This window comes from Azolla caroliniana, unplaced genomic scaffold, assembly GCF_043228905.1.
Source record: "Azolla caroliniana isolate FFs.n. ecotype wild unplaced genomic scaffold, voAzoCaro1.0.p SCAF_9, whole genome shotgun sequence".
In the NCBI taxonomy this organism is placed as follows: Eukaryota; Viridiplantae; Streptophyta; class Polypodiopsida; order Salviniales; family Salviniaceae; genus Azolla; species Azolla caroliniana.
The window spans coordinates 5,817,109-5,961,287 of NW_028230444.1; the positions used below are offsets into that span (position 1 = coordinate 5,817,109).

At 39.2% G+C, this 144,179-nt stretch overlaps 9 protein-coding genes and 1 long non-coding RNA gene across 14 annotated transcripts; 5 read left to right on the forward strand and 5 right to left on the reverse strand.

The window, feature by feature from the left end:
- The first annotated feature begins 2,199 nt into the window (after window positions 1-2,199).
- On the forward strand, window positions 2,200-9,074 carry LOC147860017 (uncharacterized). Its single transcript, XM_087324508.1, has 6 exons — window positions 2,200-2,861; window positions 5,466-6,027; window positions 6,928-7,046; window positions 7,963-8,002; window positions 8,101-8,245; window positions 8,700-9,074. The coding sequence occupies exons 1-6, from the start codon at window positions 2,789-2,791 to the stop codon at window positions 8,817-8,819; spliced, it is 1,059 nt and encodes a 352-aa protein (XP_087180634.1). The 5' UTR covers window positions 2,200-2,788; the 3' UTR covers window positions 8,820-9,074.
- Window positions 9,075-10,660: 1,586 nt separating this feature from the next.
- LOC147860018 (uncharacterized) lies at window positions 10,661-16,816 on the reverse strand. 2 transcript variants are annotated; one of them, XM_087324820.1, is made up of 5 exons: window positions 16,707-16,816; window positions 13,920-15,705; window positions 12,818-13,197; window positions 12,034-12,094; window positions 10,661-11,770 (listed from the first exon to the last, which is right to left on the reverse strand). In XM_087324820.1, the coding sequence occupies exons 2-5, from the start codon at window positions 15,564-15,566 to the stop codon at window positions 10,946-10,948; spliced, it is 2,913 nt and encodes a 970-aa protein (XP_087180946.1). In that variant the 5' UTR covers window positions 15,567-15,705; window positions 16,707-16,816; the 3' UTR covers window positions 10,661-10,945. The 2 variants fall into 2 exon arrangements, with proteins under 2 accessions (XP_087180946.1, XP_087180945.1); XM_087324819.1 differs by lacking the exon at window positions 16,707-16,816 and having other exon boundaries at window positions 13,920-15,818.
- On the forward strand, window positions 16,049-64,893 carry LOC147860019 (pentatricopeptide repeat-containing protein At5g27110-like). Its single transcript, XM_087324821.1, has 2 exons — window positions 16,049-16,312; window positions 62,894-64,893. The coding sequence occupies exon 2, from the start codon at window positions 63,024-63,026 to the stop codon at window positions 64,788-64,790; it is 1,767 nt and encodes a 588-aa protein (XP_087180947.1). The 5' UTR covers window positions 16,049-16,312; window positions 62,894-63,023; the 3' UTR covers window positions 64,791-64,893.
- On the reverse strand, window positions 48,813-50,819 carry LOC147860020 (Trm112p-like protein). Its single transcript, XM_087324155.1, has 3 exons — window positions 50,546-50,819; window positions 49,327-49,416; window positions 48,813-49,147 (listed from the first exon to the last, which is right to left on the reverse strand). Exons 1-3 carry the CDS (start codon window positions 50,720-50,722, stop codon window positions 49,046-49,048), a joined length of 369 nt encoding a protein of 122 aa, XP_087180281.1. The 5' UTR covers window positions 50,723-50,819; the 3' UTR covers window positions 48,813-49,045.
- Window positions 51,972-58,795, forward strand: LOC147860021 (uncharacterized). Of its 3 annotated transcripts, none has more exons than XM_087324743.1 (13): window positions 51,972-52,549; window positions 53,532-53,713; window positions 53,778-53,933; window positions 54,053-54,163; window positions 54,335-54,547; window positions 54,809-54,870; window positions 54,983-55,034; window positions 55,586-55,645; window positions 56,624-56,698; window positions 56,806-56,892; window positions 57,125-57,202; window positions 57,758-57,961; window positions 58,369-58,795. In XM_087324743.1, the coding sequence occupies exons 1-13, from the start codon at window positions 52,003-52,005 to the stop codon at window positions 58,567-58,569; spliced, it is 2,028 nt and encodes a 675-aa protein (XP_087180869.1). In that variant the 5' UTR covers window positions 51,972-52,002; the 3' UTR covers window positions 58,570-58,795. The 3 variants fall into 3 exon arrangements, 2 of the variants coding, with proteins under 2 accessions (XP_087180869.1, XP_087180870.1); XM_087324744.1 differs by having other exon boundaries at window positions 52,387-52,549; window positions 53,528-53,713; XR_015530243.1 differs by lacking the exons at window positions 57,125-57,202; window positions 57,758-57,961; window positions 58,369-58,795 and having other exon boundaries at window positions 56,614-56,698.
- Window positions 59,715-60,705, forward strand: NOP10 (nucleolar RNA-binding Nop10p family protein). The gene is made up of 3 exons (XM_087324665.1): window positions 59,715-59,881; window positions 60,091-60,133; window positions 60,310-60,705. Exons 1-3 carry the CDS (start codon window positions 59,828-59,830, stop codon window positions 60,405-60,407), a joined length of 195 nt encoding a protein of 64 aa, XP_087180791.1. The 5' UTR covers window positions 59,715-59,827; the 3' UTR covers window positions 60,408-60,705.
- A 4,475-nt stretch (window positions 64,894-69,368) lies between the features above and the next one.
- On the forward strand, window positions 69,369-75,197 carry LOC147860023 (uncharacterized). Its single transcript, XM_087324295.1, has 12 exons — window positions 69,369-69,810; window positions 70,345-70,591; window positions 70,717-70,829; window positions 70,916-70,995; window positions 71,125-71,266; window positions 71,340-71,420; window positions 71,536-71,640; window positions 71,813-71,995; window positions 72,796-72,888; window positions 73,048-73,187; window positions 73,827-73,893; window positions 74,498-75,197. Exons 1-12 carry the CDS (start codon window positions 69,418-69,420, stop codon window positions 74,612-74,614), a joined length of 1,761 nt encoding a protein of 586 aa, XP_087180421.1. The 5' UTR covers window positions 69,369-69,417; the 3' UTR covers window positions 74,615-75,197.
- Window positions 75,198-81,951: 6,754 nt separating this feature from the next.
- LOC147860024 (filament-like plant protein 7) lies at window positions 81,952-87,167 on the reverse strand. Its single transcript, XM_087324253.1, has 5 exons — window positions 87,029-87,167; window positions 86,097-86,268; window positions 83,318-85,877; window positions 83,075-83,138; window positions 81,952-82,865 (listed from the first exon to the last, which is right to left on the reverse strand). The coding sequence occupies exons 1-5, from the start codon at window positions 87,122-87,124 to the stop codon at window positions 82,206-82,208; spliced, it is 3,552 nt and encodes a 1,183-aa protein (XP_087180379.1). The 5' UTR covers window positions 87,125-87,167; the 3' UTR covers window positions 81,952-82,205.
- Window positions 87,168-93,823: 6,656 nt separating this feature from the next.
- Window positions 93,824-94,846, reverse strand: LOC147860025 (putative pentatricopeptide repeat-containing protein At1g69350, mitochondrial). The gene is made up of 2 exons (XM_087324612.1): window positions 94,543-94,846; window positions 93,824-94,449 (listed from the first exon to the last, which is right to left on the reverse strand). Exons 1-2 carry the CDS (start codon window positions 94,844-94,846, stop codon window positions 93,824-93,826), a joined length of 930 nt encoding a protein of 309 aa, XP_087180738.1.
- A 17,811-nt stretch (window positions 94,847-112,657) lies between these two features.
- Window positions 112,658-114,668, reverse strand: LOC147860026 (uncharacterized). Of its 2 annotated transcripts, none has more exons than XR_015530203.1 (2): window positions 114,444-114,668; window positions 112,658-113,463 (listed from the first exon to the last, which is right to left on the reverse strand). It is a non-coding gene; the product is annotated as an uncharacterized LOC147860026 (long non-coding RNA). The 2 variants fall into 2 exon arrangements; XR_015530204.1 differs by having other exon boundaries at window positions 112,658-113,474.
- Window positions 114,669-144,179: the final 29,511 nt, after the last annotated feature.

The following is a 144,179-nucleotide window of genomic DNA, read 5'->3' on the forward strand; positions in this document are numbered from 1 at the left end:
ATGATGGCAACCTCAAGAGGACCAACAATTGTTCAAAGCATTCCCTTCAATGGTGCAAGTTGGGCATTTTAAAACAGTACAAAAAAATGAAAGCTAAAACCCAAGCCATAAGAGCTACTAAGCATGTTTGGATCTATCATGAATTTAGTTCTATGGTCAAGTGGGCAAAAGTGTGTGGTTGCAATGTCTTCATCCTTGTTGGGCATTCTTGAAAGCTATGCAACTTTGAATGAGCTCTTGAAAATCATGCATGACTATTATGTAAGGTGTTACAAAGTGGCATGTCCTTCTATTTCTAGTATGAGGCAATGCAAGTCACACACACTCTTTTTCCCTTGAATATTCATTCACCGAAACCATAGTTTCTATGTTTATTGTTTGCGACTGTGTTTGCATCAATCCTTTTCATAAATGATTAAATAAGACTTGATATCAAAGGGGGGGGGGGATCCAATTAGATTTGTTTTCCTTTCATAAACATTTGTAACAAAATTTCAATCTATAATTTTGTGCATGAGGGCATCTATATCAACATTCGAAACCTTGGTCATTGTTTTAATTTTGTGAACACACACTACTAGTAAAATGTCACACACTACTAGTAAAATGTCATAAAGACATGTGAGGACCCAAACCAATCCATCTATTGTAAGTGGAAGTTGGAAATCAATCTATTCTCTTGTAATAAATCCACTCTATTACTGACTCTTTTCTTCTAATGGTATTTTATGGGCTTAGACTTAGCTTACAATTTGTAAGCTAGGTGGTTTCAGCTCAAACCAAACCAAACCATGGCTTAACGGTTTATTGGTTCCAAAACAATTTAAGGGTTTGGTTTGGTTTAGATTTTCCATAAACGGTTCGGCTCAGTTCTAAAATTCGGGTTTATAGGTTTATAGGTTTGGTTTAAAGGTTTATAGGTTTTTGGTTAACTTTTAATTTACCTAAATAGTTTATTGATTTAATTAATTTAACCTAAATGTTTATTTAATTTAATGGTTCAGTTAAAGTTTCTTTTATTGATTTAATAAAATTAACTTAAATGCTTATTTAATTTAATGTATTTTTCTTTATTTAGATGTTTAATTAGCTTGACTTAAGTAGTTAGGTTTAAATTTTTTATTAAATGGTTCGGTTTGGTTTCAACTTTTCCCTAACGGTTTGGTTTTAAATGGTTTGGTTTCAACCTTTCCCTAAACGGTTTGGTTTTAAATGGTTTGGTTTCAACTTTTTCTTAAACGTTTTGGTTTAAATACTGAGAGTTTATAAACAGTTTGGTTTGGTTTTTGTTTAAAATAAACGGTCCAGTTTCAATTTGGTTCTGTATCTTTGCCTTGAAACCGAACCGACCCGTGCCCATCGCTACTTACAATGCCTTGTTATGGCCTATTTACAACTTTTAGTCACACATATGAACCTTTTCTTGGGGAGGAAGGCATTGAAGATGAGCCTTAAGACATAAATGTAATGTCAAGACTAGCAAAATGCTCAACGAGACAAATGCTATTGCTATGAAAAATGGTTAGCAAGAATGAGAAGCATCAAGCAAATCAATGTTACATCAAGTGACTACAACTAGTTAGAAAATGCTCAATAAGGAGACAAAATCAATGACAACTAGAACCTTGGTTAACAAGAACAAGAAGCATTATGCGAAGTAAAGTCACATCAAAGTGATTGCCACGGCTCTCAAACCACCCAAGAAGTAAGGAGCCTTTGCCAAAGTAGTTAAGCCTTAACCGGTTTAGGAATTGATTCGATTCAAGCTTGAGAAACTCCTAATCCGTTTAAGCCTTAACTGAGACAAAATCAATGACAACTAGAACCTTGGTTAACAAGAACAAGAAGCATTATGTGAAGCAACATCACATCAAAGTGACTTGCCACTGCTCACACAGAGCACTTGAGAAGTAAGGAGCCTTTGCCAAACCGGTTCCGTTTTGCCCAACCGGTTAAGGCTTAACCGGTTTAAGGGTCGGTTCGGTTCAGGCTTGGAAAACTCGCCAAACCGGTTAGGCATTAACCGGTTTGTCTTGGGCAAGGCCAAACTGTTAACTAGAGTAGGTGGTTGGGTTAGGAGTTAACCGTGGTTCAGCTTCTCCCCGTCGGGAATGGATTCTCCACCACAATTGTGAGAGTACTGTGTGACAGACGAGACAGACAGACAGACACAGATAGACAGAGAGAGAGAGTCCACAGGAAACGCTGCCCTTCCTCCAGAAGTAGCGGATGCAGAAGGAGCTGCACAAATGCAGACGAAGCTTCACGGGAAATCAGAAAGAAGAAGCCTCCTGAGGACGTAGCTGAAGAAGAGGTAGATGAGACAGACGCTGAAGAAGAATCCCAAGAAAACTTCAAGCAGAAAAATCAGACGGAGCTTCAGGAAGCAAAAGTAGGAACAGAAGAGAAAGAAGCTTCCGGTGAACTCAGAAGAAGGAAAAGAAGAACAAGTTTCAAGCATAAGGAAGAAGTAGTGGTTGTAGAAGGCGGATCGGGAGAAGGAGCGGTGTTACAATCTGGCAAATTACAGAAGAACCTGTTAGAAGGAGAAGGCGAAGTTTCAAGAGAAAGAATCAAGAAAAAAATTGAAGGAAAATAGAAACAGAAAAGTCGTCTGAGAACCTGAATCACATACGGTGAAACTACAGAAGAAGTAAGCAGGAGTAAGGAAAAGATGCGCATGGTTACTCAGAGGTGTTATTGCTCTTTGTGGATCATTTGTGTCCTGCCTCGTATCTGATGCGTTTTCTTTCTTCTGGTTAATCCTTTATTTTTTCCGAAGAAGATAATGTACTCATCACATGCTTTGCCCTCTCAAGGCTACAGCTTCATGTCCACCATAGCTGCACCTTTGGCTTCAGGTATCTCTTTCTGTCTCTCTGTGCATCATAGTAATCATCACCCTCTCTTTCTCTGTGCATTTCATCATGATGATCTACATTGGCATCATCATAGTCATCTCTTTCTGCTTTTCATGACGGAGATTGCAGGTATCTTCTATGAACGGTTGCAGAAATTTTCTTTTTAGTAATGTAGATTAAGTTGATTCCTATGCTGGTAATGATCATAGTATACTTTACAGATCACATGTGCTGATTCTTGCTTCATGCTTCTTGCTTTTGATATTGTAGGATGCAGGTTGCATATAATCCATTGTGATTTCTATTCTTGTAAAGATCATTCTGTGCATACTTTAGTTTTTTATAATGAAGGTTGAGCTTGCATATGCTGCATCCGTAGAATGAACCATACGTATCATACGTGCATTTGCATTCTAGAATGATTCAATCAAACATGTATAGTAAATCATCTCAAAGTTGGATTGGATTTATAAGTTCAGAAAAAAAATAAAGATTGGAATTTTAAAAAAATGACTATAGTCTATATTATAAATTGTTTGAATCAAATGTCAACACAATTGAAAGCTCAAAACTTAGGAATTACTTAATTACTAAACATTAGAAAGCACGAACATAAAAATCAAATAATTCAAAGACATAATTGTATTGATGACGAGCTCATCTTGCAATTATCGATTTTCTCATCTTGCAACTAGTGAAGGTATCAATTTCTTCACTTTAGAACTTTACAGAAAAATGAGTATGAACTATAGAGATTGAATCAAAATATGTCATTATAAATTATAATCAAACGTTCAAAAACTCATAAAACGTATATTCGAGAATATGAAGAAAACATGACACTACCATAAAACTTTACTATGACATGACACTAAAGATAGAGAGAGAGAGAGAGGGAGGGAGAAATTTGGGATTTGAACCCAAGACATAGATGATAGCAGCACAACAACTTACCACTAGGGTGGGCTAATCTCTAATAATAAAAAAGGAACATGCATTTTTCCCTTTTCAAACGTGTTCATTTTCAAACGTTTGTATGTTTGCACGAACACGTTTATTATGTTCTGTGGCTGCATCATAATCTGTGTTCTTGTAAAAATCATCATGTGCAGACTTTTGTTTCTATAACAAAGATTTCAGTTTGCTTGTGATGCAACACAATTTTCGTTATTCTGAAGGTCATCATGTCCAGGCGTCTGTTTTTTTTTTGCAGTGAAGATTTTTAGCTATCATATGATAGGCATCACAGTTAATGTTCTGATAAAGATCATAAATTGTTTCTATGTGCATCATCATGTTCAATGTAGATTTCTGGTTGAATATGATGCATCACCATGCATGTTCTTGTCAATATGATAGATTAATTTCCTGCATGTAGAATTTCACCTACTGGATTGTTTGTTTGTGGATTGCAGCTAACATGTGATATCTCATGATTTATGTCTGGTTATAAAGATCATAATGTGCCAGCTTTTGGTTTCTGCACTCTCTTTTTACAATGTAGATTGTCGATGTTCTTGTAAAAATTATAATTTGTTTCTGTGCACATATATTGCTTTCTGTTTTTTCCGTTTACAGTTTAGATCACAGGTTTCATAGGATGCATCATGATTTGTGTGATATTTATTTGTTTCTGCAATGCATCGTTATTCTGACTGCTCTTGTATTAGCTAATGATGTCTCTGATTTTTCATTTCGATAACTTGATCTATGAATGACATTTGCTTTTGCAATGTATTCATAGGATGCATGCTGACTCATGTTCTTGGAATAACAATTATGAGCTCTCTGTTTTTCTTTCTGTATAACTTGCATTTGTTAGTGTAATCCTTTTCAACATTTGCTTTTTAGAATGCATCATGATTCATGTTCTTATAATTAATGATGATGATCTCTCAGACTTTTTTTATTTTGCACAAACTGATTTTTGTAGCATATCTGTCGCGAATCAACATGGAACAAGTCAGCTCTAAATTGAGAAATGCGGTCATTTAATGTTTGTCTCCTTTATTTCCAACTTTTGCTGTGGCAAAGAGATTGTCCATTAGAGTGTAGCCCTGTCTGCTTCACTTATGCTTAGCACAATTTTTCTGGGCCTGAGAGCATGGAGGTTCTACATGCATATCAAACTGGCATTTTCAGAAATCAACTGTAATCATCATTCAAGGCCATAAAGCCTGAAGAAAACCTTAAAATAATCTCTATCAGTTTTGTGCTATTTAATTTTATGATATCGGCTCTTCTATCTTGACAGTGTTTTTGTTCTAATATTGTGTTTACTTTAAGGACATCAACATTGCTATAGTATCTGTATTGCATTTACAATATTTCTGCTCTTGTATATTATCTGCTACTATTATTTTCCAGGGAAAAACCCCAAAATGTCTGTAAAGTTTTGGTATTTTCCTAATATCCCTGGTCAACCCTTGACAAAAAATGGGGATGGATTGACCATATAATTGCTCTAAAGTTGGTTGACCAATAGCATTTCGGGAAATAATGAAAATTTAGTGCATTTGGGAAAATAAAGAACGTTTTTTAATCCTGTGATCTACTATGGGAATGAATCAAGAATGTTTATTGTAATTTGCTTTGATTTATCAGGACCTACGTGTCTTCTCAACTCATTGCTTAAGTTCGGCTCTCCTGGTGAAAAGGGAGTATTTGGTATCAAGTTATGTTCCCCTAAACAGGGATGTGAACTTCTGAAGTCAAGAATTGTATTCTCTGTTGGAAACATTGTGAATGCAAAACAATCCTCATGGCACGATGTATGCAAGAATTTCCGAACAGGGAGACCAATTCTGGAGTCATCAAAAAATGCCACAGCGCAATCCAATGATTATAATACTTCAGAAGATGTAGAAACCAAAAATCCCACTAATAAAGAAAAGTCTCCTAAGGTGGCTTTTTTCGATGTTGATGGCACTATTACTCGGACCAATGTGGTCTTAGCTTACTACACACATCGTATAACTGAACTTCCCTTCATTATCAGACTACTCTGGGTGCCCTGGTTCGCTATCACGTGTATCTTCTATCTTATTGTGGACTCAGTTAACCGGGCTGTCTTCAACAGGATATTTTACCTCAGCTATAGAGGAAGGCCAGTGCAATCCAAAACGAAAATGGCAGATTTTATTTACAAAAAATACTATCGTCCTAGGTAAGTGAAATAAATCTGCACCTGATTTTAGCATAACTTCCAAAGTTGCAAATCTTATTTTTCAATTTCATTCTTGTTAATCTTTGATAGATATTGGTTGACCTAGGTATTGTAATGAAATTATGAACGGGTCATGATGTATAAGTTGAATAGAAATTTCTAGATAGTTATAGTAGTTATCTTTGTTTATGGTTTACTCGCATGTCGTTTCCATTTGATTATAGTCTGAGAATACATAAATTAATCTACTTGAATGACGGTTTTTCGGGACAAACTTACTGGAAGGTTACCCATCCCAGAACTGCCACTGTGCTTGCACTCTTAACAGGATGATTCCCCATTTTGCTCTTGCCATCCACACCCCAAAACCTCTAGGCATTAGAGAGTTCCAGTCTAATCAACTTGAGACAACTTCACAACTTGGCTTCACCATACACATCTGATTTCTCCTCCTGGGCTGCCAAATCAATCCTCTCAACAAGAGGGTGCATTATGCTTGATTCAAGGGTTGAACTACCTTCAGCTTGACTCAGAAGCATAGGCATAGTTAACTCAGTCCTGCTAAATAAAGGGTGTACTGTGTTTGGTGCAAGGGCTGAACAACCCTCACAGTTTGGTCCAAAGACATAGACATCAACTAGCAGTTGAAGATTCAACCTTCCTCTGATACCTGGGAGGTCACCTATCCAGTACTGTCTCTTGCATGAGCACTTAGCAACAAGGTTTCCAACATAAAATATAGTAAAGTTGTAAAGAAATAAAACTAGAAGCGTAATAATCTTTCTATTCAAATTTACACATACATAATCTAGTGTCACTACAACAATGAAAATTGAATCGGCTTAATGTTCAGGACTTATTGTATATGTGCTTAACTTTTGTTGCAATGACTTCATGCAGAATTTTCTCAGGTGCAGTCGAACTTATTCAGAAGCTAAAATATGAGGGCTATCAAATTGTCTTTGTTACTGGATGCTTGGATTTTCTTATAGCTCCCCTAGCAAAAGAACTCGGTGCAGGTACAATTCTGTTTATGAACTATGAAATATGAATCATGTGGGGTTGCCTATTTATGTCACATGCTAGCAGTTTGGGCCATCTAGTGTACCAACAGGATTGTTGCCTGAATAAAGTAACTCCATGACAGTAATGCATAGTGTGATCTCTAACATCACAGAGGTTTGAAAACAAAGTCGTTGGGATTGCAACACGAAATCTGTGATGCCTTAATATGGTGTGTAATAGCTGCAGGATAACTCCGTTTTTCTCTTTCCATGATTGAGCAGGAGCATTTGGAAAATAACAAAAACCTTAGGGGGCATTTGGGGAAATTTCTGAAACTTTTGGGGTATTTTCCAGCTTTTTCCTTCATTACATTAGAGGTAAAGCCCATATCTTGTGAATCTATTAATGATGGCACCAAAAGGCAACCTGTTAAGGGGCTAGACCTTCCTCTTGAACCTCACCATGCCCACATTGTATATGCATATGTGCACCTCCATGTGTAGACTCTAATGTTATCCTGAGGTGTTCTGACAAAAGCCAAGGCTCAAAAGGCAATAATCTTGTTTTTTACATCTTTTTTCTGATTTGGTTTCTCAGCATTAAGGCCTCAAATTGGGATCAATTTGGTCTGAAAGTTGTGACTACTCAGTGTACTGAGGTCCAATATAATTATTAGCTTGTGAAAGGCTCTAAAATTTTTACTCATTGATGTCCCTAGACCCTATATTATAATGATTACAGCAATTTGATCACATTTTCAGCATGAAGTATCAATTTGGCGTGAAACTTTTTGTTACGGAGATTACAGAGATCCAAGATAATAAACACCCTGTGCTATAATAATTACAGATGTTATTACATATTTTTAGAATCTGTGTTGTAATAATTACACCAAGTATAAACACTAACAAAAGCCGTTTGTAAATGCAGATTATGTATATGCAGCAGAACTAATTGAGAAGAATGGGAGGTCCATAACTACTCCTGTATTCACATTTTTTAAGAGTTTTTGGAAATCTAGCCATCTCTTTAAAACTATGAACTGATGATACATTTTTATTGAGGCAGGTTTACAGGCAAACTCAAAGCCATGGCAGCAAGTAATGCAGAAAAAGCTGATCGGATTGCAGAGTATGCAAGAAAACATGGTGTTTCTTTAAAAGATAGCCTAGCATTTGGCGATAGTGTTGCAGATTTACCGATGCTTGAGAGTGTAAGTATATATTTCTCATCAACTGTGAAGAATCTCTACTTTCTTTTCGTGGCCCAGAAGATGAAAATAATTTCAACAATGCCACTCTAGTTTTTACCATAGCTTGCAAAGATGTCACAAATTGTTTATTTTTTTATTAAAGAGGCGCCACTTGGAGAAGTTTTATTATTTTGGTACTAGAGCCAAATATTTTCAACCAAATCATCACTAGCTGTCAATTGGCAACTAGGTAATCATGCAGAATTTTTTCGAGGCTATGATTCGGAATCTTCAAAGTCGATTAAATACCATGGATAAAATCAATTAATTGAATTTTACTGAAGTTATGGTTATAAGTTGAGTACTTTTAGGAATTACGATAAATTAGAGTATGGTAAATAAGATTGGTATTATTTTAATTCTCAAAATAACTTTAAATGATGTTGTAAATCTGATTTGTGCGAGGGAAAAACAGGTTGGACATCCACATGTGGTGAACCCAGATGCGCGTCTTCAACGGCTTGCTGAAAAGCGCGGGTGGCCGATCATCAATTGGGGTCTCGAACCAAGTTTAGCTTCTGCTGTTGCTGCCTAATCATGTTTTGCAACAATGCTTTAATAATAACTTGTGCACACATAACTAGCCTTTTAGAGTTCAAACATGGTGGAAAACGCGTTGCAATTCATGTATAACTTGTTCATGCAACATGAACCATTTTTTTCCATATGAATCTCATTCATGCAACTAAAAAAGAACTTTTTCCCATGTAAACTTTGTTTGTGCAAACACTAAAGAAACTTTTCCTAGGTACATCAACTTGGGCCATATATTGCAGCTCATTTTAACAAACTTTTGTGTGTGTTGGTTGTGTGAATTGTCTAATTTATATCTTTTGAGAAAGTAAGCCAATTTTAAAGACAGACAACTTTTAAGGAATCATGATGTAAGTCTTTGCAATTATAAATCTGTGTCACAAAGATTTAGCTTTGAATTTCATCCATCTAATGTCAGTAGTAGATGATGATATAAAAGGCAAGCTTGAACTGTTTGGTCCCATGTCGGGTGTTTTGTATGACTTGAATGAAGGTGAGATAGATGCATTTAAACAATTGTATGCGAATTCAACATGTCGACTTGTTGAGTTTGATAATGAACCATATCATTCTCTGGACATAATGAAAAATAAAAGGTTCAGTCATGCCGAGTATTTCGTATGACTTGAGTGAAGGTGAGATGGATGCCTTGAAACAATTGTATGTGAATTCAACATGTTGACCTGTTGAGTTTGATAATGAACCATATCATTCTCTCGACATACAAAAAATAAAAGGTTCAGTCATGTCGGGTATTTTGTATGACTTGAATGAAGGTGAGATACATGCATTGAAACAATTGTATGCAAATTCAACATGTCGACTTGTTGAGTTTGATAATGAACCATATCATTCTCTGGACATACAAAAAATAAAAGGTTCAGTTCCGAAGAAGATTAGCTGCATTGGTAGAAAATCTTGAAGTTCACCATTTGATTGTGAATTGACGTAATAACAAAATCAAATCTACGATAGTTGATGCTGTAAGAACATTCCTAGAAAAGGTTTGCTTTCGTTCCTCACATTCAAGGTGCACATCTAGTTTCCTCTTAGATTTTAGCAGTTTTGTGTTCACTCTTGCCGAGGTAAATTTTTTGGTTGAACCCATATCTGTATGAGATTTCTTAAAATGGATTTGTCTACTCCCAAGTTTGCCAAAGTAGATCTTTTGCCTCTTCACTTTGTATCACTCTTCAATACATCGTTATATGATATATTCACAATTTTGTTTATTTATTTATTTAAATCTTTTTCAATTACTTTGTTCATGATAAGACCTAGTTGTTCCTTGAATTATCTTAAGCTTTTCTTGGTACAAACCAATCTTTTTTTATTTTTTGTCTGCACCATGGAAATAAAAGGCATTTGAAGATTCATTTATGACCAGCTGGCAATACAAAAAACTTTCTTGGTGAGACCTAATACTAATCAGTATATAACTAACATGCTGAAAATATAACTAATGCTCGATGCTTTCTAGCCCTACAGGTACACGAGTCAAAAATCTGATTAGGTTTATAAGCAAAACATAAGGGGACTATGGCCCAACCTTTCTTTATACAACTAACACCTTGAAAAGTGTTCATTATTCGACAATGCATTTATGAATGACCAATGTTTTGTAGCCCTACAATTATTAGGATCCAAAGAGGTTGGTTTATATGCAATAATTTAAAGGGAGACACTTTATCAATCAATCAATTCAGGTTTGTCCTACCTGATAAAAGTTTAGCTACCTTACAACTACACTCACAAAACACTACATCAGCACCAACTAAAAATTAACGTGGGGCTTGTATTATCCTTTACCCTTACAAGGTAATAAAACAGCACAAGCAGTAGTGAGGCTTTACTCTAAATTTTCTTACAAATAACCTTTACATATGTCTTTCAAGTTGTGCTATTTTACATCAATAGTTTGGCATAATAGTACCATTTTGCTCTCCAAAGCCCTGCTACTCCAGTCAGAAGCAAAGGATGCATCAAAAGGTATACATGTTACAGAATGATAAATAAAAGAGTAGAATACATGGGAGAGCTCTTATAGTAAAACTTACATTCATGGCAAAGGTACAAAAGATGTGGCACTATTAAATGATGAGTCATGTTTACTCTCCTGTCGCTCAATCATACGACAAAGTCATGACGAAGCATATGAGTGCTAAAAGGTTTCCGATTTTGAAGACCCAGAGACTCAAAGCTATTATCATTCATATTGTAGTAGTCCACAGACCCAACATTGGTACCACTTTCTTCTTGTCTATTTGTTGGCACATGTGCGTGATCTTGACCATAAGAACCTGAGAAAGATGTCTTTCCTTCACAGTGTTGCAAACCTAAAGTGAGAGAAATTCCACCATTTCCACCCGGATAACTACCCGGGAAGCTATCCTGTGAATACCTGTTCAATGGATTGATCGGATATGACCCATATGAAGCAATGTTCAAATGGTCACTTTGCATATATCCATTCTGACCTGTAGCCGAAGTCTCTCTGTACTCTTCATCAGTGGTTCGGACCTTCATCTCATGTTCGAGACCTTCATCGGCATTACTGACTCCTCCATTGTTCAAACCGGGGGATAACAAGGATGATGCATCTTGAAGCACGTGTTTGTTGTTCATTACTCCTTGTCTTATTATGCCTTCCTTGTCATGGAATAGAAGGTTAACAAGCGAGGACGATCCGTCTAGATTTTTACCTTGTAGCATATCAACTGCAGGATAGCTTGATAACTCCTTTCCTTCATCATGGTGGTTTTCGCATGATATTTTCGCTTGTTTAGGAGGTTTATTCATTTCACTAGTTGTCATACTTTGACTGCCCTCTCCTTCATCTCCAACTGATCTATCTGCTCCTTCAGCTTCAGCTTCTTTTGTTTCTTCCAAATACATCTCTTCTACCATTGGTTTCCATAGCCGGACTCGAGCATTGATAAACCAGTTGCTTACCTACAAGTTCAATCAAAACCAATTAAGGATGCATTTTTGTAATTTGCATTCTTAACTTAATGCTCACATCTACCTATTACGTTTTGAGTTCCTCAAAAATAAAGACACCAAATCACATCTTGTTTCTAGGTTGTTAATTTCTATGTGGGGTTAATAAGTCTAAATTCAGACTAAAAACTTGAGATTCATATACCCAACATTTAGGTTTTTATATCCACAAAAAAATAATGAAATGTAACTGTCCTTAGACCTTACAAACTGACCTGATTGCGTGAAAGACCAGTCTGCCGGGCAAGCAATATCTTATCAGCATCTTTTGGATAACTGTTATCATCATAAAAAAAACAAATCTTATAAGCATAATGTGATCCATAAAATATATAACTGATTGTCCTTTCCAAATGCATGCATGCTTGGTCTGCTAGCCAACCTGCCAAACTATGTGGCACCCCATTACCCAAAGTCCTAGTGCGTGAGATTCCCTAATAGGTTGATGGTGGTGTTTATCACCACTAGGATTGTTATTTTTGTTCTTTGATTATATTATTTTAATTTTTCTATTTTACCAAGAGGTCTGTCAGGGGTCAACCCCAAATTGATGAATATTCCCCCATTTTTTAATAGGATGTCAGATCAGGGTCACATCTATCAACAGATAAGAGGGTATCCTGCTCTAGGTATCCTCAGAGTTATCACCTCTGACCATTGGCCTAAATAAAGGGTATTTTCTCTAAAAAGAGATGATTGAGCGACATAATATGATCCATAAAACATAATCAATACTTCATCGTCATTTTCAAAATTCCACATCAGGGCCCTTTGTCCCAATGAAAAGATGGAATGAGATAGTGTGATCCTAAAAACATAATCCTTCACCATCATTTCCAAATTCCACATCATGCCCCTTATTTTCTCGAAATTATGGCATGGAACATCTGGTCAAGGTGAGACATACGGAAAGAGGGAATCGAAAAGAGATAATTTAATTTATTCCAACAATATCAAACCTGCGAAATGTACTCAGTACCACAAAAAGAGGAGACTTACGGGTTGAGAAAGTTCTCAAAAAGCCAAGCGCGAAGGATAGAAACAGAGTGTTCAGGCAGACCGCGCTGAGGCCGCCATGCTTGTTGCTGCATCATACCAAGCTGCCGTAACGCACGTTGTTGGCGAAGTTGTTGACCGATAAGTCTCAATTTCGATGTCTCTCCCTTCACGAGCCCCCCTGACACATCTTCATCTCCAAGTGCTTTACACGCCAACTCAATCTGGCGAGTGATAGCATCTCGAAGGCATCGGAAATGTTTCGATATCGTTTGAAGTGCAAGGCATGTGTATGCCGTGGCTGCACCCAAACCCCCAGTAGATTCAAATGATGCCACGACTGCTTGCATTTGATGGTAGTATTGTTTGTATCTCCTATCCACCTATACACACATTTAAATGAATCCAGAACAGGAAAAGAGCCAAAATTAATAATAAAACACAATTTTCCTCGCTAGATTGAGTTCCATATGATATTGGTAAGTGAGCAAACAATTCATTGTAAAGAAGCTCGCAATTTGTACAGCATGTCAAAGTCCATAAGCTAACTATTTTAATTGAACAAATAAATCTGCTAGGAAAAACACAATTTTTTATGCAAGATATAAGAAGTAAATATCAAATTGTATGATATATCAAGCTCCTTTAGCTAGAAAACTTTCAGTTGTTTATGGAATATCAAAATCATGAAAAAACTTGTAAGGGTATGGTATATCAAGCTCCATAATTTAGAAAACATCAAGTTGTATATGGCATAAAAATCTGCATAAGCTACAAAAAATCAATTTATATAGCATATCAAACTCCGTAACCATGAAAACCTCAAATTGCATGACATATCAAGCCCCATAATATAGAAAACCTCATGTTTTATGTCATATGAAGCTTCCTAAGCTAGAAAACCTCAAATTTGATGGGTGTCAAATTCCATTAGCTAGAAATCATAAAACAAGCTCTATAAGCTAACAGTTGTCATTTAGAAAACAGACAATGAGGAGGGAAACAAAAAACTGTACATCATCGATAAAGAGGGGGGGATACTCCATACAGATATTTTTCTTAAGAAAACAAATAAAAGTAAAGAAACCATATCTATTGTACTTACCTCATCTCGCATCCCTATAAGCTTTGCTCTCTTTGCTTGAAGTTCCTGTCGTTCTGTTGATGTGAGTTCAACATTTTCTAGTGTTGTCTTTTCGGAAATACCCATTGTCTGAATAGGGAGCGCGGTGGCAATAGAATCTCCTTCCCTCTTACCACTCCAGCTTATCATAGTCTTATCAGAAACATCTGATAAACAATTATCTCTGGAGAAAGTGTCATCATTCATTATCGATGACGTCTGCGTCATCCAAGACCTCTTCAAAGAATTATTGCTATTGTTGTTGTCATTGTTATTGCTCTTCACGGGTTTTCCCACATTAACCACTTCATTCAACAAATCTTGTGCTGGCTTGAGATACTTCGATTGATAGGTTCCGACAATGAAATGGCTTCCAAACATGTTGATTTGCCTACTATTATTATCCACATTATTGGGCGGTTGGATAGGGTAGCTTGCACCAAAATTATCACAGGATGGGGATGTGAATGTGTTTGTAATGATACCATTACCATTACCAGCCCCAAGGGATTTATGTGATACAATTCCTTCTTTGCAATCTGGAACCAAGCCATGGAAGAAACTTGAGGTTACATCTTGATGTTGCAACGGGAAAGCTTGCACTTGTTGACTCATTAAAGGTTGTTGTGGGGAGAGAGATAGAGAGAGGATTTGTCCTCCTCTTGAACCTTGTAGATTGTCGACAAGGTTAGGTGGAGAAAATAGTGATGAATTTTCATGAAACGGGTGGGAAGAAAGGCTCCGGGTGGCCGATCCATATGCAGACAAGTGTGAAGCCGGATCGGCCACTCGAGTGGCTATTGGAAGATTTCCTCCTCCTTCTTCATGACCTCCTCCTCCAGAAGGGAACAATGAGATTCCATTCACACCTGCCCAATTGTTGTATAGATGACTAGTTTGTGGCATACATGAATTTTGGTGATCTGTATTTGGCACAGACATCACTTGGTGAGGTTGATGAGGTAAAGGCAAAGCTGATGAATTTAGGGATCCAAGGAAACTTTGATGTTGTTGATGTTGTTGATGTTGTTGTAGATGGTGTTGGTGTTGGTGTTGGTGTTGGTGTTGGTGTTGGTGTTGATTAGAGTTACCAAATGAGTTGATATGGACACCACCAAGAGAACCACCGTTTGTGGAAAGAAGCATGGCATTCTGATTGGGTGGGTTTCCATATCCACTATTATAAGTAGTACCTTGATCCATGAGGTAAAGTGTTTGCAGAGCTTCAGCTTGCGCATTTTTGGAGCTCGGTAGGTAGTTACTCGACATATTAGTTACAGAAGGGCTCTCTCTGGCAACTAAATCGGATAGTAGAAGAGACCCTCGGTTGACACTGGCGGGAGAAACGTCACGAAAGCTCTCGAAACGAGTGATTTGCTCAATGGAATTGTGGCCCCAGTTTTGTAAATTGCTGTTATTCTTTATAGATGTCACAGTGGATTGAGTAGAGAAATCACTCTTACCTTCACCACTGTGAGTACCTTCAGCTTCTCTCCCAGATGATGTGTAGAGATTATTACTATTATTGTTGTTGTTATTGTCGTTATTTCTTCTAAACTGAGCTCCAGAAGGATGTGTTATGTCTTCATCCACAGAGTTCCAAAAGTGGAAAGTGCTTGCACGGCTCATATGGTCTTCTTGTTTTCTTTCTTTTGGAAACTGCAGTTCTTTGGTACCAAAAGTGAGAAGAGAATGAATGAATGAATGGTCTTTTTAGATCTGAAATGAATGGTGCTTATACTGTTAAGCTTCCTTCTTCTTATATCATCTGCACATATAAAAGATAGCGATAGGATTGGAAGTTAGCAGACAAGATATATACACACAGGAATAATTGTCATTATCATTTCAATCTATGTATACACAAATATAGATTTGAACTACGTTATGACTATTTTCAAGTATCCATTACTTATTTAGAATTATCAGGTGCTTACATGTTCAAACTTCATATAAAGATACAGAAAGCTATTAATTTTTTCTCTCTTCTTTCATGAAGATGAGGGTCTAGCAGAAAACTCTCTTCCTCTCAGAGCTTGAATTCTTCTCAGAGAGAAAGAGAGAGATAGACAGAGACAGAGACAGTACAGAGAGATTATGGTCCAATTCCCTATGTGTGTGTGTGTGTGTATGTGTGTATTGTTTCAAAGCTTGGTAAAAACTCAAGATTTTAATCTTTTATAGAGAGAGACAGAGAGAGAAGCAGGAAAGAAAGAAAGAATGGGATAATGGCCCAATTCCCTATATGCATAGATAGATATGTATTGTATCAGAGTTTGGTTAAGCTTTGGGGAGAGAGAGAGAGAGAGAGAGAGAAAGAGAGAGAATTATTGCCTATTGAAGAAGAAGAAGAAGAAGAAGAAGAAGAAGTATGTGTAACATGAAATTTAGTGCTAGAAAGTAAGAAAGAAAGGAGGGAGGAGAAGGGTTGGAAGAAGAGAAAAGAAATGATGCGTTTTCCTTTTGTTTTATTATGCAGGAGGGGAGGGAAGCAGCCATGGAAAAGCTTGAGAGAGAGTTGTGTTTTGGGGAACACGAACCAAAACAAAAACAAAAAAAAATGTCTACCCATTAATATGTATGCGTAAGCTCAGGAATTTTTTCTTTCTTTGATAAAAATTTTATTTTTTGGGTTTTTTTACTTCTACTCTTCTGACATTTTGTGTTGTGCGTCAGAATTAGTAATAATAGCGCTTGTAGGAGAGAGAATCAAGACACAGAGAGAGAGTGAGAGAGAGAGAGAGGCAGGGGCAGAGGCAGGGGCCAAACCTCTGTGGTTAGGAGTCCATTTTCCTGTTGTAAAAACACTGAACAGGGAAAGAGGAGGGGGAGAGCCATCATCACCATCTCCATCTCCATCTCCATAAGAAAGAAGAAGAAGAAAGAGGGGATGATGGTGTGGTAGTAGCAGTAGTAGTAGTAGTAGAGAGAGAGAGAGAGAGAGAGAGAGAAGGATGGAGTTTTTAGATGTCTTCTGCAGACACCACAGACATATATTTATTTAATTATTTGATTTAATAAATTGCCCACTTTTTTCATCATCATCATCTTCTTCTTCTTCTTCTTCTTCTTCTTCTTTTTCTTCGAACACAAAAGAGATGGGGCATATCATGGATAGATGAGATAGATAGACAGATACATACATACACATACATACATACATGGCTGGATGGATGGATGGATGGATAGACAGAGCCCCCCCTCTAGAGAGAGAGAGAGAGAGAGAGAGAGAGTGTGTGTGTGTGTGTGTGTGTGTGTGTGTGTACCAGCAGCTTAGCTCTGTTGGGTTGCTTTCCAAGGAGAAAAACATGCCAATGGTGTGAGTGATTACAGTGACACCCCCAAACAAAACACAGAGAGAGAGAGAGAGAGAGAGAGAGAGAATGTGTGTGTGTGTGTGTGTGTGTGTGTACACGTGTGTGTGTGTGTGAAAGCTCCTCTCTGTCTCTCTCTGTCTGTGTGGGTAGTTGAGAAGAAGAAGAAGAAGAAAAGAGACGTGTGTGTGTGTGTGTGTGTGTGTGTGTGTGTGTGTGTGTGTGTGTGTGTGTGTGTGTGTGTGTGTGTGTGTGAAAACAAGAGAGAGGCCCTCTCTGTTTTTCTTCTATCCCCTGTTTCTCTTTCTTTGTTGGATGATATAAATGATAAAAATACCTCACCCCCACCCAAAAGAAAACAGACAATACCATACATACATACATGCATGCATGCATAAATAGAAGGATTGGGACTCCCTTTTAAGTGACTTATGTACACAAAACACGGATTGCAATACGTCACAACTCGCATTCTCGGCCTCCCTCCCTCCATGCGATCGATTTTCACGAAGAAGCATTGGTGCTTTACGAGACACCCCCCCCCCTAGTTATGTAAACACACGCACCACCCTATGGTCGACTCTGGCCTAAGGTCAACAATAATGTTATGTGTCGATTGATGGGTGGATGTGTTTGCCCACTAAATAAAAATAGGGGATGAATGGATGGATGGATTGTCGGCCTCGGGATGTTTTCCTAACTGATGTATCCCTCGTTCATTGCATGCTAGGTCCATGAGGCTTTTTGGTCATGTAGAGAGCAGATAGTCACTTGGTCCAACGTGCCACGAGACCTAGGCTTTATGAGCTTCTCCCATGCAAGGCAGGGCAAAGAGCACCACCCACCACTCGCCGAAAGCTCATATCTTTGGAAAAAACAATGTGACGAGAATCGGATAGCGCACTCTACATTCAAGAAAAAAAAATGCTCGTGTGCCCCTCGTCGATTTGTGCTGTGAAATTTCTACCCTCGAATCTTTTTTTCAACCCTTTGGTTCGCATCTTGTTTTTCTTTAAACGGCTCTAAATTTGTCATATGAGGTGAACCTCTCCGAAGCTTGCTACCCTGCTGTAGGTGATGTTTACTTCTTTTCCTTTGTTGGTAAAGTGTGGTGAACAATGTGACAATATTAATCACTTCCCACATATGTGTATCTCAACAATAGTGGTAGCAAAAACAATAACCGGTCAATTTTAATGAGGGGATGGCACAACAACATTGTTTTTTCATCGAATTTAACTTGCACGTTCTCACCATTGATGATTTATACATCACATATTGTTGAGTAGTGTACAACTTGTCAAACCAAGAACAATCTTCATGATTTCATGTTTGTTCCATTTGTGAAACATCAATTTTAGAGATAAGGTTGACCTGGTTAAGCTTTGAAATCTAGCTCGTGTAGTTGTGGTGACCAATCTTACCTAACTTCTCTTTGCACTTCTTTTCAATGTAACCAACTTTCTTCGCGCAACTGCTTTTTTCTCTCTTGGCATCTCTTGTGCTTTGATAAAATGCATGGGCTTTAGATCATCTTCCTCCAATCAAATTTGGTTTCTCAATGATTGCATATGCAATGGCCTACATGACATTATTATGTTAAATGAGAGGATATGCTTCCCAATATATATGACAAGGTCTTGTAATACGGCCAATGATAAGGCATCTATGCTTCACATCACTAAGAGTAAATTGCATAAATGTTAATCCTTAAGCTTGACTTTAATAAGTAGATCTCAAAGAAATTTCGGCAATTTCTAGAAGTCATTTTTACCATAAGATAATCATGGGGCCATTTTACCTTTGTATCATCACATTGGACATATGATATTGCAAGTTATTGTATTATTGCTTGATATGCGCCAATGTTTGTTTTGGAATTTGTCCCCTCTTGTTTCTCCTATGATTGGGACATAGTGGTTGCTTGTTTGGATACCTGTGACTGCATTTTAGGCCATTCGAACATCATTAATTTGCATTCAAGGAAGAGTCTTGTCTACTACTGATAAGTTCAAACAAAATTAAAGAAACTTACAAGCATATCCTAGGATCCTTACCATTGTGAATTACTTTCTAAACTAAAATTTGCAACTCAACTTCGAAGGATAAAAAGCATGGAGATGAGCCAAGATAAAACACAAAGGCAATGTTGCATTTGAATATGAGTATGACGAAAAGTAGACGTTATTAATCACACAATCACCTCGATAAGCTCGGTTAATAATTTGATACCTCATTTGTTTGGATTTGTCCCTTCAAATAAAATGAATAGCTTATTATTGGTGTAATTACCTAACACAATTTGTTTAATAATTGACTTATCAAATCCATGAATCTCAATTACTTAAAGAAATGGATGTAGTTAGTATGGTTGTTTTTAAAACTAGCTTTGCTTGTTTGAATTTCAAGTTTGCATATCAACTCTTGTTTTGAAGTTGTGACAACTAGTCACCCTTAATAATTAAAACAATATCTTATCATGTTTGAGACTCTAAATTCTTTTATGGTTTTAAAAATCTGCAATTGAGATGGATCCATAGTCATAAACCTTGGAAAAGAGGGATGTGTGTGTATGATGAGAGTGTATGATGAGAGTGTTTCAATAATGACAGGATCTTCAGAGCCCATGATTCTTGCGTTGATTATTACACAAATGAGCCCACTTCCATGTTGTATGTCCCTCTATTAGATATATTTCAAAACTTGAGAAATATCCTTTAAGGAACCTTGAGTATTCAATGGTCTTTTCTACGTGCAATTAAGTGCTCAACTTTCTACGAGTCAAGACCATTGTAATTTGCAGTTTGCTCCTAGAAAGCATGACCAGTTTACTATTGTGAGGTAAAAGTTTCTTACATCTTGATAATTGTTGTCTCGAGAAAAGAAGACATATGTAGGCAATGAATCCTTGTTTTTATTCACTTCCCACATAGATTAAATGTTGGTTTTACATTCTTTGACCTATCTAGTAAAAGAACATTGTGAATGAAAGTGACGATCATGTTATTATGAAATCGATGATCGTGACCCTCACTTGAAATCAACAAATGATTGGCCAATGTTACTGAAACACCAAACAAAACACAAACACAATTTCCTATGCTTATTTTCATTCTATTCTATGAGGTTGTGCCAAAGAACATGACATGGACTCTTCAAGGAAAATTTAGACAATGATGTTGCCAATTTGACATGGATCTTTCAAACAACTATAGCTAAAAACAAAGCCAAGAAACACTCCAACACTCTAATGGAAGCACTCCATAAAATGTTTGCTCACTTTCTTTGGATTAACCTTAGATCATGTAAGTTGCTTAAACAATAATAGTCTAGCAAGTCAAGGTTGCAGGCCTATTGAATACAATGTTTTTCAAGAGGAAAAGTACATACACACACTTCTCTCTCTCCTTACGAAGTATATGATCATCGAGGATAGATTATTGGAGGCACAAAGGATGAGCATTGGAGGATAGATTATTGGAGGATAGATTACCCCCCCCCCCCTCTCTCTCTCTCTATGTATGTATGTATGTATGTATGTGCATATGACACACCAAAAAAAAACATACCTTGATCTTTCCATTTTCACTAGACACTATATGTTGTTGTTGATCTTATCACTCCTCAGCTACAATTTCTATGTTTATTGGATCCCCATAATCCATTAAGTATGAATTGACGATCCATGTGACATTTAACATAGCAATAACTTTGCAACCATATCTAGCATAATCTTGTTTATTAGCAAATAAAAGTTCAATTGCTTTGTTTATAACAAAGAACACCACACAATTATTTGTAATATTTGATAGAGAAACCCAGTAAATAAATGTGGCGATAAGATATGCCATTATCCCCCCTTTTGTAATGGAAACGGTGAATAAGGTTCTCGACGAAAGGAAACTTATAGGTATGTACAAAACTTTGCATATATTAATCCACAAAGGGTTCATTGATCTCTCAATGTTTGTAAAGTGAAGTCATCACATGACATGGTATGAGGCCATCAATTCTAACTTAAGACAAAATTGACATGGTGTCAGCTTTGAATATATAACCTCACATCCATTCATATATGCATACCGTAGTTATTGAAAGATTTTTAAGAGTTAAATTTGTTAGTTTTTGAGTACACTTGCTTAAATTTTATTAGTCGTGGAAAGTTTTCTTAGTTGTAACGATATTATCAGCTAGCAAAGCGTTTACTTACTACATATAAAATGAGAGGTATGTGTACACCCAAAAAGGATTCATTGGAAAAGGAGGGCAGTACAAACGAATCATAAATCAATTTCATGTTGCAGATGATCGGTCGTCCCTAAAGAAAAGGAGCTTTTGTTTATGTGTTTTCGCAGGTCCCAATGTACAACACACGAAAAAAATGGTCTTATCATTTAAGAGTTGATGGATCGGATAAAGACATGCGCACTTTTAAATACAAGTTGTAACTTTATTTCTTGTAGTGTTGAAATTGAAGCCCGAGTCGAAAGTTTACAATTGTTAGCAATCGGTCATCGAGATATTCTTTAAAAAACAAGAACTTGTGTGGTGCAAAATTGCACCCTTGTTTCCCAACAAAAAAGATAGGGAAGAAATCCAATGTTGATTGATGTGGCTAAATGTGACGGGGATTGTTCGTTTCTTCTAATCATAGTGTGTCCATGTCCTCCCCTTTCCATCTCTTAATATTTATACATATATAATATATGTATTCAATCCAAGTCCAAATTTAGTTTGTTGTGCCAAGTAGAAACGGTCACTAAAATGAGGTATCACATATTTAATTAGCTAATGGTATTGCCAACATTGGCATGAATCTTTGTTTATGTGCACAGTGCCACTATAATCAGACAGTGCATATTTTATTAACGAATGGTGCTACAAACATTACCATGAATCTTTTATCAATCATTTTGTGTTTGTCCTAGAGGAAGCTCATTGTCAAAGCTCGGTTCATTTATCAAGACTCCTAAATTTGGAAAAGAGGTGTGCCTACCAAAGCTCTACTTCACATTCAAAGACCTACAACCTATGACTGACTTCATAAGTCTAGAGGCATACACATATATGGCAATGTTTGAATATTAAGGCCGGACACAAAATTCAACCAATGGACATGTTCTACAGTTGTGATGCCAGAAAGTTTGAACTCATATGGCCCAATGATGTGCTTTACTTTTTTTTGCCATAACCATGGGGTTGTCCACTTGTGTGTAAAGATGCAATAATTCACTAGCATAAATGTTGACATTGATTTACTTCCTACACAATATAGTCTAGAGCTAAAATGACGTAAATGTATTTCTAGTTGAAGTTTACCCTCATGTTCTATTGAAGATTGAAACAAGGACTTGTAATAATCATTAACAATTGCATGGCACTTGGGCTAGAGAATTATTGAGTTTTAATGAATGAAATCTTGGCTTAATATCATTCATTACAGTAAGCATTCAATGAAATTGGCACTACAAAACTGTATTGGAAGAAAAGGAAGGAAGAAAGAGACCGGATACCTTTACCAGGTGAGTTTGGACAGTAGGCAGGGATTGGGGGGCCAAATGGGGTCCCATATATTAAGTATCGAATTGATGTTAAGTTTTCAAATATAATTCACATTTGGAATGTTAACTTTAAATGTGTTTCAATTCTTTGCCAGACATTAGCGAGTCTCGAGTGCACGGGTATTACTTATCTCTCTCTCTCTCTCTCTCTCTCTCTCTCATGCAAGTTCTAATAGTACAAAAGTCGAGCAAATAATGTTCGAGTCAAGAAGGTATCGCAAGAAAAATATCACGAAATGTCACCAACCATATATTTAAAGGATTCGGATTCGGTTGAAGTTGCAATCGACTACTAATGTACGACTCTTCCAAGTCAAGTTAATTCATTTTAAAATAAATAATAATAATTTAAAAACAGCTTATGGATGTCATAGACTTTTTATTTTCAGCCATTGCCGAGTTCTCGATGTATTGTTTCAAAGGCCATGTTCTTCACAAACTCTTTTAACAATCTCTTTAAATTCGAGAGTATTTGTTTAATTTGGAGAAATTTTGATATATATTAAGTTCAGAGTCCTCAATGATATATGAGGAGGATGTGGTTTGAAAATAGCTCATCGTGGACCCCTTGTGAATATGCATTATCATGAGGCGAGCCATAACCTTTCGTAAAGCAAAGCTATGAGTGCTAAGTCCATTACAATGTATACGACGTTACCCCTTAACTACATAGTTTTTTTTTCCTTCCTTTTTTCGGTTTTTTTCGCTTTCTTGCACTTTTATAATTTATTGTCTAGAAAACACGTCGACATGCACATGCGCACGCACATGTGTGTGCGTACACACCATAGGGGGAAAACTTTGAAATAACCTTAGAAAGTCCTTAATTTTCCCAATTGTCATGACCAAACCTCTCTTGAACATATTTTTACATGTTATTTGAGCTATATATTATCCATTCCTCTCAATTATATATACTATTTGAGCAATTACATAAACCATCCTTGCTAATTATATGGTCTAATTCTCCTCTCTCTCTCCTCTCTCTTTTTTGTAAATATTGGCTTTCATTACTTTTTTATATGTTATTTGAGCTATATATTGTCCATTCCTCTCAATTATATGTACTATTTGAGCAATTACATAAACCGTTCTAACTAATTATATGGTCTAATTCTCCTCTCTCTCTCTCTCTCTCTCTCTCTCTCTCTCTCAACAAGGGGATACCAAAAACTTAGGGACTTTACAATTGTCCACGGCACTCCACGCAACTATATATATATAGTTGTCCTCACAACATTTCCAATACATGCTCATATATGGAGACAAATGCAAGCATGTAACAACCAACACATGCATGCATACAAGCGTAAGATGATTTTGTAAGATGGCATGAAATTTTCAAGGTATACAATGGACAATGGATATATGCAATGTATGTTGTGCACACAACATATGTATGTATGATCACACACACGCACACATAAATACATGTAGACACACAAAATAATAGTGATGGATACAAAGATATGTATTTTAAGGTAAATTATCTACCAATGGAGTCAAAAGTTTGCATTTTCCAATTGTGCATAATGCATGGTGTGTATTTGTGTAGCACACAGTGCGGGATAACCATTTGTTACGTACAAGTATCGTGCAAATTAGGTAAGTACATTTGTGTGTACCATCTTCCCTCATGCACGTATTGACTAAAATTGAATTGATAAATGAGCTACAATGTTGTATGTGCGCAAAAACATGGTTTTCCATGTGTTGCAATGGTTACCGGACACCACCATACCCTTTATTTATAGTTTTTTTCTCGCGAAACTAGCACATCAAATGTTACTTTATTCCCATACTAATTAGACGAAAGAACATGTGTAATGAATATTAAGAAGAATTAATGAAATAAAAACACAATCAATATGTCCTCAATCCATTTTGTGAATAACCAACCTTGGCTCTGGGTTTAAATTACATTTTGGCCCTTTGCCACACTACTCACTTGTCCACTGATGGATCATCATGATAGTGGTTCAATGTTGACATGTTTGTTTCAATCAAATATATGCCAATGAGCTACACACGTACATGAGCTTCTTATAAATGTCACGACTACCACACATCCACAGTTTCGATGATGACGCATTTCAATATCGACATGTTTGTTCGAGTTTATATGTATATACATATATTGTAGATGGACTATAGATAGATAGATAAACAAACAGAACATAGGAGGAGTTGCTTGTAAATGGTGGGTCGATGTGTGTCTTTATCATTTAGAAAGCATGACCGATGGATATCATTATTCAATAAAAAACAATAATGAATTAGTTTGTTGCCATGTGAACATTTGGAAGGACCACTTGCTTTTTAGGCCAAAATAAATAAATGTAAACGGAAAATAAATAAATAAAAGAAAATTATAGAATTGAGACACAAAACAAACAAGTTGATTCATGCTAATATCTAAATACTTGACCGGCAATAGCAAGTCAGGGAGTGAAAGAATCAAGTAAACTTGTTGGAAAAGGCAACCGACACAACCAGTCGACCTTTCTTAGAGGTGGGTCATATAGAGCACCTTCTTCCGTTGAAAAGGGATTGAACAAACTTTTATTAAACAAATAGAACAAAAGGAGAGAAGAAGAATTGGGACTACTCATGTCTACATAGATATTTGTTTTTACCTACCATTCCATCAAGTCTCCATTACAAACAATTTCGTCATACCCCACCCCTTGGGTGTGTCACCTCATCATCCTTCCTCCCTTCTTGTAGTAGTGTTTGAGTCGAAATAAGTTGTCCCCATTACAAAAACAAAGATTTGATTATTAAGATCTCTGAGTTGGAAATTACAACTGATGGGAACAAAATAGAACCGAGTTCTAGTCTCCTTATAATTTCCCATTTGATTTCATGCGCATGGAAAGGAAAGTCATGAAGATTAATACATGAAAATTTCCCCAATCATTTAGTTATGAATTTCCCTTGCTATCACCAATATTTTGTTTTATGAAATTCAAGTGGTTTTGCTCCTTTCCATACCATTAGTAATAGTTGTTTAAAGCATCCACACTTAGATTTAAAGTTTAAATGTTCATAGTTCCCCATCAAGTGTGAGGCATGTCTTCAATAAATGTTGACCGGACTTTAGCAAAATAATTTGTTCACAAAGGACATGGCTACTTGTCTTTCTCTACCATGTACATAGAAATCAAAACGATTTCATTGTCTTCCTTTTTTTCTCTCTCTTTGGAGGTATCATACCTTATTTGATGGACACCTAAGGATGTTCATGTCTTCATTAGAATGTTTTGCACCATTACTATGATAATATTGTCACGTGTTGGAAGCAAGCAAACTTTATGCATTTGGATATATGCATAGAAACCAAAGTTTAGCTATTCTCTCTACAGTAAGCATTTGAGATATCTTTGTGATTTTCAAATCTCGATATGGAGTTGACCTCGTTACAAACAAAAATTTGTAACTTTGTTTTATATATCATTAGTTTACTCAAATAAAACACGCCACTTTCTAGTAATTTGCAATATCAATATGCCCATTCACTACTAGATTAAAATGCTAGAAACTTTCCTATTCTTAGTGTTAACTAGAAACTTGCATTAACCAGTTCAAATATTCTTGTGGGTGGAGTTATAACATGTGTGATATAATCATTTCCATGCTTCCTAAGGTCAACTTTTGTGGTTCTTGGGGAATGAAATATGTATGTTTTTACATTGAAATTGCTAATCCAATTCTATGTTGTGCTTAAGAAGTATCATAGTATCATGCTTCAAAAGCTGATGAAGTCAGCCACCATTGATCTCCCTATTGTCCCTTGTAATTAAATCACCACCACTCTCCCTAGATTCCTTTGTAATTAACCCACAAAAAGTTGACTTCTTTGCACATGTTGTAAGCATCAAAGAACCACATGACCATACATTAGAGGTCAAGTATGTTCAGACATTATTGAATAATGAAAGAGTTGGGAGTAATATTGTGTTATGAGAGTCTGAAATATATTTTTAAGATCCATGGGAGACTGATTTGATCCATGGGATGGGACCGAGCCTATGGCGAGGATCAAACTAGTGTTTTCTCAATTTTATAACTTTGATGCTACATATAAACTACCAAGTCAAAATTTTATGCATTCTGTTATATGGAGTGTGTCTAGGTTAAGGTTTCCTTAACAACAATATGATGTTGACAAATTGTCAAGTTCGGGGTGTTGCTCCAAATAAGTGATAGAAACATATTATTATGAACCATAACTTATCATTTGATCAGAACCAAAGAAGAAACATTTTGCGATCCTAACAAGGGCACATGCTATCCTTAAAGCAACACCATCACAACCAATAGCATGTGTATTGAGTTATGAGAAAAGTTAGAATGGATGAGGTCAAGCTATTCTTGAGAGACAGGCATGGAAGATTGCTTTAATTGGTAGCACATTCCCACATTTATTAGGAAATACTTGGTGGATCCAAACCTTCCCCGGAGTAAGTTCTCCCACAATTATAAAAGAGGAGAAAGAGCATTGGTGTTGGAACTAGTTCATCACTCCTTCTGAAGGAGTTGTGTATTGTACTTCCAAGTCCAATACCCCAGAGAAACTTCAAAAGCTATGATGAATGCACAAAGGCCATCATAGAACATTTTTGAAGTAAGTAGAAGAGCTCCCAATTGTGCATCAAAATATGGGAGTTACAATGCCAAGAAGGATTGGTGCTCCTTGATGTTCAAAATCCTTTGCATGAGAACTCCTAGAATGCGATGATCTCATAGAAATGAGATAAATTCTAACCTCTCATAAACATCCCACTAGATTTACATGTCTAATCCTACCCAAGGACACTTTAATGCTATTGGGCTATGCCTTACGAAATGGTATGCATCCAAATTTAAATTGTGTCAAACCCAATTATGAATTCCTTGAACACTCTCTTTGTGTGACCTTTTTTTGCTTCAAAGTTCTTTAAATACCATGAAAATTTCATTTGACAAGATTCCAATGAAGTCAATGTCCAGATTGTCTGTGCCAATGTAACCGATGGTATCCAAGACGTGTAGTGACATCAGGTCTGTTACGGGCATGACCATATAATATCCCGTGGTGAGAATTTATTGTAGTATTCTATACACATGGATAAGTGTGAGGGTTAAATGAGAGTGTAAAGAAGGGGAGGATTACTTTTAATCCTTGGGATCGAGACAACCCATTAGGCCAAGTGTGAAATTGCTTGGGGGCCTTGGGTATCGCTATAAATATGAAGGCCTAGCTACCCTCATTTCATCATATCTTGACTACGTCGAGACTCTGTTTCATGGTGGGTCAACTCTTGTAGCGAGCGCACCAACACCAGGGACGACTCGACACCACGTTGGGGTATGGGACGCCGATCGAGGCTCGAGTCCATCTCGATCCCTTTGCTCGGGGGTGGTCGGGTGGATCGACACCCTTCTTTCTCTCTCTCCTTTCTATCTATCTATCTTTTATCCTTATCATATGCTTACTTTAGAACATAACTCTAATAGTTGGTATCAGAGCTTATGTTTCTAATGTTTCCTTTGTTTGTTTTTGTCTTCTTGATGGATGGTGATCGATTGACCTGCGGTCGACCTTGATCTAGATAGCGATCAATAAAGGAACTTCGGTAACTCTTTCTTGTTTTTTTTTCTATTTTTGCTTCTCCCATCTAATCATGTATATGGTCAATATTGTTTTTTTTTTCCATTGATTCAATGATGTTGTAGTGATAATTAATTGGTTGTATAAAACATTTACATATGTGTATGAGGTCAATACCTCATTTGACATATATTTAATAATATGTGATTCGTGTCGTATGTGTGCGAGGTTAATACTTCAATTGCGTATTACGTTCACATACATATGTTACCTATGCGTATGAGGTCAATTCCTCGATTTCTATGTAAACGATATGCATTTGGTTTTGTATGTGTAAGAGGTCAATACCTCAATTGCGTATTTAAACGATTAACCCTTATTAATGGATGTTTTGTGTGCGTAGAGGCTAAGGCTATATGCCTTGATTACGTCAATCTCGATTTAATCATATTTTGGCTATTTGATGTTGCGATTTTTCTTAATATACGCATATGTGGTCACGTGTATACGTATTTGATTGTATATGTGTGATAAATATAGATATGTGTATGTTAGTTATAACGTAATTTCTATATCGAATGTTGTCCTTTTCGGGGAAAGGATCTTGGTGTCCGTCCTCACATTTTTGTGAGAATGGCGTAGTCATCGTCCTTTTTTCAACAATTTTTTTTTTGTCGACATCCCCATTGGTCACTTCGATTTCGTTACGTAACGAAATGCTCTTAGCCACAATGATGTTGAGAATGTAGGGCTTGACCCACTTCATGTGAGGTCGCTCCTATGACACACATATCCAACATCACTCCCTCATTACATGGATACAATGCCACCATGAGATCATTCTTACGAAAGGCATTCGTAATGGTGTAACCATGTGATGGGCCACGTGGGCCTACTACGAAAAGAGGGCTCATTTGGCTTGACCATTAGGTTGCACTTTGGCGTATGCCATCGTAATTATGAGAGTTGAGGTTTGGTAACGTACCAACATAGTTTGTGGTAAACGAGAGGGAAATAAGGACTCTTGACATATATGTTTCTTTAAAATAAAAACATATATGGGCAAATGCCTTGCATATATCTTATATGCATAAAAATTAAACATTAAACATGAGAAACCTATTTGGTTAGCTCAAGTGTTTAATGCATTTGTTCTTGAGGTCTCCAGTTCAAGTATGACCAAGACCATACAACATTATTGATACATATGACTATAATACATGTTTAGACTTTAGGTCTTGGTGCACTTCGGGGTCCTTGTAATAGGACTTAAAGAGCCGAAACCACATACGTGGGCACAAAAACATAGTTTATTGTTAACATTTTTTCCGTGTATAAACTATTAATGACGTGAACATACATGGTTGAGCCTTGGGGAGCCGCCATGAAAAAAATTGATATAGAGATCAGGGAAAGACATTCATTTGGCACCTCCATGGTTTTTAAAACACCTTTGTGTTACCATAGTAACCTGATCTTGAACCTTATCTCATACGTCTAGAGGGGTATTGACGTGAGATCATCATATTGATTAATGTTGACCCATGATATATTTACATCACGACTTGATGTTATAACTATTTGTCTGACCTTATCCTATTTCTTTGCCAGAAATAATAATTCAATGGCTCAGAATAACGACCCGATGTCATCCACTCAAGCGAAAGGAACTCAAGGAAATCCTCTTGGAGCAATCTCCATTGAGTCGTATTTCTTACAAAAACAAAATTTCCTTAGTTCAACCGCTCATCAGATGTCCGAACTTCAACAATCTCAAAGTGCTCTCGAGCCATGTGTAATTAGTTTACAATGTGACAATAATAGACTCGATGAGCGTAAGGGGGAACCATCATTTGTCGTAAAGCCATTTATGGGAGAAAAAAAGGAAAGAACCAAAGAAGCAATTTGCACGTGGTTGGGCCGATGGGAGTCTCATTTTGAGCTCTACGGAGTCTCATTTTGAGCTCTATCCCACGCCAGATAGTATGAAGATTGCATATGTTGGCCGAGAACTAGGGGGTAAGGCTGCCGCTTGGTGGCATGGGCTCTGAACTTTGGGGAAATTGTTCGATACTTGGACAGATTTTGTCACAGTTTTTAAGGGTCAATTTCTGCAACTTCCCTCTCGAACCGAGGCAACACAAGCTTTAATGAACCTCTCTAGCAGGAAGTTTTCCTTGATAGAAGACTATGTCCACCATGCTAGAACCCAAATCCAAAAATCGGGTCTAAAAGGGGACAATTGGTTAATAGCTTGTTTTGTCAATGGAATCCCCAATTCGGACTATCATTGGATAGTGCACGATAAGGATCCAAAATCCTTTAAAGAGGCCGTTGAAATAGTTCTTCGCTATCAACACACTTCGAATAAGGACCATAACAAACCCAACGAAGCGCCCGAGACTAAGCAGTCGCATTTCACTGGGAAACGCAAGACACCCAACGAATTCATGGATCACGATTGTAAGCGACAACATCCTTTTTGAGTATTCTACAAAAAGAAGGGTCATACAAAAGAACAATGTCGAAAGCTCCAACGGAAAGAGCACGACAACAAAGCAAAAGTTGCAGACCATAAAGGTCAGATTCCTAATGTCCTTGAGGTCTATACACATCATTTAAGTAATTGTTAATGTTCTTTCCCTCACTATGTATTGGGACCCAATGATTTAGTACGTGCAAATGGGTATGTCAATGGATCTCCCGTACAATTTTTATTTGATTCGGGAAGCTCACACAATTTTGTGAATGATCGTTTGGTTCAAATATGGGGAATCCAACCCACCGTAAGTGATCACACTTATAGGGTGCACTTGGTTGATGGAAGAGTACAATACATCAACAGGGCGATTTATTCATTAGGAATTTCTATTGATACTTATGTAGAGGAAGTAGACTTCCATGTAATGAATCTTTGTACCATTGATGTAATACTAGGTTATCCTTGGTTTTATAATAAAAACTCTTCTTTGTCTATTGATTGAGTTCGTCATTCCATTTCCTTTGTACTAAACGATTGTACTCATTTTATTCAATGTGTTAAAAAACAATCTCTTTCGATTGTTTCCTCTCCATCAATATCCGAGTTGTCTTGTTCTACTTTATTTTATTGTGTACTTGATCCAGACATTCACGTTTACCATATTGATAATGTCTCGGTTCAATTATCATATTTTGAACAACAACAACTCAATGAAATCTTAAATGATTTTCATGATGCTTTTCCGAGTGAACTACTACATGGGTTACCTCCTAAACGTAATATAGACCATCGTATAGATATTGTACTTGGTGTTGTTGTGAAGATCCGTCACTACGTGTGGATCGCAAGGCGGAACCACCGGGGTTCTGGATTGGAAGGACTCAAAGTTTGCACAAGCTTTAGCGAGAAAGTATTTAAGATAGATTGAAAGAGAGAGAGATTGAGATAAGATAAAACTCTTGACTCTAGATTTGAAGAACAAGATTAATACATCAATTGGATAACGAATTTTCTTCTTAATTTTAATTTTGATATAAAGTACAAAGCTCCCCTTTGATCTTTTTCATCCCCCCTTTTATAGATGCTCCCATGCATATGATGATGTGAGGGTACAAGACATGCATACAATGCATGGAATGCATGTGATGCTTGTTTGCCATTTGGTGCTCATACATCACATGTCACTCAATCAAGCTCTAATATGAGAATTTACATATAAAGCTAATTTAATGATAAAAATATAATCCCTAAAGAAATGAATTGGCTTAATGGTAAGCATATTGCTTCCCATCTTGGAGGTGCAAAGTTCGAGTCTTGCTTACATCTTTTTCTTTTATGCACAAAATACTATTAGGCTTTTGGACCAAATATCTTTAAGACACCATGCACCACGATCAACCGACCCAACCGATCCGTACGATTTGCATCTGTTTGGTCCGGCCCAATCCGCATCCCGAACCGATTCGGTCTGCATCTCGAGTCGCTTACCGGTTTCCGTCGACTCACCGGTTGCCGCTAGTTTTGGTTGGGCAAAACTTTTACAAATAGCTAGGCCACACTCACTCATCCAATTAGCTTAGTTCAACTTACCTTGAACTCTCTATGCTCCACACATAAACACAAAGATAATAGCTTTTGCTCTGCCTTATATATGGTGAGATCCTTATTTGTCCTGTCTATGTGGGATATCTCACAGTTTATTTTTCTCTTTTCCTTTGTAAACTTCCTACCCACATAACTTGAGAGTTAGATGTCTGTTTCTTATGTAGTAAAGTGCATTTAAAAGCTCTTGAAGACCTCCATCTTTTTGTACTAAGATATTAAAATTATTTAAAATAGTATTTTCACTATTATTTTTTTATATGATTCATACTCGATTTCGTATGTTTTATGCGATTTTCACACCATTGCCGAAAATCTTCACGATAGCGTTGCACCAATAAGTGTACTTCCTTAAGTCGATTCAAAGAGGATGAGGTATGTAAGCAACTCAATGACTATTTACGAATAGGTTATATACGTTATAGTAAATCTCCATGGGGTGCACATGTTCTCTTGGCAAAAAAGAAAGAGGGCACATGGTGTATATGTATTAATTACCGACGCTTGAATAAAGTGACGATCAAGAATTCATATGCATTGCCCCAAGCTGACGATCTAATTGACTGTCTCCAGGGAGCTCGGTATTTTGAGTTATGTGAACGAGGACATGGAGGAATCTGATTAATCACCATAGCCGAAATCTCACACTCTCTCTTCTTGGCACATATCGAAGGACGTGCGGTTTGGTGGGGGTGGATGTTGTGAAGATTTTCGGCAACGGTGTGAAAATTGCATGGAATGTACAAAATCGAGTGTGTGGTTCTTCACACAAGACATGAAACAATAATAGTGAAGATGTGTGAAGCATAGAATGTTCTTCGCCTAAACTGTGGCTTAACTACTCGGAATGGTCTTTGGAGGATGGGACCGGACAAACGACGATGGAACCAGGACCGGATGGGGATGACGACCAAACTGGGACCGACATCGGATCGGATAGATCGGATCAATGGGTCAGATGCAGACCAAATGGACCGGAGACAGATCGATCAGATAAGTTGATCGTGACGGTTTCGGTGCGAAACGAACAAAATCATCTAGACTAAAAAACCTAGTAAAATTTGTATACAAAGGGATGCAAGCAAGGCTTGAACCTTGCACCTCCAAGTTAGGAGGCAATAAACTTACCACTAAACCAAGTCATTTCTGTAGAAATATTTTTTCTATCATTATAGTTTTACATGTAAATTCTCATATTAGAGCTTGATTGAGTGACATGGTTATCATGTTGGCATAAAAGGCCGAATCCTTCCAAGTTGTATCCATTTGAGTGTGAACTCGTTAGTAAGTTAGGGCTTAGTATATATAAGCGAATACCTAACATTGTAATGGAGGGAAGTTGACGAGCAGACGATTGTAATCTCTGAGAGAGCAAATGCGTTGTGCAGAAATTAGAAGCTTTCTATTCAAGCTTGCAACCCTATATCTGCCGTCTCTATCTTCTGTGTGTATGTTGTTTGTTGTTCATAGCTGTTGAGCGGCAAGCTCAACTGGAGCCGGATCGGCTGAATAAGCTTGAGCCAGCAAGCGAGACGGATCGGTAAGCTATGAGCAACCGAGCCGGCAAGCAACAGAGCCGGTGAGCTGGGGAGCCGGTTAGCCGGATCCAATCAGTAATTGGAAGCCTAGTATTAGTGTAGACTACTAGGCAATTATAGACTCGTAGTAAGTGTCAGATGCTCGTGTGAGCATTGAAGTACGCGGTACTTCTATCAGTCCCACGAAGACTTGTATAAATAATGCTACTGAGCATAGTTGTATGTACAGAGTAATTATATCGTTTTTGAATATAGCTTTTACATTCTGCTCTCTCTGTCTCTCCCGCGTACTCTGTGTATTCACTACTTTCTCTGTTTTCTAACACTTCCGCAAGTAATTGTTTACATGGTATCAGAGCGCGAGGGTTAAGAACCTCCTCTCCAGCCGACAAACGCTTGAAAGCAAACCCTAACAGGTCGTAAAACAGTAGACAAAGAAGTGATGGATAGAGGGATGGCTAGCTCGCTCCCTATGGAGAAACTCGACAGATCCAACTATGCATCTTGGTCGTATAAGATGCACCAGTACCTGCATGCGCATGGCTACTAGAGTTTCGTCGAAGGAGCCAACGAAACAGCACCTGATGCGGCACATAAGGACTTCCCAGTGTGGGAACAATCAGCAAGCAGAGTGATGTACTGCTTCGCGTCCAGTGTCGGAGACCAGCTGCTGAGCCACATCCGAGACGCCAAGACGCCGAAGGAGGCTTGGGGGAACCTGAAGAAGGTTTTCGTCGCGAGCACTACAGCCCGAAAGCTACAACTCGGACAGGAGTTGAGCAATGTCCGACAGAAGGACATGTCGGTGGCGGATTACACGGCCCGGATCAAAGAGATCTGTGACTCGCTTGCCTCTATCAACGTTACCGTAGAGGAAGACGAGATGGTACAGGTTTGTCTTGGGGGCCTGGCATCTAAATTTAGAGCGTTCCAAACGGCAGTGTGTACAAGAGAGAATACGCCGTCATTTTTCAACTTACAGTCGATCCTCCTTGTAGAGGAGAACCACGCCGGTGTGTCCACTAGTGCACCCACTGACAGCCGGATGTTGTACACGGAGGCAAATCGGTTTCGTGGGCGTGGTGGAAGAGGCAGGTCGGCACGCAATGGAGGCGGCCAGCAAGAGCAAGAACGAAGGCACAGAGAACGTGCCGACAACAGTTCTGAGACTTCCACAGGCAGGGGGAGTCATGGCGACACCGGAAGACAGACAAGAGAGGTCAGCAACGGAATGTTGGTACTGTGGCAAAAAGGGCCACAGAGAAAGCGAGTGTTGGAGAAATCGAGCCAATTCAGACAAATCCGAATCCGGCAAGGCCAGTAAGGTGGCCGACAAAGCTCGCACTACGCGAAGGGATCGGGAGGATCCAAGAACAGTAACGGGCCAGCCTTGGTGATGAAGCACGAGGCGAACTCGATGAAGAAGACCACTTCCAAATCGGAGGAAGTCTAGTATGTTGACTCCGGTGTGTCGAACCACATGACGAGCCACAAAGAGTGGTTCTCCTTTTTGGAAAAACCGGATCAACCAGGAGTAGTTGAAACCGGAGATGACACTCCTCACCCAATCGTGCACGTCGGAGAAGTCCCTTTGAGCCACGTCGGACAGAAGGGGAAGCTGATGAACGTATTACACGTTCCGACAATCACGAAGAACCTGGTGTCGGTCGGACAGATAGTCGACCAGGGGATGCAGGTGCGGTTTACGCACCTCGGGTGCTTCATCGAGGAAGAGGGCCAAATTATTGCGCAAGGGCGCAAAGACGGGAGGATGTTTATCCTCGACACCAATGACGTCGGCACCGCTCTGTTTGCAAAAGGACAGAAGGTCGAATCGGACATCGATCTGTGGCACAAGCGGATAGGCCACGTCAATTACCGGAGGCTTCAAGACCTGCAAACGAAACAAGTTGTTTTCGGTTTGCCGAAATTCAGCGGCCGGTAGGCCCAAGTATGTGAAGCCTGCCAACTCGGGAAGCAACACCGGCTTCCATTCCCTACCGAATGTAACCGGAGCCGTAACAAGCTCGACCTAATCCATTCGGATGTGTGGGGACCGACACAGAGTGTTAGTCTTGACGGGAGTCGATACTTCGTCTCCTTCATCGACGACTATACGCGGCACACATGGATCTAGCTCATTTAGTGTAAGAGGGAAGTCTTCGAGTGTTTCCAGAGTCTACAAAGCATGGTGTTCCAGAAATCAACCACGTCAAGTCCCAGTTATCGGACGCATTTGAGATGAAGGATCTGGCAGACCTTCATTATTTTCTAGGGATCGAGGTGATCCGAACCCCGGACGGCATATTGCTCTCACAAAGACATTACGTCTTGAATATGTTGTACAAGTTCGGCATGACAGCATGCCGACCTGTAATCACACCCTTGGACCGGAACCAAAAGCTTCGTCCCAACTCCGGACCGGCCTGCAACGAGCAACGGTTCCGACAAATTGTCGGAAGCCTTATTTACTTGACTATCACGCGACCCGACAACAGCTATCTGGTCGGTATGATAAGTCAGTTCATGCAGAAGCCGATCGTGGAGCACCTTCAGTGCGCACAACGGATATTGTGGTATGTCAGCGGCACCAAGGACCGGGGACTGTTTTACCGGCGAGGTATAACCGAAGAGCTCGTCAGTTACATAGATGCCGATTGGGCCGATGATGCATCAGATCGCCGTTCAACCTCCGGTTACATGTTTTCCCTAGGTAGCACAAAAAGCAGCCAACCGTTGCTCTATCGAGCACTGAGGCTGAGTATCGGGGCGCTACCATTGCCACCTGTGAAGCCATTTGGCTTCAGCGACTGCTGCAAGACTTACGGATCGAGGTACCAACCCCGATTCTGGTCTACTGCTACAACATAAGCAGCATGCAACTCGCCAAGAACCCTGTATTCCATGCTCGCACAAAGCACATAGAAGTGCACTATCACTTCGTGTGTGAGCGTGTCCTGAGCGGTGAGGTTGAACTTCGGTATGTTCACACGGATCGGCAAGTTGCCGACATCTTCACCAAACCACTCGACTCGGACAAGTTGCAGCACTTCACCGAAATGCTTGGTGTTCAACATCTCGACGTGCCGCACTTGAGGGGGAGAACGGGCAAAGACACCGGAACGGACAAAGGCAAAGAGACTGTCGATTGCGCCGGTGAGGGAAGAACAGAAGGCGGCAGAGTCAAGAAGGACAGAGCCGACCGAAGGAAGAAGGCGAAGACCCAGACATGGTCCGATGTGGTGAAGGGCTTGGAACCAAAAGACGAATCGGGAGCAACCGATTCGGACAAGAGCTGGAACGAATCGGAGACAGTCGATTCTGTTCAACAGACAGATTTGGAAGAACCGGGCCAAGCAGACACGGATGCAGCGGAAGCCGATGCCATCACGGAGGAACCGATGGATCGACAAGCACCAGAGTCATAGCAGCGAAGGAGCTGAGAGGGGCCTATTGATCAGACATGCCGACCGAGAAGATCGAGGCGCGCAGAACAAGAGGGGGTGCAGCAAACAGAACCGAACCGGATGAGAAGCGCGAGCAAGGCGAAGCGACGCTAGGAGAAGTCGGTTAGAAGAATCGACAGCCATAGAGACTAACACTAGGATCCAACCTCAAGTTGAGCTTGAGGGGGACTGTTGAGCGGCAAGCTCAACTGGAGCCGAATCGGCTGAATAAACCTGAGCCGGCAAGCGAGACGGATCGGTAAGCTGTGAGCAACCGAGCCGGCAAGCAACAGAGCCCGTGAGTTGGGGAGCCGGTTAGCCGGATCTAATCAGTAACCGGAAGCCTAGTATTAGTGTAGACTACTAGGCAATTATAGTCTCGTAGTAAGTGTCAGATGCTTGTGTGAGCATTGAAGTACGCGGTACTTCTGTCAGTCCCACGAGGACTTGCATAAATAATGCTACTGAGCATAGTTGTATGTAGAGAGTAATTATATCGTTTTTGAATATAGTTTTTATGTTCTGCTCTCTCTGTCTCTCCCGCGTACTCTGTGTATTCACTACTTTCTCTGTTTTCTAATGCTTCCGCAAGTAATCGTTTACAATAACCATAAGATCCGAACACACACTTCCGCCTAATTGTCAACATTAACCAACAAGTGGTATCAGAGTTGTGTTTTGTTGTGCGGTGGCAACAGATAACAAAAGAAGAAGCTGAAATAAAAGACTTGGTCATAAACATCAAATCCACAGAAAGAATATGGCTTCAACATCCGGAACAGGAGTCGAAATTAGAAAGTTCGACGGCAAAAACTTTGCCCTATGGAAAGAGATGATGCAGGATGTGTTGATTATCCAAAGACAGGTCGAAGCCATTCGGCATAACGAAAAGCCTGCTTTGATGACAATAGAAGAGTGGAGATCAATGGACAAAATAGCACGCTCCACCATCCGAATGCATCTAGCTTAAAAACGTCTATTTCAGCATAGCAAAAGAGACGACAACGTTCTCATTGTGGGAGAAATTATAGGTTGTATATGAGAAGAAGTCCTCATCTTCAAAACGTATCTTGATCAAACAATTGTTCAACATGAAGATGAAAGAGACCGATCCGGCAACCTCCCACATCAACACCTTCAGCCGGGTGTTGTCAAAGCTCTCGTCCCAAGGGATCAACTTCGAAGAAGAAGTGAAAGCCCTTGCCCTCCTATTTGGTTGCCGGCGAGTTGGGAGGTATTCTGTACGACATACGCCAATAGCCGACTGATCCTGAATTTGGACGAAACGACCGGCCAAGTTCTCACAGAGGACAGTAGGCAAAAATCGATGGGACTATCCATCGACGAGTTGGCAGAACCCCACCACTCGACCGAGTCATTTGACCGACAGAGTTGACCGAAAGAACAAGCCAACAGAACCGGTCGACGACATAGTCGATCGAGAACAAGGGGAGACCGACAATGGTTGAAGTCAAAAACGAGCCAAACAAGTGAGTACCGCACACATTGCAAGAAAGTTGGCCACAATGTTTCCAACTACTGATCAATAAAAAGAAAAGAGAGTGGTCGGCGATCCGAACGGAATCGGGGACATTCCGACTCGGACCACTCTCCAATCGACAACCAGATCAATGTTGCCGACACCCGATCTGGAGAAATCCTCTCCCTAGACGATTTGATGATCAAAGAAGTCCTCTACAGTGCACAACTTGCACCCACGTGGCTACTAGACTCTGGTGCCACATTTCACGTGACCCCCAATGTTGAATGGTTCTCAAACTATTCAGCCGACACCAGCGGCACAATCCGATTGGGAAATGGGTAGGAGTGCAAGATAGCCGGAACTGGGGAGGTTCCCATCAGATTGCCAAATGGCAACACAATAACCCTGCACCAAGTTTGGCATGTACCCGATCCAAAGAGGAGTCTGGTCTCCATCGGCATGTTAGCCGAAGACGTGTATCGAATGACTCTACACGAGTCGACATGGGTGATAAATCGAGGAAACCTCAAAATCGGTAGTGGGCATAAGTATAATAATCTATACCCATTGATGGCGATCAACCTTGAAGGGGCTGTGAACTTATGGCATGGCCGACTTGGCCACATGTCTCAAGCCAGACTTGATCGGTTGATGTCGGTCGGCTACATCCCGAAACTCCAGGCAAAGACGGACTTCTGCAAGCACTGTCGATATGGGAAACAGACCCGAAGTCTGCACTCTCTCCACTACGAGATGGTACGACAACCCCTAGAGCTCGGGCACATAGACATATGTGGGCCCATGCCAGAGCGATCACTAAGAGCTTCCCGGTACTTCATCACATTCGTAGATGACTATACACAGAAAGTTTGGGCATACTCCATCAAGTCCAAAGAAAAAGCGCTTGATGTCTTCACTCGATGGATATTTGAAGTGTAGAACCAGTTGGGACACAGAGTGAAGACACTCCAATCCGACAACGGAGGTGAGTACACCTCCAGAGCCTTCAAACAGTACCTGTCTGAAAAAGGGATTCGGTATCAAAAGACCGTTCCTTACACACCCATGCAGAATGGGGTGGCTAAAGGGATCAACCGAACGATCCAGGAGAGGGCGACGACAATGCTTCAACAAGCTGGACTGAAGTTGGAATTCTGGGTTGAGGCATTGCAGACGGCAATGTACCTGATAAATCGAGCGCTGTCAAGAGCAATCAGGCTCGAAGTGCCACAAGCACTATGGTCAGGCAAACAACTGACCTACAATAGGCTCCGTATATTCGGATGCGAAGCCTATGTGTTCATCCCCAAGGACAAAAGGACGAAGTTGGCACCCCATGCAACAAAGTGCATATTTCTCGGTTATGGAACCGATGGGGACTTCGGCTACTGGCTATGGGACCCTGAGAACCGGAAATTGATCCGGAGCAGCAACGTAGTCTTCAATGAAGACTCTATCTTCTCTCAACGGAACCAACAGAAAACAATGGGCAAGAAGGTATCCTTCGAAGATGACAACGTCATCGTAGAAAGATCGACCCATCGGGCCGACCGAATCAGAGAGTCAACAGACAATTGAACTCCAACCAGCCGACAACGTCCCAGCCGACACCGAATCTGCAATAAGTCCCAACGTCAAACTCAAAGACAAAGTCATCAAAGACAGAGCCGAATCGACGAAGGACGATCAAGGCAGAGTCAACAAGGGACAAGTCAGAAAAGAGTCGACAACAACCGCAGGGGAGAACAACCAAACACCACTGAAATCCCAAACCAGGGGCGGAATACCGAACAAGACTCCTAACTCAACTGGTTCAACAAATACCGATCGTCAATCCGAACCGATCGAAGAATCCAAACCAGATATTACAGCACCCAGGAGATCTGGACAAGATCGAAGGCAAACAGAGTTTTATCAACCAGACCTCGACTATGTCAACTACACGGATGCAGGCGAACCAAGCACGTATGATGAAGTTATGGCCGCACCGGACGCTGAAACATGGTTGCAAGCCATGAAATCTGAAATGAACTCGATTCATCAGAATCAGACATGGGAGTTGGTGGAACTACCAGCAGGAAGAAAGCTGCTACCTTGCAAATGGGTTTTCCGATACAAGTATGTATCCGACTCAGAGAAACCCAAGTACAAAGCTCAGCTTGTCGCGAAAGGATTCAAACAGGAATACGGGGTCGACTACGAAGAGATATTTTCACCAGTATTCAAGATGACCACCCTCTGACTCCTACTAGGAGTCGTGGTGACAAAAGATCTAGAGCTCGAGCAGATGGATGTTCCTACACAGAGATCTGGAAGAAGACATAAATATGTCTCAACCGGCAGGCTTCACAGCATGGTTGTTTACGTACCTGTATTTAACATTTAAATACGTATAGTACCTCATCATTTGTATAGTACGTACTATACCTCAATGTTGTTCAGTCAAATATCATGTACGTTTGTCCAACACGGTATTTAACGTATTTATAAAAAAACAGGTATAATACGTATTTATAAAGAAAATGTAAGTAAACCCCTAACAAAAAGTAAAAGAAAAAAAAGATTTTAGGGAAAAAGAAGCCAAAGGAAGGAAGAAAGAAGAATAGAAGAGATGACGATGAAGAAGAAGAGAGAAAAGAAGACATAAACCTGTCTTGAGTGTGATAATCGCAAAAGATTGAAGAAGAAGAAGAAGAAAACGAAGAAAAGAGAAACCTACCATGAGTGTGATAATCGTAGACGATTCCTCAATCTATGAAGGCATAATTGTAAATAATTACAATTTGAAGTAGAACATCGTGATACACACTTACACTGATTTATAGAATAAGAGAATGTCGACATCCATATTACTACAAGTATTTTAGGATGTGAAATGTTCAAATGTCTTATATGCATTTTCGGATGTAGAACTATATTGTACATCACAAAATTGTGTAAACATAGATGTTTTTTACAATATTATAGATATTTTTTAGAAAGATAAATAATTTTCAAATTCTAGAAGTATTTAACGTACTATACGTAAAATACGTATTTTATAAGTATTTAACATATTAAGAAAACGTATTTTTAAATTGGGAGGTACTATACGGGTATTAATACGTTAAATATGTATGGTATCCGTACCGTACCTAACATACCTAACAACCTTGCTTCACGGCGACGGGGGAGGACAGTCACCTCGTATGCAGACTAAAGAAAAGTTTATATGGCCTCAAACAAGCGTCGAGAATGTGGTACCCATGCATGTATGTTTGGCAACTGGCCAACGAGTTCAGGATCTATCTAATCCTTTATGTCGACGACATGCTGATTGCAGGGAGCAATCAAGCAGAGATCAGAAAGCTCAAGCGGAGCCTTCACGCAAAATTCGCGATGGAGGAACTAGGACAAGCCCGACACATATTGGGCATGAGGATAGAGCGAAATCGGACAACCAGGACTCTCCCAATCCGACTACATCCGCAAGGTGCTGAAGTGCTTCAACATGGAGAATGCGAAGCCAACACCAACACCGCTTCTGACGTCGATCAGACTATTGGGCAGAGACTCTCCTGCAAACGACAAGGAGAGAGAGCTTAATGGAAAAATACCCTACGCATCGGCAGTAGGAAGTATCATGTACGCAATGGTGGCTACCCACCCCAACCTAGCCTATGTCGTAGGGGTGGTCAACCGGTACATGTCAAACCCAGGAAAGAAGCATTGGGAGGCCGTCAAGCACATCCTTAGGTATCTGAAAGGAACCATAGATGCACAGCTGACATTCGGTTCAACAACATCAACCGAAGTCGAAGGCTATACCGATTCCGACTACGCTGGAAACACAAATAATCGGAAATCAACATTAGGCTACATCTTCACCTATGGTGGCGGTGCAATATCATGGAGGTCGAAACTTCAGGAGTGCATGGCTCTGTCTACCACAAAAGCCGAGTACATAGCATCGTCGGAAGCAGCGAAGGAAGCAATCTGGCTGCACCAACTGTTTGCCAATTTCAGAACTGCAAAACCGAATAGACCGACCAACGCCGACCATCTAGTGCGACTCACAGAGCGCAATACACCTCATCAACAATCCCGTCTACCATGCGAAGACGAAGCACATTGAGGTGCGGTATCATCATATCCGGGAGCTCGTGATCGAGAAGAAACTCGAAGTTTGGAAGATCGACACCGAGGTGAACATCGTTGATTGCCTAACGAAGCCACTCCCATATCAACTCTTCGGAACACTAAGGACGACGATGGGGCTATGACAAGCGACCGAGCAGAAGAAAGCCGAACAAGGAGCAGAAGGTAAGAGTTGACCGACACTCATACTATACCTCTGCCGACTCGGCTACTTGCCGATAGACTTGTAACATAAGATCTAGTTAAATTTGTAATCTAGGTTTACGGGGGAGATAACCCAAGCACTTGTATATGCAAGAAAGAGTAATCCTTTTATGGGGGAGTTTGTTGGCATAAAAGGCCGACTCCTTCCAAGTTGTATCCATCCGAGTGTGAACTCGTTAATAAGTTAGGGCTTAGTATATATAAGTGAATACCTAACATTGTAATGGAGGGAAGATGATGAGCAAACAATTATAATCTCTGAGAGAGAGAAACGCGTTGTGCAGAAAGAAGAAGCTTTCCATTAAAGCTTGCAATTGTATAAGTCTATATCTGCCTTCTCTATCTTTTGTGTGTATGTTGTTTGTTGTTCATAGACATGAGATCCGAACACACACTTCCGCATAACTGTCGACATTAACCAACATATCATGCATCACATGTAATGCATGAGTGCGAAATGGCAAACATGCATCACATGCATTCCATGCATTGTATGCATGTCTTGTACCCTAACATGCATCATATGCATGGATGGATCTATAAAAGAGGGGATAAAAATGATCAAAGGGGGCGATGTATTAACCAAGAATTTAATAAGAAGAAAATCCGTTATCCAATTGATGATATATCTTGTTCCTTAAATCTAAAGTCAAGGGTTCAATCTTAATCTCTCTCAATCTAAAGTCAGGCGTTTCATCTTATCTCAATCTCTCTCTCTTTCAGTCTATCTTAAATACTTTCTCGCGAAAGCTAGTACAAACTTTGAATCCTTCCGGTCTAGAACCCCGGCGGTTCTGCCTCACGATCCGCACATAGTGACGGATTTTCACGACAACGAGATAATATAAAAATAGCTAAAGATAGAGCACTTTTTACGCCGATCATAATATGCAACCTCGTGTATTCAACCCTTGACAGAAGGTATTTTTACGTGTACTTGACAATTCTAAGACGTTGTCTACGGTACGGGTAAGTGTGCTAAGTTGGCCCCACGGTTTCGTGGACCTTTTCAAGTCCTCAAACGCATTGGTTCATCGGCCTATTGTCTCGCTCTTCCCGATGGCGTTGAAATTCATTCAGTTTTTCATGTAAGTCGTCTAAAAGAACTTCTAGGTTCTTGCGACAATACAGTTACAACTGAAACTCTTGTTACTTCTGAAGAATTATCTTGTAAACCACATGTACCAAAAAGAATTCTCGATGTTAAAACAAAAAATCTGTGTACTAAAATAATCTGAGAATATAAAATTAAATGGATGGAAAAATCTATCAAAGATGCCACTTAGGAACGCGAAAATACTCCTAGAACTAACTTTCCATTACAAGAGTGCAATATTTTAAAGAGGGGGAATATGTTACGAGCATGACCATATAATATCCTGCGGTGAGAATTTACCGTAGTATTCTATACACGTGGATAAGTGTGAGGGTTAAACGAGAGTGTAAAGAAGGGCAAGATTACTTTTAATCCTCGGGATTGAGACAACCCATTAGGCCAAGTGTGAACTTGCCTGGGGGCCTTGGGTATTGCTATAAATATGAGGCCTAGCTACCCTCATTTCATCATATCTTGACTACATCGAGACCCTGTTTCGTGGTGGGTCAACTCTTGTAGCGAGCGGGCCAGCACCAAGTACGACTCGACGCCACGGCGGTGGTATGGGACGCCGATCGAGGCTCGCGTTCGTTTCGATCCCTTCGCTCGAGGGTGGTCGGGTGGATCGGCACTCTTCTTTCTCTCTCCTTTCTATCTATCTATCTTTTATCCTTATCATATGCTTACTTTAGAACATAACTCTAACAAGGTCCAATAGGAAGTATCATGTTATGGAACTTTGTTGTTTCGATTTGTACAATTAATGGTGCGCCATGTAATTCAAACCCGTATCTCAAATGAATGATTCAATGCATTCAATGCTTTTTTGTTAAGCTACATCCACTTCCAAACCAACTTAATGATAAGAACTACGATGACGCTTGAACCATTTCCTCATATAAATGAGCTCCAAGGAAAGGAGATGTTTGGTCAAGAGTGAATGAGCTACTAGACGAGGCACACATTTGAGTTGATAATAACAAAAGGTCCACAAACAAGTAATTATGCATCTATCATTCACAAGGGCATTCTTCAAACACACAAGTGCTCACCATAATAGAGCCAATTCTATGACTTAGTCAGAACACTTTGCCATTAGTGTCATCATTGGAGCTAGTGACAAACTCCTCATCTTCTTACAATTCGCCTCCACTAGAGTAAATTTGCTACTTTAGTACCAATTTGTTTTGGTGATTTTTGTCTCTTTGGAAACTCATTATTATCAAGTTCTCATTTTTGCTTCCATTATTGTGTTGATTTTGGAAGTTTGCACTTCATGGATAAACGTGCCATGCACTTTTCATGTTCATGCTAACCAATGGTCCTCATTTCCATCCTCTATGACAATTGTCATGTGTAAGTAGACCATTTGGTTCTCTGAGCCAAATTTCTTACAATTTCCATCGTACTTCTCTTTAACGAGTGAGATTGTTTGTTACGGGTGATATCATGTGGGCAATGCATCTCTAGTGATGATGATGATGATGATGATACTAAGTGAGTGGAACACTATGGCAAACCATTGAGACACATTTGCACCATATATTCCTCATTGACCCACATGTCAATAGAGGCAAGATAGTCACATAAGGTCTTAATCTTTAGGGTGTCATTGACAAATACACTATTGTATTACATGTTGATGACAAATAGAGGTAAGATAGTCACATAAAATCTTAATCTTTAGGGTGTTGTCAACAAATATACTACTTTACAAGGCTCTTAATATTTAGGGTGTAGACCCATTTCCATGTTGTTCAACCCTTGTCAGAGTTGAACCTTGCATACAATTGTGTTGATGCCAATCATCTATCAAGATTATCCAATGCATTCTACAACATCTTCAATCGTGTATACATCATACATCATGTGTCTAACCCGTTGTTGGTGCCATATGATATTATTGACTCTTCTTGGATTTGACATGCTCACCCAATTGTCGTTGACGTAGCTTCTAGCGTTAGTTCTATCTCTCCCTAAGGAGACAATTTTCCATTTGCATATTCATCTTGTTGGTGTTGATTTCTTCTTCTCTTCATCTTCCTTCGATCTTCACAACACATGAAATTTGGTGCAACTCTTCCAAACACATGAAATGTGGCGGAGCCTTTTCACAACACATTAATATAAGATATTAAAAATCTTAGATTAAAAAGAAACCCTGAATTATGAGGCCCCCAAAGATTAAGAACTAAATGGGGTTAGATGGAGGAAAATGTGTGACGATCAATAGTACTTCACAACATAGTATGAACCATACGTACCATATGTGCATTCGCATTCGCGAATGTTTCAAGCATTCACGTAAGAAAAACACCCTCAAAGAATGATAAATGCCATACTTTTGGATTAACTATTTATCATGAGGTAAATAAGCCTACAAAATGGAAAAAAACAAAAAAATACCATTAAAAAAATGGGGAAAAAACAAAACAAAAAAAAACTCAAGAATGTTTGAATAACATTCGCATTCGTTTTCCAACGTAAGAAAACAAATGTTATGCTTGACGAACACAAATTTTACGTACTATGCTTCACAATATAACAATATAAATCATGTCAAAGATTTCTTTACCACCAACAGGGACAAAGAAAGTGGGAGAACAAGTAAATATAAATTGAATTGTTGCATTCTTCATCTTGTCTCAGCTTTCACTTCCATATCCTTTTCCTACTATGTGTTACTAAGCTTCCATATCCTTTTCATGCTCTTTGTGTTACTAAGCTCCAGATATGCCACCTATTTAGAGGGTTGAGCTGCTTAATGTAAAGAGTTGAGCTTGATGACAATATTTTCCCCTTGCTCCCATCCTTGGATTGCAATTCCCTGATATTAATTGGGATTAAGTGTAAAAAGTTCATAGGTGTAGCCAATTCTAGTATCCCCCCATGATGGACAAAACCTCCCATAAGAGCACATTCTAGTATCTATTGAGAAGTAGGCATTGTTGTAGATGTTTTAGACCAGCCTTGGTATGATAGCCACCACCTATAACTCTCACTAAAACACATAGTATTGTGTCAATATGATTTAATCAATGGTGCATCCACAATGAACTTAGAAGCATTGGGTGGATGGACAAACCAAAAGGATGTGAAATATGTAGAAACCATGACTTTACAAACATGTGCAAAATTCCTATTTTGAGTTAGATTCCCACTATATGGCCACGTGGGTTTTCTTCAATAAACAAACCATCAATATACCACCTTTTGGCACTCATTGTGATAGTGTCTCCACGTTTTACTTATACTTCTCATTATTTCTCAAAGCATATGTATAATATTTTCTTTGAATGGTTTTTAGTTTTAAGAATAGGAGACATTTAAATCCATGCATGTGGGTTTCACCTCCTCTTAAGGGTTCCCACGTGTAGTAGGTTCCTTAATATGATGTGGTATAGCCAACAATTTATATCGAAATTACAAACTAGAAACAAGAAAGTTCTAAATCAAAGAGTTGAAGTTGATACATCATTAAGAACTTATTCTAAGCACGGTATTCATCCCATAGAAATATCTTTGAAGACAGGGCAAACAAACAGATGGTCTGTTAGAACTACCAAAAATCACTAGAAGCTCTTTAGATATTTTCCTTGCCTCTCAACAAAAAAAAGAAAGTAGCTTCAAAACCAATATCATGCACACTAGGATACTATATTTTCTTTAAGGATCTATAATAGCTAAGTGAATATGATAACCCACGAGATACTGGTTAGAGATAGTTCTCCAGTATGGCTTTGACCACAATCGACACGGAGCCTTAACCTGACCAGGTAGGCAAGAACCACAACTAATGAAGAGGAAGGCACTTTAGAAATTGTAAATTTAAGAAGTTCTTCTTGACTGCCAAATAAGACAGATACTTCCATATATGGATACAAACAAGTTTACCCCAAAAAACTGAAGAAAAAAGGTGAGGATGCAGGATCTTTTGAACCCACATCCATATTCTTGAGTGTTGGTTTGCGCACAAAATGCAATTCTAAAAGTACAGTCGCCTCAATAGATATATCTGCTATATATATAAGACTTAACCCTGGAGATAGGAATTCATACCAGCGCAATGCTTCTTAAGCATTTGCCCAGTAACAAAACATCTTGCAATAAAACATTACAATGCATCTACTTAGGAAGATAGATCATTACATGTATCACTTTCCTGATGCCAATAATTTTTTTTTGCTTCATAATCTAAGATGAACTAAATAAGCAGATGTCTCATTGGTGCTGGCCATATCAAAAAGTTCAGGAACTGTTTATATTATACTGATGGATATCTCTTTTTGAATTAATCATTGCTAGCATAAACACGCCATTACATAAAAAATTATATACCCCACTTTGATATGGAGAGTTAACAAGTTCGTGTATGTATGTCAACATCATTATCTGAAAAAAAGTCAATTAGAGGACACATTAAAATTATGGTTGATAAACATATGTTCATTACCATGATAATCATAATCATTGTTTCATTTTGGAAATGCACAATTAAATCAAGCAATAATGATAGCCATAGCACTCACATCATGTTTCCATATCTAGACCATCTTATTATGTTACAAAACAGAGCCCTTAGGTGATGCAAAAGCTTTACCAAAGTTTGAGAGAAATCACCAGCTACATCTAGAAGTGCTTTCCATTTCGAGTTACACTTCATCCTCATTGAGTAGCATATTTGGGATACCTTTAACAACCGGAAAACGTCTCCCTGTCTCAGGACATATTAATGCACCTTCTTCCAGATGCACCTATAGACACAGGGACAAGTAGAATATAAACTAAAGAACCCAGACTTTTTTACACACTTTGGATCAACCACCATATTAAGCAAAGAATTCACAACCTTTCAGACACTCAAGATAAAGTTACATATCGAACATAGAGCTCACAACTTTTCAGACCTTTCAGAATGATACGAGACACATACCTCTAGCAATGCATGATGAAATTTCTGCAAGAATTCATCATCTGCCAACATTTCGGACTCCACTTGGTCAGGGAGATTGTCCACACCCAGCTGAAGCATTAGCCAAGGGGTAAACATTATTCAGAATGCTTAAATCAAACGTGAATCATTCACTAAAGGCAGCAATTGTTCAGCACACAAAATACGACGTAGAATCCAGACAAAGGAAAACATCTCAAATACTCTTGCACTTCTCTTCATTTCTGAATGCTCGAGTTCCATTCGAGACCGTCAGTTTTGGTGTCACGAAAAGCAAAGCATGCAAAAACAATGATAGTGGAAAGCAAAAAGACACAATAATAGTTCACCAGGCAAAATCAAAGCTAGAATGGACAAAACTTTTCAATAACAAAGCAAGAGCGAAGAAAGTTTTTTTTGGCGAGGCCCTTTTAAGTATCGCATACCACAATCTCTAGGATATCTCCTTCAAAGAAAGATTGTATTGAATGCCAAATTTCAAGCAAGACAACACATCTTGTTGAGAATCCAAATTCAGGCAAAACTGACAGAAGAAGTTGTTTAGAAGCTACAGAATCCAAGGAAGATAACAAGGTTAATTAAAAAAATTAACATAAAATCTTACGAGTAGAAAAGGCACAACACAAAACAGTTCTGAATGCAAAAGAATCAAAATAAATACAACATGGATCACATTTTTTATATGCCTTCACTTGCAAAGAAACCAACAGAATTCGTTTTAAAGGAAAATGGAGATCCAAATTCAAATAAAAACAATCTCAAATTTCCAAATCCAGACAAAGATTGTTCAGATTGCAAAAATCTGAACCAAGACATCCAAATTTCTTAATACATTCCAAACTCAAGAAAAGACCATAAAGAAGACTATTCAAAGGAGTTGCAAACAAAACCAAAACAACAAAAACAGCTGAAAAATGCCAGATTCAATCAGCTTTCCACATTCAAGAAAGAACAGATTGTTTCACATCTTGAATGCAATCATGAGATTGCTGGAAATTCCAAATTCATACAGAGATTGATGGGAATGCAAAAACTCATAAAAGAAACAAAGATCGTCAAAGATGCAAACGCAAATGACAACAAGGATAGTTCAGCATGCAGACAGACACGCGTCAGCATGTACCCCTAATATTGCAAAGAAGCCAGAACTAGCAAACAAAACTTACCACAAACTTAGCCACAGGGGGAAAGGAAAACTCACAGTTTTGGCAGCCTCACGGAAGGCTTTCCATTCGATCTTAGGGAAGATGTTGCGAAGGAACTCAGGATTGACCTCGGCCTCCTTAGTCTCTACGGAGGTAGCTTCAATGGCGAGAGGGAAACCATTGGAGACTCCCTTGATGTTGCAGGAAAGCATGTTGTGTGTGAGGAGCCTCATGGCTGGCTCTCCTTCTCTCCTCGGGTCGGGACCTCTACACGAAGAAACTGCTGCGCCCGCGTGCGTCTCGAAGCTTCTAGAAGCTTCTCCTTCGGATCGATTCTTATTTATATCTGCATTCTGGGAACGAGAGAGACACAGAGAGAGAGAAACCCTTGATGCTCTCTTCCAATGCGTATGTATATGTATATGTATATGTATATGTATATGTATATGTATGTATGTATGTATATGTATGTATATGTATATGTATGTGTATGTATGAATGTTATGTATGTATGTATATGTATGTAGGTATGCTATTTGTGTTGGGGACGCTTACAAAACACAATGCATACTGAATTAAGTGAATGAATGAGAGTCTTTTTTAAGAGATCAAGATGGTCAGGGGCCTATAACTAAGTAAAAGACAGACCAAACAAGAGAGAGATCATCACATGTTAAGGACAACAAACCTAGCACATAAATGTCGGTTGCTCATGGTGTTGATTTTTTGAGTCCCACCGGAGACACATGAATCAGTGTTTTTTGTGTGGTGGATGGAGTACAATGAAGAGCGGGTGAGGTACACACACACACACACATATATATATATACTACACACATACATATGTATGTATATGTATATATATGTCTATGTTGTATATGTATATGTATAGCATATCCTTGTATGTGTAGATATGCATATGATTGATTCGGTTTATTTATTCAAGTTCAAATTCGTCTTTGCATCACATTTCGACCCAACTTTTACTTTACACACTCTGGTGTCCAACCATGTGGAGTTTCGAGGGAATTGAAAAGAAAAGAGCGAAGACACAGGTAGGTAGGTATGTATTCTATGCAAAAGCTATGCCTTTCTTATGTTCCAACTTTCAACGGCATGAGTTTATCACTATATGGAAAGCTACTCCATTCATGACAACCAACTATGGTACTCCTTATTGGCATTTTCAACCTCTGAAATGGTTGTTCCCCCCCCCCCCCCCAATCACATAGAATTTAAATCTTGTAAAATGGTTACACTAATGACAGGATATCTTCTTAAAAAAAAGAAGAAGTTAAGTATGTAACTTGTATGTGACAACCAAATTTTGTTTTGTTTTGTTTTTTGTTTTTGGGAGGAGGGGCATATCGGGAATAAAACGGGGAAAAGAGAAGGGGGGGTATTGTATGGAAATATGTAAAACCAGAAGAAAGCAAGAAAGACAGAAAGACAGAAAGAAGAAGTAGAAGAAGGTTTTTTTAGCAGGCTGCAGGAGGCCACACATTGATGAGCCATGGCGGGAAGCACCTCCCCCTTCCCTTCCCCTGCACCCTCCATCGCCATCGCTATCTCCGCCTTCTCCATTCCTTCCTACACTACCTCCCTCTCCCTGCACCGCAAGAAACAGAAGGTCCGGAAGCATCCTTGGCCCCCCCATCCTTCCCCTTCTCTTCAGATGCAAACTTCCCACTCCTCGTCCTTCGATGGAATACTGTCAAAACATACGTCTTCTCTCTGCAACTGCATACACCACAACCTTCTTCCATGTCCACCCTCCGCCTCTTCAACTTCTCTTCTGCAAACATCGCACTCGTTCCGTGGAATATCGAAGAAGTCGTCATCGTTTGGCACTCGAGTACAGTATCCTTCTGTGCCTCTCTGTTTTGATTCAAGGGGAGCAAGTTCTCGCACCACATCGGTCTGCTGCACACGGAGAGACTCTTTATTACAGAGGGATTACGCAGAAAAATCAGAGTTAACGCTTCAGGAGGTCTTGCAAAGGGTCATTTTTGCTCTAGGTGTGGATAATTGTCCTCTCAATGCTCATTTCACAGCAAAAGGTATGAAGCACATGATCATGATATCAATTCACTTCGTTTTCCAAATTAGAATTGCCGTGAGAAGCTTTGTACTATGTCAAAAAAATGCCAGTTTTGTGTGAAACACTGTGTTGATTGTGGTGTTTTGGGGTTTATGCCTCTCTGCTGTATTTTTTAGAAAAGCTTTGAATTATTTCTAATCATGCCATTTCTGTTTTATATCGAGTCTTCCTCCTACCTGAAGCTTCATGTTAGCTCAATTTTTATATGAAATGTCACACTGCCATATCGGGCATGGTACCATCCACGAACATTCTTGAATTGTCTATGTAAAAACGTTATATCAGATTTTTTTGTCTCTTATGATATCAATGCATGCCATTTCTGTATGTAAAATGGAACACCTACTACTGGATATTGAGTTCTCTGCCTCGCTATATTGAAGTTTTTTGCCTTCTATATTGATTCTGATTATGCCTTCGCATGCCATTTCTGTATTTAAAATGCTTTGTGGACTATGATAGTTTGAGAGTTTATCATTGATACTGGGAATTAGTTTTGGTACATGGATTTCCATGCTCCGGGAGGAGTAAATACCATGTGCGGATTATGGATTTTGTTACAATCCTTCAAACCTCTTTGAAGTCGTAACCCTCAGTAATGCTCAAGAGGTAGTGGTTTATTCATTATAATTCCCAAGTTTGTGAAGGAAAAAGTAGTAGAGTTGAAATTGTGCGAAGGAAAGTCCATGTGTCTTGCCCATTCTATGCTGAAAAATATCTGCAAACTGCCATAGTTTCTTTCTGATACTTGCCAATAGTGAACTCTTAAGGGGTTGACGCTCCAAGAATGGAGAAATGGCAAACCTATCATTTTAACCACATGCCCTGAATTTCTGATGACGCTTATATGTAGTTTTTATGCTCAAGCATGATGCATAGTCCACAGCCCAATGTACCTACATGGCATTATTGTAAGTGGTAAATTAATTTTATGCAGCTAGGCAGGCAAGCATGCTTTGGTTTGGAGGGTGATTGGCAACTAACATGGTGTTTAGATGGTCGGTTTTATGAGCACTTCAATAGTGAAGAAATGGAATTTCAATATGGATTTGATGGCAAAGAGAGCCCCTGGCATGCTGATGCAGGAGGGCATGTTTCAGCTTTAGAACTTGACAATTTAGAGGTACATTGGATTCTTTATAAAAGAAACAACTACAACGTGAAACTGAATGATGTCTTTACTTTAGGCCTGCCTACTAGCTTCATGGATAAGGACAGGGTACTGGGTTACTGAACAAGGACAGAAAATTCTGCTTATCGAGAAGGGGAAAAAACAATGTTTGGCTGAGGATCCTCTTGCTGCAGATGAGATCTGGTTGTCTGTCTCTTTAAAGGGTAAGAAGGTAATATTCTCTCTAGTCGTACATCATTCAACAATTTATAGGAATTACTGTGTCAACTATGTGAAATGTTAGGGAAAAGCTATACTGAGTTTCTTTGGATAATCGATGATTTGTCACAGGTAGAGACTTATATTTTGGTTGATTCTCTCACATGGCTACCACGAAGAATGGAAATGAAAGCATTTGGCGGAATCGAAATCTGGGAATTTGTAGGATGGGAAAATGTCACGGTAATGATAATTTTTACATGTTTTGCAGTGGATGTGTGGAATATTTGTTTTTCTGCTTTCAATGTATAGTTCTAGATTCCTTCATCATTGGAAGGAGCGTATCATAGGAACAATTGCATAAGTGATTCTATCTGAATATTAATTATGAGGTTTTATATTTGGGTGTTGCAGCCTGAAGTAAGATTCAAGTTTCCAGTATTGACGCTTTTCTTCCCTGCTGCTGGAGGAAAGCATTTATATAAAGTTGAGAACGATGGCATATCTTGCAACCAGGGTCAGCAAAACCCTTGTTTTTATACCCATCCATCTACATCGATACTGCCGCGCAATAGTGCAAACAGTCCTCGTATACAATTAGACAAGTCATGTTCACCATCAGTTAAGGTAAGATCAGCGGTGCATGTGTTATAGGATCTCAAAGGCAATAGCTGTGCCTTCGCAATGCCATCCCCATAATTTTGACACTATCATGTTTGAAATGTTTTAAGCACATGTATGTTTGTAGAATACTTTATGTAGATATCCTCACTTATATTACCTCGTCAATTGTTTCTGTACTGGTGAGTGTCTACAATTCTAACTATAAAAGTTCTATCTGAGGCTTGTAATTTAGCCTTTTCAAGTTTTCTTTTCTTCTTTGAGCAGATGATCCCAGCAAGAAGTGGGCATCATCTTGTTTCTCCATTAATTGACGGAGTAAATATGGGGTTAGTCATGTTCCTGTCTATTGAAGCATTGAATTGTAGTTTTCTGTCTTTTACCTAGACTGATGGTGAGGTTCTTTGAAATGAGCTTTATAGTTAATATGGCATGTGACAGATATTTCATTGTTGACACTGGAGCAAGTGGTTTGGTTATTTCTGGAAAGAAGGTGAGAAACTCTTTTGCTTTAGTTGAGTGCGTTTAGGTGCTTATTCAGGTGTTTTTTCTTGACTAGACAATATGCTTATAAAGAAAAGATAGAAGTGAGTTGTTAAAATGTAAATTACAACCACGAAACTGCATGCAAACATATAGTGTTTGTTTTTCAAGTAGAATTATCAGGTGATTATTGAAAATAGATGATAAAGTCGTGTGCTATTTGATTTTTGGGAAGTTTCATTAAGGCTGAAAATTTATCGGTGTATTTCCTCTATATTTATACTTCACGAGGTACTACTAAAAATAAATTAGCATTATGTACGACCATAATGTCATGATGATTTTTATCTACTTTCACCTCATTGTTATGTTCATCTATGACAATTAGGAAGGCAAAAGTCTGTATTTACCACTATGAGATATTAATTGTGAAATGTATTATATCGTATAAGGGTAAAAAGAAAATGCATGCACCTTGATTTTGAATCTATAGTAAATGGAAACATGTGTTTCTTGCTTATTAAATCCTTATTCTAGAAAAGCTGCATGTATTTTCTGCAGGCAGACGAAGTCAATATGGGCTCCTTCGGGGAGGCCTTTATCACAGGTGTAGAAGGCAATGTAAGAAAATCTTCCAAAATTCATCAAATTGTGCTCTATACTCCTAAATTCTTTGATTTCAGATGCAAGCATATTTATGGTCACTACATAAGGTTAAAAATCTCTGGCAACACGTTCAGTTTTAAATACAGACGGTTGATTATGTAGAGGCTGAATAAAATGTTGTAAGAATTGTTGCCTCCCACCACAATTTACAATGGTCATTCTGGGGCGTTGGAACTTTATAGGTATATGCTCATATCTCAAGATGGCAGAAACGTAGATGAATGTATTTTAAATTTGTAAGATGAAAAGATTATATGTTAAGGTAGATCCTAGGGTCCATTTACAACTGATCATCTTGATTTACCTTCACTTGTGTTTTTTAATCGCGTTATGTATTCCTGAGTGTTTTTTTAATGGTGTCATGTAATCCTTTTGAAGATTCCTGTACCCTGCAATTATATTGAGACAAGAAGTAACTGGATACATGCAATATGTGGGCTCATAGTACCATCTGCAATGTGATTCCATAAACTTGTCAAAGGATTGGGTAACTTAACCTCTTCTGGAGAAACCATGCTGCAGCAGATATCATTTGTCACATAGAATGAGACCACTCTGTTTTAGCTTTTCTGTTCACTTCTCGGATTTTGCATGAAAATCCTGCTTCTCTAAGTTAATTACGTTAATTATATCAGAAGCTTTAGAATGTGAGGGAACAGTGAAACCAAACACATATCGACTGAGCTGCAGAGGGAAAGAATTATCAAGGCTCAGCAGTGTCAATTTAGGACCTGTGGACGGTGGTATGCAACTGTCCAGAGTTGTATAGGTCACTTCTATTTAGACAGCATAAGTAGCAAAAGAAATCTTGTCTAGAGGAAAGGGAACATGCAACTTGTATGTTATTGAATGGTCTCTGATTAAGCTGATGTAAATTCCAAATTAAATTCCTACTTTTGTTTTAATATTCATATCTTTGATAGTGTCTTCCAGTTCAAGACATGTTTTAGAAAAGGAAAATCTTTTCAGCTTGGACCATTCACAATACACAATCCAATATTTATACAGGTACGCAACCAAGATTTATATATGATATCGATATTTATTGGGTTAGATTTTCTTGATGAGTGCGTATAATGTGCAATTATACAAATGCATGTCTTTAAAAATCACAGGCTCCTTCAGATGAGGTTGTTAGAGGAGTGACTGAAACGATTTCAGGGATCTGTGGATATGACATCTTTTGCCAAACTATTGTTGAGGTACATTATCACCTAAAAAAGTTAAGTAGATATGGATTCTTGTCATATTATTTTCATGCACTCCATACAAAATTAATTTGACAAATTTACATTCCTTGAGGTGAAGACCGCTTGTGCTTGTGTAAATATGTGCTCATTGGCAACATTTTTGGATCCATTTGTCTTTTAAATCAGTGCTTAATCACATTGATCATATCTCTTGTGCATTGATTTCTTGAAATAAATTGTGCAGATGGCAAGTGCAGAGTTTCGAATATCATTCTATGACCCATTGTTGTACAAACAATATCGGTCTGAAATAAAGTGGGAGGTAAATGTTTTTGACTAAAGCTGTATTATGAACCCATAAAGAAAGTGATTTTTACCCTTTCCATTTGAAACAGCATTAGGGTTCTATTTCCTGTATTGATCTCAGGGTAAAACTCTGAAATAACCCAGATTTGTTTTTCTTAATCTCCCCAAGTGACCCTAAGTTTTTGTTTTTCTCTCAAATGCCCTTCCTTGAGTGCTCCTGAACATTCCTTTGTTTCTTATATGCCAGCACATTTTTATTTACCCCTTCCTATTCTTAGGTTCTATTATTTTTAGGTTTAAGGTCTAGGCGTTATAGCCTTTTTAGGGATTCATGAACTTCTACATCTTTTAATCTTTATACTGTAAACAATCCTTTTCTAGCTTACATGTTTCTGATTGTTTTGGAAATGATGAGCATGATACACCAGGTTAAGAGTTTTATTCAAAGTAAGAACATCTCACTAGTTTAATCAATTGAGAGGCAATGTTATCGTAGTAGTCATCTACTCGTTCAGTATTGCAGTAGAGTACACCATCAGATCTGAGTAATTGCTAACACCCTTTTTTATAGGACCTGTATATGCTCGACAACACTCCTCATGCTGTAGCTAAATTCAAGGGACATAGTGCTATCTTCATGCTGGACACAGGGGCAGGAGGAATAGATATTATTTTTCATAAAAGGGCTGTTGAAAAGTTCAATTTAAATGCTAGTCTGGATTGGAGAGGTGTAGCTGAAGTTACTGGTTTGGGGACAGGAAGCAAAGGGATTAAGGTATACATGTTAGAACTTTACTTCTTAAATTATATATCAATGTTTTCCTCATAGAATAACATATTAACATTTACATGCTATTAGCATTTTGCTTCATCATTTTTCATGCGCTATTGCATATTAGCATTTTCTTTGTCGATTACATATTAACATTTGCTTGCTAGATTAAATTTTAACATTTGCTTGCCATGTTACATTTCACCAGTTGCTTGATCACATCATGATCAATCGCTTGCTTGCTTGATCACATGTTGATGATCATTTGCTTGTTATATCACATGTTTTGGTCGTTTGCTTGCTAGATTATATAGTAGCATTTACTTGCTAGATTTGTTTTGGCATTTCATCTGATATATTACAAGGTATATATTTGGATGATTTTTTATGATGCTCCCTCTGTCCTATAGGTTGAGCAAGGGATTCTAGATTTGGTAGAATTTGGTGGCCATACATTCTCACGAGTTCGAACATTACATTTCAGTGCCGACGAGCAGGCATTGGATATCTCCATTTATACATCAGGAGTATTGTGTGGAGAATTAATTTTAAAACACGTTGCTATTTTTGACTATCAAAGTCGCCGTTTCGCCCTTGTGCAAACGCAATAATGATTTCCACCCAATTGTGGTTATCCATTACATTCACATCACTATTCCAATGTAGGGTTCAAATTCCAACTTCTAACATTTTGGGATCGATTTTCCCAATATCCTTTTTTATTATTATACATAAATGGGTATTGATGATAGCTATTGAACATCCAAAAATTAACATTTGAAGTGATGTAACATAATTGAGAATTTCAATTAACAAATAAGTGAATTATGTCATCAATCTCATGCCAGATTTTAATGTCTATGAATGGAGCTTTTAGTAGATTCATAATGCAATTCAATGCCCAAGTCTAGATCTTTAACCTCACATAAGGTTTTAATGTTTGCGTTAAATGGAATTTTAATCAGAATTACAATCTAGTTGTGCTAATTCCAGTTGCATAACAATCAAATCTAATTCTTCTAGAAGTTGATCTTGTCAAGAGTCGCTATGATTTTCAAACTGTAGACAAACCATCTTCTCTTGAAACAATGGATCTACAAATTCAGTTTCCATAACCCTTCTCAAAAGAGCTTCCTAAACTCAAAGAGTTGTCAATGACATGCGGAAGTTGTCATTGAGGGTTTCTTTTATATATTTATTTCATACACAGCTAGCTGGTTTTATGAATAAGAAAGCTTAAATGTCTCACTAATTCAATAATGGGAAACTTTGAAAGTGTGGTATGCTTGAAGTAAGAAAACGGCTCAACAATGCTCATGCATGTATGTACTGCTAATAAGTTGTGATAGAGGGCATTCTGGGAATTTTATTCCGGTAATGCCTTGGAGCACCTATGGGGTGGGGTATGTTTACAAGGCATGCCAACTTCCCCACCTTATCATTGTTGGTAGTCTTGTATGGCGAGTAACCAACGAGGCAGGGTATTTTCTGTATTTGTTTCGCGATCTCTCTCTCTCTCTCTTATATATACTGTTATACATATTATGTATGTATGTATTTATGTATGTATGTGCATATTATAGATATGTACTATGCATTTATGTATGATTGTATGTATGTATTTGTATGTATGTATTTGTATGTATGGATTTGTATGTATGTATTATATGTATGTACGCATACGTATGAAGGAAGGAAGTGGTGGCCATTTCTGCAATTTCCGTTTTCGTAATACTTAAAGAAAAAGAAAGAAGGTTCGTCTGAGGTCTAGAAATTAGGGTTTTTGGCTACGTTCCACAAAGACGGAGACGCAGAGCTGCGGGCACTGGGACTTCTTCTTCTTCTTCTTCTTCTTCTGCTTGAGTCATCATGTATCTTATGTTCTACACAAACGAAAATGGCGACAAGGTCTACACCTTACAGGTCTGTGTTTATCTGTGTTGGGGAGGGAGGGAGAGAGAGAGAGAGAGTCTTTTTGTTTGAAGTTTATGTTTATATATTTATCGGAGTTTTCTAATCCATTAGAATAAAGAACAAGGAATCTCTGATCCATTCATGATTTCGTCCATGTTTCTTTCTTTGTGACCTAAAGAAGATTGGCTAAAATATATTATTCTCTCCGCTTTTTGCAGAAGGAATCTCCTGAAGGAGGTCCAACACAGTCTGCACATCCAGGTAATCCTTCTGATTCTTTTTTAACCTTCTCCGCTTTTGTATATCTTTTTCTTTTTCTGTTTTTAGATTAAATTTATGAGCTTCCATTTGAGGCTTCTGCGGATTTCTTCCACTTTTCATTTTGGTTCTACGTAATAATATTTTTCTGCTATTGTTTTATGCGAATTTTAATGTAGCCCGCTTTTCACCGGATGATAAATTCTCCAAGCATCGTGTTGTGTTGAAGAAGCGCTTTGGTCTTCTTCCTACTCAGGGACCTCCTCAAGAATATTAGTTCTGGATTGTCTGAGCATGTGAAAGAGAATTACTCTAATAGTCTCCTATACCAGTCAACAGATTCAATCATGAGTTTAAACATTATAAATCCAATTGAATGCTGCATCTAGATGTGTTGATTAAGAATGTACTATTTTGGTAATGTCCGATGAGTTGAGTTCTATAAGGTCTTGATTCATGTAATTGATCAGCTTGGTTAACAAGTATGATTAGAGAAATTGGTTAATGTGCAAATTCTGATGATTTGTGTTCAGATGATGCTGCATTGTTTTGAGATTATATCTTCTTTAATTTTATATTTGATGAGGGTTGAGTTGAGATTTGATCCACATGTAACAAAAATAGTATTATAACGATCATAAATCTTCAACGCATTTAGCTGTTTTATATTTCATAATTTAAACTTCCCTTAATGTTGTGGCTTTGTGTCATCATGTACCTCGCTTGTATTGAATAAGATTCGTTACATTGCATACATAAATACATTGATTCTATTAAACAGCCAGTGTGCATGCTGTAGTACTGTAAAACTCATATTTAGGCATTTTGTTGGGGGATCTTTAGTAGCTTGGTCATAAAATGGAGAACTCTTTAAGCCGACCGAAGATGGTTAGAAGTTAGAACATGGAGAGAATAGTTATAGTTGCAGCAGTTGGTGAATAGTTCCTTGGCAACATTGTGAATGTAAGATGCGACTAATTAGATTCAACATATGTAAGTGGTAAGATTGTAGAGCTGGAGCATTACCAGCACAAATCTTGATGAAGATGAGGTTGCTGTGTACATGAATTGGAGTGTCTGCCATTTAATTATTCTACACATCCTTATGTTGATTTCAACTTCTTTCTTTGTGATAAACTTCTAGCTAGCTGTCCACAAACTCCACAATTGGCAATTTGTTTGCAGGTTCATGTGCTGAGTTGAATAGCCTCTTCCAAGGATGAGTAGCTTATCTTTAAATAATAATATTGCACCACTAATGCTGTAATTGCTACCGAAAATAATTCATTGTATCAATGTATGTGCATGTAAGTTTATTCCCAAGCAATTGACATGATATAAACAAAAGGGCTACTATGATAATATCACACCATATGTTGGGGTGTTTGCGATGAAGGGAAATGAGCAATTCTTTGTTTTATTTTCCACCAATGCAAAGTGTTTTGTGATAATTAAGTGAACATTGGTAGTACTTGTCACCTAAACTTAGGTAGGTTTAATTTGGGTTTCAAGAGACGTAATGGATATCTACATGGTAAACTTTCAATATAGTCATATTATGGTATTGGACAATGAATTTTTAGCTAATTTGTTGATATGTTTGCCCATGTCGTCATTAGGCAAATGTGTGTGGGATGATCTTTGGGTGTATTAAAAATACCCTGGTATACCATACTCTTTAGACTTATAGATTTTGGTATACCATACTGTTTAGCTTTATAGATTTTGAGTTTTATTCTGAGAGATGATGTAGGACAATTCACTAAGTCTAACATTTATAATCAACTTTATTCATATGAAAAAATGTTTATTGTAGAGATACCTACGTGCAATAGGTTGCTTCTATAGTGGAGAAGATCAATGCATTATGATTATCTTGAACCTAAGAGAATGTTCATGTTAAAGTAGGCTTCCATACCCACTCTAAAACATGGAGAAGATTGCTCAACATGTTTGGTCCACTTGAGGCATTCATCATATGCAAATCATGCACTTCACATTACCTTACTTTACCACACCAACGGACATCAAATACCATGTTTGATTACCACAACTCATCCCATCGTATTGTTATCCACTTCATGCTTGTATAAACCATCATTAACAATTTTCACAGCCTACGCATTAAGATCATTATCATGGTTCTTATGTAAACCAAGAGCTTCTAATTTCGTTTTGGTTTGGATAATAATCTAATTGTTGGGCAAATGATCATGATACATATGTAGATCAACATTATTGGGCTCTAGTAGACATTGATGCATCTTTCTCTCATTCTACTTGTGATTAAAATGCTAGAAACCGAAATGGTGCAAATCCTTACATGTCTACTCACAAAGGACATATATATGTTTCTTATTGCCTTTTTAATGGCAAGATTGGTGGCTCTACACATCAAATACATAAAAATGACGCTTATCCAATTATATAATTCTAAGACACCGTTTCACATTAGATAAAGAGAGTAGAAAAGGAAGACCAATTTCCTTGAAACTCTACAAATTTTGTACCTATTTGTTTGTTTCACCGCCCTTCTGCTTTCGGCGACACGAAAATTTGCCATATATTTTACGATTGAGTTCATGAGTTGTACATTAATATATTTGTATACGTTGCTGTCTTATTAGAAGAATAAGACGTGACGGTAGTATGTCAGTCTTCAACATAACTGGAATGTGATGTTTCTTGTAATACTGATATGATAACCCATGAAGGGTTATGGCTTTTAAGAAGAAGAAGAAGAAGAAGAAGAAGAAGAAGAAGCATTTGCCATTTATGAAATCACCCTAAATTTGCTCATATGTTTATTGAATGGATGTTGGGTTTTCTTTCTTCTCTTCAAAACCCATGACAGTTGCTTACTATTCCATCCCTCGTATGTCTCTTTGGAGGGATGAGAAGAACAGAGCATGTTTGTATTGGAAATGAAACAATCAGAAAGTATGTGAGATGTGGCAAAATGATGGAAGCACGCGAGGTTTGCTCTGCCATGGATGTGCGAGATGTCTATACATGGACTATGTTACTCTCTGGTTATCTTAAACAGGGGAATCCCAATGAAACTTTAAATCTATTCCAGAAAATGTTAGAGGATAGAGTTGAACCTAGTAATGTAACCTTTGTGTGTGTACTGAAAGCATCTACACTTTGTGTTTCACATGATTTGGGAAAGGTGATTCATGCTAGCATTGTTGAGAGAGGATTAGAAGGAGATATATTCATTGGAACTAGTCTCATTGATATGTATGCGAAGTGTGGCAGTCTAGAGAATGCCAAACATGTGTTTCTCAAGTTATCAATACAGAATACAGTATCATGGACATCTATGATTGCTGGATACACAAGACATCGGCTTGCCTCTGTAGCGTTAGAGCTCTTCTGGAAGATGCAACACAATGCCGTGGCTCCAAATGAAGTCACTTTCGCTAATGCTTTGACTGCATCAAGTCTAATTGCATCACTAGAAGAAGGTCAATTGATTCACGATATGGTGGTGATTTGTGGGTTCGAGACTGATTGTTTTGTTGGAAACTCCGTTATTGACATGTACTCAAGCTGTGGTTGTATGGATTGTGCATATCATGCATTTAAGAGAATGGCAAAGCGAGATTTGGTTTCGTGGAATCTAATGATTTCAGGATACCTATTCCATGGCATGTGTAAACAAGCAATGTTGATTTTTCATCAAATGGTAGGGAGAAAAGTTATGCCTGATAAGACGACTTTCTTAAGTGCTCTTAAGGCTTGTTCCTTATCCCAAGACATACGAGAGGGGGAAAAGTTGCATGATTATATTCAAAGAAGTGGGGTCAAGTTGGATGTTGTCTTAGGAAGCGCCCTCATGAATATGTTTGTGAAGTGTGGAAGCATAGAAAATGCTCAGCAAGTCTTTGAAGTTTTGCAAAAACGTGATGTGGTCACATGGACAACATTAATATCAGGATTTGTCTCTCATGGAGATCCTGGAGAGGCTCTTCAGCTCTTTAAAATGATGAAACAACATAAAGTCTCGCCTGACCGGCTAACATTTGTCGGTGTGCTTAGTGCATGCGCATTACTTGGAGACTTAGATATGGGTGAGAAGATTCATGATGATATAATTTGTGCTGGGCTTGAGTGTGATGTTTGCTTGGGAAGTTGTCTGGTCGATATGTATGCCAAATGTGGAAGCCTACACAAGGCTTTGGCGGTGTTTGATGCCTTGCCTAAGAAGGATGTTATTGCATATAATGCATTAGTTGTTGGATATGCTCAACATGGAGATCATGAAGGATTAAAAGACATTTTTAGGCAAATGTTCAAGGCTGATATGGAACTAGACAATGTCACTTATCTTAGCATCTTTTTGGCATTCAGTCATTGTGGGTTGCTGGATGAGGGTTGTAGATTGCTCATGTTTATGATGCAAGAGTGTAATAAGGCGCTCCGTAGTGAGCATTTTTCCTGCATAATTGATCTTCTAAGTAGAGGAGGACATTTGAAAGATGCTGTCAGATTTGTTGAGAGAATGCCGTTCCAGCCTTGTTCTGGCGTCTGGACGTCACTGCTTGGTGCGTGCAAAATTTATTATAACATTGAGATAGCCAAATATGCAGTGGAAATGATACAAGAACTTGAACCACAGACTTCTTTCCGGAATAGGCAGCATTATAGTGTATAGAGGAAGTAAATCAGAATGGTTTCTGCCAATTCTTATTACACACGCACATACATTCTTTCCTGATTTTTAAGAAAGTGTTGGTGAATGTGATTTGTTTTAAACATGTGAATGAATATTGATTGAAATGAACTTGATGGAACAAAACGCACTTTGTTGTCTACCTATTTTGGGTTGCCATAAAGCAAACTGAAGAGCATTGGTAGTGTTCCTTGTAGATGATTGAACAAAAGAAATGTAATAGCAATGCAAAGTTTGTGTGGGATTTCCCATTACTCTCTACAAGTGATCTCTTCGTTAGCGCATAGAAAAGTGTGAGAACGTGAGAGGTGTGCCTTTGGAAACATGGGGAACGTTGGCCCATGTAAGGAAAATGAATGACAACCTCATTGAAGAGGCAATGTGTATTGAAACCTTGCTTCTAACTATACTAAATTAGAGGGTGAGGAGTTCATGTCCATAAGGACTATATGTGAACAATATAATAAATTGAGAAAGGGTGAGGAGTTCTTAGGAGTGGTAGGGCTTAATCATCTTCCTCTCTATAGTGGGTTAGGCTCACAATACTTACAAAGACTTGGTTGCTTTAGTGGGCTAGTGATTGCTATATGTTCGTCCTCATGTTCATTAATCTGCTTTGGTTGATTGTATAAACCCCTTTAAACCACGTGTTGCCTCAACTGCACATATATGTGGCATTAAATTAAAGCAACCATCATGGTTTGAATTTGTCCATACTTGACGGTCTTTTAAAGAATGGCTCCTTCCTTGATCATGGACTAATGCTTTGGGAGAGGTTTGTTCTACATATGATTGTCTCTCATGGCTTTAAGTTGAGCTCTTTGGTCTCGTTTAGTTTTAACGATCATGGTTATGCAAGGGCCATTGTAAAGGATGATGATTTGAGGAACATTTTATTTATACCACAATGGCACAATGTATATATTCCCTCTTCAGTATTTGTTTCGCAAGCTTATCGACATCGACAAAATGTATGTAGTAGCATTTGTATAGTGGAGTTGGTGGGCCTAGTTAAAACTTCACATATATATTAGTGAAGTTCATATAAGGCTTAAGGTTCAATAATGTGCATTTAGATGCTCTATGTCTGCCTAATTCATTGCTTAGGGTGTTGCCAACCACTCAGATATAAGTGAACTTCATGTAAGACTTTTATTCATTAATATGTATAGACGATCGATCTCTTGCCCGATTGATTGGTTTAGGTGTCATTGTTGAGTATATGTGCTTGTCGCCAATTCATAATCCTTTGAACATTATCATCACAATTCACGTGAGGCCACATGAGTCATGCAGACGCCTCACAAAAATGCGAGTGACCTGCCAATCCTTGTTAGGAACTTCATGTTCACGCATAGGGATATAACTGAAGGAGAATCCGGAACAACCGAAGACATGTGAGCAAGCAAGTGAGGGGTACATGCTCACGGGGGGCTGATTCCTGACCAGGCATGCAAGGATACATATTATGTAGATGTATGTGTACATATGTATGTGATACATACATACATATGTACACATACATCTACATAATCATACACCTACACACACACACACACACACACATTACATACATATTATAATTTATGATACATACATACATACATACATACATACATACATACATACATACATATATATATTCATTGATTGCCTGCTGTCCAGAAAGCCCTAAAGTTTGTAAAAGCAAAAGGAAGAAAGAAGAAGGAAGGAAGGAAGGAAGAAGAAGAAGAAGAAAGGAAGAAGGAAGCACATACACAGTGGCCACTTCATCCCTCCTCCGATCGTTGAATTCTCTCTGCATACCTCCACAGAACCACTCCATTCCTCTTCTTCCTCCTCCTGCAGCTGCTATAACAGACAGACAGGTACGAAACAGACACCTTCTCTCTCTCTCTCATCTCTCATCTCTCATCCGTCCAACTTCCACCGAGCTAGTTGGTTTCACCATCATTCTTGCTTCAATTCCTGAGATCAAGCCTGATCACCAATTCTGTGGAAGGCACATACACACAAACGGCAATGCTGAATCATGTATGTAATGCACGCACATTCCTTCCATGCTGTGCATGAGCTCGATACACACCATGTGATGAATGGATGGATGAATGAATGAATGATAAATGAGGTTTTACTTGCTTGCTTCTTCAGAGGATCGCACGAGAGCAACTGGCGTTTATTATTCAGGAAACGTTTCAGAGACGTGGAATGCTTTGTTCACATGTATGTCCATGTTTTTCATGCTCAGAAATGTTTAGTTCAGTTCAGGAGTTTCACAAAATAGGCAGTGTCTCTTCTTCTGGAATTTTGCGGAAACGTTTGAAAATTCAAGCAGATTCAGAAAGGATGCATACATTTCTCAATTCCTGGAAACAGTGTAGTTCTCCTTCACAAACATTCCAGAAGCGTGCAGCAGTTTGCTATGGATAAAAATAGAATGATGGAATCTCACAAGTTTTTCAATGCCTGAGAACCAGCAATGTTTCTTTTCTTCTTCACAAATGTTGATTACCCCGTTTGAGTATCAACACAGACAGAATACAGACAGTGATTTGATGCTGAGAACAAACTGTTTCTTAAGGAACGTTTCACATTCAGTGTTCATTGCAGGCAAAGCGATGAACTGATGGACATTTTCAATTCCTTATAGAACCTATTACATTTTTGTTTATGGTGGGTACAAACGTAATGCAGACTTGTTAGAGGGATTTAGAAAATGCTTCATTTGAACTCTGTTAGATCGATTGTTATTCATAGACTGTAGGATTTCAGTCTGTTTGTTATCATTCCAGAAAACTAGTAGGTTTTTCAGAATGTTAATACGCCATCAGCATTGAAAATGTGGTGTGTTATTCTGTCTCTGGTAGAATTTCTCTGTAGAATGAAGATCCCACAGTCTCTGGTTCTATTTATTATATTATAATCTTTCTTCAGAAATTTACATTTTTACATATCCATCAGGCCTAGATAATAAAAAGTGCAGTGTGAACCACTGGCTCTGGTAGATGTTATTTCTAGCATGTTACCTACCTATAATATTCCAAAGTCTCTGTTATATTTATCTTTCAACAAAATGATCAGATTTTAGATATCTAGAGCAATAAAAATGTCACTGGTAGACTGACTGTGAGATTTTCATTGTACACCTTTGTAGAACAGGACAAGATTTTCCTTTACTTTGGAAACTCTGGGGTTCTCAATGACATGGCATGTCTAGAAATCATTAGTTTTTTCTATTATATCTGATGTTTCTCCAGATATCATTAGTTCTTTCACAGCAATCAATCTTGTGGGAGAACTTAGGTTTGAAATTATTGTCTATAAATCATCACTTGTAGAATGACTCTGGTCAAGCTATTATCTTCCAAAGGCATTTGTTCTGTGCTTCATATCTGATCTTTCCACAGAATTAAGCAGTATTTTTCAGAGCGTTTGATGCCGTACTGAGCATTTAAACTGTAGAGTAAATCACTTTTAGACTTGACTTTGGTAGATTTTCTAGAACATGGAACTTCCACAGGATCTAATTCTGTCATTTATGTCTAATCTTTCTTCAGAAAGCAGTACTTTTTCCAGGGTGATCAGTCCTGAGCATTGAAACTGCCGTGCAAATCACAATGACAATGTCTTCTTGGTTGAATATGGAAGCATCTGCTGCTATTTGCAGAAAATGAGATATGAAGTCCTCATTATGATCTATAAAAACTCTGATCCTTTGCATTAATGAATCAAGTACTCTTTTTGAACCTGGAGTTTCAAAACCGTAGTGTAAGCCACTATGAGAGACTATCATTCAAGTCTGCAGAAGAATGGCTTGCACACAATTCATTTAGTTTCAGTGAGCAAATTTTCTAGATCATAACTCAAGGAGAAGATTGGATATTTGTTCTCATCTACCTTTGTAGAGGAGATTGCTGAGTGTCATCATTGTTTAGTTTGTCTTCAAGTTACATGATAGTTTTTGCTTAAGAGTTGGATAGGTGTTATTTCCACTGCCTTTCCTGAATGTTTGATGACTCTTGGAATTTGGGTTCTGTAAGGATATTTGAATGTTCTTATGCATTTGCCGTTTAATCTTAGTATCAGACGCGGAAGTAATATAGCCTTGCTCTTGTCTGCCTTACGCACAAAATGCCCTTTGTTAGTTTTCTGTCTGCTTGAGAGCTTTATATGTGTTATTCCTACGGCCTTTCCTGTCTACATCATTCTTGAACCTCCTAATTTTATGAATGCTGGATTTGGTTTCCTGAGTAATATATTGACCTTATACATTGGTTTAATCAGCCTATGGAATGGTTAGGTTCTTTAGCTTGCTTGTCTGTATATGTGTATAAAATTGCACCTACAAGCTCATTGGATATATTGCTTCTCTTCCCGGTTGTTTGTAGATTAGTTTATGAATTCACAATGTACTCTCTTCTAAACATATGCACACCTAATTTTTTTCCTGAAAACCATACTTATGTAGTAACATTAATCTACTTCAAGATTCAGGACATTTGAGAAATACATCATGAATCTTTATTTTGAGCTAGTATTCTTTTTTTCATTCTGTTGAAGGCCATTTTCAGGGATTTAAAACTACTTTGGAAGGGGCACACTGAATCTCATGGCTATGGTCGATGAACCATTGTACCCAATCGCAATTCTTATCGATGAGTTGAAGAATGATGACATTCAGTTGCGGCTCAACTCAATAAGACGCTTATCTACAATTGCTCGAGCTCTTGGAGAAGAACGGACTAGAAAAGAGCTAATTCCTTTTCTGAGTGAAAATAATGACGATGATGACGAAGTCTTGCTCGCAATGGCTGAAGAACTAGGTTCATTTATACCTCATATTGGTGGTATCGATCATGCACATGTGCTCTTGCCACCTCTGGAAACACTGTGCACTGTGGAAGAAACAGTGGTTAGAGACAAAGCTGTTGAATCATTGTGCCGGATTGGCTCTCAAATGAAAGAGAGTGACATGATTGACTGGTTCATTCCACTTGTCAAGGTAGATACTATGTTCTTCTTTCTAATGTATTTCAGTTTTGTGATGATGAGTTTTAATCTGTAGCTTGAGATAGATAGTAAAATAATTGTAAAAACTCTGAAATGCCCCTGAAGTTTTCTTTATTTCCTCAAAATACCTTAAGTTTCTGTTATTTCTCGAAACAACCGCTGTCAATCCCCTCTCAAGCAGTTATATATGCTATTTTAGCAAGTGTATTGTCAGTTCATCTCGTTTCCCTCAATTATATCTGCTATTTTAGCAATTATATAGTAAAATCATCCCCTTTTTCTTTTTTCAAGGGTTGACTAGGGCATTTGGGTAAATAATGAAAAATCAGGAGTATTAGGAAATAGAAAAACTCTGGTCACCCTACCAAGAACATTTTTTGGGAGAATAATGAAAGTTTATGGGAACTTGAGGAAATATTGAAAAACTCAGGAGTATTCAGTGGTTTTCCCTAAATTAATTCTAGTGACCATATGTATGAGCCGGAAATTCCAGTTGATTCATTTTGTGGGGCATTGGACTATGCAGAGACTTGGAGCTGGTGAATGGTTCACAGCTCGTGTATCTGCTTGTGGTCTCTTTCATATAGCATATCCAAGTGCATCGGAATCACTTCAAACAGAGTTACGAGCAGTCTATAATCAACTTTGCCATGATGATTTGCCAATGGTGAGACGAGCGGCTGCATCACATTTGGGCAAATTTGCTTCTACTGTTGATTCTTCTCATCTTAAGACAGATATCATGTCCTTCTTCAGGGACTTAACAGAAGATGGTATTTTGTACCAATGCTCATTTCCTGTCTTTGAAATCTAGAGTATTTAAATGTTGAATGAACTTCTCTTTTATCATATTGCTATTTTGCTAGCTAATGAGTCTTGCAAAATGTAATGTATGCAGTCCAGGATTCCGTTAGGATCCTTGCAGTTGAGGGATGTGCAGCATTAGGCAAACTTTTGGAATCACAGGATTGTGTTACCAACATTCTGCCAGTAATTATAAACTTTTCTCAGGTTTGTGTGCATCATGCTATCTTAAATTCCTATTGTATATGACTTAATGGGCTACTTATGGATGGTTTTATGGGTCTTTATAACAGGATAAGTCATGGAGGGTACGATACATGGTTGCTAACCAATTGTACGATCTTTGTGAGGCAGTAGGTCCTGAGGCAACAAGGTTGATGGATTTGTCTATATTATATACTATAATGTTTTCAAAAATTTAGGACATTCTTCTCGGTTAAAATTATGTGAACTATTTATCTACCCAAATTTCTTATAACAATCTTCTTTGTTCTTGTAACAGGGCAGAGTTAGTTCCTGCATATATACGTTTGCTACGTGACAATGAGGCTGAAGTAAGAATCGCTGCCGCAGGGAAGGTTACCAAATTCTGCAAGATTGTTAGCGTTCCTCTTGCAATTCAGTCTATACTTCCCTGTGTTAAGGTAATTCAAGCTAATCTTTGATGATTGGCAAAATAAAGTTGAAGCTATAATTGAATTAAGAGAATATTGACAGGACATGGCATCTGACTCATCGCAACATGTCCGATCTGCTCTTGCATCAGTCATCATGGGCATGGCTCCAATTTTAGGCAAAGTAGGGTTATTTCTTGATATTTTAATTCTTTTTTTAACTTGCCTATTAAATCTCTTGTTTTTAACTTGCCTATTAAATCAGTCATCATGGGCATGTGCTCTGTTCTATTGTTTAGGAAGCCACAATTGATCAATTACTGCCAATCTTTCTTTCTCTCTTGAAAGATGAATTTCCTGATGTGAGGTTGAATATCATTAGCAAGCTTGATCAAGTCAATCAGGTATGCATTTTGTAAACTGGATGTTAAAAGTTTCCTTTAGTCTTCGTTTTATAGTTCACATGCATATATGTATAGGAACTCACATATACTTTGTAGGGCTCCAGAAATAAGTAATAAATGAATAGCTGTCAAACAGATTTGGGGGTTAAATTGTAGCTGTCCACATGTGCAGGTTATTGGTATTGATTTACTTTCACAGTCTCTTTTGCCTGCAATTGTGGAGCTTGCAGAAGACAAACATTGGCGAGTTCGACTTGCTATAATTGAGTATATTCCACTCCTAGCAAGCCAACTGGGTGTAGAGTTCTTTGATGAGAAACTTGGAGCCTTATGCATGCAGTGGCTTGGAGATCAGGTGAGGTTTTGTTTAGGGATCCCAGACCCTCCAATTGAATACAATTATATCAACAATTTAGTTTGGTCAAAGATTCAACGTGATTAAGCAGGTGTTTATTTCACATAGTAAATGGATTGATTGTATTATTTAATCTCTATCAAATCAAATAGACACATATTCTTTAGTCACAAACTCTAATAGAAACTGGAACTTCTATGATACACATGGATGTAAAGATCTTCCCCAGAGAATCATTCTGCTATAATTATCGTAGGATCGAAAATACAGTTGTTTTCACTGAATTAATTATTCTCTTTTACTGTGATAATTCTCTCTCCTGCAATGGAGCATAAATAAATTTGAGAATTAAGAGATGTTTTGGCTATCATGAAAATTAATAAGTAAATCCTTGTGCAATTTGGTGGGGTTGTATTTGCAATTTGTAGGCTTTTAATTCCATATAAGTGAGGTTACTTCTAAAATATCTTTTCATTTATTTAGTATAGTTTTCTCAATCAAATTTCCTCAACCAGGCAATAAGCTTTGAATGAGAATGTATGGGATGTCTAAAGTCTGAGATGGTGAATTCTTCAGACTAAGACTAGAGACTGGATAGACTTTTCTTGTGAAGAAAACTGACTGCTTGAATTAATAAAAAACTCTTAGAGATTTGTACCATATAATGGGGGGCTTTTGCACGTGTAGCTTTGGCTACCTTTTCTCAGGTTAAGTGTATTGAAATAGAAGATCTATAAATATTAGTGTGAAAATCTTGATGATGGTAACTAATTAATGATGCATACCTAATGGAAATACAGGTATTTTCCATCCGAGAAGCTGCAGTTAATAATGTTAAAAGGTTAGCTGAAGAATTTGGACCAGAATGGGCTATGCAACACATTGTTCCACAGGTTTTTACCTTTATAGCCTATCGTTAAAATTTTCATATCCACCCAGTTTGAATGGGAAAAATAATGGGCTACATATTGTCTTCTTATAATATCTGCATTTTTTTCTGGATTTCTTAGCTAAGAAAATTTATGTTGTAACCAGAGGATCTTGCTTTGCAGCTCCTTGAGATGATAAGTAACAGTCATTATCTCTATCGAATGACTATTTTAAATGCTATATCCCTGCTTGCACCAGTAATGGGAGCTGAAGTAACATGTCAAACTATGCTTCCTGTTGTTATTGAGGCCGGAAAAGATAGGTATGTCAACATAATCTTCTTGTTGTGTCTATCTCTTCTCGTGTGGGTAATTTTCTGGGGTTTACCTATATAGACTGTTCATTGATGACTAAGATTTTAATTCTGAGTAAAAAAGAAACATTGCAAAATATCTCGAAATGTAATCATGAACTCTTTGCTGCTTAGTAATGGATGAGAATGATGTGAGTATGCATTAGATAATCTTTCATTCAGATTCCCAAAGTCGAGAAATGATTTATTTTAAGAAATGAATATATGTGATTTATAAACATAGATGCTTTTGTGTGGGCATTTTTCTGGGGTTTACTGATATGGATTATTCATTGAAGACTGGGGTTTTCATTCTGAAGAGGGGTAAAAGAAGAAACGTTGCTAGATATTCCTGAATGTTATCATGGATTCTTTGTTGCTTCAACAGTAATGGATGAGAATGATGTCAGTATGCATGCAGTCATCTTTCATTCAGATTCCCAACATTGAGAAGCAATTTATTTTAAGGAGTAAATACATGTAAAATTATGAACATGGGTCAGGGGATTTTGGTGGGTGATTATCTGTCATTTTCTTTGTTAAAGATATTTTTCTATATTCACTGTGAAATGTAGCTGATTTTGATGGATATCATTGACAACACTGCAGGGTACCAAACATAAAGTTTAATGTGGCCAAGGTCTTGCAGTCTTTGACGTCAGTTCTGGATGCTACGGTAGGTTCTTGTTCATTTTGTATCCCAATTTTAATTAAGGCTTTTCTATTTGAGGTTACTTGGAAGCTATTTTAGTCGAACCTTTGAATAAATGTCTCATCTTGATAGATAGATCTGGTCTTGAATGCTGGATATACAAAGAGCGCTGCATTTATTTACTTTCTAAAGCTCTTGGAAACACGAAAAATTGATTCCATCTAGGTTCTAAAAGAAGCAAAAGATAAATCTGTGAGAATATTGCCAAAATACTCCTCACTTGTACAAACAATTTATTTACAATGAGGTATTCTGGTAATTTTTGAAAAAATAGGGGTATTCTGATAAATGCACCCAGCAAATTAGGGGTACTTTTGCGTGTCTGTTACACTCAACGTCATTCATTAAGTGTTTGCACTTCAACGAACTGATATGCTCTAAGAAGCTACAATTCCTGCATCAATTACAAATGCTTGAACTTTTGTACAGTGTTGGATATAAATTGGAGCTACATCATTTCCAATGCTGTGTTGCCATGGGCATTTCCTGTCAGTTTTACATGCCATTACTATGTGGTGATGAATTGTTATCCAAATGAGCTGGATTATTGATTTGTCATATTTTACAGGTTGTGCAACAAAGCGTTCGGCCTTGTCTGGTTGAGCTTAGCGAAGATCCAGATGTTGATGTGAGATATTTTGCTGGTCTGGCTTTAGAGACATGTGACCAGTATATGTTAACTTGATTCCGTGAAAGTTTTCTTCTTGATAATCAAAATATTGCTCCTTTGCCATTACTTTCTTCTTGAAGATCCAAATGGCCTCTTCTGCCATTTATGCTGAGTTTCTATTGGGTAAAGTTTTATCTATACTTCCTGCCACATTCCAGTGTGTCTCTCAATGACATTTTGGCATCTTTTTCACTTTCCACACAAACAAATGGCGGACAAAGAGATTTTTTTTATCAAAGAGAATTAGGATACATTCCTTGTTATTTGTAACGAAGTCAAAATCAGTTTTCTCATGCCTCTCAATGAAAACCCACGAGTATACCATAACACGTTACCACAATTTGTTTGTACCAATATGGAAATACATACAAACCACTCAGCCCTTTGGTCCATATCTGTAACTAAACGTTCCAGCTTGTAAACAGGACTGAGTGGATATGTCTTTTCACAATGGGGGATAAACACATTAGGGTTTATCTGCAAGAATCTAATGGACAATCTTTGTGCAGATGTTATGCTTTTGTACAATACATGTCAAGCTTAGCAGCTTATTTGATTGACATGAGTGTTGAAATCTCAAGTTGTTTGACCAGATTGTCATTTTGTGTACATTACAAAGTTGACAATGAGCTTTGGAGAAATGGATTATTATAAAGGAAAACAATTTCCTTTGATAAATGTGTGTATGACCTTGTAAATATATAGCTTTCAGGGCTCCATATGCCTGAGGAGTTTCCCATTAGGGCTTGGAAGAAGTGCCTTTTTCGTCTCTACATTGTGGACAGAAGCTCAGTTTGACTGCTCAGCCTACTCAAGAACCTCCTCATGTTTGACCCATCTCATATTTTGGTGATGATCTTCTGTCTCATTGACGCCAAAACCAATCCCATACTCTTGGGCCAACCTTGGCTCCATATGGCTTTTATAAGTACAATTGATAGAGGGACAGAGCAGATCAATTTAGCGATGGGACAAGATCAATTCGTGACATGGATTAGAACCTCATTGAAGCCAAAGCCAATCCCATACTCTTGGGCCAACCTCGGCACTAGATGTCTTTTATGAAGTACAATTAGAAGGACAGGGCTGCAGACAGGTCAATCTACCAATGGGACAAGACCAATTTGTGACATGACTGATCCTCCACATGCTTAGAGTGAGTATGCCAGAAGGCTTGATTGATTAGAACCTCAAAGCAGACTTGGCCGACTATCCAAAGATCAATTTGCTATTTGAGATTTGCGTCCTTAGTATCTTCTCCAGCCATTGGCTTGTGCCTTCAATTTTACATAACATGTGAACTAGGCAAACACTTAATGTTGCATTGGGTAAGTTCAATTTTTCCTTGGTTTCAAGTTTCAACAATTAATGGTGCATTGCCCACAACTTTGATGTCCACTTCTCTGGAATACCTTTTTTTTTCCTTCTAATCTCTCCATCCATTCTAGGTTGGTGGGAATGAGTCGAAGCAATAAGAATAATACTCTTATGAATGCGAGAGTTACTGCACTCATTACCAATATTACTCAGTATTAGGCAAAACAAAGGAAGAAACGGAGACATGTTACGTTGCATCGTAAACCTCAAAAAATGTTTTGCGTCAATCTTGGGTTAGCTTTTAATTTTCATTCAGGGGAGGAATGATTATGACTAGCATCTAGGGAAAACTCTTTATCTTATTGTTGGATCTATACTTAATTAATAAGGATAAATCAATGGATATATTTCACAAGCAAGATGCGGGTCTTTTTCAATCACTAATTCTTATTTTGCCCAAAATCATTGTTGTTGGTCCACATTTTATGGCATTGCAGAAATTAATAACACGAGGAAGACACTTCCCTCCTTTTCCCATTTCCCCCAATGTTTGTGGTGCCCCCTCTCAACTTCATTTCTGGTACTCCCCCTCCATCAAGAAGACGATGGCATTATTCTAGTTTCTATATATATATATATATAATTATTCTATGACACATAACTAGTATGATATATTAGGAAGTATTCATATCATTTCATTTGAGCGCATCGACATAACCAAACTTCTTCAACAAGTAGGTACATACTTCTTTATAGAAGAACTAAGCTTTATGCAAGACAACCATGTTTCTTCAATTTACTAATGCCAAGGCTATCATTCATAGAGAAATGCTTTCCATTTTACATGTCTTTTGTTGAAGGCAACAATAAATTTAGTTTGAAAAAAAGTTTTTGTAAGAAATGAAAAGAAGCCAAACAATACCAATTAGTATAGAGGTAGCCTAGGATAAGGAACCTGGAAAACTAAAAGGATATCTACGTGAATGAAAAGGCATATTCAAAACTTGAGGAGAATATGGGAAGTTGGACAATCTCTACAAACCCAAGATAAAGTATGTACATGCAGGTCAAAAGTTATGGAGTTATATAGTAATGTAACTCTTTTGGAATTCATGTATATGCATTATAAGAACATATTTGAGACGATGTATTTCAATTGTGTTTCATATATGCCTTCTTTCTTTACTATTGAGATCTATGCAGAGGACATAAGAAATTTTACTAGTTGTTGCAAGACTAGATATCCTGAAATTATCAAGTCTGAATGTCAAAACGTATAGGGAAGGAAACACATAGTAATGCTTGAATAGGTTATGTATTTAGTCATGTGTTGCCTTTTGAAATATGGCATGTCTTACACTTTAAATACAAATTGGTGGAAATATTGATATTATATACAAATATGGGAAAATCATTAGTCAAGTTACAAGTGATATACATAGTCTCCTTGAGAATGGGACCCTTCCCATTGTAGCTCTTGGATTATGGGGAGCGTTGTAGGGCACATGCGTAAGATTTCAAAACAATTATCACATTGCATGACAACTAAGTAGGGCAGCTCAAAAGAAAAACATAAATAAATGTGAAGCATGAAATGGATGCAAGATATAAAGAATTGTTTTGGAAGATGGGATGTATCACATTTGCTTCATGTTGCCTCAATAGATTCCACATAGAATGGGGTTTTGTGCAATAGCAATGACCACATGAGAGAGAGATGTGAGGCACACACATTATCACATTGTTACAATGTTGCACCAAACTATAACTATATTCTTCTATGAACCCATCCACGTGCCCACAACCACACCATCACTTCTAGACAACTTAGCTCACATTTTCTTTGACGGATAAGTGTATTCAGGCAACAACAAGGGGTCAATCAACCACATGCTTTTTGCGCCTAACAAGTGACAAGTCCATTGTTGATCACATTTGAGCTTGCTTTCCCTACATTTTCAACTAGAACTTATTCCTACACACATTTATCTGTAGTTGCAATGTATACTCAATTGTGATGTTTTTTGTAAAAATCTTGAGTGTGTCCTTATTAACATCACACATAGTTAACGTTTATTTCCAAGGTCAATAATGAAAGTTATCTATCTACCCCTAGTTTCCTTTGTACTTTTGACCTTGATAGAGTAAAGGTGTCGGTAGTAAGTGGTCGGTAGTAAGTGGTCTAGAGATATTTTGTATATACACCTGCATATTTGTAGATATTTAGTAGGACAATATGTGTGTGTATCATATGTGGTGGTTAACTTGTCACATTGGGTTCCCTAAGCTTTAGATTCAAATGTGTGCAGTTATTAGCTTGCAAATTTCGTATATCTACCATTTTGACTTATTCTACTCATCAACCAACTCCATTGTGATTTCTATTTTCTGGAGTGTGGATGCATTGTGGTGGATCCATATGAATGTACTTCCATTTTTTGTAAATTACATGTTTACACTACTTCCATTTTTTGTAGGCAATTTCTCATATGTATTGAGTATTCAATATATTTTTCCTTCTTTTGGTTTGTGGATAGTGGTGTTATACATTACTCTTAGAGAAGGTATCTAACCATGAATGTGTGTACTATGTTATCGTCCCAAAAATATAATGCTTTTGTTTTAACTAAACATTCTCCTAATATCCACTAGTTTTGGTTTGTGATGATCAAGCGTTGAATTTTGCAAGTAGATGCATTTGGTATTTTGCTCTAGAAGTCAAATACCAGTCTATCAATAGTTTAGGGTTTCTAAGCTTTAGGTGTAATGATTTTCAGTCCAAAGAGTAATGGGTACACAACTTATGATATAAATGTGAAATAAAAGTAGGATTTGATGGATTGGGCTTAAGGTTAATGCATCCTCAATTTCGAAAAGATATTGAACAATATGCCATTCATCTTTACACAGTGACATGTATCTTGAACAATCTCCATCTCTTCTTATAGTCATAGATATTCATCTAATTAGGGAGATCGATGATTTTGTGCATGGATAGGTATGGCTCACGAGGTTTAGGAATCAACATTAATGCTAGGAATGCATAATTGTGTATGAAGGGTTACCTATTGGTACATGCGAAGGTATTTCTATCATGGTAAGTAATAAACTACTTATTACATAGATGAACCTACGGATTCTACTAATGAGACAGGTTCTATAGTTGACGCTTATTCTTAAATGTCCTGGATAGGTTGTTAATAGTTCTCTCCCGATGTTTGCTCAATGAACTTGTTTTGCGCCTTTATGCAAACTTGTGAAGGATTGTGTATAGTAACTAGTTGCAAAATCTTCACAAAAATTAAAAAGAAGTGCCCAAAAGAACAATGTGACACATGCCAAAACAAGAAGGGATTAAAGTGTATGTATTGCAAGCTCATGAATGCAAAAGGCTAAATGGTATGTGCATTACTTTCACATTATTGAAAACAAAAGAAAAACATTCATAATACTAGTTTTTATTGATAAAACTTTTAGCATTGTAAAAGCACTTTAACCTTTTAGTTAAAACTCCTTTTTTTGCATAATTACTTTCACGTCACAATCAGTTAGACAACCTTTGTCGTAACATTATTCAGTTACAAGTACTTCATGCATGTATAGTAGTTTCGCATTATAAGCCCTTTTAGAGTATTTTGCTCATTCATAAGTTTGAGAAGATGCTTTCTACCCATTTTCTCCATCATAACCAAAAAAGTCGCTCCTCGCGAACATCGCCTACCGACAAGGAGAAAGCGTAATCGCATATTTGATCATTGTTACAACTAAGAAGTTGATGCATTGTAGGTTAGCTACAATGGGGGCTTTTCATTTGTTAGTATGGCTTTACTAAATTCGAGACAAACACATAGTTGGTTCTTTTACAACTACTTTATATTGTGTGCGTGTGTTTGTCTGTCAAAAGCTCTTTCTTTTAGCATAAATTGGTTGTCATCTTATATGTTGCATAATAACAATTGAGCACAACATGAGTAAATCAACAATTGGGTGATAGCTACATATAACTCATAAAAGTGGTGACAATAAAAAAAGGTAAGGAAACTCTTGATTGGATCTTACTTTCTATTATAAATCATTTTCTTATCTTATCTCTCTACTTTAGGAAGTATTCACATAATGTGTTGTTTGATAATTTGGAGGAGGAACTGTGCAAGAATGAGATAACAATTGAAAAATTCAAACCCAAGAAGATTTCTTTTGATGAAATTAACTTTCTCTTGTGATGAGTTATTGGATATGCATACCATGACCAACATTTTGCTCTTTCGATTTGGATGATAGTGTTGAGGCCAACAAGCTTTTTTATATAAATGTTAAGATTATATTGTTAGACATAAAAATCAAGAACCATGAACGTATGAAAGAGATGTGTTCTTAAAACAAACATCAATCTATTAAATAAAAATGTCAAGACGTTGATACATCACATGAAGATTACTTTTATTTATAGTTAACATCAATAATTGTGTATCAATTGTGTGACACAAACATATGGTGGGATTAAAATAAAGGGCTTGTAGCCTCACCCACATTGAATATATAAATGTCATGAATATCGTTGCACCATTTTTTTAATATAGGAGTTGTTTTGTTTCAAGTATGTGAAAAAGTTAATGATCTTCCATGTACTGGTTCTAGCTTCATTTTGAAAAGAAGAAAAAACAAAGTGTGAAATGGAATTTATAGTCATCTCGAAGATTTCGACAAGGTTATAATTAAAGCAAGTAGCATATTTGTGCTTTTGGATCATTAATAAAGCATAAAATGATAGTGCTATTGCTTTGCATGTGGAATTATTTGAGAGTCATCGTAACATGTAATCAAGATGTTCTCGATCCCGTATCGAGAAAATATTAATAGAAAAGATGAAAACAACAACTTCAATGATGTGATGCTCACTTACTAGTATTAAAATGACTTTCATATTTACATGAAGGTGATTGATTACTTTCATGTCAAAAATACAAAGATCGACATATTTGGAAATCCCCAAAAAAGACAAAAGTTCATCAAATCTGATGTGAAAAACAACGAGATAATATGTTGGGAAATGTTTCCGAAGGAAAAAAAAAGGGAGTCTGATGCTATTTGGTCTAAGACTACATCAAAAGAATGTGTTTGAAACTAGTTTCGATAAAAATATACAGGTAAAAAGCTTGGAGACCCATTGCAACTAGTAATTGTCTTCTTCTTTTTTGAGAGGTGTTGTTTATGCATCCCTTGCGATGATGGATTCAGCATTTAAAAGATGTATGAGTGACTTAACACACTTTTCATGAAGTTTTTATTTATTATCACAAAGACTTGGTGTTCAGATTGGGTCATTGGCACACATGATTTCTTCCGAAGAGATACAATACTTTGTTTCTAAACCCCATATAGTGCATGATTGAATTAAGGGGAGCAAATGTGCGTAAAATCTCTCTCAAAACATTAGCTTTAGACAACAATTGAATATGAATTTTCGTTCTTTGAAGTCATGCGGATGTATTAGGCCGATAAAAGTGCACACAATATGGTTTAAGAAGATTCAGCTCAACATTAGCCATTGTGATGGGGTCTCCACTTTGAGCTATCCTTGATGCGAGCACCATCAAGGACATCTGATATGTATTCTTAGCTTCTCTTGCCTACTTTGCCTTTGTTTCATAAAGTCCAACCTCTATGCATTCCATGTTTGTTAACCAAATGGCCACCATCAAACAAAGATCCATCTACATATATACCACATAATCCAAACATGAAAATGATGTTCGGCCGACAATTTAATCTCTTCCTATCCACTCTTATCGAGTCATGAGTGTTTAAACTAAAGGTTCCACTAAACCTTCAGACTAGACTATGTAGGTCTATTATGAGTAAGTAGTTAGTTACACATAGCACAATGCACAATACTTCCTGTTTGCCAAATGAAACGACGAATTAACCTTCTGAAAACTATACGGGTTTCAGAAAGGAGTAGCAAGAATCTATCAACTATTTGCAATGAGTTATAAATATCAGAGGCCTTCAAATATTAGCAAAAATCTAATTGAAAAAAAACCATGGCTATTTTTTGTTATCTGACAAAATACACAGGCTTTACAATAACATTCCAAACAAGGCATCATCTCAAAAACAATAGTGTGTCTTGCAAGTGGTAGAGTTAAAAAATGCAATTATGGATGAGTATCATATAGAACATCTAACACTAAGAATCATCGATAGAATATGTATATATGTATGAGTGTGTGTGTGTATATATATATGGTGTGTGTATGTGTGTGTTTTACAAATTATAAAGCCTCTCTCAATTGCTTGTCTTTGTTCTCGAAAAAAACCTTGCAAACCCACTCCCATGTTTCTCGACATAAGGGAAAGAAGAAGAAGACGCATCATCACTCATAGACTTTGAGAGATCAGGTCCCGGAAAAGACCGTTGCACGTGTTTCTTCCTCCGCAACATTTTTTTGGACGCCGGTTTCTTAGGAGAAAATGCGGGTTCGACCTCGGGAGAACTCGGCATTTGGGCTACTGCCTCAATATAGTCTTCATGGGCAGGCACTTTATCTCCGAACATATCATACATTTTCCTCCCATTATTATGGTGCCCTTGTACAGACAAACTAATGAGTTCCGAGTCCAACATATCCGATGCAATGCTATCTCGAGGATCCCATGATCCTTTGGTTTTTTTGTTGGTCAGTGGCATGTCAATGTCATATTCTTCTTCTTCATCATCTTCTCCTTCATGGTCATCCGAAAAGACTTCGTTACCATCACCAAAAACCGCCGAATGACACCGCATTGGAGTGTATCGTTCCGATGAGATTTTTACATCCATGGGTAGAGCTAGGTATTGTTGAGAGGATTGATTAGGAGATGCAAGGACTTTCAGTTGTTTCCCGAGAGCTAGAATTGTTCGTTGACACTCAGCGAGCTTCTCCGTTGCAGCCGCAATCTCTTGTTCCTGCCAAAAGAAACATTGTTTTCTTGTTTTCAGAAATTGTATGTACATATATGTATACACACATACATATATGTATTATGTATGTATTATGTATATATATATATATAATATAATATATATATATATATATATATATATATATATATATATATATATGTATGTATGTATGTATGTATGTATGTATGTATGTATGTATGTATAGTCTTTACCTTTTTCACTTGCTCAGCTTCCTCAGCAGCCATAGCATACCTTTCACTGCTCAATTGAGATTTCCTACAGAAACCAAAACAGCATCAGTTTATATTATAACTAACAAAGAAGGAAATGTGCAAGCAACGGTTGATTTTTATTCCAAAACCACTATATATTATTTTTTGCAGCAATTCTACTTGAAAAACTAACAAAGCAAAAAAAATTCAAAATATATTGATTGATATCTATGGTTAACTTACTCTTCAAGCAGCTTCTCTTGGAGCTCCCTGCACTTAGATTCTAGATCCAAATTCTTCTGTTGTTCGCTCAAAATCTCTCTTGAGAGACACCCTACTCTCTCTTGCAATTTGATCACCTCGACTCTACTCGATTCGAGCTCTGAATCTGTTTGTTCCTTCAGAAGACACACTCTCCGAACCTCCTCTTCTCCATGTTTCTTAAGCAATTCTAGAGAACAGACTCTTGCCTCCAGCACCTTCACATGTTGCTCTGTTTCCTGAAGTTGTGCATTCAATGCATCAGACATCTCATCTATCTTTGCTCGTTCCATCTTCTTCGTTGTCACAAGCTCTTGCTCTATAGCATTGAACCTTGTCAATTCAGCCTTCATGTGGGTTTCCAATGCAACTTTCTCCGAAATGACCCTACTAAGCTCCTCTTCTATAATACTCTTCTCATTCAGAGCTTTGCTTAGCTCTTCTTCAAGTTTCAAGATCTTAGACGAAAAGATTAGATTTTTATCATCATGATCAAGATTGTTTTCATCGGTAGGTACGATTTTTGCAGCTTCTTCTGAGCAATCTGATTTGCTTGTATCAGAGATAGGGCTCACTGTTCCAGAATATTCCATTTCTCCACTTACATGGCTTGATCCATCCCAACCCAAGCCCTTACTTTCTCTTCTCATCTTCAATATGTAACTAAGTATTGACGCGAGCTCTACCATTAGCTCCAGAAGATTTGCCTTGCTTTGCAAAAACGCGTTGCGAATATCAATAAGCCTCTTCCGTTTCATGCCAAGCTCACCGATCTTCAGTTGTTCTTCTCCCAAACTAAAGCTTTCCATTGTTAGCATTGATCTCTCTAGTCGAGAAGGAGATTTCCCATGGTTAAGCTTCATCTCTCTATTTATTGAAAGGGAAAGCTGGCAGTCAACACTAAGTTCTTCAACCAGCTCAACTACTTTGCATATAGTTGAACCAACTTCCAGAGTAGTTTCAGTGATTTTGTAACTGGAAGCTTCTTCATTGTGACCAGGACCTTTTGCAAGGCGCCGAATCTGGTTACGCAAACTTCCCATAGAATGGCTTGGCATTCCCATGTCTTCTCTTATCTCATCTAGCACTTCATATACATCAGCATTTGCTTCTTGAGCCTCGAATAACATATCCAATTTCTCCTTCAAGCTTGATAGGCTCAATTGATTTTCAGCATCTTTCGATTTCCACATGAGTACCTCTTCCTCTACATTTGCTAGCTTGCCACTCACTTCTTCATACCGTCGACATGCGTCCTGAATCTCCGACTTCAAGCCATGCTCAACGGCAGATGAAGAAACGCCAATCGATTTCTTTACGTCTTTATGTTCCAGAGACCTCCTTATCTCTTGGATAGGATCAACAGATATAGGTGATAAAGATGCAAGTTGTTCCATTTCCATGAAATCATCAAGATCAGTTTTCGATGATCCAACAGCTTTTGTAGAGACATGAATCTTCTTCTCTTTTCTAAACTGATCTAGCTCCACTATTAATGCAGAAGCCCATGATTCAGCACAGCTCACCTCTCCATCGTTCCCATCATCCGATGCTGAGGCAATGCTTTGTTCCATGCTGTCTGAGATGCTTCTTGCAGTTTCGGCATTCATATCAGATACACTCATCCGGATTGGGGGAATCTTTTGATTAATCCCTTGATTTGATGCCAAAGCATCTAATTGATGCTCAACCAATGATAGCTTTGATGCAGTCCTCGCACACATCAGCCTCGCAGATTGTAGCTCATTGCTTTTTTTCGATAGAGATTCCCTTAACATTTTGGTTTCCTCCTCAAGAGCACTGTATCGTTCCGACCATGAGCTCCCTTCTCTATCTTGATAATGGTTGTCTTCATGGACATCTTGCACAGACTCTTGAGCTGATTTGGTGGTTTTCTTCCGATTATCCTTGATATTCATACTCTCGATTTCTAACCTCATTTGCGCCAGAGCTCCAGGGCCAGGTAGCTTCTTGCGGATTAATCCTCGGAGACGTTGGCATTCTGCTTCAAGTTTAGATATTCTTTTGATATCCTCCAAGTGCTGCTTGTTCGCCACATCGACAGCTCGTTTACTCATTCCTTTCTCTTCATTCCTAATCTCCAGTTCCTTTTGTGACACATGAAGCTCATACTTGAATGCAATTTTTTCCTTCTCACAAGATTCAAGCCTAACACGCAACAAACTCACTTCGGCCTCAGCAGCCGAACGAGCATCACTGAGCTCAGCTATGGTCTTTCCTCTCTCTTGAAGAGATTTTGTGATAGCCTTATTTTCAGCATCTCTCTCAAGAAACCTTTGTTCTAAGTCAGCTAATCTTTCTTCGAGTTCAGATCGGGTCAAATCCCAATCTCTGGTTTTCTTAACAATGGCATCGTGAATGTTTTCTTCTTGTTCTTCCCTTGCATGTCTGAGTTGTCTCATACACTCTTTCAGAGCTCCATCTAAGTGTGAAACTCTATCTTCAGCAGCTAACCTTTGTTGAATTGCAGAATCTAACTGACCTCTTAAAGTGGCCGTCTCTGATTCAGCCTTCTCCCACCCTATTTTATTCATTGCATATGAATTTACCATTAAAGTAAATTAATTACTTCTTAATCCACAAACATCTCCTCTTATAAAAATGTAATGTGAACTACATAATGAAAAATGTATATATAATCTGCAAACATCTCCCAAATTTCCCTGAGCTTTTCATTATATATTTCACAAAATCCCAAACTTTGAAGGGTATTTTGGAGTTTCTTCCTAGTTGCTATTACCTGATACAGCTTCTTCAGCAACTTTTGCATGTTGTTTAACTAGAAGATCTTTACTTGTTGCGTCCATCGATGCCACTGATAATTTCTCAGTTAGCTCTTTGAGCTTCTGCTCATATTCTTGTGACGTTATCTTGTGTCCATCAGGAATGAGGGTACCATTAGATACAGCATCCTATTAGACAAAAACGTGAAGGACGAATTAAAAGCAGAGCATATGATACATTTTGGTACATGCTACAAACCCAAAACCCAGATACAGGTTTCAACATGGATATTAGGATCTAAAGAAGCCACAGCATGCAAAAAAAACAATTTCAAAGCATTACCTTTTATACATTCATAAGATGTAATTATTAGAATTTGAATGAGTTACAACAATAAGGCTGTGGATTCAAGTCTAATGCAACAGCTTAGTGACTGATTCATCGTAAAAAAAAAAAAACAAATGACATTTTCAGTTCAAAGAAGCCATGCAAACTAAACATTTTTTTTGTTTGCAACTATGTATACTATCATTTCCTCTGGAGCATGGCTTTAGAAAATTCATTTTCCACAACCCAAGGATTGGCGAGGAGATTGTGTACACTCGAGCACTATTTCAAAAACATTACATTTAAGATTCCTAAATATTTTGTATGAGATCATGTAAACATTCATATTTTTTTAGTTTGAGATCATCTACACAGCCATATTTCTCCTAAACATGGCTTCTTTACGAAATTCACTTCCCACAACCCAAGGGTTGCAAAACAACGGCATTAGCTTATAAAAGGCAATGCTTGAGACAGGGTTGATCCATGGCATTTGGGGAAATAAAGAAACAATTGGGGAGTTAGTGTGGACTAAATGCATGCATGTTATGAAACATGAGCCTGGAGATCATTCTGAAACTACCAAATGGACAAGAAAGGGATCAAGATGTTGCAACATACCTGGCCGTCAGGATTCCTTGTTGGGTCAAAACTCTCACTGTATGCTGTAACTTTGTCTGATGGCTTCTTCTTCCAAGGCCAACTCCTTTTGTCCATGGAATTGACTCTATATGGTTATAGCATCATACAACATACAAATCTGACAAAGTAAACCTTATTAGCATACATTTCAATTAATGAACACATATACATGCATACAAACATTAAAACATACAAGCTTACTTTTTTATACAATATACACACATGCATACATCAAACCATACATAAATAGAGATGTTCATACATAAAAGCACGCATGCATACATACATACATATAGCCACGCATACGTTTTCTGTAATCATACATACATGCATGCATGCACAAATCACACAACGTACACGCAAACATACTTACATTACCACACACGCATAATTTGTGCGTGCATGTATATGTTATGTTTTCAATCACTTTTGGTATGGTTAAAACCTTGAACTTGCTATGGAGAATGATTGTAGTGATTTTTAAAGAAGAAAAGATCGAATCACATGGGAAGGATGAAACACAATGTGGCAAATCTAAACTGAATATTTGTCAGCTGAGAGCGCAATAAGATCCAGAGTCATTCATATGAGGATTAGGATCGGAATATCCATATGTTATGATAAGGATGATTGATCAAAAGGATTAAGTATCTCATCTCACAGATCCCATAATGTTTACATGGATTTCGAAAAGAAATGATCTAATCTCCAAAACTATTTACTGAACACATAGATTCTCATTTTGTTCGTAGATTTTTTGTTTTGCTTCTCTCCTCCCACTTTAACTCATTCTATAGATCTACGTAGATATGTAATCTAAGATTCAAATCTTTTATTCCAAGTGTTTGATCTTTGTATCTGAAAATATATAGAGGACTTGTAACCCCAATTAATTACAAGTGATTTGACGATTAAAAAAACCCATTCTAGTAGATAATGAAATCAAATTGATAGGTCTCTGAGTGTGTTTTTTTTCCGGGAATCCAAGATCAAGAGATCAAAGATCAAAGCTGAAAGCTGAACAAATAAAACAGAGAATTTTCTTTCTCTATGGTATTTAGCAACGGGGCAATGTGAGAAACAAAGGAAGGGGAAAGCAGGTGAATGAATGCAATAGAATCAGAGAATGGAATGCAATGCAGGTACAATCAATCAAGGAACGGATGCAAAGGAATTTTAGTGAAGGAATGCAATGCAGTGCGATACTGAGTAGAAACCAATGAATGCAAAAATCAAAGACGAGTGTTGGAGAGGAAGAAGGGAGAGGGGATGGTGTTTGCTTACAGTAGAAGAAGGAGGAGGAGGAGGAGGAGGAGGAAAGAGGATTCAATGGATCCTTTTCTTTTGCATTTTGAAAGGTAATAAGTATGTAGTGTAAAGGAATCAAAGGATTTAGAAGAAGAAGAAGAAGAAGAAGAAGAATGAGAAACAGGGGAGGTTAAGGAACAGAATGAGAAACAGGGGAGGTTAAGGAACAGAGAGGGGGGGGTTGTAGAAGATAGAGAAGAGAGGGTGAGGGTGAGGGTGAGGAGGGTGGATACATTGAAATTTGATGGTAAGATTAGATAGTGGATAGAGAGAGAGAGAGAGAGAGAGAGAGAGAGAGAGAGAGATGAGCGTAACAGTCTACCTGCTCCTGTAAAGAAAAGGAAGGAAGAAAAGAAGAAGAAGAAGAAGAAGAAGAAGAAGAAGAAGAAGGAAGGGCAGGAGAGTGAGTGAGTGAGTGGGTGGTCTTTGCTTTTCCTGGAGGTCTTAAGCTATTTAGCCTATATGGGCCATGGCCATGATGAAATTGAAATGAAATGAAAGCCACAAACAGACAGACAGACAAGAGAGTATAAGGGAGGTGTTTCTATGTATTTATGTATGTATGTATGTATGAGTATGTTGTATGTATGTATATGTGTACAATAATAATTTGGTGTGGTGGAGGTGATGATGCGTTTTGGGCACAACATGATGACGATGCTGTATGTATGTATGTATGTATGTATGTATGTATGTATGCATTATGTATGTATGTATGTATGTATGTATGTATGCATCATGTATGTATGTATGTATGTATGTATGTATGTATGCATCATGTATGTATGTATGTATGTGTAATATATGTATGTATGCATCATGTATGTATGTATGTGTAATATATGTATGTATGTATGTATGTATGTATGCATCATGTATGTATATGTATGTATATATACGTATGCATGTGTGTGAGGGAGAGAGAGAGAGAGAGAGAGAAGCCAAAATGGCCATCTATCCATTTATGCACACATTCAAAACACACCATTGTTATACATATAGCATATTTCTTATACAATCAATCAATTAATGCCCTCGTCCGCAATTTGTTCGCGGATCATAAAGCCACGATATCGTGTTAGCCTGCCTTAGCTTCTTAGCTTAACTTAACTTAGCTCGCCTCACTCAGGTAGAAGAAGGGTGCGCACTCACACTCACATGTGTGTGTGTATGTGTGTGTGTGTGTGTGTGTGTGTGTGTTGGTGGTGTTGTAAGAGTATATTGTAAAGAGAGAGAGAGAGAGATGACATTTGTTTAATAGAAGTGGACCCATTGGTTACAATGCTCTTTCTATGACTTTGGCATCATCTTTCTTACTATCACTCCCTCACTCTCTCTCTCTACTTCAACAAGTCTTAGCCTTGTTCACACTAGATCACGGAAAAGAGTCGTTCTTTCACCCTTGTGGAAGATTTTTCTAGCTCGGGAGTATTGGATCAAAAACTCAACCTTCCGTCAATGACTTCTATCATTGACTTGTGCATCATCTTCTAAAAAGCAAGAAAGGTGGAGCTTATATCTACGTAGAGTCGTCCAACCCACGTCCCCCAACTACTCACTTATTATTTGCCTTGCTTGCAAAAGCTCTTAATGTTGAGTATTGCCTCAAACTTAGACAGGAACTAGCTTGCTTGCCACATGTAGAGAATCTCTCTCTCTCTCTCTCTCTCTCTCTCTCTCTCTCTCTCTCTCTCTCTCTCTCTCTCTCTCTCTCTCTCTCTCTTCTTCGACCAAGCCCAATCCTTGCATGAATTCCTCTCACAACCACAATGTGCACTCTCGATTGCAACATTCATTGGTAAAGTTCTTGAACATCAAGAGTCACTACTCACTTTCACACGTATCACGTGAAATGTAATATTTTTGGTCTCATAGATCATATTTGACCTCCGAAGACGATAATATAATCTCTCTCTCTCTTTCTCTCTCTCTCTCTCTCTCTCTCTCTCTCTCTCTCTCTCTCTCTCTCTCTCTCTCTCTCTCTCTCTCTCTCTCTCTCTCTCTCTCTCTCTCTCTCTCTCTCTCTCTCTCTCTCTCTCCAAAACTCGAAACTCCATCGGTCTACTAGGATAATACCTCAACCCGGAGAATACTTCAGTTGAGGAGGAGATTGTTGAAGGGCTCCAATGCCATGAGAGTGTCACCATCTCATCATCAACACTTGTTTTTTATCACTTTTGGAGAACTCCTAACCATTAGTTTGCCACTTCCACTCACTGATCTCTAAAAAACAAGTTTATCACACAACTTTTAGATGGGTTCGCATTCTCATGTCGAAAGCGAGGAAAAACATGGTAAAAGGGCGATTGCATATCATTTTGTATGTCTCAAAGTTTCATACCTACTAAGAAAAAATATATATACATTAGGAAAGAAACATGACGAACCTTCGTAGGAGAGGAGAGTTGTGGTCAAAATGTAAGTAGATAGCTATATTGTAAGATATTAGATTGGTCATTAGGGATGTCCTTGAGGGAGAGGTATCCCTTCAAGCATGGGCATAGGAGTGGCATGATAGCATCCCTTTCAGATACATCCAAATTTCAACGGATATAGAGAAAACATGGTTGGGAAGGAACAAGATGGTCATGACAACATAACTAACTGTACAATGTGGAATACATATTGAAAATGAAGAAGGATAATTAGAAATATATTGGACCTACCACGTGCCCTTGTATTCTAGTGCGTCTATGGTGAAATTCCATACAACTTATGTTAGTACACTATTTGTATGTGGCAATATAAACCATTTTAGCGAAATGCTCTTTGTTTGTCATCGAATGCAAGGTGTCATATCACTAATCCATGGCCCATTCATATGGAATGAGGTTGAAATAAGGAAGTTTAAATCTCATAAAAAAAAGTCAAACAAGTTCTTAATGTATAGGTAAAGTTGAGAAGAATTTCTTGCAAAATAGTCAAGGTCTATGAAACCATAAAACATTTGCAAATATTAACAAATATCTCCCCCATGCCTCATAAAAAATTTGATGCTAGCACTGTTCCATGTCAACTACACAACTTCATTTTCAATGTTATATTGGTGGCGTCTCTTCCTTCCTCGTGTTGGAATTGGCAAGGACATGTGTGGATCAGAATGACATCTATCTAATGTCTATGCTAGACACAAGGCGTGATTGTTGGAAGCTCTCCGTACACGATATAATACCTCTCTCTCTCTCTCTCTACAAACGATTGCATGCAAATTTGTATGTTCCTGTTCATTAATGGCCAAAACACAACTAATCTCTCATGGGTATACCTTGGAAGTTTATACGTATGCTCAGCCCTAGCCGAAGGGCTAGGGAGGGTGCCTTTAATGCTTACAACGTGGTGAGATGGGTCAACCTTTTGAGTGTTAATTACAAGGGAATCTCAAGAGAAATTCAAAGAGTGGAGTCAGTTGATTGCCTTTGGGCTTCTAGGGACCAATTCATCCGGCAATTGTAACAACTTCCAATCTCTTGGATAACAAATTGCACACGTTCACATTGATCACAATGTAACAAAAAGTTCTTTATATGTTGTGGGGGTGTTGAATTTCATGCTTTATCTACCAAATTAAGACTCCATCAAATGTTGTGCACAAAAAAGTTTATTATCCAATATCAATCAAAGTCCACTCATTACTTTTATGCACCATGTCAAGAGAACCATTTTCAAAAAGAGATCCGAGCTACATATGTACTTATTGCCTCGTTAATAGCAAGGATTTCTCAATCTTAATTGTGACATGACATGTATCGACTCTCTTGGCACTCTTCGTTGAATCAAACCAATATTGTGTCGATTTTTTATGCCCAATTTTTTTATTATTAGAGATGACATTTACTCCTGCTTATGACAAACTAAGAACTTTTATGAGATTACAAACTGAGTGTGCATGAGATCAGAGGAAGCATATGGAACATTCATATTCAAGTACAAATTTAGTTGAACTAAGCAAACTATTACAAAGTATAATCCCAAATTGTGGTTGTGTGGTATGCCAAAGCCCTCTATTGCTCGTTTTGCAAAACCTGACCCATGTCATTATTGTCATGGTGTCCAATGCTTTTCTCATTGTCATGAAAATCATACTCGTTTGTTTATATGAATGTTAGGGCATATATCTTTTGACAAGCTTGAGCAATAAGCCCATTGTCTCAAGATCCATGAATGTAAGGGTTAATTGTCACCATTCAAAACCATTCTTGGACAATTCAATTTCTCGTCCTTGCACTTACACATTTCTATGTTACTTGTTTTTCATTTATTCCCATACTCTAACCCAGATGAAAACTCCACATGAATCTATGTATTTATCATTATTGTTCTACATAAAAAAAAGCCTTGGGATGGAATTTCCACATGCATTAACTAAGGGTGTTTTGTTCTCATCTAAGGGTTTTGAGTCTTGACTAGTAACCAACTAGACAATAGTGAGCGAAAAGTATACTCCCATTATAATTGGAGGTTTTTCCACTTTAGCTTTAGAATTTCTAGCTCATTGATGTGGACTTCCAAATTGCATTTGATTTCAGATTTTTTATTTCATTCGACCAATTAAATATTGATGTTGTTAATCAAAGGAGGAAATGTAGTAGGGAGACAAGTATGTTCCCGTTCCTCACGCAAAGATTGATGAAAACAAGAAGTAACTATGAACACATCGAGAGGATGGGCATGACGGTAAGGGGTGTGTGCCAAGTATAATGTACATCAAGTATTTCTTTCGACTAAACATGGGAAAAGGAGAACTATTAATAACATGGCAATTGTTTCCAGTATATCTTTTATAAAGCCGAGAATGCTTTGTATGAGTTGTTGCATTTGCTATTAAACATATAGTTCAATGTCGGGCCCTAGATCTTCATAAACATAAAGAATCACCCCACAAGTAAATAAATAACATCATTTAAGGGATTATTTAAAACGTGATTGAATAAGCACAATATTGAAATGAGACAATACGCATGTAAGAAATAAATCGAGAGACAAATTTAGTTAACTAATCCACTATTGTCAATCCAAGATACTTTTATTGTAGGCAATGAAACGATGCAAAACTGAAAGGCCTCAATTAAAGAGATTATGTGGGTTAAAGCACCGGGTTAGTACGTGTTGAATCATGTTTTTGTAATCAACCTAGTGACGCATACATGACGAGCCACCAAATGGACATGTTGGCACTATTGAGAGAGATAGTTGTCTCATAATTATACACATTGTCCCATGTCGCATGACCCCATGTTTATATTTTTTTCCTCATAAAAATATCCTCCATTGGTATTAACATAAAGTGGCCGAAGGCAATATACAAAATAGTCCAGTATTACAAAGAAAATTGCAACATAATTAAGTAGAAAACTATTGAACACTCGTGCAACTTTAACAGTCTCAACAACACTGGGTTCAAGATTTTTGGCCTTTATCACTAGAGTCTCTACCACATATATTGCTCCGCATTCCTTCACCCAGTTTCTAGTGGGCATATCCTGAAATAAGTGTGGTCCAACATGCGAGATCACGGATGGTGAGCTCGCCAAATATTTCCTTGGCTTTCTCGACTTCACCACATTTTCCATACATGTCCATCAAAACAGTGCTAATCACAACATCTTCTTCCAAGCACCTTTTCTTAATATCATAATGAATATATTTGCCCTTGGAAATGACACATATATTAGCACAAGCCCTTAGGATGGATGCGAACGTGACGGAACCGGGAGAAAAGCCTTCTTTCTGCATCCAGTCAAAAAGATTGAGGGCTTCCCCATGTTGGCATTGTTGGGTATATCCACAAATCAATGCATTCCAACAAACCGTATCATGAACCGGAAGCTCATCAAATAGTGCTTGAGACATCGCTAATGCACCACATTTGGCATACATATCAACCAAAGCATTGCCAAGTGTAGTGTGCTTTTCTAGAATGTTGCTCTTATTAATGCATTCATGGATTTGTTTGCTCTTTTCCAAAGGTCCTATGCTACCACAAGCATTGAGACCAGAAATATATGTAATCGCATTTGGCTCAATACCTTCCCTAATCCTTCGCTCGAAGCTATTCAGTACTTTCTCACCTTTCCCTTGCTCGACATACCCAGCTATTAATGCATTCCAACATACTATCTTCTGGTTAGGAAGCTCCTAGAAAACTTGCTCAGCTACTTTGAGCGCACCACATTTACAATACATACTGATTAAAGCAATACTAAGCATGATATTCTTCTCTATAAGTCTTTGTTGAATGATTACATTGTGAATTTTCTTGCCTTTGTCAAGAGCTTGTATGCTTGCACAAGCCTTCAAGGCACAAATATAAGTTACAACATCAGGAGAGAAACCCTCCTTTTGCATTCTCTCAAAATGGATTAGTGCTTCTTTACTATTACCTTGGTGTGCATATCCATCAATTAGTATATTCCAAGAGACTACATTCCGAACCAAAAGTTCATCAAAGAGTTCTTGAGACCTATCCAACATTCCACATTTCGCATACATAGTGAATAGAGTTGTATCAAGAGAGATGGTTCCCCCCCCATCATGTCCTTCTTCAGAATCAAATCATGAATCTCTATTCCTTTATTGATGGCTCTCATGTTAGTACAGGCCTTGAAGATACAAATGTATGTGATGTCATCAGGAGAGAACCCTTCAATACCATTTGGTCAAAGAAATCAAGGGTTTCTTCATTGCAGCCATGTTGAACATATCTAGCAAGCAATGCATTCCAAATAACCACATTTCGTACCCACATGCCATCAAATACTTCTTGTGATTTTATTAATGCATCACATTTGGCATACATGGTTACTAAAGAGCTCCCAATATAGGGATGTTTGCCTCCATTAACGATAATCCATACTTCATGAGCTTCACCACATTTTGCATATAAGTCGACCAACACATCTTGACTACATATCAACCAATGCATTCCCAACAATGCAATCTATCTCAACCAAAACGTTTCTTGCAATATCAACATGTATTGACTTGCCCTTACCCATGGCTCCAAATCTACGACAAGCTATTAACATGCATGTGTGAGTGATACCATCTAGAGATATTCCTCTTTCTTGCATATGCCCAAAAATGTTGAATATTTCCTCACCAAGACCACCACCATGTTTCATGTATCCTGCTAACCAAGCCATATCTGGAATTTGTTTTAGGAGGCTAGTTGTTTCAATTATAACATGTATTTTTCTCCTAACATACCAGATATTTCCTATAAGTAGATTTCAAAAATGTTATGCATAAACAGACTTTAACTTTGAGAATCTGACTTTTCACATCCAGAACATTGTTTACATTTTCAGCAGAAGTTTATTTGGTCTATTCACATCCAATCTTCCTCCATCATACATTTTTGATAGAGAAATGTAAGGTGCCACATCTTCAGGTTCCATATTTGTGACATGATTCATTGCAAACAATCCTATGATAACATCACCATGTGCCTTGTTCCATACTTGAGCATCTGGCACTATCAGCATGTTATAACATCACCATGTGCCTTGTTCCAGACTTGAGCATCTGGCACTATCGGCATGTTGAACATAAGGTTGTCTGCCTCAACTTACTTTCCAAATCATCTGAAAAGCTCAATCCCATGTTTATATTGTGTACTGTTGAGAATCAAGCTCAACTTATGTGAACATGTGCTTATGAAGAAAAGGACGATGTGTGAAAAAGTGTGTGAGCACAATTTATTGTAATTTGTGTAGTTGTCGAGTGTTAATGTGGTTAAAGAATATTAGATATTCTTATGACAAAATCGTACTCAAGTGGATATCTTGGTTAGATTCCGCCAACACATTTAATAGGGCAGTCCCTTGAGGACTTGTATATAAAACCCCCTTTGGCCATTTAGTTTAGTTGATGATCTTTAGATAATTAATATAGCTCTCTTAAGTGCATAAGCTGTCATCCCCCTACTGTGGCCATTTAGTTTAGTTGATGATCTTTAGATAATTAATATAGCTCTCTTAAGTGCATAAGTTGTCATAAGCATAATATTGAGACATTGGGACATTGATGCACCTGACCAAATGAGAGTACATGTATGCCATAGGTTTGTCTTCTAATAGCCTACACACATAATCGTAATCATCTAGTCTTGCATAAAAAATACCTTCGATGTAGAATGTCCTGGTAGATACAACATTTCCCCAAGCATCTAATATATTCTCTTCTTTTTCTAGTTATTCTCTGTAATTCCTTCTCTTGCTTATACATTCACTCTCTCTCTTTCTCACACACACACACACACACCCACACACACAATGCTTCTGAATACTAAACTCTACTAGAGTTAGATTCTTAACATGGTATCAAAGCGTGAGGGTTAGAGATCCTTCACTGAGCTCTACCATTGAAACTGTGTGAGCAGCTAGAGACGTTGTTTTAAAACCTACTATCGTCGATGCAGTTTTGCACAGCAAGAGGCTCACGTTAATAGGATCATACGAATCAAGCTAAATCAGAAAAATGAATGCACAGATGGGTAGCGCACTTCCAACAGAGATGTTGGACAGGCACAACTACGCATCTTGGGAATATAAGATGCATCAATACCTAGTTGGGCAAGGGTATTGGAGTTATATCAAGGGAGCTCAAGAAACAACCCCCGATCGTACAAATCCCAACTACCCCACATGGCAACAAGGCGCCAGTAGGGTGATGTATTGTTTGGCAACATGTGTGCAACAAAATTCGGCAAGGGGATATGTTTGTGACGGACTACACCCTCCGGATCAAAGACTTATGCGATTCACTTGGCTCCATCAATGTCGCAGTTGATGATGACAAGATGGTGCATATCTGCCTTGGCGGCCTTGCACAAAAAAATGGCTCATTTCGAACTGCCATAACAAGAAGGGAGAACCCCCCAAGATTTTTCGACTTGCAATCCATGCTAATGGTTGAGGAGAACCATACACTGTCGAAAAGCACGACATCTGATGGGTAGATGCTATATACACATGATGGTGTTGGTTGAGGTCACGGTCATGGAAATCGAGGGAGGAATGGCCGAGGAAGAGGTGGATAACGTCCACAACAGTTTAATTCCAGGCAGCAAGAAGGTCGAAACAGCCGAGGGAATTCCAGCAAAAAGGGGAGTTTCCACCAACCTACATCAACCAGGCATAACCAACAAACTGAGTGCTGGTATTGTGGAAAGCCTAGCCACTTTGAAGCCAAGTGTCGGAAGAAGAAGAATGACTCAGTTGCCTCACCCCGACAACAAACAAACTATGTTGTGATGGCTTACCTAGAAAACAAAGCACCAATGTTTGTTATGCGACACCGGGCGAATAACATGATAACAAGTGTTTCCCAACCTGATGATGTATGGTTCGTGGACTCAGGTGCCTCAAATCACATGACACGTCATCAAGAATGGTTCATGAATTTGAGGGAACTCGAGAGACCCGACGTGGTGGAGACCGGTGATGACTCCACACACATGATTGAGCACATTGGAGATGTGGCCCTTAACAATCACGACAACAAGGGCTAGATGAAGGATGTATTGCATGTCCCGACAATCACAAAGAATTTGGTCTCGGTTGGCCAAATTGTCGAACAAGGAATGCAAGTGCAATTCAACCAGGAAGGTTACTTCATCGAGGATAAAGGCCAACTTATCGCTCATGCAAGAAGAGAAGGTCGCATGTTTATTCTTGATGTGACGGAGGTGAACACAACAATGTGTGCAAAGGGACTCAAGGCAGAGTCTGATATTGAGTTGTGGCACAAAAGGGTTGGCCATGTAAACCTCGGTAAACTCCGATCAATGCAAACAAAAGGGGTTGTGCACGGATTGCCACAATTTACTTCGAAACATCCTGATAATGTATGTGAGGCGTGCCAACTAGGCAAGCAACATAGGCATCCATTCCTAAGCGAAAGAAATGTGAGTAAAGGCTTGTTGGACGTCATCCACTCAGATGTATGGGGCCCAGCTCAAACAACAACAATTGGTGGGTGTAGGTACTTTGTTACCTTCATTGATGACAATTCGCGGCATACCTGGATATGCCCGATGAAGTCGAAAAGTGAGGTCTTCTCCCACTTTCTCAAGTTAAAGAATTGCGTGGAAAATGAGACGAATCGCGAGATTCGATGCTTACGATCTGATGATGGCCAAGAATACTTCTCAACCAAGTTCAATGCCTTTCTAGAAGAGAAGGGGATTCGCTGGGAATTCTCTTGCTGGTACACACCACAACAAAACGGTTTTGCTGAGTGGAAGAATCACACAATTCTTGAGATGGCCCGCACCATGCTGCATGAGAAGAACATGCCCAAGATCTATTGGGCAAAGGCAGCAGTTACGGCTGTGTATCTCATCAATAGGTGCACGACCGAGGGTGTCCATGACATCACCCCTCACGAGAAGTATTTTGGGACAAAGCCAGACCTTTCACACTTGAAGGTTTTTGGCAGCATTGCATTTGTGCATGTACCCGATGAGACGTGAAGAAAGCTTGACCCAAAATCGGAGAAGATGATCTTTGTCAATTACTCACTTGAGCAAAAGGGTTACAAGTGTTTTAACCCCATCACTCGACAGTCATGAGTAAGCCGAGATGTGGTATTTGATGAGGTGACATCATGGTATGGCCCAACATCAGTGACCCCCACCGTGCTCGAAACAAGCAGATCTGGAGCAGATTCTCAAAGTGAAGAAGAAGAGATGCTAACGACCATTATGGGTGGAGAATCAGCAGAGAGTTTGCCCACACTCTAGTTGACTGGACCTAAGGTGTCATCCAACAATCAGAGTCTTGCACAACATGAAGAAACCTCTGATGTGCTGTCACCTTGGTGCTACACCCGTAGAAAGAAAAAAAAGGGCAAGATGCCTGAGCAAGAGGTCAAGGACATGACATCCAAAGAAGACTCTGATCATTCACCCTGATCAGTCCACAACAAGTATGAAATGAAGAAGGCCCCGGAAATGACCAAAGGAAAACTCCGTCAATCGAACCGACAAAAGAGCCCGATAGTTAGGTTCGGGTACAATGAGTACATGGGCCACCGCTATGCATTCATGATGAAGGTCGCAACAGACCAAGAACCCGAGACTTACAAAGAAGCTGCCCAAGATCCCCGGTGGATCGAGGCAATGAGGGAGGAGATGCGCACGTTGTTTGACAACGATACTTGGGATTTAGTCCCATCCTTTGAAATCAAGAAAAAGCCAATTGGTTGCTGCTGGGTGTTCAAGATAAAGCATAATACAGATGGCACGGTCAATCGGTTCAAGGCTTAGCTAGTCGCCAAAGGGTATGCTCAAACCCATGGCATAGACTATGAGGAGACATTTGCCCCGGTGGCAAAAATGACCACTGTGAGGACAATAATTGCTCTCGCAATAGCGAAAGGATGGCACTTGCATCAAATGGATGTGAAGAACGCATTCCTCCAAGGTGAGCTCGAGGAGGAAGTTTACATGATGCAGCCACCTGGTTTCGAATCAAACAAATATCCACATGCAGTTTGCCGATTGAAGAAGCTGCTCTATGGACTGAAGCAAGCCCCAAGAGCATGGCATTCAAAGATCACATCATATCTTCACGACATTGGCTTCCGGATGTCAAAATCTGATAACTCGTTGTATGTTCAGAACAATCCCAAAAGCCCCATCTTCTTAATCTTGTATGTCAATGACCTTGTCATCGGTGGAGAAAGCCTCACTAAGACACAAAAGATAAAAAAGTTGCTTTTGCAGAAGTTCGAGATGAAGGATCTGAATGACTTACATTATTTTCTCGGCATCGAGGTCATTCAAACTCTAGAAGGGTTCCTACTCTCACAACGACACTATGTGTTGAACTTGCTCTACAAGTTCGGAATGACCAAGTGCAAGTCCATCTCGACCCCCCTTGATCGAAATATGAAGCTAACAACAGATTCTAGAAAATTCTGTGAGCCGACATATTATCGCCAAATAATTGGGAGTCTTATCTACTTAATTATCACCTGACCAAACCTCAGCTATCCGGCCGGGGTTCTTAGCCAATTCATGGAAACCCCCCGTGACACTCACATGGATTGTGTTAAGCGAGCGTTACATTATATTAGTGGAACACTTGATTATAGTATCTTCTATAAACGTGGAGCACCACTTTAACTCGAAGGCTTTACAGATGCTGATTGGGCAGGCAATGCATCTGATAGTCGATCCACTTCGAGATTTATGTTTTCACTTGGTAGTGGAGCAATCTTTTGGAGCAGCAAGAAACAACCAACAATCACTCTATCGAGCACTGAGGCGGAGTATAGGGTTGCAGTTGTAGCTGCTTGTGAAGTTGTATGGCTTAAAAGGCTGCTGAAAGACTTCAACGAATTGGTGAACAAGCCAATACTGATCCACTGCGATAATCTCAACAGCATCTAGCTTGCAAAGAATCTGGTGTTTCACGCCCGAACTAAGCACATCGAGGTGCATTATCATTACATCCATGAGCGCATATTGGCCGGTGACATTGACCTCTAATACGTTGGCACCAACATGCAAGTGGCTGATATTTTCACTAAGGCGCTAGGTCTCGACAAGCTATGACAATTCTCAGTGGATCTAGGCCTTAGACCACTCGATATGTTGAGCTTGGGGGAGAGTAAAAGTACAAAGACGAAGGAAAACATGGAGAATCAACACGATACAAGAGGAAGAGTGAGACCGACATCAGAAAAGTAAGGCCGACACATCTAATCTGACTTGACCCGACAAGTTAGAGGAAGACTTTCCAAAGCCTGGAATTTTTTAAGCTCGAAATTTTGGATTGGCAAGATTGACATTGCTAGATCAAGATCTAGTACATAGGAACAATGGGAAAACCACGGTCTAGTAGTCCGACCAACTGCAATTGGGTGTTCAACTACACCAAGACAACCAAGCTTAAGAGGACACATAATTGACCTTGAGGGGGTGTGTTAAGAATCAAGCTCAACTTGTGTGAACATTGCTTATGAAAAAAAGGACGATGTGTGAAAAAGTGTGTGAGCACACTTTATTGTAATCCATGTAGTTGTCGAGTGTGTGAGAGCACACTTTATTGTAATTCGTGTAGTTGTCGAGTGTTAGTGTGGTCAAGAATATTAGATATTCTTATGACAAAATCGTACTCAAGTGAATATCTTGGTTAGATTCCACCAACACATTTAATAGGGCAATCCCTTGAGGACTTGTATATAAAACCCCCTTTGGCCATTTAGTTTAGTTGATGATCTTTAGATAATTAATATAGCTCTCTTAAGTGCATAAGTTGTCATCCCCCTACTGTGTGTTTTCTTATTTTTCTAGTTATTCTCTGTAATTCCTTCTCTTGCTTATACATTCACTCACTCTCTCTCTCTCTCTCTCTCTCTCAAACACACACTACGCTTCTGAATACTAAACTCTACTAGAGTTAGATTCTTAACATGACCCATGTGGTTTTGCATGACTTTCTAATGCTCATGAAACGTGTTTAATCCCATTACTAGGATTCAATCATTTTCCATTCTACCATTACATATTTGCTTAATCAAACTGATGATCACATTATCCACCTAAAGATATCGTGGAAAGTTCTATTTTATTAGTAAAAATATAAAACATATATTACATTTGGGTCATAAAGACAATATTTCAAGCAACTTCGTTTTTGAAAACCACAACTCACTAACCAAGATTTGATAGACTAACTCGAGAAATCATTGGCATCACATACACACAAAAAAAGAAACTCAAGTACTGTCAATAATATGAGACTTCTTGTAAACGCACAATGCAAAAATATTGTCTTCCAGATTTTGGTGTTTGTAATTAATACATATGTACACAGTTTTTTAGATGGGCATTTTAAGTGTGTATATATGCAAGGTCTGTATGTGGCGAGTTGAAATAAACATCCAATTTACAACTTATTTGTGGATATGCATGTAGAGGTCGCACGTCATACCAGCATACAATACACTTGGTGGCAAAGAAAACACAATCCGTCATTTCCAATAACAACACATTCAAAGCAATAATCCACGAGGTTCTTAATATCGAGATCATGAGTTAAAACCTATTATGTCCATGATTTTGACACGTTTACACAAGTCATTCACGAGTTGCTCAATATGTAGCTTTCCAAACCAAGGGTTGAAATATTGTAATGTTGCCTTATGCATTCTAATAATATTTGGAATTAAGATAAACCTCTGACAAATATAAGCTAATAAAGAAAAGCGTTGACCTTTGTATGGGGACAAGCTTCCAAACTCCAATAATTTCGTTCTTAGATAATGTTGTTCTGTGGCGACATTTTAGACTTACGTTTCTGACGAACTTTCAACTCCTTAACTCATTACAAAAACCTTTATGTGTTTCCCACGTGGAAAAGAAGCTATATTGTTAAATTAAAAACATAGCATTGTTGAATCATTAAATCTATTAGGTTGGGAGTTGTTTGAAGCGGTATATTATACATTGTAGTATTATAGAAAAAGTCTAATGTATATTTTTACCCCATTTTCATATCTTTACAATTTAACTCATCGATGACGTCTTTTAAAAATGGCATCCTAAATAAATCAGCTTTTTATACGTTTATATTGATAATTAAATATTAAAATTTGCACAATTAGCTAACGCCCATTAGTGTTAATAACAAATTGGCCCATATCTTTGAAGTAAAGAATGAAAACACCAAGCATTTTGTGCACAATCTGGTGTAAACGAAATCTCTCTTGTTGGGAGAACCTCTTGACTATTATTTGGATTCATTTGTCTGATCGGTCATCACTCGGTTAAATTCATTAATGGATTGACAGATGCTTTGAGCGAGACTCGTGTGTACTGTCGAACTAATTTTCTCGACCACTTTCATGTTCACCATATATTACCCATGAAACGTTGTGATACAACAAAGAAACATTTGGTATTCATATCACAGGTATAGTTACACATATTTATTTACAAATGTACACATTACAATGAGCATACTATTCAATATGTATAGATATAGTTCACCACAAACAAAAAGAAATATTTGTTACTTCGCATGTGCGTCAAACTCTGCAAACTAGCTAGCCCATATCCCTCACAAGTACTAGGAAAACCATTGTGTCGCAAGTTTTTCTTGCTATCTTAATATTATTGATGATTGCTCCTCTCATTTGAATACAACAGCATTAAAGTGGCTCAATGAAGAAGATATATGATTCGTTGTCCAAAGTAGATACACATTTTGTATGCATTTCACTTCATCATGAACGTCTCTCTTTGACTAATAATGATAGTGGCACAATGCACCAAAAATGTAGTCTTTTGAAGAGAAAGTCATCAAATTTTAATTCCCCCCCTTGTGCACAAGGATTATAGATTACATTATTTCCATTCTTGAAGTAAGTGCCCATATGCCCTATCCCTTTTGCTGAATTTGATTAAAAAAATTACTCTACATACATATATATTACGATTTTGATGATGGAATACATAATATTTCATTGCCGAATAGTTTATACAATACCTACCTTTGTGGTCACAGAGTGTTATCCTAAGTTACAAGAAGAGATGAGGAGTTACTGTTGTTAATATTAGCATGATGAACCCTATTAAATCATACTCGAGGATTAGGGTTAAACAAAATCATACAATATTGCTAACTTGCATTGAGATGGTGGGATTTTGGGGCGTAATAATATATGTGCTACCATGCCCTATTTGTTGGGCTTTCCATACCCAAATAGTTACAAAATCAAGGGTTAACATATCAACATGGGGAGTTTATGAGGCGATGTGAATATAAATTACATGAGTAATATCCAAAAACCAATTATCATATTTGTTACAATCTTATTCGTTTGTACATGTTAATTTATGTTGTTATGTGACATAGAGAAGGTAAGTAATGCATCGTATGACAAGATGTTTCAAGCATGAAGGAATATGTATATTATTTGAGAAGTAAGTTTATTGAATGGTAACTCGGGACCACATGCTTTAGTCAAGAAAAGATAGCGATAACTAGTAAAACAATGGTGTGAAATAGCTAAGAAAGTTGTATGCGAATTAGTGCGCATTTGAGTTGAGGAAGACAAAATATTTTGTGCTCACTAATCCCAACCTTATTGTGTTCTTCCATGACACACACATTTCAATCAATTATCAACACTAGCATTGTATCAAATGAATGCAAAAAATAATGAAATTCCCCATCATTCATTTGATAAATGAAACTTACTTGTCGTAGTTTGCAAATTGCTATGGTACAAAAATTACACCTTTGAACTTGCCTAAAGTTAAACATGATTTGGTTCAACTTATTTCTCCCATTTGACGTAATGGCAAGCAACACAATGGAATTGAAGGGGTTAGTAGCAAAACTTCACAGCGCAATGCGATACCTTATTTATTATTATAGTTGTTATAAATTCCAACATAAAGCACCAACAAATATGTGTGGTAGCCAAACGCAATAGGGACGATATCATTTTGATCTAACTTGAAGATCTTTGAATAGGAATTTCAATACACGAGAATAAGCATATGCAGCAAGCCCATTCTAATTCTATGACACATGCAAACACTCATCATGTATGTTTTCCTTGAACATAAAGAGCATCGTATCTTTAATAAATAAATGTATACATTTGAAAAGTGTTTCTTGGTTCCCGTATGTTATCAATGGTACAAATCAAGCCATCATAACACACCATAATGGTGATCTTATGCGAAAAAGGCGACTCATTACAAACAATAAAGAAAGTTGTTAGGAGTCAGGACTATTTCAATAACTCTATGTTTAAAAGCACCATGTGGAATGAACAACTACCATTCTCAAACACATAAATGCGACAAATTATTGATCCAAAAGAAGGAAACGGGAGAAATGAAATGGAGATGTAATCTCATAACCATAGTTGTAGGAAGGCTCCAAAGTTATTATGCACTATGCTCGACAAGTATTTTGTTTGTTGTGTAAGCAAATTTTTCACTATTCTCACACATTTCCATAAGACTACACTTTATGCACTGAATATGATGTTCCCTACTTCACAGATATAATTCAACGTATGACATGACATCTTTCTAAGGAATGGAACCTACTTGGTGAATTTAAACCTCGGTTGCACATTTTTACATATGTACATATTTTGGATTGTCGCAACAATATAAAGAAAAACATCTTTATGTGACTTCCTACCTGTGAGATAGAGAATGCAATGTTTTAGGTTAAAAAAAACAATTTGCAATCGTCTCTCTATGGAAAATATATATTCAATGCCACCACTTAATCATGGGATTGTGTCAGTATTCATGTCGCAAAATAATGCATCAATGTAAAGTAGTTGCAAGAGAAGTTGTCAGAAAATGAAATGTACTTTATAATCATGCAAGATGGAGTTCTTAGGAAATTGTATCATGTGAACACGCAAACCCCCAAAGCTTGAAATAATTGCCTTCAATTGGCATTTCACTTTATCATTGTTGGCTCTCTTCTGAAGAGGAGGCGACATATAGTTTTTCGAAGCCAAGTTTGAAAAGACATAAAACGGTGGCACAAAACAAACTCTTATTTTAACTAAAATTTCGAGCTCCTATTTTTAATAAATCATATTTCCTCTGTATAATGCTTTGGTCATTGTTACCTTGTATCAGAATTTCCCTTTCTTAAATTACACTTTGAAGGCAGTTCCCATGTAAGAGTTCAATGCATCACATTGTGTGCTTTTGTCTAGTTTCACCCCAACATGTGAACAACTTTCTTTCGCCATCTAAATTGTGAATCTCATTAAATCATGTTTAATATGAGCACACAACTTTTCGTGGTACACAAAGAATAAATTTGCGAGCTAATCAATTCCCATTGAAACAAAAAACTGACCGACCTTGGTATCATTGCTTCGATCTTTGTTTACGGTGTTCCCCAAAGGCTTCAACGAATATCATACTTTCTCCTACCTTATTGTAAATTAATGCTACTAATATTGTAGTTGAGTTTTATCCTATGGCGATGCTCTCCAATGTGACATCAATGCAAAAAAAGTGACATTTTCCTAGTGGCTCTCCTCATTGAAAACTCAATTGCTTAAAAAGGTAAATAGATTATGAGATAAGTTTAGATATCTCTGCATTGCTTCTCCTTGCATGTTCCCCCTCTTCACAAATTAATGTCCTAGATCATTACAAGGAGTATAAGAGGTTGGGCATCATTCTCCCGGTTTCTATTTCATGGGAGTAAATTGTTGAGTGCCTATTTTACTCCATGATAAACCATCCAAACCCACGTAAGTAGGTAAAAGCTACCAACTTCAATGGGTGTTTTCAACAACGATCATTCAAACTTCAAGGACTATATAGAGACATACACCTATGGTGATTTAGAATGTGGCACACAAGATGTGTGATGCTTGAAAAGTAATATATTTGATATGAAACGTACGTATTTGATTATGGTTGAAAAATAATGTATTGTCATTTCCTCAACAATGTTAATTATGATCTTTAATCGTATTTTAAGTATGCACAATATTTATCATATTTGGCAACTAAATCTCTTTGAAACCTTGCACAATGGAGTACACATTCTTGATAGGAACTAAATAGTATATCATTTGTTGAGAATACTGTATCCACCATGGTCTTGTCACCTTGGTTCTTCATGGTTGTTTTCTTCCATTTAGGTAGGTTCAACCCCCTAACCAATTAAAAGAACACAATACATACAACTAAAATGATTGTACCATGGTGGTAATTGAGTAGGAAGACAATGTGGCATTTGTTCCAAAAAACAGAACCCCCTAAGGAAACTTTCTTCAGTTATTGATTTTTATGACAATGAATGGATAATGCTATTCTACTTTTGTCCTTCTACTATGATTCACTATGAACATGGATAGTCTCATCAATAGTCGAACACTCCTCTTCCGTAACCAAGCTTTTCTTTATAATTATCATTTCAATGGGGTTCTCGTTAAAAATAACATTATAGATTTTGTGTGGATAATAGTATCATTACTTCTTTGTTATTTAAAATTAATCAAAAATATGTTTTGTAGGGTTTGGGCTTGTTTTGTTTAACTAGTTGTTGGAGGTGTTGTTATGCATTAGGTTGATCATTTTTATAAAAGAGGCAAAGGACATATGGAAGGTGGCTAAATTTTGGTGTTCGGGGGGGGGGGGGGGGGGGGGGGAGGGGGAGCTCACCATTTGCCAAAGTTTTTTTGGGAATGGAACATGAAACTCACGATCAAATGAAAAAGAATGTGAACAACAAAGGTGATATCCTTGCTTTATAATTCATAGTTTTTTTACTCTAGGTTTAATTAATCTTGCCATTGCTCGTCTTAATTCATGGCCGTTTCTAAAGAAACAAAATTTAACTAATATACGAGCTAGGAATGCAACTTATACATACACAAAGAAGTCCAACATATATGTGATTAGTTCTATGATCTACCTTCTTGATATCGTCACTTTGTGAAACTTAAATAGTTGTGGATTAGTTTATTTAATTGTAATTTGGATATGTTTGGTTTTCTTAACATACACAATTTGCTATTGGTGTGCTCGATGAAACACTATGGCGTGCATTTTCATCTACACTATGACACCTTATATCTGGTACATTTTCTTTCTAAGTGGGCTTTCATAAAGTAAAGATTTGATTCACCTTTACAATCTATTGTTACGTATAAATCAAACATTTATCTACCTAAATGTTCAATATTTTTTTAAAGTACTACATTGCTTAGTATCTTATCCGGATGTACTACGATTTTATGTAGATACATTTAGATATGCATACTAACATTGTTGGCTAGTGTGTGTTTGCACGTGCACACAAGTACACGTATATGCAATTTATTGTCATTTATACAACATATGTGGATCGAGCAAAACAAAAGAATGAAAGTTCCTTTACCATAAGAGGTGACATCTGAACCTAACCTACAATGCTCAATAATTAACAACCGAGAAATTTTGTTGAATTATGGAATTATGCAAACTGAAATTGATTTGAACAGTAGCAACCTTGAAGCAGAGAAACTTACCTTGTTAAACATTCCCAATTTAGTGGGCCACATTTCTATTTGTTGTATGGTTGGTTGTCTTTGTCACTACCCATCACTTGGTTATTGGATGAAATGCTTGCAATTAACAACTCCCATTAAATTATTGATTTATATATTGTTGTGAATTGTAAAGGAGAGAGAAAGATAAGGGGAAAAAGTGCAGCACATGCTATTTTGCGAACTACTTGTTGTTTTAATGTTCAATTATGTGATTAGTTAAGCTTCAACGACAATTTTGCAGATGTTGGCTTTGGAAATTTATCATCTTGTATTCTCAGCCTTGAAAACATTGATGATTTGTAAAGGAGGTCAAAAGCTATTTACACCTGTATGATTCCACACATACGATGTTAAGACAATGTGTATTGAGTTGGCATGATCATGCATTGTCTATGTAGGAATCTTTGTGAAAGTCTCTCTCCTTTTGCAAAACTCTATGTATGTCATTACTTGCGAGAGAAAGAGAGGAAAAAAAAAGATAGAGACATGGAGGGGTGAAGCATTCTGCATGTTTTCCTCACATAATCATGTCGTTGTTGCTCATCACATTGCTAAGCATATTTATGCCATAGATAAAGCAATTGCCTTATATATATCATCAATTTTCTTATGCATAGAAACATTATCTATTTTCTTTTTGGGTTCCTTTTCATTATTGGACACAAACTCATACTAAAGGTTCGTTTGTGAAACATACTAAAACCTAATCTATTCTATTTGAGACATTGGGCCATTTTTTGTCTTCATATTGCAATTACTTCTAATAGAAATGTGAAATGAATGAAGAAAAAATAGACATAATTTGTCTCCATATTGTGGTTACTTCTAATAGAAAACGTGAAATGAATGAAGAAAAATAGGGAATAATTAAAACTATCTTGATGCATGTTTAGATGTGATTGTTATAGATTGAATATGGAAATGCAACTTTAAAACAAGATATCACAACTCCACGACAAGACAAAGACAGGAGCATTGTCAAAACATCATGAGTTGATGACCCAAATTTGATCCTAAAGTCTCTCAAGAAATAATGATATATTATTTACTTGTTTAATGTGGTCATGCTTTAGTATAAGATGTCTCTTGCTTAATTAGAGAGCATATATATGTGCCTAGGAGGTGTTGATAGGTATGCTAAATTGGTACATTGGGTAATCTCCCCACGCTTGATCTCTTGCTTGGTGGCACACTCTTAAGTAGGCCTCTCCATTCTCAATATCAAGATCATGGATGCATAGGAGAGTGATTTCTCAACCCACTTTGAACAACATGGGGAAGATGAGATGTAGTTGAGCTCACTCCATCATTAAATGATGGGCCTATATACAATATTGTTGCAATTTGCTATTTGTGCCATTTGTCATTTGTTTATCTTTTGCATTTCTTTGTATGCATCCTAAGGTTGGATTGGTAATCATCAAACCCCTCATCTAATGACTCACGTCCCTCTTCTCAATTAGTATATTTGAATATGGAGCGGTCGCTTTGACCAAAAGGTAGCATCCCAAGGAAGCAACTTGCACATTCCCAATGTCATTCCATGGAGATATTTTCTTCTTCACAAACCTCTCTATTCCATGGAATTGTATGATCTTTGTCTACCATTAAGATTGCATTCGAATTCAAATGCATGTTAACTAACCTAATCATATCTCAACCAATTAACGTTTATCAAGACATCTCTTCCCAAGTTTCTGATAAACCTTGAATATTCTATATTAAAACCTTGGTAGGTGAAGGATTCATAACCATCTTGTTGCTTGGTGTGAAATTTGAATAACCTAATATATAGATTTCCCTATGTTGATGGATAAAGTGTGTTGTCTGCACATGAGAAAAGCACTACATAATTTGCATAATGAAGTAGCACAACTAAATGTTGCACAAGTTTGGTCTTGCCAGTTTTTTAGTTTGTGATGCTTACATGATGAACGCTTCTAAAATATTTGCAAACCAAATGGAGTGGTGAGAAGGGCAAGCTTACTTTGCCACAAGAATCAAAATGAGCATGTTCTACAAAAGAATTGGTCTTGCATTTTCAACACATATGGTAGTTGTTCACAAACAGGTACTGTCACATTATGATTAAAAATTGGCAACAGTTCGGTTTGAACAGAACCGAACTGCAAAACCGCAACTTAACGGCTTGGTTTAGGTTTAGGGTTTTAAAAACAGTTCGGTTCAGTTTTAATAGCCAAAAACCGCATTTTTAGACCTTATTCTCACATTTTAGGAACATCTTAAAAATTTTAAAAAAATGAAATATTATAAATTTTAAAAAATAAAAAAATTGACCTATGTTGAAACCGAAACCGAAACCGAACTAGGAAACCGTGGTTTTTACGGTTTGAATTTTTTTTAACGGTTCGGTTTAACGGTTTCATGGTTCAGTTCAAGTTTTTTTAATTTTAAATGGTTCAGTTCCAAACCGGTTCGGTTTGGACCCTCCTGTTGCCAATTGTTAATTATGATACTCATCACATATACAAGTTTTGGTTGTACCTTCAAAACAACAATCATCTCACAAAGCCACCATGAGAATACCTTTGTGCTATAGAAATTTGATAATGTTTCTTTTGATATCTACATGTTTTCACAACTCTACATAGTTTGTAAAATGACAATGTTACTTTAGCACAAACTCAACAATTTATACGAAGAAACAATCATCATTGTACTTACGCAATTCCTTTTTTTCCTTCGTGACAAAACATATACAAGATTTTTATAAATGTTCAGTGACCTCATATGATGTACAAGGTATATAAATATAGGCACATCAAAGACTACTCCCAAATTGAACCTATTCATCGAACCATGTAGGAATAAGAAAATTCCTATGAGTGCTATATGTTGGCATTCACTTGAATTTCAGTTCCCCTGAAGAAAGCCATATTACCCAACACCAACAAAGAAATAACCCAATTATAGAAATTCAAAGGGTGCATGATCACTTGTGTTCATTTGCCTCCGCTAACATGATCGATACAAATTCTTTGATAATGATCAAGTTTCTATTTAAAAATCATTGTCGATTTAGGAAAGAAACAAGTGAACAGTCTTGTGTAGCAATGTAATTAGAGGATTTGTACATACTCCAAGAGTGATTGGCTCATGAATACATACAATGTTGAATAATTCTAGATGAGGGTGCTCTAAATCCAGATAGACATGAGTAATTGCAGGGACAAATTCCACTATACTCCTGATTTTTTTTCTTGTTTTCAGTTTTTGTTATATCCCCAAATTATCAACCCCATAAGTAAAAAAAGGGATGAGTTGACCATATAATCGAAGTAGGGAGATAAATTAACCACCTAATTGCTAATTAACTTCTCATGAGTCGTTAACCAAGGGCACTTGGGAAAATCAAGGATATATCAGCGATTTTTCTGTGTCTGAATGTTTAGTTACCACGTAACACTGAACTTACCTCATATGGAAGTGGACTCAAAACTTTTAGGAAGCTCATCACTCGTAACTATGTTTGACACTCCATGTATATAACTGAATTATCATCAACCATATTTCTACTGTCCATGCATGTTCTCGACAAACTCATTTAATAATTCTGTTGCATGAATGCAACACTTTTGCCATTTCTACATGGGTTTAACAATGGAGTTGATGAAACAATAGACATAACTGAAATTCAAGTGCTCCACAAATTTTTTTCGATAATATCTTTGCATGGAATGCATCATCACTTTTGCCATTTCTACATGGGTTTAAGAATAAACTTGACGAAACAATAGTGATAACTGAAATTCAGAGTTGCTCCACAAATTCATTTAAATAATTTGGTTGCATGGATGCAATACTTTAGCCATCTCTACATGGGTGTAAGTATGGATTTGATGAAATGTGAAGATACTTCATATGAGATATACCCATATGACTACACAGGGACTGCTTGAACAAAATGACACATTTTGTGGTGCAATATTTTAGCCATCTCTACAAGGGTGTAAGTATGGATTTGATGAAATGTTAAGTATCTTCACCATAGTGATGAAACACTGGTGAAGATACTTCGCATGAGATGTACCCATGCAACTACACAGGGAATAACTGAACAAAATGACACATTTTGTGATGCAATACTTTTGCCATTTCTACATGGGTGTAAGTATGGATTTGTTGAAATGTTAAGTATCTTCACAGTAGTGATGAAACAATGTGGTGAAGATACGTCACATGAGATGCACCCATGCAACTACATGGGGAATAATTAAACAGAATGTCACATTTTGTCAAGGGGAAGGAAATCTCCTAGTCCCTGTTACTTTAATTGTTGATATTCTAATGCCTTTGCTAAGTGTTCAAATGTGAGTGTATGCATGCATACATGTAGATCAATCAACACATCTTTACTATATTTCTGATCACTTTTGTCTATCCTGATAAAGGGCTAAGGAATCGAGATAATATGTCTCGCTCATCGATTGGCCCATAACACCTGCCTGTCCACGCACACATATACACACATACATCAATGTATGATCTGTCAAACACCAAAACCTTATCAGTTGGCCCATATTAAGCAAAGATGAATCATTAGTTATGATCATTACGACAGGAAAACATAATGTTATAGCTCCTTGTATCAAACCTCGTGGTTGTACTCATACTTGGTCATTCTCCAAATTACATAGTTGCTTCCTTGCTCTTTCAATTGTGAGCTTTGATGGAAGTATCTATTTATGCAATCCTCATGTTTTATGAAGGTTGTAACAAGGTATTTGAGCATTGAGATCCTCCACTTACAATTGAACAAGGTTGAGGAGGAGGAAATAATTGCAAAGGCAGAGGCAATTGAGATCCTCTCACTCTGGCAGTGCAATGGGAGCTGACAACTTGTGCAACTAGACATGGGGCTCTCAGCAACGTACAGCCATGACTGTGAGTGATGCCTCTGAGAGCATTGGCAATCTTAACTTCTGACCTGTCAGTGTGCCCGCTTCAATTTGCCGATGCCAATCTACTGTACTGTACTGCCTTTGCTTGATTCTCTCTTCTAATTGTTGCTTATCATACACACATGTCCGAAAACTCTGTGGTTTTGCTATAATGTTATGCAAGTCGTCTATAAGACCCGCACAATACAAACCAAACAAAATGGGAACACAAATGGAATAAAAAGAAGAAGCTTATATTGTAGAGATCCTCAATATGGTTATAGTTGGGAGATGATGCAATGGAGATGCATCCTCATGTGCTACTAAGTGAATGGATATAGATAGATACGTCTTAGTTCGGTCAACTAAAGTTGTCTTATATGCTAGGGTCACTAACCATCTGTTGCCTTCATCTACTACTTTGATTCCATAGTTGTTAAAAAACATGTATTCTACGTTTAGAATACACTTTAAAATACTCAGAAGTATTCTAACTGTATTCTATGTTTTAGAACTGCCATTTTTCAAAATTACTTTAAAATACTCAGAAGTATTCTAACTGTATTCTATGTTTTAGAACTGCCATTTTTCAAAATTTCACGTATTCTACATATTTAACAAGTATTTTAACATTTCAAAATAGTTTAAAAATATTTTAATTAAATTTTTTTTTTTTTGAAAACAAAACTTCAAAATTTAAGAAGTATTGAATGTGTTTTACAAGTATTCTATGTATTTAAAGTATTCTAAGTGTATTCTTAGTATTTAACGTATTTTACTGATAAAATACGTATTCTAAGTACTTTATAAAAAGTTAGAATATTTGTAGAATACTTAGCATACACATTCTGTGTGTATTATATGCTAAGTATTCTTTAACTATGTTTGATTCCTAGACCAACTACTTAAAAACTTATACTCAGTTCTAACTCGATCAAACAGAAATCATGTTCTGTCTTTTAATACGGAAAAGAAGGAAACCAATCACCATTAACTTATGGATTTTTATGTGGAAGCAAGAACAGACAACCCTAAAAAACTCTTGTAGCATTTTTCTGTTTTTTGTTCGCACATTTAGAACCTCCTCTTCCCTGCATTCATTCAAAGAAAAGAAAAGAAAAAAGAAAATCACATACCTCTCTCTCTCTCTCTCGAAAGTCTCATCCAATCCATCCTGATGATGAGCAGATCCAACAAAAATCTCTGATCTTGTCTCTTCGACCACCAGAGGAATTCCCGAGGCCGTTTCCTTCTGGGGTCAGTGAGAATTTTCAAGGCTGTCTCTGCGCTGCCGTGCAAAGAGGAAAGGTGGTCAGAGAGGCAGCTATGGCAGAGGAGGACTGATGGCTGGGTCCAATAAAGAAAGCATGTGAAGAATGTCTGGAACAGGGGAGGGAGCAAAGGGGGCTATTCTTGTAAATTTGGGAAACTTTAGATAATCCACTCATCCTCCCGATATGTATATGTATATGTATTTGTATCAATGTATATTGCTCGTGACTAGCTACTGCCAAATATTTAAGAGGGCAAGTGAGGGAATCGCGGAGAGGGACGGTGCAAGTCGCACCGCTGATGGCGTGTTCGATCTCCACCGTCCAAGATGGATAAAAAGCTGACAACATCTGTCACCAAGAGCCCGACTTTGTGAAAAGGAGCCCGATTCTCTAACAACCTCTGTCACCAAGAGCCCGACTCTGTCAAAAGGAGCCCTGCTGCTGTCAGAAAACCTCTGTAAGCAGGAGCCCGACTCTGTCAGAAGGATCCCCGTTGTCTGACAACATCAGTAAGAAGGAGCACGACTCTGTCAAAAGGAGCCCCGTTGTTTGACAACCTCTGTCATCAGGAGCCCGACTTAAAAACAAACATCAAAAACTCAAAAAAATGGTAAGTGTACAACAAATATTTTCCATGAAAATGATCATAAAATTTCTCAAAAAAACCTAAAGATTCAAATAACAAGTCTTACATAAAATATTAAAACGTCAAATGGTGACAACCCTAAAATGAAATATGAATATACACGTTACATATTGAGATTATGGCTCATGTTAGGATGATTGCAAGATGCAACCACAATTTTTACAACATGTAACATTCAAGTCCCTTGAAGTCAAGGTCAAGCCATCGCAACGCAAACACCGAACCTTCTCATGGTCACATATTGGCAATCGCCTCCTAGCTCGACTTGCACCTCTTTGTAGCTTTCCGGAGTGGGATTTGGAAGTGTTTGGGGAGCTGCCAATAAGTTCTTGCGAGATGTCTATTGTTGCACTTCTTTTGGCACCGATTTGTTGGTTGCGACTTATTGATCTGTCATCTTCTTCAAGATTCTTATCAAGATTCTAAATATGATTCCATATTATCTTATCAAGATTCTAAATATGATTCCATATTGGCATGCAGTGGAGGTCAATAATAATATGGATTCCAGTTGCGAGGAAAATATGATTTCAAACACAAAACTCAAAGGTATAACCTCCACAAAGTATGGTGATACATACCTCTGGACAACAGGACAACATGTGCTCACGGACAACAAGACAACAGGTGTATGATTTCAAACACAAAACTCAAAGGTATAACCTCCACAAAGTTTGGTGATACATATCTCTAGACAGCAGGACAACAAGTGGTGCACCTCACTGAAGATGCCTAAACACTAAACCTCTAGCTTCCTGTTTGAAAACAGGCAAAAATGACAGGTATATGGGTTTTTATACTCATCACAAACTAATGAGTCAGGCTCCTTTTCACAATGAGTCGGGCTCCTTCTTTAGTAAGACGGGCTCCCCAAAAAGAGAACTTTTGATGGCGCGTTTTTTCACACTTTTTCTTTATCCACATTGGACGGTGCAGATCACACGCGCCCTCATCTAGTGACCTGCACCGTCCCTCTCCACGATTCCCTCACTTGCCCTCATAAATATTTGGTAGTAGTTAGACACGTCGAAGTTACATGCATAATGTTTTGTGAATGCTCATACATACATACATACATACATACATACATACATACATACATACATACATACATGCATAATATACATCGACGTGGAAAACTACTACCAAATATTTATGAGGGCAAGTGAGGGAATTGTGGAGAGGGACGATGCATGTTGTTAGATGAGGGCGAGTGCGATCTACATCGTCCAATGTGGTTGAAGAAAAAGCGCAACATCAGAAACTGTTCTCTTTTTGGGGAACCCGTCTCACTAAAGAAGGAGCCCGACTCATTGTGAAAAGGAGCCCGACTCTATGAAAAGGAGCCCAACTCATTAGTTTGTGGTGAGTATAAAACCCATATACCTGTCATTTTTGCCTGTTTTCAAACAGGAAGCTAGAGGTTTAGGGTTTAGGCATCTTCAGCGAGGCGCACCACCTATTGTCCTACTGTCCAGAGGTATGTATCACCAGACTTTGTGGAGGTTATGCCTTCGAGTTTTGTGTTTGAAATCATACACCTACTGTCCTATTGTCCGCGAGCACCTGTTGTCCTGTTGTCTAGAGGTATGTATCACCAGACTTTGTGGAGGTTATACCTTCGAGTTTTGTGTTTGAAATCATATTTTCCTGGCAACTGGAATCCATATTATTATTGACCTCCACTGCATGCCAGAGTAAAATTCTTGATGAGATAATATGGAATCCATATTAATATGCAACAGAGTAAGAAGAAAAAAGACCTGAACCTTCAATCATGTACTGCTTGGGTGAGTTGCACAAATTGGTGGTTTTTGAAGATGGCATGTGTTTTGTACTGATGGCTAGTTGGTCCAAGACCTTCATAGACTTTGATGCGGATTGGGGTGAAACAATACCCTATGAAAGGAGGTATGGCCTGAATCATTTCTCAACTATATATTGTGTATAAATAGTGATGTTTGTGTGCTAACTTGAATGATGGTTTAGGGTTTTTGTAAGAAAGGGTGCTAGGTGCCCCAAATCCAATGATATGGATGCTGAAAACATCATTACTGAACACTCGAACATGGATACGAACCCCATACATGACGTGGGGCCAGGTGTTGAAGATATCAAACTAAATGGTGAGCTGATGTACTTACTTGTAATCATTATTGAAGTAAGTATATATTGGGTTTTTCTAATGCAAATGTCACACCATTGATGTAGTGAACCCTATGTCCCTCTTCAAGTGTGGAAGAGACTCGACAGGTATCAAATGTTGCACATGTATCGTTGGAGATTCATGTAGAAAAGAGGTACGATGGTTTCGCAAAAAAACTGACATAGAGGCTAACTTATAGAAGGCACATGGCATCCTTGTAATACTGCCTCGGGGGCTAAAGATAGAAGAAGAAGAGCAATCGACCTCCATGAGGAGCACAACCACGTCATTCTTCAGCCCCTACGAAAGACAACGATCAATAAAGCATTTTTTGGATCCGGAGCTAAAGTACAACAGATCACGCCAATCACACTTGAGAAAGTTGAGGACAAGAGTGATTAAGATCTTCAAAGCCACTCCGAACGCACTTCGAACATCCAAGGAGGCCGATTTCATTGCCCAATTCATAAGCCAAGAGATGGCCAGGTATGACGGGCGGAAGGAGCATAGGATGGAAAAATTGAAGTTCAAGATTGCAGCTGCGTGTGAAGCTTATGTAAGTATGGTTTATGATTATGTGTGCATCTTATGACACAGATGAGGGTGCAGACATTGGGATTGTCTTTGTTGGTCCTGGGACAATCATGAAAACATGGGATAACACAACAAGAAATAAGTTCACTAGGTATGCTGTATGGTGGGGGCAGGAGATCAATAGTTAACTTCATGTGTTTTTTGTAGTTACTAATGTGGCCTAATAAACAGGTTTCAGGTGGCTTGCCAACGACTAGATCTAGCGGTCTTTTTTATGGAGGTAGAACTATTTTCATTGTGCACTGTAGGGGAGATGGCACATGGATGATGACCCTCTTCCACTTATGGATGGAGTACTCACTGCCCCCCAAGATCAACAACTGGTTTCATATTGTGGATCCACTATGGGTGCAACTAGAAGGCCAAAGTGATAAGGTAGAAGACATACTCACTCGGGTCCCTGAACGGGAATATGTCTTCATTCCAATATTGCACTCAGGGCATTGGGTGCTTTCGATGAAGATGCGACAAACTCCTACGTGTATATTCATATTTCATTTTAGGGTTGTCAACATTTGACGTTTTAATATTTTATGTAAGACTTGTTATTTGAATCTTTAGGTTTTTTTGAGAAATTTGATGATCATTTTTTGTTGAGAGATAAAGCTCAACTTAGTTTAGTTAGTTAGTCAACCATGTAACTTCGTAGTTACTAGTTACCTAGATAGAATCTAGTTAGAAGTGTTGACTATAGCGACTTAAATAGGACCTTGTACTTAAGTAGGATATTCTAGATCCTCCACTCCAAGGTCCTTTAATATAGGACTTTCATGGTTGTACCTATATTATCCTCACACATGTGCACCCTTGCACATGTTATATATATATACCTCATTGTGGGTATTTTTGTAGATGATGATGATAATGCTAATTTAACATAGTTACTCATCCCCCATCTTGTGTTGTTCATAAGTGTATCTCTCTCTCTCTCTCTCTTCCTCTCACACACATACACACACATCACTTAATCTTCTGCTTATCAACTAATCACATAATTAGGTACTAATTAACCCATACTTACCTAATTCTTAACATGGTATCAGAGTGCGTGGTTTAGAAAATCCACTAAGCCCACCTGATTCCGTGATTGTGTGTTCGAGACGCCGACGACAAAAATCCGGCTATCGGCTACCATAGTGCTGCTACGTAGCACGTGTACGTGATCGAAGGAAGAAAAGCAAAAGAAGAGAAGATACTACAATCAACATGAACACACAAATGGGTAGCTCGCTCCTTAGTGAAAAGCTAGACCAGAGCAATTATTCATCTTGGGAGTACAAGATGACCCAATACCTCGTCGGCCAAGGGTATTGGAGCTACATCAACGACGCTCAAGAAAATCGACCCGACCCAAAGAATGCCGACTACGCAACATGGGAGCAAGCGGCTAGTCGAGTCATGTATTGCTTGGCAACATGTGTCCACGACCACATGCTCAGCCATATTCGAGACGCCAAGATGCCTAAAGAAGCGTGGGCGAACTTAAAGAAAATGTTCGCCGCCAACACGACCGCCCGAAAGCTTCAACTCCGACAAGAGTTGAACAACATTCGGCAAAAAGACATGTCCGTGTCGGACTACACCGCCAAGATCAAGAGCATTTGTGACTCGCTTGGCTCCATCAAAATAAACGTTGATGAAGATGAGATGGTTCAAGTATGCTTGGGCGGCCTCGCACAACGATTCGATCCATTACGGGCGACAATCTTGGCAAGAGAAAACCCTCCTTCATTCTTCAACCTCCAATCAATGCTATTGGTCGAAGAGAACCATGTCTGAACCAAGATGAAGACGTCGGAAGGACAAATGTTCTTCTCAAGTTCGGACGGTGGCCGAGGACGAGGTCACGGTGGTAGAAGAGGTCAATTCGATCCATCACACGAAGGGAACTCAAACCTTCATGGAAGCCATCGAGGAACCTTCGGAAGAAGGGGGAGCTTCCACGCCGAACATGGTCGGCAAACGAGGCCCGCAACTTGCAATTATTGCGGCAAAGTCGGCCACTTTGAGGCGGAGTGTCGGAAAAAGAGAAGTGAGTCGGCTTCAACAAGTCGACAACTCACAAACTACGCATCGAACTCCGACTACGACAATTGTAGCGGAATGTTCACGAATCATGCATTGAATTCTGACTACCACGATCGTAGTGAAATGTTTACAAATTATGCCCCAAATTCCGACTACGGCGACCATGGCGGAATGTTCATAATGAGGCATAGAGTGAACTCTATCACGACCTCCAACTCGGAAGACGTGTGATTCGTCGATTTCGGCGCCTCACATCACATGACATCTCAGGAAGAGTGGTTTCATGATTTACGAACGGCGGATCGACCCGACTTCATAGAGATGGGAGATGACACCACGCACCCCATTCGGCACATCGGCAATGTCCCATTTGGGAAAGAAGGCGACTAAACTTGCATCAATTATGTCTTGCACGTGCCCACAATAACGAAGAATTTGGTCTAGGTCGGCCAAATTGTGGAGCAAGGCATGCAAGTCCGCTTCAACAGTGAAGGTTGTTTCATTGAGAAAGATGGCCGACTTAAAGCGAAGGGGCAGAGAGACGACCGAATGTTCATCCTCGATTCGAATGAGGTGAAATCGGCAATGTACACTAAAAGTCTCAAAACCGAGATAAGCATCGAGTTGTGGCACAAGAGAATCGGCCATATAAACCTCCAACGGCTCCGAGCTATGCAAACCAAGGGAGTTGTCATCGGACTTCCGACATTCGAGTCAAAACGAGTCGACCAAGTATGCAAAGCATGTCAACTCGGCAAACAAGATCGACTCCCATTCCTGAAGGAGAGCTCCACAATCGAAGGCCTCCTCGACGTCATACACTCGGAAGTATGGGGACCAGCTCAAACTCCGATGATCGGCGGATGCCGATACTACGTAACCTTCATTGACGACTACTCGCGCTACGTGTGGATCTACCCAATGAAGAAGAAAATCGAACTGCTCTCCCACTTCCAAAAGCTCAAGGGGCAAGTCGAAAAAGAAATCGGTCGGCACATTCGATGCCTACGATCGGATGGAGGGAAGGAGTACTTCTTCAACGAATTCATCTCCTACCTCCAAAGTGAAGGCATTTGGAGAGAATTCTCGTGCCAACACACACCCCAACAAAATGGAGTAGCCGAAAGGAAGAATCAGCAAATACTCGAGGTAGCACGCACCATGATGCATGAGAAGCACATGCCGAATTTCCATTGGGCCAAAGCGGCATCCACCGCCGTCTATGTCATGAACCGGTGCATCACCAATGGAGTCCATGAGCTAACTCCATAGGAGCTCCTCGTCGGAAGGAAGCTGATCCTGTTGCAGCTCAAGGTGTTCGGAAGCATTGAGAATGTACGCATCCCGAACGAACAACGACAGAAGTCCGACGCGAAGTTGGAGGAATGTATCCTCATAGGATACTCGTCCGAGAAGAAGGCATACAATGGCTACAACCCTTCTACCCGAGCGGTTCGGGTAAGTCGAGACGTAGTCTTCGACGAGTCCGCATCCTAGTATGCACCAGAGACAACTTCGACTCCGACTTCGCTCGACCCGGAATCCACCGAACAAGAGGTAGAAGATGGAGATCGCTTCGAACACATGTTCGAAGAAAGTTTGATTACGGCAAGGCCTAGTGGGCCACAAGAGCCCCCACACGACCCAAGCACGTCGAGGCCAAGTACGAACTTGGACAAAGGCAAAGGTAAGATGCCCGAATACGAAGTTGATCACCCCGACGATAGTGATTCAAATGTGTCAGCTCCCTCACTAGAAAGTGAGTTTGGTGTACCCATCATGCGGACACCCAGAGTAAAGAAGGCGCTCACATCGGCGAGCGAAAAACTTCGACGCTCTTCTAGAGAGAAGAATTCTATCACTCGGCTCGGCTACAACAAGTACATGGCTCATCACTATGCCTTTGCAATGAAGGTAGCGGCCGAAGAAGAGCCCAAGAGCTCCACCGAAGCGGCTCGTAACCCACGATGGGTGAAAGCAATCGGCCAATTTCGCACAATAAGCCTTCATCACAAGCTTGAGGGGGAGGAACCGAAATTGCCACAAAGAAGTCGACGCCGAAAGAAACAATACCGGCCATCCAAAGCCGAAGCTGATTCAACTGAATCGAAGATCTGAACATCGAAAGCCAAAGCGGACATCGGATGCCCTGTACTTGAGCTTGAGGGGGCGCATTGAGAGATCAAGCTCAACTTAGTTTAGTTAGTTAGTCAACCATGTAACTTCGTAGTTACCTAGATAGAATCTAGTTAGAAGTGTTGACTATAACGACTTAAATAGGACCTTGTACTTAAATAGGATATTCTAGATCCTCCACTCCCAAGGTCATTTAATATAGGACATACATGGTTGTACCTATATTATCCTCACACATGTGCACCCTTGCACATGTCATGTATATATACCTCATTGTGGGTATTTTTGTAGATAATGATGATAATGCTAATTTAACATAGTTACTCATCCCCCATCTTGTGTTGTTCATAAGTGTATCTCTCTCTCTCTCTCTCTCTCTTCCTCTCACACACATACACACACATCACTTAATCTTCCGCTTATCAACTAATCACATAATTAGATACTAATGAACCCATACTTACTTACCTAATTCTTAACAATTTTCATGGCAAATATTTGTTGTACACTTACCATTTTTTGGAGTTTTTGATGTTTGTTTTTAAGTCGGGCTCCTTCCTTGAGTTAGTTGGGCTCCTTCTTACTGATGTTCTCAGACAACGGGGCTCCATTTGACAGCATCGGGCTCCTGCTTACAGAGGCTGTCTGACAGCGGGGCTCCTTTTGACAGAGTTGGGCTCCTAGTGACAGAGGTTGTTAGAGAGTCGGGCTCCTGGTGACAGACATTGTCAGGTTTTTATCCATCTTGGACAGTGGAGATCGAACGCACCGTCCCTCTTCGCGATTCCCTCACTTGCCCTCTTAAATATTTGGTAGTACTTAGTCACGAGCATGTAACTTTAGAAACTTGTAGTGAACGTAGAAGACAAAGAAATATAGAGAGAATGTTGTAGAAGACGAAGTAGAAGATGGCGGAGAAGTTACACCAGGGGAACTCTGATGCAACACCCCCGACAAACTCCTCCATGGTCTGCTACCACTATCGTTTTCATGCCGAACGAAGAAGATATGCTGAGAAGAGAGGTAAGTCATCTACACTCCTATTCGATAGTGTGTAGGGTAATAGGCTTACGACCGAACAAAGGGGATTTGTGAGATCTATCTCCTTCAGGACATCGAATCGGCAAAATAATTAATATTCAATTAATTGGGCATGCTTTTATCATTTAGAATTGGATACGACCGAGTACATAAAGGTAATGTTGAATGCTAAAATGATTAATATTCGGAATGCTATTGCTTGTTTTGTGCCGTCGAAACCATGCCATGCCGCTTTGATCCTGTCAAAATTCTGAATTCGGGCCAACGTCTGACTCCGGTTTTCGTTGTTTTCCCCAGAATCCCCAAGGAATACATGGTTGTACCTTCCATCAATTGCAGTGAGAATAAACACGATTCTTCTTCCTCGTGAGGAGGCATTAGAAATGAAGGTAGCAGAGTGCCCATCAATTCAAATATTAGTTTAGGGAATCAAATCGGCCATGATGAGAGTACAAGGGAATCAGTTGGTATATCCAACACCACTTTTGTATTTCTTATGATTTTATAATACCAGGGCATATCTTTTTGTCATATATATATATATATTCGAATATTAGTTCCCTAAATGAAAAATTTACTCGCTCAGGTACTTTTACCATCACTCACCGGGAATTCGATGTTTATGCAAAAATTGGAGTATGTGGGTATGCATGGGCAATGTTTTTATTGCAAATAGAAACTTGGCCATGTACTAAAATATTGCCCAAAAAAGAAGAAGGGTTTCAGACCTTAGAACGGTACACCTAATGCTCATACAAGTGTTAACCATGTTAACCTAGATAAGAGTCAACCAATGCATCTAGTTGAGGGATCTAAGAAAGGGGAAAATGTTCAACCCTCTAATGGTGACAAGGGCAAAAATGTTCAACTCTCCAAGGATGAGATGTGGAGACAAATTGAAAAGTGACATTCAATACCCAACAAAAGCATAGAATCTAAGGGTGCGCAAGTAAGTGTAGGTTGTTATGATGCCTTGCAGGAATTAGATAACTCTTTATGACAAAATGATGCTTAGAGATGCCAAATTAGTAATGTTCTAAACAACCTATTCTTAGTGGACAAGAGACTGGTTCAATCAAAACCCTTTCCATGGCCACTCAGAATAAAACAACAATGGTATCAAGTAAACAACAATCAACCTTGCGCAATTCATCTCGGTCATTACACAGATCTATAAAACAACCGTCTAGTTTGAGAGGGTTAAATGCGAACTTCATTCACACAACCCCAATAAGCGTTCGAGTAGAAAATACTTGTGATTTTGTAGTCACTAGATGGAATGCCACATATAGGTTTGAATTTTTTGGGAGACGTGGTTGATAATGGTGTTGTATCAATATGTGTTCATGTCCTTTTCAAATATATGCAATCTCTTGCAGGATTTTCCTTTCCTTTTTGTGGATATGATAAGCAAACATGGGTGGCCACTGGTAACGGATGTTTGGTTGGTTGTTAGGCAACAAACATTACATTTCGCAAAATATGTTAATTGTGACAACTTTGGGGAAGTAATGTTAAGAGGATTTGAGACGACAACTATGCAACTTTTGTCAGTGTCTAATGTGATGGGGCGGAGACAAGTAGTTGTTTCCTTAGATTCGAGATCCTTCCAAATTTTGGATATACCTATTATCATGAAGATGGATTATCGGAAGGGCAAGCATTGGCTGAAGTTCATCATCATTATAGAATGGTACGTGAGGCTTTACCATCATATTCGATAAGTGGTGAGAAAGATGACAATGAGGTAAATCTGGAGCCATTAGCAAAAAACATGAAAATGGTGTCACAACCACCTAAGTTTCTTTAAATCTGAGTGATGTCATTAAATATTTAGGGGTTAGGGGGCCCCTTGGGTGGATCTCTAGATTTCCTTTTAATACAAGAACATCATTAAATGCTTTTAGAATTTCTCGTTGTGGTTCTCGTCTATCTGGGAATTGGGACGTGTTTTGGTTCCCCGCAATAGGTAACACAGAAGTTTGTGGTGGGGTTTGTATGGCTATCATTCAGAGGTGGGTTCCATTCATTATCCAAAAGCAAGTGGTTATCCCTGGAAGGGCTGGATTTGCTATTATCCAAGATGGAGAGATTACATGGGGACTCTTGAATATATATGCTCCCAATATTGTCTCTGCTCGGCAACAAATTTGGCAAGATTTATTAAATAATTTGCCTCCTCTTGACCATTGGTGTATCGTTGGTGATTTCAACATGCTTGAGGACCCCATTGATAGAATGGGAGGTAGCTCAACCACGATACATGGACATGAATTAGCAATGTGGGAAGAATTGATGTTTTCCTTACAAGTGTTAGATGCTTGGCATGCTCCTTCAATCGTTCTTCTAGACACCTCACTTCGTTTTTCATGATCAGATGGGCGTTTAAATGGTACCAATTTATCTCGCTTGGATAGATTTTACTTCTCCAGCAAATTTCATTTATCAACTGGTACAATACATATAATGCTAGAAACTATAGACCCAAACCCTAAGCATTATATTGAGTACCTCAGACAAAGGGTAGTCTGGAATCCGTTGTTTACAATATTATATGGTTTAGTGTCGGGCTCTAGACAATGGTTGTCATGGGGAAAAATGTTGGAGGTGGATGAAACAAATCAATTGACATCTCAATCGGGGAAATTTGAGACAGATTACCATTATGCTATTTGTTGAGATATCAAGCTGAACTTAGTTTAGTCGTTTAGTCAACAGACGTAACTTAGTAGTTACCTACATAGAATCTCGTTAGTGTGTTGACCTTAAAGCTTTAAATAGGATTTTGTACTTGAGTGGGATACATTGTAGATCCTCCACTCCCTTGTTCATTTAATATAGGACTTACACCTTTGTACCTATATTCGACTCACACATGTGCACCTTTGCACATGAGATGTATAAATACCTCATTGTGGGTATTTTTATATTTGATGATGCTTTTAATATAGTTAATCATCCCCCATCTTGTTTCGTTATTCATAGTGTTAACTTCCTCTCTCTCTTCCTCCCACACACATATCACTTAATCTTTCGCTTAACTTAATCACATGATTAGGTACTAATTAACCCGTAGTTAATTACTTAATTTTTAACATGGTATCAGAGCGCATGGTTTAGAAAATCCACTAAGCCCACCCGACTATGTGATTGTGTGTTCGAGACGCCGACGACAAAATCTAGCTATTGGCTACCGTAGTGCCTCTACATAGCACGTGTAGGTGATCGAAAAAAGGAAAGGAAGAAGAAGAGAAAACACCACATCAAAATGAACACACAAATGGGTAGCTCACTCCCTAGTGAAAAGTTAGACCAGAACAATTATTCATCTTGGGAGTACAAGATGAACCAATACCTTGTCGGCCAAGGGTATTGGAGCTACATTAACAACGCACTCAAAGACAAACCCGACATCACAAACGCCAACTACCCAACGTGGGAGCAATGAGCAAGTCGGGTAATGTATTGCTTGGAAACATGTGTCCACAACCACATGCTTAGCCACATTCGAGACACCAAGACGCCTAAAGAAGTGTGGGAGAACTTGAAGAAGATGTTCGTCGCTAACACGACCGCCCGAAAGCTTCAACTCCGACAAGAGTTGAACAACATCCGACAAAAAAATATGTCCGTGTCATACTACACTGCCAAGATAAAGAGCATTTGCAACTTGCTTGGTTCCATCAACATAAACGTCGACGAAGACGAGATGGTTCAAGTATGCTTGGGTGACCTCGCACAACGATTCGACTCGTTGAGGACGACAATCTTGGCGAGTGAAAACCCTCCTTTGTTCTTCGACCTTCAATCAATGCTATTGGTCGAAGAGAACCACGTCTGAACCAAAAGCAAGACGCTGGAAGGACAAATGTTCTTCTTGAATTCGGATGGTGGCCGAGGACGAGGTCGAGGCGGTAGAAGAGGTCGATTTGACCCATCGAACGAAGGGAACTCAAACCTTTGACAACAAGACGGAAGCCATCGAGGAACCTTAGGAAGAAGGGAGAGCTTCCATGCTGAACAAGGTCGGCAAACAATACCATTGCCTGCAACTATTGTGGGAAGGTTGGCCAACGCGAAGAGGAGTGTCAGAAGAAGAGAAGTGAGTTGTCTTCGACAAGCCAACAACTCACAAACTACGCCAACAACTATGAATACGACGACTACGGTGGTCTATTCGTAATGAGACATAGAGCGAACTCTATGTTGGTCTCTGACTCCACGAGCACCTCCAATTCGGAAGACGTGTGGTTCGTTGACTCCGGCGCTTCGCATCATATGACGTCACATCAATAGTGGTTCCGTGACATAACAACGCCGGACCGACCCAGCTTCATAGAGATGGGAGATGACACCACACATCCGATTCGGCACATTGACAACGAACTTCCATTTGGCAACGACAACCAAAGCAATTGCATCAAGAATGTATTGCACATGCCCACAATAACAAAGGATTTGGTCTCAATCAGCCATATCGTGGAGCAAGGCATGAAAGTTTAGTTCAACAATGAAGGATGCTTCATCGAGAAAGATGGTCGACTCATAGCTAAAGGATGGAGAGATGGTCGAATGTTCATCCTCGATTTGAACGAGGTGAAATCGGACATGGATGCCAAATGTCTCAAAACCAAGACGAGCATCGAGTTGTGGCACAAGAAAATCGGCCACATCAACCTCCAAAGGCTCCGAGCTATGCAAACAAAGGGAGTCGTCATTGTACTTCCGACATTTGAATCAAAATGAGTCAACTGAGTATGCGAAGCATGTCAACTCAGCAAACAACATCGACTGTCATTCCCAAAGGAGAGCTCCGCAAGCAAAGGCGTCCTCGACGTCATAAACTCAGATGTATGGGGACCGGCTCAAACGCCGATGATTGGTGGATGCCGATACTATGTCACCTTCATCGACGACTACTCCTGATACATGTGGATCTTCTCGATGAAGAAGAAGGGCGAAGTGCTCTCCCACTTCCAAAAGCCAAGTCGAAAAACAAACCGGTCAGCACATTCGATGCCTATGATCGGATGGAGGGAAGGAGTACTTCTCTGACGAATTCATCTCCTACCTCCAACGTGAAGGCATTCGAAGAGAAATCTCGTGCCAACACACACCCCAACAAAATGGAGTAGCCGAAAGCAAGAATCGGCAAATACTCGAGGTAGCACGCGCCATGATGCATGAGAAGCACATACCAAATTTCTATTGGGCCGAAGTAGCATCCATAGCCGTCTATCTCATGAATCGATGCACCACTAATGGAGTGCATGAGCTAACTCCATACGAGTTCCTTGTTGGAAGGAAGTCGATCCAGTCGCACCTCAAGGTGTTCGGAAGCATTGTAAATGTACGCATCCCGAACGGAAAATGACAGAAGCTCGACGCGAAGTTGGAGGAATGTATCCTCGTAGGATACTTGTCTGAGAAGAAGGTATACTATCATGATATGGCAAGACTCGAACCCATAACCTGATATTATATGGATCGAGCTCTTGACCATTACATTATCTTTTGTAATATGTAACATATTATTTTCATTTAAGTTTTACTATAGAAAATTATTGTATATTCCAGATTTCTCTAGAACATTCTAGAAGCTTCAGGATTATTCCGAAGAACACTATAAAACGAGGCACAAGGCATTATTTCGAACCAAATTGGTTCAATGCCAGTCTTAAGCCTCATAGCTTTGTACTTACTCTTCACATAATATATCATATGTTATCATCATCCTCTCTCTCTCTCTCTCTCACCTTCGCTATCTCTCTCTCGTGAGTCTTACGCAGTCCGTCCTCTTAGTACTAATAGTACTTCCCTTCTCTAGTACTAATTCTCTCTCTATTTTAGTACTATTCTTGATAGTTTGAACCAAATTTTCCATCTAGTCTTCTTTTCGGTTTCCCTCATCCTCTTACCCCTTTTTCCAATACTATGGCTATTGTTAGCGCCCAGGAATATCAATCCGTTTTTTCCAAGCTACAGTGTCTACAAGAAAAATTCGTTGCATTGGAACAAGAAAACCAACGCTTGTTAGGGGATCTTCAACAAATTGCTTTAGAAAAACAGCAAACGCAGCAACAACATGGGGAGTTAGCGTTACGCGTACAACAACTTGAAGGAACCATTATAGCGTTACAACAACAAGGATCAAGTCCCCAAGGACTTCATAAAGAGCCCAAGATTAGTCTTCCTGTGAAATTTGATGGAACGCACTCACAATTTAGAGGATTCCATAATCAGGTACGCTTAGTCATGCAAATGCATCCTTCCCGATACCCCACTGATGCATCCCAAGTAGGCCTAATAGGCATGTTGCTCAGCGGCTCAACCTTGGCATGGTTCCTCCGCTTTTGGAAAAACAATCTCCCTTGCTTAATAACTTTGAAGACTTTATTAGTGAGTTTAAAACCTACTTTGGAGATACCGACAACATTAGGATGACGATCAACAAAATCCGACGATTGTGTCAAGGCGATCGTCCAGCCTTTGCCGACGCGGTGGATTTTTGTCTACTCGCCTCAGATATCCCCTGGGATGATCAAGCACTAATGGACCAATTCCGCTACGGCCTACGAAACGACGTCAAAGATTTACTTCTAACCTTTCCCGAAGAACCAAAATATCTTACAGAGGCAATCAATCGAGTGGTCCGATGCAACAACCGCCTTTTCGAACGACATTCGGAACGTCAATTTCAAATGCCACGGACTAGGCCAGAGCCCAAATGCTCCGACGCCAATGGAGATCAACACCATGCGTCGACGTGGCCCATTATCGAAAGAAGAAAAGGAATGACGACGTGCAAATCGATTATGTCTTTATTGCGGTGGACCAGGGCATATCGCCATCAACTGTCCCCATAGGCCAAGAAGACATGTACATCAAATTGTAGCCTATATTAAACCCAAGTCAATTCCCTTAGGAGTTTCTGATAGTATTAATAGTACTGATAGCCCAAGTATCTCAAACAAATTTGAAATCCTTAGTCAATTAGAGGAAGAGTTAAACGACTAAGTCCAACCAAAATAGGAGTCGTTTGGTTGGACAACCCTAGATCTGTGCAACCCATTAGTGGTTCCATTCCCTCTAAGCAAGTTAGCAATGTGTTCTTAGCCAAGTCATGATTACTACTAAAAGTACCCCTCCAGTACATGTCTTAACACTTTTAGATTCCGGAGCCAATTCCTGTTTCATGGATCGGAAATTTGCCCAAGCTTCTCATATATCCTTAAGAAAACCTCCTTGCCATGCATCTGTAGTAGTCATTGATGGTCGTCCCATTGCTTTTGGGAATATCGTAGAAGAGTCAGAACCCATTCAGGTTGTCCTAGATAGCTTTGTGTGTGTGGTATCATTTAATATAATTAGTAGTCCAAATCATCCCATTGTCCTAGGATTACCTTGGTTTGAAGTACATAATCCAAACATAGATTGGAGAACAAGAGAAGTCCGGTATCGACAACCCCGAGAATCTACTCATCGAGTTTCGACCATTTCGCTCCATCAATTATGTGAAGAACGACGCAAGGAGTCAATGTTTCTATTTGCAATATCAGTACATCCTTCCAACACTATTAAAAAGGAATCCTTAGTTCAACTTCCCGTGAAATATCATCCTTATGCCGATGTATTTGACAAGGACAGAGCTGGTACTTTTCCTCATCATCGTCCCTATGATTGTCCAATCGATTTACAACCAAGAACAGAGCCATCGTGGGGACCGATTTACAACTTGTCACCAATTGAGTTGGAAGTCCTTCGAGCCTACATAGAAGAGAATTTGGCAAGTGGGTTTATTCGTCATTTGAAATCTCTGGCCGGTGCACCCATTTTCTTTGTCAAAAAGAAAGATGGATCCCTTCGTCTCGTTGTTGATTACCGCGGCTTGAATAAGGTCACCATTTGGAATAGGTATGCACTTCCCCTTATATCAAGTCTATTAGAACGGGTAAATGGAAGTTTTTTACAAAAATCGACTTACGAGGAGCATATAACCTCATGCGGATCCGACCAGGAGACGAATGGAAGACCGCTTTTCACACCCGATATGGGCACTTCGAGTATACCGTTATGCCGTTCGGTCTAACCAATGCGCCCGCAGTCTTCCAACACATGGCAAATGATATATTCAGAGATCTCTTGGATATCTATTTGATCATCTACCTGGATGATCTATTGATTTATTCGAAGACCCAGGAAGAGCATGATTCTCATGTACTATTAGTACTAAAACGACTCTAAGAGCATGGTCTTTATGCCAAACTAGAAAAATGTAGCTTTGACTGCAAGCAAGTGCAATTTCTAGGCTACGTCGTCTCCTCAAAAGGCATCTCCACGGATCTAGCTAAAGTCCAAACTGTGCTAGAGTGGAAAACTCCACGTTCGTTATGAGATGTGCAATGTTTCCTAGGCTTTGCTAACTTCTACCGCAAGTTTATACAAGATTACTCGAAGATTATTTTACCTCTCACACAACTTACCAAGAAGGGACAGTCATTTCTTTGGTCCAATGAAGCGGACATGGCCTTTATGCATCTTAAGAAAGCCTTTACATCAACTCCTATTCTAGCTTGTGTGGATACAAACAAACCATTCATCATGGAGGCCGATGCATTGGATTTCGCCCTCGGTAGCATCCTTTCACAACAAGGATATAAAGAAAATTTACATCATGTGGCTTTCCACTCACGCAAATTTGATGCCGTGAAAATTAACTATGAGATACATGACAAGGAGTTATTAGCCATCGTGGATTCGTTTGTGCAATGGCAACACTTCTTAGAGGGCTCTCCTCATCAGGTCATCGTCTTCAGTGATCACAAAAATCTTGCTTACTTCGAGAACGCTCGTGTACTATATCGAGGGCAAGCTCGGTGGGCCCAATTCCTCACGCATTTTGACTTCAAAATCACATATCGGCCGGGGAAGCAGCAAGGAAAAGCAGATGCACTATCGCGACATTCATATCTTGCACCTCGTCTGAGTGATCCAACATTTGATAATCAAAAGCAGGTAATCTTGGGACCAACACGTTTGCACACAACGCGGATTTTTCACACTCCACTGGATTCCCGGATTATTGATGCCATATGTACCAACTTGAAGACAGATAGTTTTGCTCAAGACATTCTAGCGCAAATTGATGCCTCTCGAGCATCCTGTTCCCAATTTAAACAACCAGGTATGGACTATCGACAATTCGAATATCATGATGGTTTAGTATTCTTTAAAAAGCTCGTGTATGTTCCCGATTGCTCCTGTCGCCTTCAAATCGTCCAAAGTTCTCATGACACCCATACAGCTGGACATTTCGGTATTACTAAGACGTTGGATCTAGTTTGACGATCCTTTTGGTGGCCCCATATGCGACGTTTTGTTGACGACTATGTTTGGACCTGTGATGGTTGTTGTCGAGCAAAGATGCCACAACATCATCCATATGGTTTGTTGGAATCCTTACCAATTCCAAGTCGTGGTAGTCCATTTGTCTTGATTTTATCATAGATCTTCTAGTCTCAAAGGGTTTCGATGCTATCTTAACCGTCATCGATCGATATACTAAGATGACACATTTTGTGCCTTGTACTAAGGCCATCACTAGTGAGGAAACCACAACCCACTAATGCGCCAACAGTCTTCCAGCACATAGCAAATGATATATTCCGAGATCTCTTGGATGTTTGTTTGATCATCTATTTGGATGATCTACTGGTTTATTCGAAGACCCAAGAAGAGCATGATTCTCATGTATTGTTAGTACTAAAATGACTTTGAGAATATGGTCTTTATGTAAAGCTGGAAAAATGTAGTTTCGGGTGCAACCAGGTGGAATTTCTAGGCTATGTCATCTCCTCGGAAGGAATCTCCATGGATCCAGCTAAGGTCAAAATGGTGGTAGAGTGGCAAACTCTGTGTTCATTGCGAGATGTGCAATGCTTTTTAGGCTTTGCCAATTTCTACCGCAAGTTTATACAAGATTACTCAAAGCTTGTTCTGCCTTTCACACAACTTACTAAGAAGGAACAATCGCTCGTTTGGTCTAAAGAAGCGGACATGGCTTTTGAGAATCTTAAGAAGGCATTTACATCAGCTCCTATTCTAGCTCACGTTGATCCAGAAAAACCATTCATCATGGAAGAGGACACATCGGATTTCACATTGGGTAGCATTATGTCACAACAAGGTAATTGATGAAAAGCTACATCCTGTGGCTTTTCATTCACGCAAGTTTGACGCCACCGAAATCAACTATGAAATTCATGATAAGGAGCTATTAGCAATAGTGGACTCTTTTACGCAATGGAGGCCTTTTCTAGAGGGATCCTCTTATCAAGTCACCGTATTCAGTGATCACAAAAACCTTGCCTACTTTCAGAGTGCTTGTGTGTTAAATCGACGTCAAAACACGTTCGCGTTCACAAGTGGAAGGATTGTGCATTCCACTTGTAGAATCTTCTTAAAACGAAGAAAATACACCCTCTCTACAATAATTGGATGCACTAGTATCACATGTTCCTCAACTTGATAAGAATTTGCAAATGTAAAAATACATGATAGATCTACGAGTGGAGATCATTAGAAATCATGCAAGTTTAGACATGTTGATAAGTTAATGTATCTAAAAAAAGTTCAACTATGGCTCAATATGGCACTATTGTGCGACAAGGGAAACACTAACTTAAAGACTTATATTAATTAGGTAGGTTTTACAAAAATATGAGGTGTACTTGTATCCATACTAATAAAATGAGATATAATTTATACTTTGACCCATACGTGCATGTATGTAATTGTCGAAAATGTAGGATAGTGCACATTAGGATAAGTGATTGGAATAACTAACTTATTAAAGTATTCAATACTTGTATTAAAAGTTGATCTAATCTATTCCTCAGTTTGTTCATATGGGATCAAACCATATGTGTATATAATTGTGCACAATGTAAGGCAGTGAACTTTAGGATAATGTCGTGGAAATAACAAACCTATTAGGCTTTCATACCTGTATTTAAAATTGATTTACTCTATTGCTTAGGTGATTCACACAAGATCAAACTCCGAACGATAACGCAACTGGAACCATTATCAACACACTACACAATCTAAGCAGCAATGGAATAGAAACATAATAGTTTTAACAATATAAGACAAAGATCCATAATAACAACATGGACAGTCATGGCAATAATTATAGGGCCATGTTCTGTTAAGGTTAGCTTGGACCAAAATCAGCCTCCATTTAAGCTAGTTCATGTTTCTCCATAAGTTTGATAGTCAGCTATGCACACGGTGAAACCAATATCATAAATCTACTAATCAAGTATATAAAAATAAAATTGAAACATATAGATGATTATAAAGAATAGAATCCACTAGGTAAAACCCAAAATTTGTATTAATAATGTGAAATATTAACAAATCGTCAGTGTCATATTCTTTATAGAGTCTATTACATAGCAATCAATTCATCAACGTCATTTTCTTCATCATCTTGTGTAGAACTGTCTTCGGCTATACGTGCATTGGTTTCCCCTGTTAGCCGGGCCAACGAAATATCTTCTATAAGCTCATCATCAAGCTCTATTAGCTCCCCCGGTTCGCCGGCTAACGGAGGAATAGGCTCTCGCGAAGCGGGTTGAAACCTTTCTGTATTGGCGAGGTTCTTTGCACCGACCTCCTCATCCTGGTCTGGGCACTCCCACAAAGCCTTAATCCGCATATTAATAAATATAACTTGGTCCTCGTCCTTCTCCAATGCAACTGTATTTCTAAACAGCTTCAATGCACATGCTGACGTAGTTCCTATGATGTAAGTAACAAGAAGATTTAGTTGTCAAACGAAAAAAAGTGATTGGTTATCTCAAGATCGTTACCCTAGTTCGAGGAATACCTGTGCCAGAAAAGAGATCTAATATCCAGTCTCCTTCGACAGAAAACATCTCGATCAAGCGCATCATAAGTCGTTGAGGTTTTTGGTATGGGTTGACAAGTCCCCGTTCTGTCGTGGTGACATGTCGCAATTTCCGAGTCACTGCTGGATATACCAACAGATTTGAACCTCCCACTTCATTAGAATGCTCTTTGATTCTCTGTTTTTTAATTTCATCGAAGTAGCCAACCGTTATGTATTCAATGGCATTAACGAACCGAAAAGTTGGCCCTCTATTTACATTGGTCTTGATCCTATAAAAAATAATTCATCGAGTTAAGAATAGATTCAACAACCTTAAGAATTGCAATATAATGAAAGACACCTATAAATAATCCTTACCATGCAAGGTTCTCGATGCCATGGCAACGAGATCTCAAAGCTTGAGCTACCGAGTACCCTTGGTCCATACAATGAAAGACAACTATTCGCCACAAGGATGCGGTCGTTAGCTCAGCGAAATCCTTGACCATCTTCTCCAATTGTTTAAACCTAAACGGTTCATCGTCGTATGATGACCCAGCCATTCGAAATCCGTAAGGAATATCCACAATCATTAGCGTATATTCCTTCTTTGGCACCTTCTGGATCAAGTCGATGACATCACCGCAAACCACATTGTAGTAAAGATCTCTCGTAATATCTTTTTTGTGGCTAAATTTTTTAAACGAGCCATCTTCCTCCATTTCGTACGCCTTGACTAAGCGACGATCCTTTTCTTTTCTGGCTCGCTCGAGATGTGCAAGGAAGGATGTAGGGAAATCGTGTATATCCTTAACTTCTCCTTGTTTCTTGCCTCGACACGGTTTCTAATAGAAGCAATAGGACATCAGGTATTATTATACAAGCTCTACATATGATGAAAGGGTAATGAAAGAACATCAATACTAACCCAATCCTTGAATGCAATAAAATACTCTGATAACGCCTTATACGAAGACGTTAGAGGATAATCCTCGGTCACTTGTTCCCATGTTATACATCCAAGTTGTTTCATCATTACTTCTTGGATCTTCATGTACACCTTATGACTGTAAAATTAGAAATCAAGATTAGAACTTTGAATTACACCAGATAGACTACAATTTCAGTATTTGAAAGACTTACTTATTGAACTCGGTGACCATTTCTTCAAGGCTTAAATCTTTCGCCACAACCCTTGACAAAACCGACACAAGAAGCTGCTCGTCCTTAATACCTTGCATCGCTCTCCATAGAGACAGCTTCATGTCGTCTGCCGCTTCTTCAATTGTCAAGTCAATTTTCTTGGCGGCTTGTGACTTTAATTCTAGTTGAGGGTCAACTCTACATTTCTTTTGTCGTTGACCCTTTACCTCCTTATTCTCCCACATTGTGAAGATTTGATCTTGGAGGTCCCATACTTCTCCATCTCTAAACGCCAATTGAAACCAAGATTCATACTTTCGAAGACCATCGGACCTAACATTATCATCTACCACAATGCCGACTTCATGCAGACATTGACGTCGAAGGCCTGGATGTAACTTCACACCAAACTTTTGTTTCACATCTAAATACTCGTGGTGGAAGAACCGGATACGCTCAATAGACGACATTTTCTGCCTATAGTCATTATCATTATTATGGTCCCATGCCAACAGCTTAGCCTCTTCGGTTGTGAGTCCAACATAAATTTTGCACTCGGCATACTTGAAGAAGAAAGTGGTTGGATGTTCTCTCACAAGTTGTCGACGTGCCTCTGCTGAATGCGATCCACCAATGACAAAATAATTATATTGATCATGCTTTCTGATATCAAAATCTTCAATGGTGTCACATTCTTCAGGATCCACCATAACAATAAAAGGCACCACTGTGGCATGAGGATTAATTTTCATTTTTTTCTTGAGATTTTGAACATGCATGCGATGAGGCTCTCTAATCTCAAGTGGTCTTCGACCTGTTTTTTCATCAATAGGGGGCCGATGGATGTGTGTTATAGGCAAATTAAATACTTGCCCTTTCCTGACCAGCTTCCGTTGCATTAACTCTCTCCTTATTTTATTCTGCTCGGATGACAAAACACCCGAGGCCAGCTCGGCTCCTGGCGTCCCCTTATTCTCCTCTTCTTCATTTTCACTTGTCGAATCCGTATCCGACATTTTCGTTGTCTTCTTCTTGGCTGGTCTTGACTGGACTTTGGATACCTTTTTAGTGGCTTTCAAGTGGGAGGGCTCTTCATCTCTTAGAGTTACATGGCCTTGTATATAAGGCCTCAAGGTAACAATCAGGTTTTGTGAGGTATCAAGTGCTTTTTTGAACACTTCAGGCCCACAAGATTCCTTTACTAAAAGATCTTCTGAAAGGAACACTTTGCGTACCCCCTTGGAGCACTCTATCATTACCAGTATGTTGGCTGAATCTGCATCTTCGTAGTCAAATCGTAGAATTCGGCCATACATAAATGGAGTTTCTTTTCCTAGCTGCCCCTCACCCTTCTTCTTTGCTGTATACAATACGACTTTTTTCTTTGAGTCGATATATTGCATACACCATTCCTTGTCCGTTAGATCTCGGTCAGGAAGGTCCTCGCCTCCAGTAGCGGCGACAAGTTTCTTTTGGCTTACATCACTATGTGGCTGAGATTTTGTCTCTTCGTTAAAGAGAAGCTTTTTTCCTCTCTTCATGGTCTCCGGAGTTACCTTGGTCTGGGCTTCGATTGGAGAACCTTGTATACGAAGCTTAATTTTCTTCACGGGTCGGTCTGACAGGTTCTCAAACGACCTATTTAAGAAAGAATATGCAAAAACATAAGTTAGACAGTCACGTAGATTGAAGTTATTATTATAATGAAGAACAGTTTCCAGGAGCAGTAACATATTCAAAAATCTATTATAGGCAGGGCTATTCAACCTAGAAATTATATATCGTAATACGTTGTCGCGTTGTTACGCGCGTGCGTGGAGAAGGGCGGAACCACGGGGGTCTTGGACTAAGGAGAAGGGGAGAAGGAATAGGACTTCGGAATGGAGCTTAGCACAAGAAGAGAAAGAATGAACAAGAGGAAGATGGAGGCCAAATGCTCAACAAGTTATATTAGAACCGAAAACCGATTACAAAATGGCGGCCGCGTAGGCCGCACCGAACGACTATGAAAAACCCGAAACCCTAATCCGACGAAGAAGAAAAGAAACCCTAACTAATGAACCCTAAACGAAATGGTATACCTTACTCGCACTCCAAAATAAGGCAACCCCCACAATAGTGCTCTTCCTCTCCTTTTATAGCACAAGGAGAGAAGACCGTTTTCAAAAAGGGTGCTACAAAATATCCCCTTTCAATCAATGGGGATATTTCCCTTGATTTTAGGGGAGGAGGGAAGGATGGGTGTTAACTCCCACCTCTACGCGAACTACTATGTACCTATCTCTCTCTCTCACGTGGATGTGCGCGAAAAGGCACATCACCTTTACACTTTACAAATCCTAAGGTGCATTTCTAGCACCATACTTATCACTATCGATAAATAGAAATACAACATGTTGATGTGCAACGTTGCACATCGCGGGTTTGCTTGCTTCGCTCGGTTTTCCGCCTATGGACGAAAATCTTCACGACATCCGCCCCCACCTAACCGCACATCCACCGGTATGTGCCAAAAGGGGAACAAAACGCGAGATTTTCGGCCAAGGCGGCCAACCGAGCCCTTGACAACCTCGTGGGCTTGCCCCGCTTCGTCTTCCACTTCGAGCAAGTCCACCCCGTCCACACGAACCACCGTCGCCTTCCGGCCCACCATCTTCGTCGAATGGTCTCGAACCGTCGGCCCCATCCGATCCGCCACATCCACCGTGATTCCTCGAACCACCGTCTTCATCCGGACCGCCGTTTCCGATGCCCGCGCTTTCTTCCCCGATCGGTCCTCCCGAACGCCGTTGCCGACCCGGTTGCTCTTCTTTTGTCCGCCTTTCCCGTGCCGCACACCTCGGCGTGCCGACTCTCTCTGCTCCGCGATTGCCTTCCGTGGGCTTTCCCCGTATGTCGATGCTCTCCCCCGAATGCGTGCTCGTGCTTCGGTCCTTCGACGACCCCATCGCGCATCTTCCGCCTTCCCTTCGCCTTCCGTGCTCTTTCGCCGTAGAGCATACCATCATTCCCGTGCTCGTTGCTTGGCCCTCATGCGGCCGCATTGCACGTTTCGCATTCCGCTCCTCTTCGCGTACCCTTTCGGAAAGGTACCTTTCTTCCCCGATCTCCGTTTCGCTCGGAGGAACACCTTCTTGGCCCTCTTGGCCCGCTCGACCGCACACATCCTTCGTGATGTCGTGTTTGTTCTTTTGGGCGCATACGTCTTCGTTCCCCGCGACCTCCCGTATGCCTCTCTCGGTGCCTTCATCCGTTGTGGCCTTCGTCCCCTCGCCGCCACCGTCCGCCACTCTTGGTCTCACGTCGGCACTCGCGCCGACCGCCGGAGTCTCTATAGCCGGTGTGGAGGATCCCTCTCGGGCCTTATCTTCGTGGCCGCCGGTCTTAGCCTCTCCGTAGGCCACCTCTTCCCACCAATCTTCCCTAGCATCGTGCCAGGTCTCGTCGTCGCCGCCTTCTTCCTCGTATTCGCCTCTCGAAGGCGTGATCCGACCGTCATCTTCGGTCGCTCGATGTGGCTCCTTCGTAGGCATGCTTGTGTCTTGGCCCTCCATCGGCCGTATTGCATGCATCTCGTCTCGCTCTCCCGCCGTAGACCCGACCTCCGTGTCGGTCTTCTCCTCCTTTGTCGCCGTAGCCCGTTCCGACACGGGCTCGCCGTCTTGGACCCACCCGTCCACCATCTCGTACCGGATATCCGTTCCGGTAACCTCGTACGCTCCGGCCTCCGACTCCTCGCCGCCACCCGCCGTTTCTCCGGTCTTATGTTGATCCGCAACCGCCGTAGTCTCTAGAGTGGGTATGGAGGGTCTCGTTTGTTTCCGTTTTTCCCCCGAACCATGGTCGTCGTGCCCGGTTAGCCTCCATCTCGCGCTTACCGGCTCCCATCGTAACCGTAACCGGCCAATCGGTCTCGCCGGCTTCCTTCGGTTTGGGCCCGGTTCGCCGGCCCTTACTCTCTTCTTCTTCCGTGCCGTATTCCGGTCGGGTCGGTTCCCGACTCTCTCCTTGTTTCCGCTCCGGTCCTCTCCGTCGGACCCACCGTATACGCCCATTCCGGGCCCCGCATACTCGTCTTCGTATGCGCTCTCTCCGGGCCTCACCTCCTCACGGTCACCGCCCATCTCTCCGGTCTCACGTTGGCATCCGAGCACAACCGCCGAAGCCTCCGGCCCCGGTGTCAAGGGGTCTTGCCTCCGTCCGCTCCAATCTTCCTTCTCGATTCCGTTGCCCGCCTTGCCGCCGTCACCTCCCGTCGCACTAAGCCTCATGCCGGCACTTGGGCCGGCCATTGGAGCCTCTAGGATTGGTGTGGGTAAGGACCCGGCACCGCCGCTTGTTGTCTCCGTAGCCGCTTTCGTTCGGACGTCGTTGTCCGCGGCTCCCCCATCTCCGATTCCGTAAGCCTCTAGTATGCTTGCCACCACCTCTTCTTCGCCGTTCTCCGCATCATTTTGTTTGCCCGCCTTGCCGCCGCCACCGCCCGTCGTTCTAGGTCTCGTGCCGGCACTCGGGCCGACCGCCGAAGCCTCTAGGGCCGGTGTGTGGAAGGTCGCGGCACCACCGCTCGCCTCCTCTCCGCTCGATGTTTTGGGCCGCCGTGCCCCGAATCTTCCGCCCACTTTCGAAGTGGTGCTCTCCGCTTCGTAGTCACCGGCCTCATCCTTGGCCGTCCATTCGCCGCAAGACGAGAGGGTTGCTCGCTTCGCACCCTCTCCCATGTCGTCGTCGTTTCGGTTGCCCGCCTTGCCGCCGCCACCGTCCGTCACTCTAGGCCTCTCGCCGGCTCTCGGGCCGGGTGCCGGGGTCTCTAGGACCGGTGTGTGGAAGGTCGCGACACCACCACTCCTCTCGTCCGTAGCCACCTCCATTCGGACATCGTCGTCCGTGGCTACCCCGTCTTCGGTTTCGCAAGCATCGAGTATGCTTGCCGCCGCCTCTTCTTCGCCGGTCTCGTCCTCATCTCGGTTGTCCGCCTTGCCGCCGCCACCATCCGTAGCTCTCGGTCTCGTGCCGGCACTCGGGCCGACCGCCGAAGCCTCTAGGGCCGGTGTGTGGAAGGTCGCGACACCATCGCTCGTTTCGTCTTCCTCCTCCATTTCGCAAGCCTCGAGTATGCTCGCGAAATCCTCGTAGAACGTTTCGGGCAACCGCGTCCCGAAACTTCCGCCCACTCTCGAAGTGGCGTCCATCGCTCCGTAGATATCGGCCTCGTCCATGGCCGTTCTTTTTCCCCGAGATGAGACGGTCGCTTGCTCCGCACCTTCTCTCGCGTCGACGCCGTGGTCGCCCGCCTTGCCACCGCCACCGCCTTTCACCATAGGTCTTACGCGGGCACTCGGGCCGGCCGCCGTGATCTCTAGGAATGACGCGTGTAAGGTCGCGGGACCGCCGCTCGTCGATGTAATGTCCGTAGCCACCTCCGCTCGGACGTCGTTGTCCGTGGCTACCCCGCCTCCGCATATGCAAGCATCGGTTATGCTCGCCGCCGCCTCTTCCGCGGTCTCCTTACCGTTGTCTCGGTTGCCCGCCTTGCCGCCGCCACCGTTCTTTTCCCTCGGTCTCACGCGGGCGCTCGGGCCGGCCGCCGGGGTCTCTTGAACCGGTGCGTGGAAGGTTGCGGTACCGCCGCTTGTCTCCTCCGTACTCGATGATTCGGGCCACCATGTCCCGAATCCGCCATGTCCGCTCGAATCGGCGATCGCCGCCTCACCGTCCCCGACCTCGTCCTCGGTCGTTCTTTTCCCCCATGTCGAGAGGGCGGTTCGCTCCGCACCCTCTCCCGTGGTACCGATGTACCATTCTCTTTCGGCCTCCGCATAGGCCCCGTCCTCCATGTGTGAGGAAGCTCCTTCCTCCGCGTCCTCCGATCCGCTCGGGCCCGACCCCGCAATAAGCCATTCTTCGGCTTCGATTTTCGCCGTTACGAGCCCGCACGCCTCCCGTATTAGCGCTTGTAGGTCGAGCCCCTCCAAACCGGTTCGCGATGAGCTCTCGTCCGACGGCACGGCGTAGTCGGTCGTAGCTCTCTCTTCTCCCCCACTCGCGGGTCGTGTTGTGGCCGACCACCTCTTATCATGTTGTCGGCACACCCGTTCTACTTCGGGCCACTCCTCGGTGAGACCATGCGCCCCATAATCGTCTTGAAGCTCGATCATGATGTCCATCCTCTCCTCATGATGGACCGTCTTCAAAAATAGGAGGACTTTGTCCGCCCCCACCGATCTTCGTTCCCACTCCGAGAGTTGAGAGAAACGACGCTCGAACTCTCGGAATGCCTCTATTGCGCTCCGATGGCGCCTCGCCGACGCCATCCACCGATCGAACTCTCGCCGACCTCTTACCTCCGATTCCGCGCACCCGTATGCCTCCATTAGAGCCCCTTCAAAGGACTCCCACGATTCGTGAGCTTCTTGGAGCTCCTTGACCTCCTCGTACTTTGATGCGGCCGCCGCTCGACGAAAGAACTCTAGCCTCGTCGCTTCGTCCACGCCCATCCCCGTCATTTCCGCATCGTAGGCTCTCAAAAATTTTGGGACCTCCTTCCCATCGAACCGGCCGACTAGACGGACCACCCTTTCGACCGCTTGTTGAGCCGCCTCTCGCCTCGCCCTCTTCCGTCCGGCGTCCATCAAGATCTTTGTCATCATCTCCTCGAAGTCGAAGCCTTCCTCCATCTCTTTCTCCCTTGCCGCCCTTCACGTCGGGTTCACCAAAGATGTCGCGTTGTTACGCGCGTGCGTGGAGAAGGGCGGAACCACGGGGGTCTTGGACTAAGGAGAAGGGGAGAAGGAATAGGACTTCGGAATGGAGCTTAGCACAAGAAGAGAAAGAATGAACAAGAGGAAGATGGAGGCCAAATGCTCAACAAGTTATATTAGAACCGAAAACCGATTACAAAATGGCGGCCGCGTAGGCCGCACCGAACGACTATGAAAAACCCGAAACCCTAATCCGACGAAGAAGAAAAGAAACCCTAACTAATGAACCCTAAACGAAATGGTATACCTTACTCGCACTCCAAAATAAGGCAACCCCCACAATAGTGCTCTTCCTCTCCTTTTATAGCACAAGGAGAGAAGACCGTTTTCAAAAAGGGTGCTACAAAATATCCCCTTTCAATCAATGGGGATATTTCCCTTGATTTTAGGGGAGGAGGGAAGGATGGGTGTTAACTCCCACCTCTACGCGAACTACTATGTACCTATCTCTCTCTCTCACGTGGATGTGCGCGAAAAGGCACATCACCTTTACACTTTACAAATCCTAAGGTGCATTTCTAGCACCATACTTATCACTATCGATAAATAGAAATACAACATGTTGATGTGCAACGTTGCACATCGCGGGTTTGCTTGCTTCGCTCGGTTTTCCGCCTATGGACGAAAATCTTCACGACAACGTAAAACGGGTTATATATTCTTTTAAATAGTAGAGATGACTTATATAGATTCTAAACCTATATTGAGGAGAATTTGCCATAGTGAAGGCAATTTGTAGATCATTTTCTACTATTTAAAGCTAAAGTAGGTCAAAAAACACCTCTAATTAGAGCATGTATTTGTATAAAAGTAAGTAAAGTCAACATAAAAAAGACTGATTTTGCCAGACAATTTGATATCATTTCCACCCCGTAAACGATTTTTCCCTCTCAAAGGCTACACTTTAAACACGAACTCGATACGGCGTATCGAGTTCGTGTTTAAAACCTACACTTTAAACACGAACTCGATACGGCGACTCGATACGGCGTATCGAGTTCGTATCGAGTTCGTGTTTAAAACCTACACTTTAAACACGAACTCGATACGCCGTATCGAGTTCGTGTTTAAAATTCAAACTTTAAACACGAACTCGATACGGCGTATCGAGTTCGTGTTTAAAACCTATACTTTAAACACGAACTCGATACGCCGTATCGAGTTCGTGTTTAAAATTCAAAGTTTAAACACGAACTCGATACGGCGT

Coding starts and splice junctions, on each gene's coding strand:
- LOC147860017 (XM_087324508.1), top strand. CDS start 2,789: ATGTACTCATCACATGCTTTGCCCTCTCAAGGCTACAGCTTCATGTCC. Junction 2,862..5,465: donor AGCTGCACCTTTGGCTTCAG/GTATCTCTTTCT, acceptor TTGATTTATCAG/GACCTACGTGTCTTCTCAAC. Junction 8,003..8,100: donor CTAATTGAGAAGAATGGGAG/GTCCATAACTAC, acceptor TTATTGAGGCAG/GTTTACAGGCAAACTCAAAG.
- LOC147860018 (XM_087324820.1), bottom strand. CDS start 15,566: ATGAGCCGTGCAAGCACTTTCCACTTTTGGAACTCTGTGGATGAAGAC. Junction 12,095..12,817: donor TTTGAGAACTTTCTCAACCC/GTAAGTCTCCTC, acceptor TGATGATAACAG/TTATCCAAAAGATGCTGATA. Junction 11,771..12,033: donor CTGGTCTTTCACGCAATCAG/GTCAGTTTGTAA, acceptor TTGAACTTGTAG/GTAAGCAACTGGTTTATCAA.
- LOC147860020 (XM_087324155.1), bottom strand. CDS start 50,722: ATGAGGCTCCTCACACACAACATGCTTTCCTGCAACATCAAGGGAGTC. Junction 49,417..50,545: donor TCCGTGAGGCTGCCAAAACT/GTGAGTTTTCCT, acceptor CTAATGCTTCAG/CTGGGTGTGGACAATCTCCC. Junction 49,148..49,326: donor TTCATCATGCATTGCTAGAG/GTATGTGTCTCG, acceptor CTGTGTCTATAG/GTGCATCTGGAAGAAGGTGC.
- LOC147860021 (XM_087324743.1), top strand. CDS start 52,003: ATGGCGGGAAGCACCTCCCCCTTCCCTTCCCCTGCACCCTCCATCGCC. Junction 53,714..53,777: donor TAGAACTTGACAATTTAGAG/GTACATTGGATT, acceptor TCTTTACTTTAG/GCCTGCCTACTAGCTTCATG. Junction 56,699..56,805: donor ACAATCCAATATTTATACAG/GTACGCAACCAA, acceptor TAAAAATCACAG/GCTCCTTCAGATGAGGTTGT.
- NOP10 (XM_087324665.1), top strand. CDS start 59,828: ATGTATCTTATGTTCTACACAAACGAAAATGGCGACAAGGTCTACACC. Junction 59,882..60,090: donor ACAAGGTCTACACCTTACAG/GTCTGTGTTTAT, acceptor CGCTTTTTGCAG/AAGGAATCTCCTGAAGGAGG. Junction 60,134..60,309: donor AACACAGTCTGCACATCCAG/GTAATCCTTCTG, acceptor ATTTTAATGTAG/CCCGCTTTTCACCGGATGAT.
- LOC147860019 (XM_087324821.1), top strand. CDS start 63,024: ATGAGAAGAACAGAGCATGTTTGTATTGGAAATGAAACAATCAGAAAG.
- LOC147860023 (XM_087324295.1), top strand. CDS start 69,418: ATGGCTATGGTCGATGAACCATTGTACCCAATCGCAATTCTTATCGAT. Junction 70,830..70,915: donor TAATTATAAACTTTTCTCAG/GTTTGTGTGCAT, acceptor TCTTTATAACAG/GATAAGTCATGGAGGGTACG. Junction 72,889..73,047: donor TGCAACACATTGTTCCACAG/GTTTTTACCTTT, acceptor CTTGCTTTGCAG/CTCCTTGAGATGATAAGTAA.
- LOC147860024 (XM_087324253.1), bottom strand. CDS start 87,124: ATGGACAAAAGGAGTTGGCCTTGGAAGAAGAAGCCATCAGACAAAGTT. Junction 83,139..83,317: donor CAAGAGAAGCTGCTTGAAGA/GTAAGTTAACCA, acceptor TGGTTTCTGTAG/GAAATCTCAATTGAGCAGTG. Junction 82,866..83,074: donor AAGCTGAGCAAGTGAAAAAG/GTAAAGACTATA, acceptor TTCTTTTGGCAG/GAACAAGAGATTGCGGCTGC.
- LOC147860025 (XM_087324612.1), bottom strand. CDS start 94,846: ATGTATGCGAAATGTGGAATGTTGGATAGGTCTCAAGAACTCTTTGAT. Junction 94,450..94,542: donor GCTTAGTATTGCTTTAATCA/GTATGTATTGTA, acceptor ATGCATTAATAG/CTGGGTATGTCGAGCAAGGG.